The following is a 143,464-nucleotide window of genomic DNA, read 5'->3' as shown; positions in this document are numbered from 1 at the left end:
AATTATTCATATGCACAATGGCCAACAAGGGATATATAACTCAATAGATAAATCTTGGACGGCTGTTATTGAATGTGGATGACACGTGGCACGCATCAGGAACTGTTATATTATATATATTTTTTTCTTGCATTTGGGTGCAGGAATATTTACATAATTGCCAAAGAAAACTTTTCAAAATATCATAATTATTATTATATTCCTCAAAATATCATAATTATATTTATATTAAGAAAATACTAATTTAACCGTATATAAATTGTTTTAAATGTATCAAATCTTGTATTAGCCGATATTATAGCACAGGAATAAAAATATCTTTTATGCATGAAAAAAATATAATTTTTTATTTTAAACTTAAAAATGTGGGTATTTAGTCATTTACTTGTATTTCTTTAAATTTTATCAAGCCACATTTTAGGAATTTTCTATGGATATTCATTCAAAGATTTATCATAATACAATACAGTGGTAATTATAAATATTAGAAAGGGGACATAATATCTGAGCAAAAGTAATATGAAATGATTATTATACATATATTAGACTCTCTACGTTATATCATATGAGAGTATTTTTGTCAATTTAGAAATACTTCTTTATACATAGAAAGTATAGCGACAATTATAATATCGTATGATTTTTTTTATTATTCATATAAAATCTTTAAACTAAGAAAAAAAAAAAAAATATATATATATATATATATTCCTCAGAATGTGTCATATGATTAAAAAAAAGAGTTAAGAAGATATATATAAAAAATGGTGATAGTTTAGGAGGCTAAGTGTAATTAATCCTACTTTAAAAAGTTTCTCAGTGACAATTATGTAAAGAAAACCTTATGTTTTATTAGTAAGCTAGTCATCCTCCATTTCAAAAATTCGACCGTTAACTCTCTCTCTCTCTCTCTCTCTCTCTCTCTCTTCTCGCTTATCTCTCTCCTGTTCTCCTATAAGCGAAAAAGAAATGGAAGACAAGGAAATCAAGAGCCCGACCAATCCCCGGAATCCACCAAGAAGAGCCTCGCAGGCCCCAACTTCCATGGCCAAGGAGAGCATCCTAAGCCCCGGGTTCCGGTCGGCCGCCGAAATGGCCGGGTGGGACGAGGAAGCGCTCCTCCTCGCCAGCCTCGTCGTCGAAGACACCCCTGTGAGGGATTCGCGCCACAAGAAACGCTCCAACCTCCAGTTCAAATCACCTCCGACCACCAATTCCAATAGGTTCTCATCGAATCACGATGACCCAAATCGCCGTTTGGTGTTCGTTGCCGATTAATGGGGTTTTTCAAAATTGCTGTAGGAAGCGAAGGTCTCGAAGGCGATCAGATAATTTGATTCCCCCACTGGTTCTTGCTCTCGATGACGATGAACAGTTACAAGATGATGATGCAAAAGGTGTCTACTTTCTTAAACCTACGATTTATGTACTCGTAGTGGCTTCTCATTCTTTCTTTTTCTTGGGTTTTGATTTGTAGATTCTCGTGGTGGTGTTGTTGACGAAGAGAAGAAGCTATCAGATGAAGGGTCTTTGGAGGAGGAGAAATCATCGAGCAATGCATTGCCGTGTATGGATCGGCTGAGGGAAGAGCTCTCTTGCGCTGTAAGGAGATGGAGTTGATAGTCTTTTCTTTTCTTTGTTCTTTGATTTTGGACTCTGGATTGATCTTGACTGACTTAATTTCGAAATTTACTAGATTTGTTTGGAGATCTGTTTCGAGCCAAGCACTACTCCATGTGGGCACAGGTAAAAAAAGTTCGTTTTTGTTCAGAAAAAAAAAATGCATTTAAAAGGAGGAAAAGATAAATTTTACTTAGGATATACTGTCCTCTTCTTTTGAATCCAATGTGAATATCTCTGTTTCCAGCTAACAATTTGCCTATTGAAATATGAATTCTATTGTGATTTAGAAAATGGAAACTACTTTACCCAATTAATCTAGTTGTGATCAGTAAAAGATAAACATGGCTATTGATGTTATCATCACTAGTTAGTCCATCTTGTTCCACTGTTTCAGCCTCTTAGGGGATTAACAATCCATTTGTCTCTGGTCATGGACTTCTTATACTATTGTTCTTGTTACAGCTTCTGCATGAAATGCCTGAAACATTCTGCAGCAAAATGTGGAAAACGTTGTCCGAAATGTAGGCAGCTGATCAGGTAAATCTCGCCTGCACCGTTATGAGTTCAAGGATTAGTCGTCCCATAAAAGAGTTAAAGTTAATGGCTCTATAACTCTTGCAGCAATGGGAGATCTTGCACTGTGAATACAGTCCTTTGGAACACCATTCAACTCCTATTTCCTGAAGAAGTAGAGGCAAGAAAGAATTCAGTTGATGCAACTCCACGGCGTAGTGGAGCCCGGGATCAAGGCCTTGAGAGAAGCAGTAGTACGCATAGCGATAGTAGAAGCATCAATACAAGAAGTTTCACTCGGGTTTCTCGAATGGTTGATAGGGATCAAAACATCAGAAGAAGAGCAGCAGCAGCAGTACCAAGCCAATCTGAGGATGTTGCATTGGCTTATAGGTTGCAGAGAGAAGAATTTATGGTAGCATTTCAAACTACTCGTGAGCAACAGCGAAATGCGTTGCTCTCTACTCGAGCTAATCTAAGAGCAATGGCCTCCAGAGCTATTCATATTCGCACTCGAAGCCGACCGATTTAGCACTACCGATATTTGTTTTATATAAAATTTTAGTCTATTTTGTCTTCACTTTGGTAAAGATTAGAGAAGAATGTTCAGAACATTTCATTTGTTGTATCAAGTAGTCAGCTTGGTTGCTCTCTAAACAGATGATGAGCCAAAACCAAAACATATGCTTGGTTGTATCATTTGACTTTGCAGTGGCCTAAATCATATGCTTTCAGAATGGATGAGCTGCAAACCTTGAACAAAAGATTGTTCACAACACTCTATTGTCTCAATGGAATTATAATTGTTCCCAATACCATGATATTGTTTGACTAATATATCTTTCTCACCTTATTGCAGATTTGCAGTGGCCTAAATCATATGCTTTTAGAATGGATGAGCTGCAAACCTTGAACAAAAGATTGTTCAAACCTATTTCACTAATCGTTCTGTAGTCTTGGCAAAGGATTAGAAGTATCAAATGAATGTCAGAATTTGAGCATTATTATTTTGATAGCTCAGAGTACCAGTATGGTTGAGGAATAAGGAAAAATTAAAATTAGAAGACAATGTTGAGTTATTCCGAAATAAAGGAATTCTTTATTTTAATTTTTTGTTGGGTGTTTGGTTGAAAAAAAAAAGGGGCAAGTGTTGGAATAAAAATATGGGATAAAATGATATTTGGTTGTGATAGTTAGAAATAAGGGATATAAATGATTGAATTGACCTTATTACCTCTTTATTTAGTTTAATGTAAATAGATATTCATTATTTCTTCTTTCAAAAGATAGGAAATATATTTAAAATTAAATATAAATTATAATTTATTTTACAAATATTATATTATCTTCTCATGGTTAGCTTTACAATTGTTGGCTAAAAAATAATTTGACTTAATTAATCATAATTTAGACAATATAAATACTATCACAAGTGTTTAGTACTTTAAGAGGATAAATTAGTCATTTGTGTTTTATCCCAACCTCTAAAATTACTACCAAAGAGGGTCATCGATTTCACTGTTACATAAAACATAAACAGTTTAACAATTCATTAAAAAAAAAACAAGCATACTGTTTTCAATATAAAAAACTGAAATATTCAATATTTTTAAATTAAAAACAACTGAAACATTGGAATATCATGGCTAAAGACAGTAAAAATAAAGCATAGATTAAAAGTAGTATTTCACATTATATTTTTTATCATATTTTTATTCATTCAAGTTAAGATAGAAACTGTTGGGATGCTCTGAATGAGATCTTTCCAATTACATTTAAATTTAGAGAGAACCTATCATCCTTTTTTATGATTCTAATAACATTTTGGTGCCGGCTAATGAGAAAGCCTAGTGAGATAAGTAGAATGGAGGAAAACACCGAGTTCAAAACAATTTTGAAACTTTCAGTTCAAAAAAAAACTTAAATTGTAAGCATACTGGTGGATTTAGAAGATATTTTGTTGAAAAGCTTGAGAGAAGAGAGAGTAAGTGAAAGACTAAAATGACAGTTAATTAAAGTGGTGTTTTCTGAAAGGTAGATATGAGTGATATCATTATTATTTTAATTTGACATAAAAAAAATTTACCAATAATTTCAAAAAAATATTCTATTAAAAATTTTGTGAGGAGAGAGAAAAAGATTGAAATGATAGTTAATTAAGATTTTATTTTTCCAAAGGCAAAATGATTCTTTATTAATTTGGTTTAATTTGGTCTAAAATAATGAGAGGATAGAATTAGGTATTACTAAACTTTATGTTTTATGAGCTGATGGAGAAAAAAAAAGATCCAATCCAAGATAATAGATTGCCTATCCACCTTGAACATAATAAGAGGAAAATATAAAGGAAAATTACTTCTATAACTCTTCAAAGGAGCTTGATGCATAACACTAAGTACATAAAAGAAAACTGATAGCGTGCATTTACTCAACGTAAACAAAAGTACTTGGAAATTGAAATAGTAATAAATCTCTGCAATTGATACCATAGAAAATAAGGAAGGTTTTGAGAACAATCACAGAGTAGATAAAAAGTTAGTTCTATAAGTTCACCGACCCAGAATCACAACGCGGTCTTTCTGAACTGCTTGAGCAAGGTTGAGGTCAAAAAGTTCACACCGGATCGGCATCTCCAATTCATAAAAGGGGTTCTTCAACACATAATCCGTGTATAACTCATAGATGACTTTAAGTAGAAGTTCCATATTTTGTGTGCCAGGCTCGCAAACAACAAAGAATTTTGTTCCTGTTGGAAATAAATCACCACAGTTGTATTAGTAACAAAGCATTGAAAAATCCTCGTTTTGGCATCTTATTCCCAATTTTAAGTACATAAAGAAGTACCTTTATATTAGAGTAGAGTATAAATCCAATCTATTCTATAGCCACATTATTTGTAAGAAATTTGAACTGGATGATATAGATACTTTAAATACATTACATATTTATCAACAAAGAGGTGGAAGGCAGAACTGCAACACATTATGAACATAGGGTTTCTAAATATCTCTTTACTAGTTAGCTCCATAATCTCAAAACCGAAAAGGAGGTTCGAATTGCAAATACTTTTCATCATTTCTACCTTAGCATTTTATTACCATCCAGGCCACCTGTGCACTTCAAATTAAGGGACTCAGTTCCGAGTAAGAATACTTAAACTAACAATCCTATGGCTAGTAGACTTGTTCCTCAAACAGAAACCATGAGATTATTAAGACTTCAAGAGACAGCAATGCAAGCAGCAGAGGACAAAACAGGCCAAGAGAATATGAATTTATTTTTATTCTATGATCGACTAGTAAAGTAATATAAACATCAACAACTTCGAATATGATTAATTTCTCCTCAACAAATAAAGGCTAGGGCCAACAAATCCTCCATAACAGGAAGATCTCAACAATTCTCCAGCCCACTTAACCCTAGTAATCCTTTTCAGATTAAGAATTATGCCCAGTTGCAGTTCAACTTAATAATCTACCATTTCTCCATCAAAGATGCCTATCCACCTATACATCTCATGCCTATTTGCTTAAGGCCATGGTATGACCTACGCAACAGAGGCCCTATTTGGATATTTTCAGTAGAAGTTTTCTCTGGGGCATTATAGTTTGATGTCATCACATTACCATGGTGAAATGTTATCATGAATGTTCCAAACTTGTGTTGTTTTGATGAAGTTTGAAATCTAAAAGCTTAAGAAATTGACCACATGGGGCCTAGAAACAAATTTAGACCAGATAGCCTTCAACTTAGGTGAGGAAGCGTACAACTCGTGAGAATTTAAGCCTGATTATTCTCAGTTAAAGCTGATAGCATGTTCAACGGTTTTCAATAAAAAAAGGCCAATTTTGCAATTGCCTGAGGATTTTTTTCCACTTAAAATGCTGATATACTATGACATTAAAAGAATAAAATCATTGGGTTATTTCCAGAACCAATCAAGTTCTACTATTCCAGAAGTAATCAACACTAACAAAGCAAAGCCTAACAAATGAACTAAATTAAGCTTAAAAATGCTGGTTTTTTTACTGTAAAGAGGAATACCAGTGAGGGATTGGAAGCAGTGGAGATCAAAGGTATCGGCTTGGAGGAGCTCGATCCCAGTGCATCCAATGGTGGGCGATAGCTGCTGTGAGATTGCGTGCATCGAATGCCACAAACTCGCCAATCGCAAGCTATCATTGGTGTCCATCCGACCCGCAGATCCATAATCCTTTATCCAAAAGTTGTCACCGATTTAGTTATGAGCGAGAGAAGAAGATATCGTAAAACTTTGGGGACAGATGATAGGGTTGCCAAGGGAGCTCACCTTGTAGAATATTAGGCCGCCGGATTTATTGATGATGAAGAGGCTATAGATTGCAGCCATGGCGGACTAGGAGATCTAACGAGGTTCCAATCGAAGAAGAATATCGTGGTCTCCTACGAAGCACAGATACAGAAAAATCCTAAAAAAGAAGGATATAATACATCTAGTATACAAGAATAGATAAATATTTATAATTCTAATGACAATATATGCATGTATATGTGCAAAAAGTAAAAGACAACATAGATATGTAAAATAGAAAACACATGAGATTGCATTCAGTATATCTATTATCTACATAAGCAATTGATAGCATAAAACAGATACCGATGCAAATCTACTGAGCATTCTATTTGATCAATAGAATGGTTCTATTTAAGATAAGCATTCTAACAACATTCCACTAACCATTCAAACGGCAATTTAACATAAGCAAGGACAAATGCAATAGAAGAAAATAAAACAGAGAAGGGACTGATGCAATTCAGAAGAGAAAATCCATGGAAGAGATGAGGGTCCGATGCAATTCAACAGAACAGAGAAGAAAACAGAAAAAAAATCAGAGAAAAGGAAAGGAAAATTCCACGTAAGGAGGGAGAAACGGACAGGAGAAGCCAAGGGAGGAGAAGAAGAGGGATACCTTCTATGAGAAGCCCAGCGTCGGGAAAGGAAGAACGGGGAAGAACGTCGTCGAGAGAGGAAAGGGTTCGCGCCGCCGTCGAGAGTAGAAGAAAGAACCCTGTCAAGAGATCTAGGACATCGTCGCCGTCGTCGCTGTCGACAGAGAACAAAGGGAGATTGGGAGATCGATACCCCATTTATTTTTTTCCTCTCTTTCTCTCAGTTTAATTAACGGGTAAAGGACGATGGCTTAACGGGTTTAAAATATTATATCTACGCAATACCCGGCCGATATATACCCAATAAGACTAAATTTTATCCAAAGCTTATTCAAAACATATCCCAAACATATCCAAAGCATATCCAGCCGTATCCTAGCCACATCCAGAAATTAAATTAGGTTATTTAAATCTGAATAAAATACTACTAAATTGTTCAGCAATTTATATAAAAGATAAACTGCATAACAATTTGGTAGGTATATTATTTTCATTATAAAACTCTAAAGGGTTCAAATTAAAGACTGAAATGTTGGAATATTATAACTAAAACAAGAGAACTAAATCATATATTAAAATATTAGTAATTCACAGAATATTTGATCATATCTTTATTCATTCAAGTTATGATAATAACAATTAGAATGCTCTCAGTGAGATTTTTCTAATGACATATTATTGGATCAAAATAGATGAATTAATACAAAGTTACGAAGTATTAAATAAAAAACTAGTAAAAAACTTTCAAATTTAAATTTGGAGTACTTATCATTCTTTTTTCGTGATTCTAACTAATACATTGGTGTTGGAGAATGGCAAGCTTGCTTACCTTGGGTGAGGTAGTAGAGGAGGGGAAGACAATGAGCTCAAATCAATAAATAGAAAATTTCGTTCACAAAATTTTAAATTGCAAGCATTGTGTAGTGATTTTTATTTAGATTGATGGATTAGGATTGATGGAGGTTTTGGGTTGTAGGTGATGCACTAAACTCAATGGATCATCTGATCGGTGGAATTTTGGATTATCAGTGGCATACAAAACTCGATGGATTGTTTGTATCGATGGATGTTTTGGGTTATCGATGGAGCACAGAACTCGACAGATCGCTCAATAGGTTTTCATATATTAGTAGTGCGCAAGACTCGATGGATCGGTAAAACTTTTGCATTCTTAGTGATGCATATAACTCAATGGATTGTCGGATCAGTGGAGGTTTTAGGTTGTCAATGATGCACATAACTCAATTGACTGTTAGATTTGTGGAGGTTTTAGTTATCTATGGTGATGGATCGCAAATTGTTGGAGGTTTTGGATTATCGATGATGCACAGAACTGGATGATTTGCTGGATTGTGATACACTTAGTTATGATCTTTACTTATTGCATTAGGTGTTTATTTTTATTAAAATAAAATTTCTGTAGGTCGCGTTCGAACGCAGGTGGAGTCGCGTTCGAACGCTTGTGAACCCTTGTGAACACCTTATGAACGTTTGTGAACGACTTGTGAATGCCCGCGTTTGTGAACGCCTTGTGAACGCGTTTGTGAATGCTCACGTTCGAACGACTTGTGAACGCCTATGTCGCGTTCGTAAATCCAGAGAATGGGCTTTTTAAGTGCATTCAAATGCAATCGGACGCGATCGACGAGAATCCTCTAGAATTAGGATTTCATATTGTTTTAGGACTTGTTGGCTAGCCTCTATAAATATGTGGATGGCAACCAACTTCATATTGCAATTGGATTCTTGATTTTTTGCCTCCTATCTTCTCTCTAGACTCCTCCCTCCTCCCTCTTCACCTCCTCCCTCCTCCCTTTTCACGATCCTTCCACCTTTACCGTTGGCAAAGTTTCTCCTAACTTCTAATCTCCCTCGTCTGTCCCCTCTTCTTTGGGATCTTGACCCCTTCGTTCCCTTCCTGTACTTTCCTTAATCACTTCCAAATCTACCCTCATCTCCATACCCATCCATAACCCTAACATCCACTCCACCCATCACCACCACAATCGCTCACGTTATTCTGTATTTTCGTCCCTGCTATAATTTGAATCTGTGAAGGGCGTAAATACAAAAGTTGTAGATTAGGAAGTTAAGGATTCAACCCAATTAGTTTCGTAATTTTCTGACTACCGGATAATATCTGACGAATATTTTTCCTCGATTACGCGGACTGATTTCTATAATAAATTCATATCTTAAAGGAATCTTAGCGTAGCCTATCTTTGGTTTCAGATCTTATTAAATTGGTATCAGAGCCTAACAATTGGTATCAGAGCCTAATAATTCGTATCAGAGCCTAACATATTGATGGAGGTTTTAGGTTATGAGTGTGCACAGAATTTGATAGATCGTTGAATTGGTGGAGGTTTTAGGTTATTGGTAGTGCATAGAACCCGATGGATCGTCGAATTTGTAGAGGTTTTATGTTGTTTGTAGTGTGCAAAACTTGTTGGATTGCTGGATTAGTGGAGGTTTTGGGTTGTCGGTGGTGCACAAGACTCTATGGATCACTAGATCGGTGAAGGTTCTAGGTTGTCGGTAGTGCAAAAAACTCGATAAATCACTGAATCGGTGGAGATTTTGGGTTATCAGTGGTTAGTAGAACTCGATAGATCATCGGATTAGTGAAGATTTTGGGTTGTCACTAGTGCACATAACTCAATGGATTATGGGATTAGTGGAGTTCCGATTATCAGAGATGCTAGAATTCGAAGGATCACTAGACGAGTGGAGATTTGGGTTGTTTATGGTGCGCAAAGCTTGATGGATTGTTAGGTTGGTGGAGGTTTTGGGTTACCAGTGGTGTGCAGAACTCGATCGGATTATCAAATCGATAAAGGTTTTGGATTGTTGGCGGGCACATAACTCAATGGACCATCTGATCAGTGGAAGTTGTAGATGGTTGGTAGTGCGCAGAACTCGATGGACGTCGGTGGTCTGCAAAACTCAAAGGATCGCCAAATCAGAGGAGGTTTTGGGTTGTTAATTTGGAAGATGGTAGAGGAACAAAATGGGAAAAAATGGGGGGAAAGTGATAGATTTTAGTACTAAAGAGGGCAAAATCGTCATTTATGTTTTAGAATAAGCGATGAGTTATTTTAAAATTTTTATACTAAACAAAACTTATTTTTCTATTCTAAAATAATATATTGCTTTTGGCATGAAATTTTTAGAATAAATATGATTTGTTCATGAATAAAACACTTATTCCATCTAACCAAACAGTCTTTTAGTTAAGACATGGTAGCAATACAATTAATCTTCTTTTTCTCCGTGCCACATAAAGGAATAACATTTGATACTGATCACAATAGAAATGGACTTGCTTAAAAGAGCTATCATTCTTTTCTTTTTTAAAAGAGTTGTCGGTGCTTACATCAAGCCCAATCACTCTTTTAGCTATCAAATACAATAATATCAAAAAGCTCCTTAGGCTAGGTGTCCGATGAGCCCCACCTTCGGCCTCTCGCTAGCCTCCGACCAGCCTTTGCCAACTAGTCCATAGCTCTATTGCCGCTCATATACATGTGAGTAAACATGACATCCGTGAACGACGCCAGAAGTGGGAGGCAACCATTCGTCGAGCCTCTAAGGCGCCACTGCACACTTTTGCAGTCTTAGAACATTTGGACCATGGCTTGATCATCTGTCTCCATTATAATCTTATCCAATTTCCCCTGTGCCTCCAAAAGTAATATCTGTACAATTTTGGCCTCATAGAATTCAGTAAAGATTTTAGAAATAGGCTCCAATCCTGCCAATTTAACCTTACCCAATGCATCCTTCACTACAAAACTTGCACCACCTTGATAGTCACTCCCCACAAAATACCCAGCAGTGCTAATTTTGACCCAGCCTTTTGGGGAAGATTGTCACTTCACTTCTTCCTTCGAACCACTCTGGCAGTGATCTTCCTTTAGCTGGCAACTATACTCCTATTGCTAGTTGAAGCATTTTAATCACCACCACTCTTAGAGTTGCCTTCACGGAACAAAAGATTATTTATTGCGCTCCTTCTAAATGCCCCACATTGTGGCTGCCACTACCACCTTGGCTCAAGCACCCCCATTCAGATCCTATCCCCAAGTTCTAATAATCTAATCCTTGTCCATCTAGTCCCCCATAACCCTATCCAAACTTGCTAGCTGCGTAGCCCAAGTCCAGACCTCCCGAGCAAATCGATAGTGAAAGAATATATGAGTTGTTGTCTCCTAGTGCAGCCCACATAACTCGTAGCTGCTATCCGACCTAGCCTATTCCATATAGGTACACCCTTGTAGGCACCCTATTCTAGAACACTAGCCATAGGAAGGTTTTGATGCGAGGCGCAGTTTGGATCCGCCACAACTACTTTTACCCGTCCCACCCGCAACCCGTGGGCTTCCTTAGATAGCTATAAAACTGACTTGGTCTTAGCTTCCCCCCTCGCGTCCAAGGCCCACACCCAGTTGTCTGCATTCTCACCTCCATGGCTATTGAGAAGGCAATGTCATCATTGAAGCCTCTCATAAGCTTGTTGTTATCCCACTCTCCATGCCACATGAGGTCTGCCACACGTGAGGATTCATTAAAACAGTGCACGTTGATAAGGCATGGCCACCTTCGAGGCAGCATCGCACCAAGCCAAACGTCCTCTAAGAGAGGTCCTTTCCTCGTTGCCAACACTCACCCTTAGCTCCTCTTTCACTCACCCTTAGCTTCTCTTTCATTGCATTCGCTGCTTGACACACTACCCTCTAGAGCCATGAATAACTTGGTCTCAACCTAATCACCCACGATTGAAGATGTCTGTATTTGTGCATCGCAATAGCAACCCACAATGTGTCTCTCCCGGAGAACGCTGAGGACGTGTTTGTTGAAAAGGGCTCACTTACCGATTTCCCCTTAAGAGCTATCAGTAAACAGTTGAAGACAAAATTGGTCATCTTCAATTGCATGATCACACATGCATGGGCTGAGTACAAAATAAGATAGTCAGAGTAGGCTATTAGCATTTCGCCAAATCCAAAGTTACACATAATAAGAGAACTTTTGAGTGATTTGTGAGCATCGACATTAGTGAGCTGGAAATTATATTAATCAAACTCGATCCAAATTAACATCAGTCAGTTTACAAAACATGAGACAAATGAAATCCAAAACTACAGAATTGCTAGCCTTCCATGGGCAATCACATTTCTCCTAAGTGCAATTTAGGTCCAGCACCTTGATAATCTAGTAGAGTCATACCTTTTGTAATATCATCAAAATTTTCCTCTTTACATTGAGTATTAGTATCAAGGAATGAATTTTCAAAATTATCGACAATATTTAACATAAAATTCTAATATTATTTATATTTAATTATGTTGACACCCCCTGAAGTATACCTAGTTTTCACGATGACTCCCTAAAATTTTTATGTTATAATATCACTCATAAGCTTTAGAAAATTTTTAATGTCATCCTTCTATTAGTGTACTGTCAATTGGGAGAGTTAGCTTATGTGGCAGTCATTTCAGATGTAAAATAACCTAAATGCACTTGTTGGAGGGAAGCTAATTTTATTTTGGTCTAACAATAATGAAGAATATACCCTTATTGTAACATCTTATACAATTTTTATAATAATAATAATAATAGTAAAATTATTAAAAAAAATTGCATGTGCGGGGCATGTGCCCCGCTCTTCCCCCACGCTGTCCTCCTTTCCCCTCTCTCTTCTTTTCTTTCCTTTCTCCCTCACCCCGTAGCCGCCGCTCTCCTCTTCCCCTTCCTGCGCGTCGAGAAATGTCTTCCCCCCCCCTTTTCCTTTCCGTCCTCGCTCTCATCGGGTGATCGGTCAGCCAGTGTCCTTGTGCCTCCTCGTGCCGGCCTTGGTAGTTCTCTTTCCTTCCATAGGAGCTTGGGCAGTCAGCTTTCGAGGCCCTTGTGGCCATGGAGAGGGTCCCTCGTCATCGTTGGTCATCTTAGCCAACTAGCGATTTGCCATCGACCACTATGTTCTTTGGACTCATTTTCTTCCTTTGGTTTCCCTCGGCATTTTGCCGGTGTGCTCCCCTCCTCACCGTCGACTGCCTTTCCTGTGTTTGGATTGGCTTGGAAAAGGAAGGGAAAGGAGTGTTGGGGAGTTGGGTTGGGTACAAACCCAACCCAGCTGTGGTGAGTTGGGCTAGGTGCAGCCCAGCGCAGGTCTAGTGATTTGGTGGGTTAGGCTGCGGCCAAGCCCAAAAGACTTTCAGGCCTAGTTGCCTTAGGGTTTCAAGCCCAATCTTAGGGGCTTTGTTCTTGGCCTTGAGCTGGTCCAAGCAGGTTAGTAATACTTTAATTATTTAATTTATGTTAGTCATCGTATTTAATTATCATTGTCAGCTAAAACCTTAATTATTAATCATCTTTTGAGGGTAAATTAGTTAGTCATAATAATTGCTATAAATCAATATTGATAAATGAGGCATTACCATAAGATTACCACTATGAATCTGCTTTTAATTTGAATTTATTTCTAATTGGATTTTGGTAACTATATTAGAGGTACCTTTATATTCAATATAGTTAATTGAATGTGGTCTATTATTTTACTTTAAATTGACAATAAAGGGTGAAACGGTAAATGTGATGATAATTGTATTTAATAACCCTTAATAGTGTGTCATACTGTCAAAATTAATATACCAACTCTACCTGATTAATAAATATAAGAATTCTAAGATGAACATATCTCAAACCCGTAATAGTTATCAGGATTAATTAATTAATTAATTTAGGTAGCCTTGTGCTTATGTATATTATTTTCATTATCGAGGTAGATTCATTATCACGCGAGGATGATCCGTGAGACAGTTGGAGTTGATTAACTTGGAAGCAGTGATAGGCAAGTGATATTTTATTTTATTTTATGAGTTCATCGCATTCATATCATACATAGGTAAATATTTATTCACTGTTCAGAATAATTATTCATGGATTATTAGAGCATTTCTGTTTATGATATCTTCGATGTGCATGTCCTATGATTGATGATATTAAACACTACACCACCTGCATGTATCACTCTATAGTTGAGTTTCGTTTCAGTAGTGCTCATTTACCCACTCAACCCAAGGTTAGAGGGCAGAGTGTATATTTATTATCTATATTTATATCGGCCAATGCTTGAGGTCGTGAAGTTAGGAGGGGACTATCAGACACCGCATGCACCGGCTTGAGCAGGCGTAACACTGCCAAGTACTAAGACCAGACACTAGGTGATCTAAAATTATGATTGAGTGGTAGAGTCATAGACATAACGGTACCCGATAACGCAGAGTTAGGGCATCTATTGAGCTGTGAGCTCTTTTATGTTGTATGTGATGATTCTGCTTTGTGCGATGATTCAGCTATAAGTAATGATTCTGCTCTGTGCGATGATTTACTAGAACGGTGATGATACTGATAATGATGGGCCTACGATTGGAGTCCTTAGTATGGTGGCCACAGACAACTAGTCATATGCAGCGTCGTCATGCATGTACGAGCGGCACTACTGCTAGTTGTGTACCCCTCCTTGATGTTTAAGGTGATGTGTGAGCCTATATTTATTATGTGGTGAATAGCTTTTTGAGCATGTTATAATAATTATGACTATGACTTAGTGTGAGCTTGATATAAATAATTTTGTGAGCTTGATATAAATGATTTGATAGTTTAAATAATACATGTCATGTGTTCTTTATTTAATACACGTGAGCTATTGGTATGAATATGTTGCATGGATGTATTACTATAATCATGTTGGCATACATATGTATCATGTGGCATCCTTCGTTATCCTATTTTTAGACTGTAGAGATGTATATTTGTTAGGCTTTATGCTCACCACTTTTTGGTGGAAATATTTTTCAGATTAATAGATAACCTCTAGTCTATGAAGGAACCGGTGAAGATTTGATTAAATTTTTCTTTATTTGTTTTAGTATTGTAAAAGAAGTTATATGAATTGTAACCCTTACGTGGACATTGTATTGATGAGGTATATGGATACATATTTTGGGGCTTGTTGCAGCCTATGATAATTTAAACTCTATTTAACTTATTTTTATTTGTGAAAATATTAGGTTTATCTTGTATATTATGTACAAACATTGACCATCAGATCACGTGGAGACCACGTGGTTCTACCCACGTGAGGAGCACGTGTATTTGGAGGTGGGTGTTACACTTATCTTCCCTCCCCGTTCCCTTATTCCTTCTATTCTCTCCCTCCCCAATGATTCTACCGCCCACAACTTGCGCACCAACGAGGTACACGGCGAGGGTCTCCGCCGCAATAAGATCTCCTTCTCTCTATCCTGTCCTACCCTCTCTACGCAACTCGATTTCACCATTGGCCTCCTCGACACACCTGCAAATTGGGCAGCGGTTGAATCAAGGCACAAGATTCGGGGCGGCACCTCAGTTGTGGTCGTGGTCCTTGCCCTCCTCGGCAGCACCAATCCGAGGGTCCACACTTAGTATGTCTCCAGCAAAACTCTATCTAATGGATCTCAGTGACCTCTTCCTAGCCTTCGCCGCTATATTAATCAAACTCTAGTGGCGCCACTACTCAAAAGCGAGCAATGACAAACTTCCCGCGGGGTGGCCAATGGTTGGCAACCTCTTCCAAGTGATCCTCTAGCGATGCCCGTTCATGTACGTGGCACGTGACCTATGCATCTAATATGGCCCCATCTTCACCCTCCGCATAGGCTAGCGCACGCTTATCATCGTCACCGACGTGATCGATGACTTCAACTCTTCGTCGGTGGCATCAACAATTGGAGAAGATCTCATCGGTGGTGCAATCATCGTCATGCTGCCGGTGAGGCAAGGGCAAGAGGAGGGGAAGGTGGGGAGATGAGCAATGGCAGTGGGTTTGAAATGAGGAATGACAATAATTTTATAAATTAATTTATTTTTGTTGGCTAAATTGATGACCTCATTATCTTATTAGAGGTATAATTAGTCATTACACATTTTTCATCACCGTTGTTACTCATTTTAGAGAATTTCTCCAAATATCGAGTATAGTTCACGAGAGTCAGCATAATTAACCCTAATATATCAGATGTGTGTTAAAGATGTGTCAGTGTATTCCACTAGCACAGGACATACTGAGCTAGGCATGACATACTGAGCTAGCACGCCTGTGCCGACCTAGGACCAGTATGTGCCTTCAACACAATAATCCTTGTTTTTCTATACTCTCATAACACCGTGTAGAACTGCATCATACTATCCTTTAACAGCCATTAATTATATGACCTCCCTCAGATCTCCCAGAAACCCCAAATAAAACATAACGTGCTACCACAAATAAGATATCAAAGCGTTAAGGACTAATGGCAATTTTAGATAGGTCAAGACAAAAGTCGAGTCTACATGGAGTAACAATCTTAGTATTGATTTTAGGAGCTCTGTCAGAAAATGGATGAAATAATCCATCGTGTAGGCATTCAAACAAAAATTACAAATCTATCACCCTCGAAAGCTTCTGGATTCGATTCAGCAAGAAATCTCCTTGTTTGATAGTTGCTTGATAGAGTGCATTTTTTGCATCAGGTCTGTTAGTCTCCAGAACACCAGCAACTTTGTCGATCTTACAGTGAAGTTTCCCAGCTGCTATGAAGCGAGATAGTTCCCTGAAAAGTGGGAAAGCTTGGATATCAATATTCTATGCGGCAAGAAGTATTAGAAATATTTTAAGTCTTCATCATATTATTAGGATATAAAATATGGAGAAACATCAAAGAACATAAAAATGTTTGACCATAAGGACTTGATATGATTATAAGTAAAGCCAATCCAGAAGTACTTACTGATCTATGAAATCTACAGTGACACCAAATGCTGTTGCCATTGCCTCCATCTTTACGCTCTTGTAGGATTCAAGGAACTGAGAATAGACAACTGCACGAATTTCCCTCATGTAATAACGAAAATGAGGATGTAAATAGCGGTCTAATTTGATCTGTTCGGTCAAGCCAGCTGAAAAGGATTCATGCAAAAATGCTCAGCTAAATTTCCATTGCATAAAATAGAAATTCCAACAAAACTATACTATATACAGCATACATCAGCATATTAATAGCAAATGAAGCATTCAAGCAACATAGAGCAAGAAGATAAAAAAAGGAGGACTAAGTTAAATGGAACATGTTAGGTGGAAACATAAAGGAGCTGCTTAATAGATAGATGGCACGATGGCAGTAAAAGATGATGCAAAAATATCGACTGTTTAAAGACAAACGGAAGTTGCTCTCCGAGTGTTAGTTTTTAGAACCTAATATATGCAAGATAAACACTTAACAGATAATATTGAAATGAACTAGCAGCAGATTTAATACAGATTAAAGCTGAAATGGAGGCATACATTCATACTCTATTATGATGTCTAATCGGTCAGGTAACCATGGTAACATTATATGTAGCTACTGACTAAACCAAAAAAATCAAGTGAAACTTAGAGCTCAATTCAGTAAGTATTATGTGAACTACAAATTATTGCAAGAAAGGAAAAACAGACGTTTAGTACTTACAGAATGCAGAGAAAAATGAATTGTACTGGCAATTATAAAGAGAATTCAGAAACTCAGAGAGATAGGGTACTTTCCCAATCACAGCAAGAATTTCTGGTGCATCCACAACCTGCCAAATTTACCATTAGAATATAGATCATTCTACAAAACAGAATCACACTGGTTTTCTTTTAGTACCTTTTTCTTGACTGAGACTCTGTCCAAGGAGATAATGCTTGCGAGGACAGTGTAAAAGATGAAGGTATCATAAGGAAATAACTCATAAGTTGTGAAAGTTGAAATGGAATCCAAAAACAAATTAGCTGCTCTCTTAAAGTTCCTTGTGGACATGCAATATAAGCCTTCATACACTTTCAAGCGATTCTTCCTCTCCCAATCACCTCCCTCTTCAAATAAGCTTTAATCACATCCAGCAAAAGGTTTCAGCATCATGCATAACTAATTATGGAGTAATGGGGTAGGACCAGTAAGTATTTAGTACTTATAAATTATAACTTACTTCTTAGCCTTATCAATAGATTTGGAAATGAGATCGAAGTCCAAGTAGAAAAAGCCAAGTTGTAGTGTGTAGAAAACAAGGTCCATCTTTTGACCAACAGCAACTGTTTTTCCCTCAGTTATTTTAAGCTGGTCCAGTGCCTTTTCCTGTGTTTCGTTGGTGACAAACAATGTGTAATTATTATCACGACAAGAATTTTGCACGACAGTCCTAGGGTGGAAAACTGAATACACAAGTACCTTATCGCCGATCTGAATGTAATGCAAGGACTTTGCCAGATGACCTTCGCGTACTTCACTTTCCCCTAGGTTCTCCTCAGCATCAGCAATCCTTTACATATGAAATATGTATTGTTTATGATACTACAATACTAGATGGATAACATAAGGGCATGTTTTTAAGATAGTCTGTCTAGTAACTGATTAGATAATATTTTCTTATAGATCAGAATAATATGGGCCTCTACTAGAGTCAAAGAAGGAATCCATGTTTTCAAATTTCACTACAAGTTTTAAGAATAAAAGAAAGCAAGAACCACAGTACAGATGAAGAAAATAAGAGACAAAAGGAGAAATTCCAGAAATTTCCTGTATACAAATGGGTACTTTTCAGACTCGTATCTCAATGATGCTTTGGAATTACTTTTAGATTTTCATGATCAACCAAGTGATAGTTTTCTGGAAAAGATAAGGATGGAGGGGCAATTTCTATTTTAAATTAACAAATGTGAGTGACTACAGTACTTCTACCAACAACATTGTGACAGAATAATTCGGGATTCTCAAATTACTCCTAGGAAATCTATTTGCATCTCAAGTTATCCCGAATTGGAAGTCAAAGAACAGATCCTAACCTAAACTAACCCGTAGACACCACACATCTTAGACTAGACCAAACTAACAAGTGGCTAATCCAATTAAATAATCAACTAAAAATCGATCCAAATTAACTGAGGTTGGAACCAAAACCAACTAAAGCATCTCAATTTGATTCAATTGAGCATAATATACACCTAAACTGACACAAAGTAAAGTAAAAAGGCCTGACTGTTACTCAAGTAGAAAAGGTAGTATCTCCTGCCTCACACCTACAGCGTCAGGGTACCCTTAGTACTTAAAACCATCTGTGCAGCTTCAGAATGGTGCATGCATTACACACATATAGCTATTAGAAGTGCCCAGCATTCACAAATTGACAAAGTTAGCAAAATGATTATAAGTATGCTGATTCTGTTGAAGGAAATATATTACAATTCATATATTACATTCTTGATTTGGAGTGTAAAATTTAGGACTTAATCCCCCTCAAAGAGGTGTTATTAAAAAAGGTGGGCACAGATATCAAGAAGAAGCAAGACCTAGATACAATTAACTAATAAACAAGTATGCGGACCTCAAATAGCAATCAGACAGTTCAAAGCCATATAAATCCTCCTCTACAATAAGGACTGGGCATATTACTAAGTGCTTGTTACCTATACATCAACTAGCTAACCAGATAGCTCAAAAAAAAACTCCATGATTCATATTTCATTGTAAGATACTAGAAGCCCATACCAATCTTGCATATGGTCTGAAGTTACTCGTAAAACTTTAATTGGAATGCTTTGCTTTCCTATATAGCCACCTGAAGCTAGGCTACAAAGTCAAACCATTTTGGTTCATGATAAAAAAAAATCAGAAACAATGTATTTTCAAAGTTTTTGCTCAAACTAACCCGTGGAAATGAACACATTACTATCAGCGAACATATTAAACGTTTAGGGGTTCTAATACTTTTCAAGTTCTTAATTAGTAACTTCCCCAAGAACAGGAACCTAAGAGTATCATCCAGAATCGTGACAACCAAGAACTTACGACACCAACAAGACTCCGATCTTAAAGATTGCTGCGCGGTTCTTCCTTCTCAAATTCTTGGGGTTTGAGAACTCCAGATCCAAAACAAGTAAATCCCAACCCAAAGAAGGAGAAGAAACAAGATAATTCGAATCAAGAACATATCTCACTTTTCATCGAGCTTCTTCATCTCGTCCGCGATCCGCCCTCGCATGGAGTCCAGCAGCGCCGTGTCCATCTCCAGCACTGATCCGGCAACGAGTAACTCGTAGAGGGAGGCCATGTCTAGGGAACGATGAGGAGAATACGATGAGTCTTGATAGCCATTCCCGTAATAGAACAAGGGAGGAGGAGGGTTACCATCGGACTTGACGGCGTCGAGGACTTCATCGCGGAGGCGGACCTTCTCGATATCGTCGACGTCGGGGTGGGAGAGGAGGAAGAGCTTGTTGGCGAGGGTGAGGTGAGCTTGCTGCTTGCCTTCTTCCTGCGATTCCATGGTGCCGCTTCGTTGTTGCTTTCCTTTCTTCTTCTCCAAGCTCTCGCTCTCGCTCACGTCTCCTCTCCCCTCCCCCTCCCTCCCTCCCTCTCTCCTTTTTGAAGGAAATCGGATGCGGATCTTTATTGCTTGCAGATACGGGTCCGGAGCTTGTTGGCAGAAAGAAGTTATGTATATTTTCTTCCTGCATGCACATTTAATAATAAATCTTTTTAGGATTAAATATATTTTATCTCCCTCGTGTGTATACCGATATACTTATAACTAAAATAAGACCGTTAGCTTTTCTATCAAATTAATAAAGCATGCACAAAAAATTTTAAAATTTGGATAGAGAGTTAAATTCCCTCTATTTTTTATTTTTTTCAAAGACAAAAATGTCCTCCTTACATACCTATTTTCTTCTCTTACTTTCTAAATTGTGTCAAATATATAATAAATTTTATTAATCCTAAATTATTATAAAGTTTAATAGTTATATCACATCGAGAAACAAGACAAATATGGATTAAAAAAATCATATCAAAAACCCATTTATTTTGCTGAATAAATGCAATGGGGTATTTTATTTAGGCATGATCTATTAACCTTAACAAAAAAATTTACGGCTTTACTTTAGTCGTAAGTACAAGAACTGGTTTAAAACTTTTTAAAGTAGCCCCCCTCGCCCCACCAAATGGTGGGAATTCTTATACCTACGACTACAAGCCTCGTCTATTGTTTAATATTTTTCATAATTAGACATATAATGGTTTTTTTCTAAAGAATGAATTGGGAAAAGAAGTTTTCTTTGTGCATGGACAATAATTAGATCATTACTTATTCAAATTACTACGAGGACTTCAAATATTGAATATTGTAAGTGTAAGATAAGAGAAATATCGAACGAAGAACATAAATAATCCAACATATCTATAATTCTAATAATAACAAAGAAAACAACTAGGATGATATGTTGTGCACCTTGAAATAGCTAAATTAGTTAATCTAGATTTAGAACTATACGTTTGTCTAATTTGAAAAGAGTACCAAGAGCTCTACCCGAAATTACTCGAAAATAATACTATACTATTTTAATATTATATAATATAGCATCTAAAAAATATGAACCTTTAGATCAACATTAAAGAGTCGTAATATTACTATATTAGATTTTATATCTCACTATTAAGCTTGACACAATTTAAGCGTAAATTGATCCTCGTTAGAGATCTCGCTCAAAATGTTCAAATTAAAATTACTTTAATTCAAGTTTGATTTTATAATACGCTCAAACTTTAAGTTTAGAGAAATTTACATATAACACTCTGTTTTTAATGAAATTATAATTTATACCCTATATTTATTATTTGTAAATCGAGTTCTATAATTTAGAACATTTTAAGCATTTTAAAAATCTAACCCAAGGTATTTTCTGCACATAGTTGCTAAATTATAGAGTTTTATTTATAAATAGTAAAAAATCGTATGTAAACTACAATTTTATTAAAAAAATTATATTTAAATTTTCCTTAAATTTAATTCAAGTAGACTCCTCATATAAAAGCCCCATCTATTATTTTAATTATTTTTTAATAATTAGACCCATGAAACATTCGTTAAAGAATAATTTGACAGAAGAAGCTACATATATTTTCTTCGTGTGGACATTGATTATTAGATGATGTGGACTTAGTTGAGAGATCTAAATCTATATAACAGTATATGAGTATGAATTATTTACATTAAGAATCAAAGGATATTTAATTAAATTTTTTTTTAATTTGCTAACTTTTTTTCCTTTACGAAATTTATAGGAATTTGTACATAAAGTCATAGTAATCCCTAGATTTTGTTAATTATTTTTTTTTAAATAATAGATTTTACAATCAAGACATTTACAATTTATATAACTATTTCATATCTTTATATATTCATACTAAAGCTATTTAATTATTAATGATCATTTATAAACTTTTATAATGCAAGGTCACCAGATTAATTGTTAGAAAAATATGTATTATTTTATTATTTATGAACAAGAGTAAATGAAAAACTTGATTAATATTAATGCAATTATAAATTTAGCATTTAAATACTTTATTATAATAATATTTTTAATATAGATGACTTATTAACTTTGCAATTTCTGGCTTTGCCACCTGTCTAAGCTACGATAAGAGAATTAATTAAGGGATCACATGCGCTATCTTATTCATATTTTCTTCTATTATCTGAATCTCGTTTAATTTAGAAATAGGTCAATTAAAGAATATATATTTCTCTTTGTTATTTTTAAAATAAGATTTTTATTTTAGGAATAACTATTCTTATGCTTAATATTATTCTAAAATAAAATTATACAAATTATTTTTAATGTGATACAAAGTAAAGGAAAAGATGAAAAAAAAATATTTTTTATTTTTTTTATGAAATTATCATGAATACTCTTTTATTTGATATAAGTAGATTGATGAGATATATATTAATGATAAATTAGTAATTGAGTTAGTGTGCGGTATAAGATGTAATTTTGATAAATAATTTTTGTTTTCTATAATGGAGTTATATGATGTTTAGATATTTATCTTAAAATAAGTAGTTGCATTCCATCGTAAGAAGAAAATTCAAACTTTCACAAAGAATAACATAGAAAAAGAAGCCTTTTGGAATTGTTAATTAGGTTTTTATCATATTTATAGAGACCGAATAGGGCTCAGCAAAGATAATTATGAATAAGAAAGAGCTAATTCATGGATAATCATGTTTATCTGAAGACATTGTATACTCAGTTAAGAGAATCTTTATCACCGATCGTTTAGAGTGATATCAAATAAGTCATTCTATTAGTTTGTTGTTATGTTTCTAATTATTTATTTATAGACAAAAAAATACCCCCTCATCTTTAACCTCCTTCCCTTGCCGTTTTTTTTTCAAATCTTAATCCTAAATATTATTCTCGAAACCGCTACTGCTACCACACCATTTATTAACATTACTTACTTCTAAGGCCCTCTTCATTACGGGTGTCAAAATAATCGAGCGGCTAGGGCTCTATCTGGCTTGGCTCAAGCTGAGCCAAACTTAAATTTATTTTAAGGCTTAATTTGAATTTTGAGCCGAGTTTAAGTTGGAGCAGGCTCACTTAGGCTCGACTTAAGAGGCTCATTTACCCTTGCTATGTCCAATCGAGATCATAAAGTCATAGACATATCAGATCCCACCAACTTGACAATGTATTTAATTGAGATAAATAACACACAAAATCGATTAATACACGTGGCAGAGAACGATTAATTTGCTAAGAGTGGTAAATAAAATAATCACATGCCAAGGAGATGAGCCAGTGGATATCAATATATCATAGTAAAAATAAAATAAAAATAAAAGCAAGGGACAACTATTACTTCTACTTCTCGCTCTCTTCTTTCTATCTCTTCAAAAGCCCCTCAAAGATCCATACATCACTCTCTTCCTCCTCCTTCATTGACCGACTCTTTCAGCTACAATGTCCTCCTCCATTGGTAGCATTAGCTGCCTCCTTCACCACCTCATTTAGCCTCCTCGTCCTCCATCGGCTAGTTGTCACCGCCCCCTCTTCCTTCGGCCTCCTCCTTCTCCATCGTTCTCCTCCTCTTTCGGTAAGCTGCTATCCTCACTGCCATCGCCTCCTCCCCTAATCAAGCTCGGCTCACTTTGGGCTCAGCTCGAGTTGAGCTGAGCCAAGCCTGAGCTAGAGCTAGCTAGCTCGCTTAGACTCGGCTCGTGTACACCACTGTAACCACATGATCCTCTTGACTGCATCGGTTTCAATTGTAGTGATTGATTTGCTATGAGAGTGAATATTTACTATGGATAAAAAATGTTCCATTTCAATGGATTACCTAAGAAATGTAAAATTTTAGGAGTATAATAATCATTTTGTCACCTGCAACTTTTGATCATTTTGATTAATTAAGAAGGTTAGAGGAAAAAAAGACCAGGGAATGAAGGTGAAAATGAGGGTCAAAAATGTAATTAATCCTTGAAATAACTTCTCCTTTTTCTCTACTCTCTTCTCTCAATAAATACTATACTATATGTATGAACATCTCAATTGTCTTTAGCTTCCAATAAAACTCACCACGGCGTACTCTTTCCAACATCCAATCCATACTCAAATATATAAATCAAAATGCTGAGATCCACCTTCCCTCTATTCTCCTACACTATCCCCCTTAGAAGGCCTCGAGTTGCTAAACTCTGCCACTCATTTTCCCCCGCTACAGAACGCCCACCAACTGTTTGTAAATATTCCTCCTCCACAGACCGCATTCCAAAACCAACTCCACCCACCTCCGCTTACATCCACCTTCCATTCTGCCGAAAACGTTGCCACTACTGCGACTTCCCTATCGTCGCTCTTGGCTCCTCCTCCTCCTCCTCCTTGGCCAAGCACAATGATGAGGACCCCAGGATCTCCAATTACATCCAACTCTTGCTTCGCGAGATCGAGGCCACCAAACCAAAATTCGACACTTACCCACCTCTCGAAACAATCTTCTTTGGTGGCGGCACACCGTCCCTCGTGCCACCGAGGCTCATTGCATCTGTTCTTGATGCGCTGCGATCCAAGTTTGGCATGTCGGCACACCCGGAGATGTCGATTGAAATGGACCCAGGGACGTTCGACAAGGGGAAGCTGAATGAATTGCTGGCACTGGGAGTGAACCGGGTGTCGCTCGGGGTACAGGCGTTTCAAGAAATGCTGCTACAGGCCTGTGGGAGAGCTCACGGTTTAAAAGAGGTCCATGAAGCTATAGAGATTGTGTCCGATTGTGATGGGCTATCGAACTGGAGCATGGACCTCATATCATCTCTGCCGCATCAGACGACAGAGATGTGGGAGCAGAGCTTGAAGTGTGCCGTGGATGCTCAGCCTACCCATGTCTCTGTTTATGATCTGCAGGTGGAGCAAGGGACCAAGTTTGGCCAACTGTAAGTAATGCTACATTCCTGCTTTCTAACATGCCAACTCAAAAGACAAACTTATTTTTCTATTCAAGAACTTATGTATCAATGGAAACATATTCGCAGAGTCATTCTAGTGCCAAGCATTAGAATCATTAGACTTATTTAAATTATATATCCCTTATCCAACTGAAGTTGTTAATTCTATTCTTAAAGTTTCTGATAATATTCTTCTGGTTCAGAGTGCTGGACTCTAGACACTTTAAGAATTTTTAACATGGTCAAAAATGTTATCAGATCAATGGAAGGCTATTCTTGGGGTCCTTTTAGGGCCAACTTTAAAATTATTATACTGCAAACCTTTACATCTTTTATCCTAAAAAAGTTAGCAGTTGTGTTCAAGATTTCTTATCTAGTTTTGCTTGTCTAAGAAAATACTTGCTACCTCTGAGATTTCGTAAAGCGCTCACTGAACTTGGCTTTTACAGGTATAGTCCAGGAGAATTTCCTCTTCCCACCGAGGACCAATCTGCGAGCTTCTACAAGATGGCTTCTGAAATGCTCTCGGGAACTGGTTACAACCACTATGAGATTAGTAGCTACTGCAAGGATGGCTTTGAGTGCAAGCACAACCTCACATACTGGCAGAACAGAGCATTTTATGGCTTCGGTCTTGGGTCAGCAAGCTACATCAGTGGTGTCAGGTTCTCGAGGCCGAGAAGATTGAAGGAGTACGCTGACTGGGTCCAGGGGCTGGAAGATGGAACAGTGAGTCTTGACACAACTAATGTCGAAACAAAGGATAAGGCAATGGATGTTGTGATGCTATCTCTTAGAACAGCAAGAGGACTAGATGTACAAAGTTTCAGTAGATTCTTTGGACAATTTCTGACCCTCTCTTTGTGCAAAGCCTTCAGGCCATTTGTGGAGACTGGACTTGTGGTTGCCATGGATGGCGAGGGAGGAGTATTGCCTCCCCAAGATTTCGAGTTGCATTTAAGTGGCGATTATGATATAGGTGAAAGAGTTGCATTCATTAGATTGAGTGATCCAGATGGCTTCTTGCTCTCAAATGAGTTGATTTCTATTGCATTTGGTGTTATATCCCCATAATGTCAATTTTTTTTTTTCATTTTGTAAACTCACCTATCAATTCAGTAATATTCACCTTCATAGCAGTTTCCGAGTTCAGTAATATTTTGAGTTTTTAGAGTGAATTCACATTGTATCAGGGTGAATTGAATTGATTGAATGTACTTAGACTAAATATCAACATTCCCATCTTTCTTTGAGAAGAAACTCTTTCCATTCAATTCAGAACCATGTCTTGATCCTATTCATGGAGGATAGTAACAGAAAAAGGGTTTATTTGCAAATTATTTGACAAGGTGTGGTCGATTTGCAAAATATGAAAAGAAAGGTATTTTTCGCAAAATATCAAATAAGTAGGTGGTAATACGCAAAAATCCGAAAAAAATAGCACGCGCAGAAAACCAACGCCGTTTTCTCCTGTTGGCCGAAGACGGCGCCTTGAGTTGCGAAGGGCACTTGGAAGGAGGGAAGCGAAGAGGAGATGGGGAAGAAGACGAAGAAACCCGGCAAGGGGAAGGAGAAGACGGAGAGGAAGACGGCCAAGGCCGAGGAGAAGAGAGCTCGAAGAGAGAGCAAGAAGGTCTCCGAAGAGGACGACATCGACGCCATCCTCGTAATCTCTCATCTATCAACTCCCCTAAATTTTGGATTCCTTGATGAATCACTCGTTTCTGATGCTAAAGTTGCTTCCTTTTTTGGGTTGTTGGTGCAGAAAAGTATCCAGAAAGAAGAGGCTAAGAAGAAGGAAATCCACATCGAGGAAAACGTCCCAGCACCTTCTCCGCGGTCTAACTGTTCGGTAAATTGTCCCATAGAGAATTAAATACGCTAAATGAAGCAACTTGTAATAGTTCGTATATATATTGATTTAGTGGGAAATGCTATCTGGAGACTGATTGGCAGTGAAAGCAAAGTATTGATTATAATACATTAACTTTTCTTCTTTATCTTTGTGGTCTTTCTCGGTGGGCTGTGGGTATGGTGAATTACAATTCTGGTAATTACGTGGTAGTTCTGAAGTTTGTATTGTTACGGTCAGCTGTGTGTGATAGTTTAACTTGAGTCTGCTTATTCACTTCAAGTTGATTTGAGTGGATGGCATTGTGCAATTGTTTCTTTTCGCACAAAGTCTTATGCTCCTATTAACTAATGTAGTGTGTTGTATTAAGGTTGAGATATGTTTTTCAGTCAGACCTAATACCTTTTCTGCATTGTAGCTTACCATTAATCCTTTGAGAGACTCTGAGTTGATTCTATATGGTGGAGAATTCTACAATGGGAATAAGGTGAGAATGATGATCCTTGATTATTTTGTTGAATAATTTGTTTGCTTTTGTTGGTGTATCTTTTTAATTGCCGTTTTCTTCCCTAGTATAGGCAGATCTTTTTTCTACCAATTTACATTCCTTTATTTTGACAAAGAATAAATCTTCACTTTTCTTTAATATGCTTCAACTATAATATGCTCTATATTTTTCTTCTGATTGGTTGGACTGCTTTGGCCTTTTGAGTAATCTCAAAGACTCAAAGTCCTTGGTGATTAATTGATTATGACTAAATAGCTAATTCGTTCCTGATGATACTAGTCATTTTATCTTTGCAAATTTCTCTATTTATAACTAATTACGCTTATCCTGAATCTTATATAGCTCAAATTCTTGACAAATGGAAGTTGACAAGCTTGTTTATGCAGACTTTTGTTTACGGTGATCTTTATCGCTATGATGTCGAAAAAAATGAGTGGAAGTTAATATCAAGCCCTAATAGTCCACCACCTCGTAGTGCTCACCAAGCAGTTGCATGGAAAAATCATTTGTACATATTTGGTAGGCAACTTCAGCTTAGTTTATATGCATTTTATGTAACTATTACACATTGATGAAGGATTAAACTTAATTGTTTTCTTAAACTTTTTAGGAGGTGAATTTACTTCCCCAAATCAGGAACGCTTCCATCATTATAAGGTACTAACGCTGACTCATTATTTTTATTTTTGTCATCCTCATTTTTTTGCTATTGGTTGGTTTGTCATCATTGTTTTCTGGAAAACATGAAATGGCAACTACATCCAAATTTGTGCTTGAATAAAGAGAAAAGTACTGCATATGCAGTCTTGTAATAGAACACAAGTCTTGTATTTGAAGTATAACTTATTACTAGATGAAACATTCTTTGTGCCAACACTTGTACTTGATTACTAACGTAGGTTGTAGTTCAATCCTTTCTGGAATAGTTTATGGTTTATATTTTGACCCTTTTGAGAATTGTCGTGTTCTAGCCTTTAAAAGTAAACCATAAACCATTTCCAATTGGAACAGGTGTATTTTAATGTAAGCTTGAGGATACCTAGACTCCATTTATCACTTATATGTAATAATATGTTAGATCAATCTAAACATGCTTGTAGAATTACTTAATTGCCCATCACGTATGTATCTATGCAACCAAACTTGAGCCATTGTAATTGTTACTGTTATAAAGCCCCCCCATCCCAAGTCAGCTGACCATGTAAGGCGCTTAGTTGTGGTGGTCTGGTGGGCAGCTAGGTGATTTTATAGCATTAACATAATTAGAGTTTGCATGTAGCTGTAGCTGCTTGTAATGAAATTTTGTACAAGGTATTATATGAGCCCTATTTTATTACATTTCATATTTGTTATTTAAATCTTTTGATTGAAAGAATTGAACGGTAATAACTAATAAGTTAAATGGCATAAGTTTGTTATTGTGGGAAATCACTTATGCTGATTTTTAGATATTCTAAGATAGCTTGGATTTCACTTCTGATAACAGAACTACATAACTACATCTCATTTTCTGACTGACCTTTTGAATGAGGACCTGTCTATCTTGTTTGAAAGGTGTTCCATTTATGAATTGTGATGATGAGTTGTTTATGAAATCTAAATTGTTTGTTAAATGTTAATGGTTATGACACGACTTCTTCTCCCCACCATAATGTTGTTGATTAAATTTCAGGATTTTTGGATGTTAGATCTCAAAACAAATCAGTGGGAACAACTACTTATAAAAGGATGTCCTAGTGCACGTTCGGGACACCGGATGGTATGTTGTATATTTTTGTCTCAAAATTATATAGTAATGAATTATGAATACATAAAGATGATAGATTTCGTACTCTAGAAATTTTTTGATCTCCATGCAATTTTGTATGTCGAAGATCCTAGATTTCGTCAGTGTTGAATCTACAGCTAATTTTCGAGCTACAAATAGAGCATGCTGGATATGACTATCTGAAGTCTAGGAAACCAAGCTATTTAACATTAGGGACACAACTACAGAAGTTGGGGCAGAGCCACAATTTCCTTTTACTGGGGAGCAAATGGTGTACAGCTTACATAGTGAACTCTAGAGGAGGCTAATTATTGTTCCTCTCAAATAATATAGTAAAAAACAGTGGAACCTTAATTAATATTTGTTTAATTTCTAATGTCTAGGGAAGACATATTCCCTGTTAGGTGTAATGTGGCTCTACCCATGCACACACATCTACTCAGCAAATGCATCATTTAGAGGAAAGGAAAAAAATGTAGAACTGATTAAGTGATACAAGACACTAAATACTCTAATATTTGATAGTGCTTTTAGAAACCAAAATATTTCAACTTTCAAGTTTGATGCATGAGAAATTGAATGCCTGTAATCTGATTGTTTTTCTTGTTGGTCTGTCAATGTAAAATTCGGTTATCAAATGTCAATCGCTACCTGAGACATATTTCTCTAACCAATAAATGTACTATATGCCGAATATGTACCATTTGTCCATTTCATCTTCAATTTTCTCTGTTATATGTTAAATTTAACATGAATAAGTTGATATATTTAGCCTTTGTTTAGTATGCATGATTTCTTACATTAAATTAATGAAAGTTTACTCCTTAAAGAAAGTTGCTAAAAGAGTAGAAAGAATTTCTTTCCTTTCTGTTACATGTAGGGTTTAAATAGATCTTAAGAAAGTAAGGGTCTGTTCTGCATTGACTTCTCTTCATTTGCTTCCGTGTTTGATTGAAGCTGTCATCTTATTTCATTAAATGCTGTATTGCTTCCTTCAGAGTTTAGAATTCAAAACATAAAAAATGTGTTTGGGTGCAGCTTTTCATGGGGGCGAAGACGCAGAGGGGACATTAAAACCTTAGCTACAAGAGAAAATCTATTCCATGAAAGAAAAAAAAAGAGTTTCTTTTTCACCTTTGTCAAATTCCCAATATTTGAAATTGGCACAGAGTAATGGAATAAGATAAGGAAACAAAATTTGAAAGAGGCAGTGGTGAACTTTTGTTGGAACCCTCTTTGGCCTCAAAATATGTTGTTTAGGTAATAATAATAAAAAAAATATTGTGATGCGAAATGCTTCCTGAACATATTGGTTTTTGTATAATACATATACAGTTATATACTAAAGCTTAGATTACACTCCACAATCGTTTTGCATTATGATCTGTGCATATCTGGCCATTAGTATGTATATTTTTAGCTTGATTTATATCTTCAAACACCAACCCCCTTTGGCAAATATATGTCTTGTATTCGTACTCGGTTTATTTTACCATGGTTTGAATTACCGGGTGTAAATGAGCGGAGCTTGAGAGAGTTGGGCCCAGCTCGGCTCGGCTTGAGAGGAAGAAAATCTCAGCTCAACTCGAGTTGGAAAAGTTCGGCTCGGCTTGGCTTGTCTTCAGCTCAATGAGGCTTGAGCTTGGCTCGACGGCTCGTAGGCTTAATGGCCTTACATGGGCTGGTTCTAAGAGCTCTCCAACTGGGTTCCAAAACTCCAAATTTGGAGCTCGGTAGAGCTCCAACCGAGCTCTAAATGGGGCTCCAAATTTGGAGCCATGAATAGTGGGGCTCCAAATTTGGAGCTCCATTTTGGAGCCCCACCATGAAAATGGAGCCGGCTCCATTTGTCATATCAACCTTTTAAAAATGCCAAAATTGCCCAATAAGTGTTATATTCAATAATTTTAATTCCATTTGTATCTTTTATTAAATAATTTAGTTAGTTAAACTGAGTATATAATTAGTTTTACTAATCGGTTTTTAACAAAAATAATATCATTGAAAAGTTCTCATCGAGACCTTTAAAATGAGTCTAATATTAAATTATTTTTGAGTTAATTTTAATTTTAATTTTTTTTTATTTATAAAAATGAGTCTAATAAATTATGTATCCTAAAATATAATTACTCAAAATTATCCCCAATGTAATTTTGATATTTTTAGTTAATAACATGTAATGCTTATTTCGATGTTTATTTCGTGTAATGTAATTTCGATGCGTTTAATTAAAAAATTAGTAATTTAAAATTACTTCTAAAACTATTGAATATTAATCTTATTTTAAAGATCTCAATAAGAGTTTTCTAACCATATATTTTTTAATACAAAATAATAACGCTAAGATGGTCTATTAAGCAATTTAAAATAGCTAATATAATAATATATATTATATTATTATTATAATATATATGGAGCCCGGTGCATTGGAGTGCACCGGGCTTTTGCTCCATTTTTGGCTCCATATTTGGGCTCCAAATATGGAGCAAGCATTGGAGATGCTCTAATATGTGACTAACATCTAAGAGTCTTTATGAAAAAAAACCAGCATTTAGTAGGTATGATTCAAACCCAAATCGGCTGGATTAATAAAAACTGTCTTACAACTATGTAGGGCTATCAAGCTTGACGAGCAGCTCGGACTTGGCTCGGGCTTGGCTCGGCTGAAGCTCGAGTTCGGCTCGGCTTGGTCAAAGCTGAGCCAAGCTTGAGTTGCTAAAATCGGCTTAAAATTAATATCTAGCTGAGCCTGAGATGGAGCTGACTCACTTAGGCTCAGCTCAATAGGGTCGATAGGGTCGATAGGCTCAATAGGCACTCATCACCCTCACCCACCTCACTCTCACCCTCATCCACTAGACCACCACCCATAGTCCTCACCCCACCCGACGGGCCCACCCTCACCTATCGCCCTACCCTCACCCCACCCTCACCCATCCGACCAACTCCTCTCTGTCGACCTCCATCGGCAAGCCCTCGTCACCTCCTCCCTCTTCGTCAGTCTCTATCGGCAAGCCACCGCCACCTCCTCCCTCTCCGTCGGCCTCCATCGGCAAGCCGTCGTCACCTCCTCCCTCTCCGTCGGCCTCCATCGGCAAGCCGCCGTCACCTCCTCCCTCTCCGTCGGCCTCCATCAGCAAGCCGCCGCCACCTCCTCCTCTCCGTTGGCCTCCTCTTCCTCTATCAACCATCTCCTTCAATCTCTTTTGGCAACCTTCTCCATCAGTGTTGGGCTCGACGTCGGCCTCCTCCTCCTCCATTGATGATCTCCGTCGGTCTCTAATACAATTGATAGGAACGAAATGTCCTCTTCAATATTTGGATCGGTTGCAGGAAAGCAGTCGGCGCAACTGAGGGAAAATATTCACCAGATATTCTCTCGTAGTCAGAAAATTATGAAACTAGGGGTGGTCGATTCGTAACTTTCTGATCTACGTTTTTGGTATTTATGCCCTTCGCAGATTCGGACCACAACTGTGACGAAAATACACAAGAGGTGGTGATGGTGGTGGTGAGGGGTGGAGGTGATGATAAGATTAGGAATGATAGTGGAGATGATGGTAGATGGTTTATGGAGCTTACGGGATAAGGATGAAGGGGGAGAAGTGACCGAGATCCCAAGGAGGAGGGAGAATTCGACAAACGGGGGAGGTTAGAAGAATACCGACGTTGAGATAACGCACGACTAGGGCTTGAAGGAAGGGGAAGGGAGATTAGGGTAGAAAAGATAGAAGGAGATAGAAATTAAAATTCATTCATTATAATATTTTTGATTGCCATCCACACCTTAAGAGGCTAACCAAACAAGCTAAAATTGACAATTATTAACCCTAGAAATAGTGGATTCTCGTCGATCGCGTTTGAATGGGATCGACCGCGTTTAAACGCACAAATTGTGTTCTTTGTCAATACGAACGTATGCAGGCCTTCAAACGCGTTCGAGCGCGTTTGAACGCACAATTTGCGTTCTCTGTCAATGTAAACGCTTGCAGGCATTCGCAAGGGCATTCAAACGCGTCCCCTCCTGCTTTCGAACGCGACATACAGAAATCTTATTTTTTCTAAAATAAATAACTAGTAAAATAAAAAAATACTCTAGCAATGTGTATCATATATATATAACCTATTCGAGCTAGCTCAAGTCGAACTCTAAACGAGCCGAGCTCACAAGCTTGGCGAGCTTTTTTGACAGCCCTAGTTTGAATATATGTTTGTAAATGCTTCCGATATTGCAAATTTTAGTTTATTGCATTTGTTGTTATTCTCACCCTTATAACTTCTTCTGTTGTCAGGTATTGTACAAGCATAAAATCATTGTTTTTGGTGGATTTTATGACACTCTAAGAGAAGTAAGGTTTGTGATCTCATTTAACTTAATTAAAGTTGGATGGTTTTAACTATGATCATTTTTACGAATTGTAGCCATTAGTTTGAATGCTATTCACATCTTCCTAGACACCATATTTTCTTGCAGGTATACATGCTGATGAATGAAATGGATACAAATGGAACAAGCCAAGTGTAGATATATTATGTTATTTAATTGATTTTCTAAACCAGAAAACAATAGAAATATAGTTGAGAAGACACCAGAATCTTATAGGGAGAATCCATCGTACTAGATATTCTCTAGGTCAACAAGGTAGAACATACTGAGAGGCACAAATACTTCCATTATCTTGCCTTATCCGAATGTAGATAGCATAATACTAAGGAATCAAGACATGATATGCATTATTGATCCATTGCTTAATAGCAATAAGCTTCTAGGTCAAATGGTTATCTAATATGGCAACAAAAGTAGTTTTCTAGAGGTCATGAGTTTAAACCTTATCGATATGTTTTTGTTCCCTATTTTCTAATATTTATTCTATTTTGGTTTGGGTGGCCGCATATTTAAACCTTATTATCTGTCCACTTACATTTAGATGCTACAGATGAAGAGTTGTGCTAAAGTTATGATATACATTATTGTTCCATTATTTAATAGTTTAAGCTTTTCGGTCCATGGTTTGTAGGATCGGCTGATCCCGATCTAGGCCTGATCTGAACTCTCTCTCTTCCATTCTCTTTTGCACTCTTTCTTACTCTTTCTTTCTCTCTTTCCCTCCTTACTATATAGCCATTGTTTTTCTTACGGAGAGATCTAGCCCCGGTGAACTCCGGTGATGCAAATCTAACTCCGATGAACTCTGGTATGTAATTTTTTAATTTTATTTCTTTATTTCTCTCTCAATTTTTTCATTTCTTCCATCTCTCTATCTCATTGTCTTCTCTTTTATTCTTCTTCTTTTTCATTGCATCGTAGTTTTTTTTTTCTTTTGTTTGGGTTTCTTTCACTCGTTTTTTTTCTAATCTCTTCTTTTTTTCAGTTTTTACTGTATCATAGTTTTTCTTTCTTTATTTTCTTATTTTTGTCATATTTTTTCTAAATTTTAAGAAAATTTTCTGCATTTTAAAATAATATTTAGAATTTACGTAATTAAAAAAGTTCGATCCGATTCAAGCGACCAATACGGCCGATACATATCGTTTTTTCGGAAGACCAATCTCAATCCTAATCCCAATTTTTCAGACCTTGTTTGGGTCAACGGGTTGTCTAACACAATCCAAGGCTACTAAGCAAATATTGGATTACAATTGGTCGTAGAAAGGACAAGATAATAAACTAATTGATGTGAATAAGTTGGTTAGCTTTGCTGTCACATTACTCATAGATCTAATTCTCTTGTTTGCTCGTGATATTAGTAACTAGCACTTTATTTCAAATTGATTAGTGTTATTGATGAATAAGTTGAAGATGTGCTTGCATAGATTCTATCACTTGTTATAAACAACAATTCCTGCACTAATGAAACACAAGCATAAACAAGTGTATATTTCATGTTTCTAGGCTCATACTTATAAAAAGTTAAAAACTACATATTTTTGGTGTATTATATCCTTGTTTTTCAAGATTTGTTGCATCGGAGTACCCGTATCATGCCCTGTATCTGTATCCTTGTCCATGATTTATAGAGAACATGATAACGTATTGTCTAGACTCTAGATTGTAGTTGAGACTTCAACTTCATTACACTAACTGCAGACATGCAGAGTTTGTTTAACAATTACAACAGTAGATGTCTTGGTACGCATGCAAATAAATTTGTCTCTTTTTCATGCAAAGAATACTTTGGTTGGCTGTAGAGTTTTCATCTCTTGCTTTTATGCATTGCCATCCATCCATAGTTTCTGTGTCTGTATATGTTTACATGTAGTCGAATACCCATATTTGTATTTGCTAAAGCTGTTGTGGTATGTTCTTGCTTCCCTTATGATTGAGCTTGTATAATCTGGCTAGAGCAATGCATGGTTGATTTCTCAGCACGTGTATTACGGCTAAGGGTTTGACATTTACTGGATGGTTTTATTATTTTATAGCTGTCTCAATTTTTTACGAATTTTATTTGACTATGAGAAATTATTTCACTTTGGTGCACAGAATTTTCCTTCACTTTTTCATTAAATATGAGATAATAGGCTTATTTACTATTTTCTTCAGGTACTATAATGATCTACTTATTTTTGACCTGGATCAGTTCAAGGTGAGCATATACTTGCCTCTAGTAATACTAAAGGAATTAAATAACTGTTATATATGTGTTACCAACTTACACTACTAGGTAATTCTGGTTTACCCTTAGTTTGCTTCTTTTATCTAAATATATGTGCATCTAATTGTAGTGGCAAGAGATAAAACCAACACCTGGATGCCTTTGGCCTAGTGCTAGAAGTGGTTTTCAGCTTTTTGTTTTCCAAGATGAAGTAAGTTGCCTTCTGCATTTTCATTTTTACAGTTATTGTTCTAATTTGCACTATCTGCTAGTAAACTATATTTGTTTTCATTGAACGTGGGCAGATATTTCTCTATGGTGGCTATTCCAAAGAAGTTGCATCTGATAAAAATGGGTCGGAGAAAGGAATAGTTCATTCAGACTTGTGGTCTCTTGATCCTCGTAATTGGGAATGGAACAAGGTCTTCCCTCCCTAAAGTTTCACTTATGTATGATAGAAGATTTCATTTCCAAGAATTTAACTTTGGAAGTGACCATTTCTTTTGATGGTTCGCACTAATTTGAATTAGTAGATTAGGCTTAATTTTCTGTTGATATTCCATCATATAAGTGACTCTGTGTTCTTTTCTTTATCAAAGGCTTCTCAATATTTCCTTGTCTTGTGATGCTTGCTTTGTGCTTTTTACATATCTTGCAATATATGAATATTGAAGTTTCCACTTTTTATATTGGAGGTGACTAATCTTGAGATAAATAGTCATACCTATTTTCCTCCGTGATGTCTTTCTTGGTTTTTGTTAATTGACTAGCTATTCTAAAAACTTAAGTGAGAGAATGGTGATTTTTATCTTTTATTTTATAATAGTCTCTCTCACTTTTGGGCTTACGACATTTTTGATAGGCCCAAATATTGGACTTGACGTAAATGGGTGGAGATTTTTTTTGTTTTTTAAATGACAGTAGACCTGACTAGATTTGAGCTCAAGACCTCTTACTTTGATATCATGTTGTTCTTCTTTAGATACTCAATGAATCATAGTGGTCTTCAACCATTTTAATATTGATTTTGTTATTTATTTTGGCTTACATCCTATCTGAGTGCTCTATTTGCTTTGCTCTTTAAGCTTTTCTACGTTACTTCCTTTTTATGAATAGATTAAGAAGAGTGGAATGCCTCCTGGACCCCGCGCTGGTTTTTCTATGTGTGTCCATAAGAAAAGGGCTGTCCTCTTTGGCGGTGTTGTTGATATGGAAGCTGAAGGTTAGTTGCACATTTTGCTGATCTATGTGCTACTTTTATTGTAAGTCGTCTTTGGTATATATTCTGGCCTTACACATTTCGTTTTCATATGATATATTGCATCCTAATGTGATTCCATTCCATTTCATTTTCTTGTACCTTGTATTTTTGTCATTGCTTTACAAATGTTGACATAAACATCATATTTAGGATAGTCTGTTTTGTTGATTTGGATTAGTAGACATGTATGTGAGTGGTCAGAGATTGAGGTAGTTAAATATAATAATTTAATGCCATCCATGTGAACAAGGTTCTAATTAATATATTTTATTAGGGATTTTAAGGATTGTATTAGGAATATTTCATGATTTTTCATGTAAAATTAACCATATTGGCATTTAAAAAAGGGTTCAATAATTTCATAGCAATTATAACATATTAAGGAGTGTAATGGAACATGATATTTGAAAGTTTTTAGGGATAGTTACATTTAAACCAAGGTTTCGGAATATAAGGATTAGGATTGGGATCGGCCACCAAAAGTATAAAAAAAAAAGAGTACAAAGAAAAAGAAAAAAAAAGAAAAATGATACGCATTGTTTGTTTTGGCCGCCAATATTGTATTTCGGTATTAGACTATATTTTACGTAAAAGTCTAATAAATTATTAAAATAACAGAAAAAAAATCTTGAAAACTAAAAATAACAAAAATAAAAATAAATTACTCAAATATTAAGTTTAAAAATTAAAAGAAAAAAACTCACATCCCTTCTTTAACAGGTGTAGAAAAATTTCACTCTCTTCCTCTCTTTCACTTTCTATCTCTCACGCTCTTCTCTTCCACTCTTCCTTGACAGGTGTAAAAAATATCACTCTCTTCCTCTCTTTCACTCTCTGTCTCTCACGCTCTTCTCTTCCACTCTTCCTTTCTCCATCTCTCACTCTTTGTCACGATCCAAAATTAGAATCACGACTAGTCATGTATCTCAATACACTTGAGATACAAAAATCCTTAATTAATATTTTTTGAAGTCCCAAAACGACAAGAATTTAATTATGAACAACTAACTCTAATAACTATAATTCAATAATAAAAAGACCAATGTCATCACTAATGTGTCTCCAATCAAACTAAAATAACAGATGATTTAGAATAAAATGTCTAATACAACCGATTGATAAAATAGTAAAATCTTAAGTGAAGGTGGGTCCCAGTGCATCTCGTTCAGTCGCCACGTTGACCAGAACTTAAAATTAGAAGAGGGATGCCATAAGCTTAGTGAGTAGAATCCACTCAAAAGCCAAATAAATTTGAAATTGATAACTTTAAATAAAATCTAAATCCAGCGCTATCAAATAATAATTTCATTAAGCATGTTCTTAACAACAATAATAATAACAGCATAGGTAATAATAGCGTAAATCATAACTGATAACATGCTTCGTGTCAATATGCTGAATTTATCTCAATATTAATATTAATGTCATATGTCTCAATTGGGATTGTGTTCGAGGATCCATATCAACTAAAAGTTACCATAAGATGTGCTCAAGTTATTTTTTTATAGTTAATCCGATTAAGGTCACTAGAAGATGTCACTATGTGATAAACGCATCCTATCTCTTTCTCTAAGAGTAACCAAGAGGCGTTGCTATGTGATAAACGAAACCTGTCTCTTTCATTAACTATAGAGAAAGATTAGAATTACCTTTGAGAGATTTCTGATATAGTTTGAGACTGTTCTCTAACTACACCAGAGTCGCCTAAATAGATTATATATTTATCATAAATAGATTTGTCCCCTAGATTGTTATCTAATCACGTTAAAGTCACCTGAATGGATCATGTACTAATAAGGTATAGGTTTGTTCCTTAGACTTCAAGGTTTTTTAATCGCGCTAAGATCACCTAAATGGATCATATGCTGATTAGGTATATGTCTGTTTTCTGGACTTTAAAGTAAACTTGAGTCACTATGGGGATATGCACGAAGAATATCTAGTATGTGTTTGTTCACAAAGTCATAACAAAAATTCGTTATGTTTTTCCATTGATATTCACAATTATTAAAGTTTGCTATTTTCACGAAGTATAGCAATGCACTGAATCAAACATTTTGCACATAGAAATATAATAATGTATTTGCACACTGAATTATGTGTGATCTGATAAAAAGTACGAAGTATAAGAGGAATAAATCAAATAAATAAATGAGTGAACCCACTTACCTGAGTCTAAATTAAATGACTGAAATCTCTACTCCACATGCTAAGCAAGGCAAAACCACCACCTGCGATGCTTTTGGTGTTGTTCTCTCACTCTCGCGGCTCCTCAATGTCTAGATCCGATGATGGTGACTCCGATAAGGTAAGGATGTAGAAAAGATTAAGAAGAGGAAGTAGGAGATGACCCTTCTATTTTATATTTTTATTCGTCGGTGCTACAATACCAACGCCCTTTTTCCTTTTTTTTTCCTCTCGGACCCCAACCCTTTATCTCAACTCCTCTCTCTCTCTTTCGGGTTTTCTTCTAGGCCTCTCCTTTTTATAGCTAAAAAAAATATAATAAGAGTCTTATTAGGATAAGGATTCTAATATCTTTTCTTAGTTAAAGATATACCTAAAAAAATTAATCCAAATCCTAAAATATAAAGGATAAAACTAAATACATCATTATCTAAATGATTATCTCTTCCCCCCCCCCCCCCCCCCCCCCACTCCTCTCTCTCTGTCTTGTTGAACAAAGAGGAAGAGAGAAGAGGAAGAGCGAAAAGGAGAGAGGGAGAGAGAGAAGTGGGGAGGTTGCCAGAGAGGAGATATAGAAAAATAAACAAAAATGAAAGAGCGAAAATGGACTTGCTCGAGGTTGAGTGCGGTGTCACTATTTCTGTCGGGGGAAAAGCTTGCCAGACTTCTATTTTGACGAATCGGCATTGGAGGACTTCGTCAGGGTGTGCTTCGAGAGATAGGCGAGTCTTCTATTGAGTTGCTTTGGCCGATTTGGATCAGGTATTGGCTAATTCGGTTGATACCCCACTGAAACTAGTTTAAGGGTGGATCGGGATCAGCCAAATTCGGAACCTTGCTTAAAACCTCTGAACTGTTGTCCATTCCACATAGACCCTAGGCCCCTTAATTTGTTTTTCATGACATATTAACTCTTTAACTATGAAAAACTTTGAAATGCCCCTTTCATTGGTTTTTGTTAAATTTTTTTGTCAAAAATTTACATGCGAGTCACATGATTGACCAATTTTAGACTTTATAGAGATCATTTTACCCTTATTTTAGAGCAAAGAAAGATAGGAAAGTTGAGGGCAAAATGATAATTTAGCATTTTCTTGTTAATACCATGGGTGAGATTTTTCATAGTTTAAGGATTCAAAGTATACAAAAAAAGGATAAGGGGGTGCATGTGGAAATGAATAGTTCATGAGGTCTTAGTATAATTATCCAAAGTTTTTAATGACAAATATGTAAAAAACCAAATATATAAATCAGTGACCATGTAAAATCAGCCAGAAAAGCTAAAAACAAAAAATGGAACGTTAAATATGGAAACTTGGATTTCACAAGTAATTATTATCCTCTTGGCAACATCTAACAATAGAAAAACATGAATATCATCTAACTTGAAATCATTTCATTAAACATCTGGATAGATTCTTATGTAGGCGAGGCAGATTGACCTAAGGATCATATGTGAAGTTGCCTTTGTTGTCTTACTGTACTGATTCATTGTTTTATAATCACAAAGTTAATTTAATGATGATGTGCTCTTTTCTGTTTAGTTGTTTCCTTCATGTGATAATTGTTAAAAACTTGTGATTCTGTTATCTTGGTATATATTGAGTTTTGAGTTCTGAATTTGGTGTAACCAAGTAGTTTTAGGAATATTTTATCAGTAGTTGTGCAGAGCAAAAAGTGAAGTTCAAATTTTAATTAGTTTACGAGTATTTTACCTCGGAATAATCTACATTGTGAGTTTCACAATACATTTAACCCAATTAACAGTTAATCTTTCTGCCTACTGCCATTAATGCTCAATACGATTTCAAGCGAGCTTCTTGTGTTTGATATTCAATATTCAGTGGGTTCTTGCTGGTGCTTCAGATCTGTTTCCTTGCTATAGTTTATGTTTTTCTTTACCTCCTGCTTTTATTTTGCAGGCGATCTCCTGATGAGTTTGTTTATGAATGAGTTATACGGCTTCCAGTTAGATAGTCATCGATGGTATGCTCTGTCTCATATATTTCTTTCCAGATTTCAATATTGACCAGATTATAATAACTATTTCTGCTTTTAGTGTACTGCACTTCAGTTTTCTTTTATCTGGAAATATTTAAAAGATATGCAAACCAAAAGGATGAAGGTGCCATCAACTGAAAGAAAGAATAGTGTGCATCTGCATTATAATTGAAAGGATCAATAAAAAAATAGCTACTTGTTAACTTTTACAGCAGTACATTTACTTCAGACATTCTAATGTATTTCTATGTGTAATAGGAAGAAATAACTGAGAAGCTGACGAGTACATGTAAAATTTGTCTAACAATTTTATGTGGTCCACATGTGGTTCAATTGACTCAATGCCTCAATGATGGGACTGAACTATAGATTAATTTGGTGGAAAGGACAATTGGTTTAACCTACATCAAGTCAAACTAGGTTCCATCAGCCTTTCAACTTATGTTGGGTAAAATTGAGTTAGGGATTTCTTGGGTTTATTTAGGTTATCTCAAGGATTATTATGTTACTGGCACATGCCAGTACCCTGTCAGCGCGTCCTGTATGCTAGTGCCACGCATTGACAAACTTCTAATATACTTTTTAGGGTCTTTATATATGTTTTTAATTTGAATACATGTATTAAAGCCTCTATTAATGTTTTTTATTAAAGATATAGTAATAGTCAAGTAGAAATATGATTTAACACGTAATATGATTGAGCTTATTTGTTAATTGACAATAGCTCAATAATTGAAAACCAAAAGCAAGTTGAATATAGAATGATAGGGAGAATCAAAACTTCATATGCTGATACAAGAATAACATAAGAATATTGCTTAAAATATATATTAAGGCCTCACATACTCTTTATACATATCTAGACTCTGCAACTCTCGTATCCAGTAATATGCATATAGATTATAGAACATGCATGAGAATAGCTGACATTGGAATAGGCACAGACAAACTATAGCCACATGTAGGCTGTGAAAACAGTTCAAGCAATTTAAGAAAAAGCAATAATTTCTAATTATGCTGAAATTTTAGCTAAAAATTATAAATTTAGGGTTTAAATCAATATTTTATACCAGTTTCAATTCAATTTGAATGAATTTGACATATTAATTTCAATTTTTTTTTTAAATTTGGGGTAAATTAAAATTTTCTTTTGATCATATATTTTCAAGAGTAATTTTCATAGATCTAGCACCAAAATGCTAGATCTATGTAGAGAAATATTACAAATTTGTTTTCCTTAAGAAAAATCTTACAAATAATAGATCTAACAAATTTAAGTAGATTTATTATTTCTACACCCCAAATTAGTTTTTTAAGTGTAAAACAGAGGAAATACTTAAGACAATGAAAGAAAAATTTATCTTTTATTGGGATTTGAAGGAAAAAAAAGCTTAAATTCCTACTTAATCTCCTATATTTCTCTTTCTTTTTCCTCTCTTCTCTTATTTCAACATTTTTTATTTGGTTAAGTGGCTGCCAAGATTAGCCTTTAATGGGTTTTAGGTGGCACGTATTGTGGTCCATTAAATCTCAACTAATGCTGGGCAGCACGAGTCGGAATAACCTAACATGGGCACACCCTATGCTGGGTGTCGTTTCGTCATCGGTGTGGCCATCATTGGGTTGTCTAGACTAGGTTGTGTTTTGGAAGGTGTCCCTGCCAACCGGCACGACTATCCTTGGGTTATCTAGACTATTCCTTAGCTGTGTTTGGAAGGGGTTATATAGTAGCTTTATCCCTTTTTATTTCCTAGAGTTCCAAAAAACTTACTTTTTGGGACAAATAGGCTAGGGGCAAACTTCTGTACTAAAAAAAACGAAAAAAGTTACTTTTATCATTTATCCTAGTTCACTAAAAAGGTGTAACTACTGTTATCCCTCAATTTCAACACCTGCATGGTTACAGTCTGTGAGAACTTTAAATTTTATAGTTTTACCTGGGAATAGTCTCACAAAACAGACAGATCTTTTACATAGTGGAGCTAAAGATATGATTATAGAAGTTAAATAGTGTATCTGATGTTTTGGCTGGTAGCTTGGCTAGATTAGTGAACCTGTGAAACATATTATAACATGATTACATAATATTTTGGATCCTTTATAATAGGCTGACAACTAGTATGAACTTGATGCTTGTGGCTATACCTATGCTGCACAAAGTTTGTACAGGTTTTGTGGTTGCGATAGACTAGATATATGGTCAAATTTACTTGAAACAAAGCCACCAAACTTCAAAATATCTTGTTGATAATTTGCGGAAATGTATTGATCAGTGATATTTTACTAGGAAACTAAACCGCAGTGGTGGTTGGATACATTGTAGTAGCCAAATCATCATAATAGGAGTAAACATGATACCAAAGGAATTACGTGGTTGAAGAAATCTTAAGATAGTGAGGTATTGTTTCTCAAAAGAGAGAAGGGGAAGAAAAGTATTAGCAAAGAACTGAACATGCCTTCCTATTTACAAAGTCAGTCATAGTGGAGAATAGCACATAAGAAATGAATTTTCTATGGCATGGGATAAAGATTATTATCTGCCATAACTGCATAAGTTTCCAAATCATTTGATAAAGTCACAAGCAAAATGCCAACGTCGCCCAAATACGGTAAATACATGATAGCAAAACACAACCACTCATTAACCTATTCTATGAAGTGATAATATAGTTGAATATGTGCACAAGAAAATTTGATGCATATTTTTTAAACATTAAGTATGGTAAATAAAATAATGATGTGAAGGAATGATAATTGCCATACTACAAATGAGAGACTAATGACTTGAAAAAGCTTCTACTATTGTGTTGTTTCATATCTATATGAGATTATGAGTTATATGACTTGAAACGTGTGTCATCTTCCTGCAAATATCAGCATTCTGTTTATTTACATGAACTTAATTTCTTGTATGCAATCTTAGGTATCCTTTGGAGCTGCGGAAGGATAAATCTACCAAAGAAAAGGTAATATAGTGAGCCTACTGTTATTTTAGCATGTGATAATTTATTTAGATTTTTTTTATGATGTACATAGCTTATCTAGTACTTCAATTTTGAATGCATGTGACCCAAAGCAATATTCCCTTTGTTCATAGGAACAGAATCTTTAAGTCAATGGTTTATTCTCTTTAAATTCACCTTTAAGTGGTATGAGGAATTAGTTCCTGAAATGTGATTATATGCATTAATTAAAGTTAGTGGCTGTCGCATATGTTTGCACTATTGCATAACTATACTACTATGGTGCATGTCGTTTATGAGTCCTACTTCATAGCTAATCCTTTTGCTAAACATACAAGACCTCTATATTTAAAGGTGATGAAATGAGAAGAAATTAGCAATATGGCCGTTGTATTATTTGTTCCCTCGAATCCAATGCATCCACATGTCAACGTTCTTTACTACATTTTTTATTATTAAATCACTGGGAAATTATGTAGGTTCATATGAAGATATGTGCTAAGCTATATTCTTAATATAGTCAGTGTTTTAAGACGATCACAACATGTGGAGGGCTAGGGTATATTATAGTGTGTATGCATCTTATGGGTGTGCAAGACCTTCCAGCTGTCATCCATTAAATTTAGTATATTTTAAAACCGAATGACCAACCTCTTCAATTATATTGATGATCAATTTAGATATAAAATTTATCTTTATATTTCTCTTCATAGTTAACATCTTTCAAAAGCATAGGACTATATTCAGTGACAGTCGAAAAATTAATAAGAGGTCTTTTCTGGGCATCTGTCCAACTATCACACATAATGGTAACACATTTTTTCATCCAAGTGCTTTTGATAGAGTCCAATAATCTTTTAATGTTTATCCTCTCTTGTAGGAGCAATGTAATTCTCAATACCAGGAGATAAAAGATCAGATATTTGATTGTTAGCTACAAACTGATATGACCCTTATGTAATATGGATTCTAGCAAAATGAAAAGGTAATCCGCATGAATAAAGCATTCTAGCAATTTCGTAATTTAATTGATTGCGAATAACTAAGTTGAAAGACTTCTCCATAGATGTGTCTTTAGTAGCCATACTTTTCTAGGTTCAAAAATCTCTCCTAAAGAGGATAAGGGTGGTCGAGTTGATAATGGTAAGGATATCAGTCTAGCCATAAAAAATTTTATTCTCAACTCAGCCTCTTTCACTACTCATTTCATCTTATTAAGATGTTTACTATTAATCTTAGGGCAAGATTTGATTCCACACCCTGATAATCTCAACAAATATGCTTCACCCTAAAATGAGAATTATTGTATGAATCACATACAATAATTACATTGAAATTTAGTATGCCCTCTTTTTTTCCCATATTCTCCAACTTGGTCACATGCTTCCAAATAGGACAATTATCATCTATAACTTTGTTGGTGGAACTCATACTGTTAGTAGAAGCACTAGCACTAGCCATTTTCTATGATAATTGAGCCGAATTTTTTTTAATACAATGATATAATATAACAATAAAACAAAACAACGATCACAATATCACAGTGAGTACAACATGCTTTCTCAAAGAAAACATCAATCAATTTCTAAAACATGGCAATGAGGCAGAGCACTGGAGCAGTGAGCACAAATGCTTAAATAGCATTCTAAATTAGTCATGTAGTAGCAATTAGGATCATAGTGAGCTAATTTGATATTATAAGTTCCTTTAGAACAGTATGAAAAAAAAATCCCAAATTCTCATATCAAAGACGGAGAGAAACAAAGTGGCCATAATCATCCTAAATTAGCTATTTAGCAGCAATTAGGATCACAATGATCTAATTTTACGTCCTAAGAACAATATGAGAAAAAATTAAAAACCCCGAATTCTAATATCACTTGATAGAGAGAAAGAAAAATTTCATCACTGGTGTGTGAGAGATGAGATAAAGTAGGGTATCTTAGTCACTAGGAGTTGCCATTGCATGTGGGAGTCACTGTCGAGGGAGTCACCGTCGCGTGAGGGAGCCATCGCGTGCGGTGGGGAGGAAACTTTCGTCGCTAGTGCACGAGGGAGGGAGGAAGGCCTTTGTTGTCGGTGCGTGAAGGAGGTAGGAAGGCTTTTTGTTGCTGGCACATGAGGGAGGGAGAAAGGCTTTTTGTCGCCGACGTGCGGAAGGAACGAAGGGAGGCCGTCGCCGCCTTGTGCGAGAGGGAGGAAGCCTTTCATTGCTGGCGCATGAGGAAGGGGGGAGGCCTTTGTTGCCGGTGTGCAGGAGGAAGGACAACCAAAAATTGCCGACTAGGTCACGAGAGGGAGAGGAACAAGAGAGCTTAATGAACACGGGTTAGGTTTAGATTAATGTTATTAGTTAAATGTTAATGGATTGGTTAGCAGATTTATGGGTTTTGAATCAATTTTAATTGCATACCCGACCCGTTTAACCTAAATAATTCAAAAACGCGTCCCTCTTGTATCCCACCATATTGGATAATTAAAATTATTTATTTTAAATAGGATACTTTTTAGTTGTATCTCAAGAGAGGGAAAAAGAAAGGAATAGAGAAGAAAAAAATTTTAAAAAAAATTTAGAGAGGGAGTATTATTTTAAGTTAGGCTTCATATGTAAGTAATCCTTATTATTTCTAAATTTTAGAAATTTTTAAATAATATTTAGAATTTACGTAATTAAAAAATAATCTGATTCGATATGAGCGGCTGACACGACCTATATGTATCGTCTTTTCAGATGACTGATTCGAATTGTGATATCGAGTTTTATAACCTTGCTCCTCACCTATCTAGATTTTTCATGTAGGACCTTCACACTACCTCTACTAAGCAAATGTGGTTATGACCATTGCTGGCAGATGGTGGGTTGAGCCGCCATCTAACTTTCTCCATAAGATCACTACTTTAAGTGAGTAATTTGAAGTCTCTTATTTTTCCTATTATTTTACTATATTTTAGAAAAAATTTCTATATCTTATATCATTTTTATTTAATTTCCTAGTTTCAGCCAATCTCGATCATGATCGAAAGCCTATCCGTTTTGGACGAGATCGGCCGATCCAGCCCAAAACTGGCGAGAATGGGTGGGATCCGACTTGGACCCCTCTTGCCTCTCTTTCTTTCTTTTCTCTCTCTTTTCTCTCTCTTTTTCTTTCTTTTTTCTCTTTTTTCGCACTTCCACTGGCGACTGAGTAGATCTATCGTGTTCTCGACCTCCCGCGACATTCTCTGACAAAGATCCGACAACCTCAGATGAGTTATTTTATTATTATTTTTTTAGTTTTTAATTCCTCTCATTGCCTCTCTTTTTCTCTTCCTGCACCGAGTAGATCCGATGATCTCTATTGTTGCTGTAGTGAAACACCAGCACCAATTGTTGGGAGCCTGAGAGAGAGGGGAAAGGGAGAGAGAGAGGGGGAATAAGTAAAGAAAAAATAGGAACCGTATCTATGTGAGTAATTTTTGAATAAGTTTTGAATTTTGAGAGGCAAGAGGGGAGAGAGAGTTCAATATTCATCAAAATTTTGAATTTTAAGTAAGTTAATACATTTTTTAAGTTTTTAGACTTCATATATGAGTAATTTTGATTTTCTTACTTTCTCTCATTTTTTCAAAATTTTTAGAAATTTTTCTGCATTTTAAAATAATATTTATAATTTTACGTAATTAAAAAATAGTCCGATCCGATATGAGCGGTTAATACATATCGTTTTTCCGAACGGCTGATACCGATCCCCATCCCAATCCCGATATTGAGAACTTTGATTTAAAAGAGTTCGATGTTAAAACAGTCAATAGCAATCGATAATGCTAGTATTTATGGCTAATACAGTCAATATGTATCATTGCTTTTAGTAGTTGATACTGATATTCAGAGCCTTGGGTGGGTTAATGTCTGATCCATAGCCAGTTGATTAAAATTCAACTTTTTTGTTGGAATCTTGTCCAATTTGAGTTGAACTCTAGACACTGCCATATAATTTATAAGAATTGTGTAGCTTATTATTCCTTATAGGATGTTAACTTTTTAATTACTTTAAAAACTTAGGATGATGGTTTTTATATTTTATATTCTAACACTCTTCACTTATAGTCTTGAGATATTTTGATGAGCTCAAGAAGTAGAATAGAGTTAAATGGGTGGAGGTTCTATATATATTAAATAATAGAGATTTTATGAGGCTTGTTTTGCTTTTATGTTAACTTACCTACTACTATAAAAGGTTAAGCTATTGGGCATTTTGATTTTTTATGCAAATGCCTATGCTTGGTGGAGTTCAATTTGCAAATATGCATATTTCCTAATGTGCTTACTGAAGACCCTAGGTTTAAACAAAGGCCATCAAAGTTAACACATCTGAAAACAATTTATAAAATATCTAGTGTATTATTTTGCTACCTTTATTATTGAAGTACTTTGAAGTTTTAATTTTAACATTCAATACAAGATTTGTAGTATTTTGCTTTAGTCTAATTTTGAATGTTTTGTTACTGACTCATAGTTAAAAGGATTGAAGAGAAGTGAACCATCAAAGGATAGTCAAGGTGATATAGAGATGTCTGTAGCAAATGAAGGGGATGATAATATAGATTGTGATGTTGTTGACATGCAATGTGGTGTTCAAGAAGTTTCTCATCACATGAGCAAGAATCTATCCTTTAACCATGTTGAATCAATCAAGGTCTCTGATCCGAAGGTTCAGGGGCTTATCGATGATTCGGCTAATAAGCAAGAAAGCAAGTCATCAGAGGTTTGCTGTATAAACTTTTTCAAGGTTTATCTATATCTTTTTCTTCTTTCTACTGACCGTTCAATAATTCTATAGACAGTGAAACCTTGCGGGCGCATCAATTCTTGCATGGTCGTTGGAAAAGATATGCTCTACTTATATGGAGGAACAATGGAAGTTAAAGACCGAGAGATTACACTTGATGATCTTTATTCATTGAACCTGAGTAAACTAGATGAATGGAAGTGCATAATACAGGTTCTTTGCATAGTCTGAGATGTTATATTGATCTATGTGTTGCATTATTTTAATTTGTCAGAACTCCTTTTTGATGATAGACTGCACAATTAACTTCACACTGTGTGCCATTACTTTGCCATTTATTAGCCTTTGAAACAGTTTTAGGAAAAAGCTTTGTTGGAAACTGCTAACAGGACCATAAGAAACAGGGAACATAGCTGCAGATGAAATCTTTTTATTTCTTTTAGATATGAGCTTTCCATGTTATAACACTTCTTTTTCTTTCTAGTGTTTTCATTGTTCCTACATCAGAGTATGCGTCCTCTGTTATAGTTACAGTATTATTATTTAGGTTCTTCCAGATCTGAACTCTAGCTACTAAATTTGCAGGCCTCGGAATCTGAATGGCAAGAAGTTTCTGAGGATGAGGATGATGATGATGATACTGAAGATGAAGAAAGTAACAGTGGAAGCAGTAGTAATGAAAGTGATGATGACGATAAGGGGGTAACCTATACATTCAATGCTTATAATGCCTTTTCAGTGGCAGTATCATTATTTTCTTCATGTTCACTTTTCTTGAGGTTGAATTTTACCTAATAAAGAAGGTATCACTTTCCTTATGCAAAGTAGGTAAACTATATTGCATGAGAAGCATAAATCAGTAGATCACCGGTCATGAACCATGTTTATGAGGATCACTGCCCAGTACTAAAAATAATTAAACAACCTTCTGGAACTGTCTTGAATTAATGAAGGAGAAATCAATTAAAGATATTGTATGAGATGCATAGATCAATAGATTGCCAATGGTTATGAACCATGTTTGTAAGGATCACTATCCAATGCTACAAAATAAATTAACGACCTTCTGAAGTTGTCCTGAATTTACTAGAGCCCTAAGTAAACCTAAATTGACACAAAAGAAAAAAAACAAGCTATGAATCCCAAATATTTGGGATCGGCTATATGGACCTTGTTTCTCTGTTAGCTTTATAAGAAGAATTAGTAGTCAAAATAAGAAAGAAAGACACCCCTACCTAGGTTGTGCAACATATGTAGGTACTATCGTATTGATGCTTTGTGTTCTTATACATGGTTATATCATTACATTGCTGCCATGTTCCTCCTTGTGCTGCTCCATTTGAAGCAGTGCCAACTGCATTGACTTGTTGATGCAGTGTCAACTTGAGCTAAACTGCCTCAAACTGATGCATATCTTTTGGCATGTGGGTGTCCTGCTTTGTGCATATTGTGTGGATGCCTAACTAAGATCCATCCCACTAGCATGCCAATCCTCGCCTTTGCCTAAATCAAGATCCATGGAAAGATTATATGGATACATGGGTACTTACATAAGTGGTGTTCAAGTGCAGAAGGCTCCCGCCTGTGTAGGGTTTAGGATGGGAAGATGCCTAATTGAGACGACTCATCCCACTAGCATGCCGATCCTTGCCCCTACTTGCATCAAGTTATATGGAAAGATTGTGATAGGTTCTGACCTGATGGATGGGTCATATCAAGCAATACCATAGTAGTTTAATGGACAAAAAGAGAAGCCCCCTAGCTAGTTTGACCTACTTGAGAGGAGAGAAAGAGAAGATACTTTATTGCTTGCCAAGGTCAAGTAAAACAACATATAAATAGTCTCCCAATTGAATTACTCACATAAGGAAAGAAAACAAACAGGAGGTGTTTAAACTCATTGGCAGACTTTGCTTTAGGGCCATTGAATTCATCAGGGTGTCTAAACGCTTGACTGAGAGTCCATTAATTCCACATTGTTACCTCCTCCACTAGCTACCTGGCGTCGCCTTCTTTATTAAGTGAATTGGAATAAAGCTCTAGACCTCCATTCCCTATAAGATTATATTGGTACATAGATAATTACATAGAGGGTTCAAGTGCATGAGGCTCCTGCCTAAGTGGGGTTTAAGAGGGAAGATGTCTAATTAGGAGGTATTTATGATTGAATCTTATTATGGAATTGTAGTTTTGGAATAACGACTTTACCATTAATAAAACTGTAGCTCAGACGAACAATTCAACTGTAGCTCAGACAAACAATGCTTTTGTCTTTTAACCTTTAAGAGTAAACAAGAAAAAATTATGATATTTTTAAACTAAAATGCTGGTGTAAATATCCATGCTACAACAACCTTTTATGAAGATTTATTGTTTTCTGCTCACTATCTTTTCTTCTCAAAATGAATCGGGACATTTATGTTGGGCCTACAGTTAAAGCACATAAGCAAAATCATAATTGTATGAGAAGAAAGACTAGAAGATGTAACATAAGGATAAGAGATTGATATTTATAGTGAAAAGATCATGTTAAAAGTGTAGTAAATATATGAGGACATGGCAATTTTGGAAACATTTAGAGAGAACAAGCTAAGAAAGCAATCGATGAAATTTAATGAGGATAAGGTTGTGTACATGTCTGCTCCCCTCCCAAGACCCTGTGTAGGTGGAAGTCTCATGCGCTGATTGCGTTTTCCAGTTTGGTACATAACATAATGAATTAGGAAGAAATATGTACTTGCTAACACAAGCAAACAGAACAGTGGATATGCTGATTGTAGGGTTATGACAAGAAAGGGTAGAATAAAAATGTAATATAAACTATAAGAAAGTTTATAAATGGATGATCTGATGTTATATGTGATAGAGAGAAACTAATGTTGTTGGAAATGCTTCTAATTGAAGGTAGTGAGTTGAATTTTCTTCACCTACTACATTACTTGAGTTGTTCTAGAATCACTTCATCTTCCTGTAGCTGTGTTGAAATGTGTACAAGTCAGCTAAAGTTTGATGATTCATGTTTTACTACACAGTCAAGACATTCTTGGGAAGAAACTTTTAGAGCTGCTTACCAATACTCGTTGAATCTTTTCTTATTTCTCATTTTCTTGAGCAAGAGCTTTTCCAGTCATATTTCCTGTATCTGATAACTAACCTCCGGTTGCAACTTGTAACTATGTTTTGTTTGTGCTCCTATTAAGCAAATTATTTATTTAGTTCTTTTTGCTCCCTTGCTATAACAGTCAGAGGATGATGGTGAAGGGGCTCTTGATATTGGCACTGCTGTTTCTTTATTAAAGGGTGAGAAAAAGAATTTGCGCAGAAAAGAGAAACGTGCAAGGATAGAACAGATCAGGGTCACTCTTGGCCTTTCAGATTCTCAAAGGACTCCTATGGTGATTCTATTTCCTGGATTACTGTAACATATCATATTAATTTTATGTTTTTGTATCTAAACTTTTCTTAACGGATTCTCTGGAAGTTCTCTTCATTCGTTGAGAATGAAAATGCGTTGGCCTTTTATATGTTAGAATAATTCCTTGGTCAATCGTAATCAGGATTGTAGGGTTATGTTAGAATAATATGGGTGTTATCACCCACTCATCCAGCTCATGAACTTGTCTAACTTCTGATTTTTCAATATCCGAAGCCTGGAGAATCATTGAGAGATTTCTATAGACGAACAAATATATACTGGCAGATGGCTGCTCATGAGCATACTCAACATACTGGAAAGGTCAGTTTAAACTTTAAACTTGTTTACACTTCATGCATATATCAATATATTCTGCTTAGGTTTCATTTAGCTTTCTAATACTATATTTCAAAGTGGTAGCATATTTACATTTCTATATATTTCTACTTTTAAGACTGTAATGGCAATTGCGACATAATCATGTGTTATTGGTAGGTCCCTATTCTTAGTTCGGTCCATCAAAATGACTACATTCCTAGTTGATCATCATTATACGTTCTGGATTTACTTAAATTCTTTTGATCCTTCAAATGGTATAAGGCTGCCACTTCATCAATAAACTTACCTCTTCCTCTGAAAATGATAAACTCACTGAGTTGCCGTCTCAACACTTCATCTCTATTGTTCCCTCTCCTGAATTACTGTCGAACTACTTGTTCCTATGCCAATTATTGTATTACCACCTACTTGCCACAAATGTCCTATTTTCTACTTCTTTCCGTTCATAAGCCCTTTTAAGGGAAAAAATAGCAAAGTTGATTTGTGTAATATATATGAGTGGTACACAAGTGATCTATTATTTTCTACCAATGTACCACAGTTAAGCATATGAGGAATGACCTTAGAATTTCTCTTCTGCTATATGTGGCGAGCCCAGTTTTTGGGCAAGGACGTGAATTTTGACTACAAATTTGCTTTATGTTAACTTTGGAATACCAGGAACTTCGGAAAGATGGTTTCGATCTTGCTGAAGCTCGGTACAAGGAGCTTAAGCCGATTCTAGATGAGGTGATTATTTGTGACAAATTTTTGGATCTCTAGGCATCGTTTGATTATGGATACGCTTGTTTACTGTTATTTGTTTCACTTTGTTTGTAGCTTGCCATACTGGAGGCAGAACAAAAGGCTGAAGAAGAAGAAACAGCAGAAACAAGTTCCAGAAAGAAGGGAAATAAGAAAACCAAACAGAAGATTCCACAGAAGTAGTGTTGTTCTTTTCCCTTTTTCATAATTATTATAGCTGAATAATTGTTCATGTTACTAGCAATTTTGGTTGGAGACTGTTTGCCATTTCTGGCATCAAATCCAGGTCTAGTGTTGTGGAATTTTATATTTTCTAAATGCTTCCTCTCTATTTGTAGTCGTAGGATTAATTTAATTTTATACTTTAAAATGGTTATTTTGCCAAGCCAATTACATTAGGATGGATGTGGAAGAGTGGACTTTTGTTTTTACATCTTATATTGTTATAATCAAAAAGTTATATTTGAGGGAATTTATAAATTACACCCTATATTTTATCTATTTTGTGATTATGAGGAATTTATAATGCGTTATCTTACTTTTTTTTATATTAATTAAATTACTAAAATATTCAGGAGAGAAGCCTAAATTACATAAATAGTTAAAATTTACTATTAAAATTTGAAACCCCTTCTTTGGTTCATGCTGTGTAAAATGATTATTTGATATTTTCTAACAACATTGTCGTACGATGAGATATTTATAGAATAATTGAAGAGTTAAAATGTCACAAAAAGTAAAAATTAAATGTAAAATTCTATTCGAAGAGTTTTACCCCAATTCACTTCACTGTGGGCCTAATAAAAATGTTAATTAATTAGTATTTTTTAAAAACACTGATCAGTTTAGTGTTTTTATTGTCTTTCTTTACTGGTGAAAGATTAAGTTAAAGGGATTTATGTACATAAAATGCTAATCTTCGATTGTCGAATTTGTCCAACTAGGTAATCAGGTAACCACACTCAATCACAACATGTTTGAGTATGCCCTTTGTTTATCCGCATGGAAGCTTATGATCATGCTTCATGCTGCATTCCAAGCTTATGATCATGCTGCATGCCAGCACTATCATTATGTAAACATAGTTACATCACTACCGATTCTGTAGCTATACATTAATTCCCCCATTTGGCTCAAACTTCTCACTCTCCCATAACTATTCGTAACTCCATTTGGCTCAAACTTCTCACTCTCCCATAACTATTGTAACTACATTTTAACTTTTCATTTCTCTCCAACTTCTTAGTCTCTCTCATAACTATTCATAGCTACCTTTTAACTTACTTACGTCTTAGTAGGATTGGTCCGGTTGGCAAATTTTGATACGCACAAGGAATAGCCCATTTGTCCATACGGTTTGAGTACGATTGGTACAAATATAGATATTAAACACATAGACTGACAACTTATGTACCTAACTAATTATTTCTATATATACCCCAACCTTATGGCATATATATATGTATCCGTGAACACGATCACTCTTAGTACCGACCTGGTGATCCGAGCTATTTTCTAGCTACATCTCTCATTCTCCATCAAGACATCATCACCACCAAAATGTCCATTTCTCTATGTGGATGGTTTGTTCTTCTCGTGCTGGTTTCTCCCATTCTCACTTTAGCTCGGCCCTCCGGGCTGCCTAATGAGATGGCGCACCCAGCGAGATTGCCTTATTCCAAACCTTGGTGGAGCTTTTGGTTCCGTCAGAGCTTGACTAAATCGATGGTGCCATCGTCTAGCCCCTCGAATTGCATGCATAGCCCTCCGAGGGATGGCAAGCCTCATCCTCAAGAAGCCGGAGAGCATCACAGATATCCCCCTCTGTTAGCCAACATGCCGGAATGCCCTTCAAAGAAAGAGTGATCTAAGTCGAGTGCGCTGTAGATGCATGCATTGATTTGTGCGTGCGTATCAAGTCTCTACAAGTTTTTTGTCTTACCGAGGGCATGCAAAAACATACATGGTGCTGACAAAAAATTTACTTCTATGTCCGATGCATTCATGTATTTGTTGTAGCAAAATCTTTGATTTAATGGAAGAGTATAGATTGATATTTTACTTCTAAATAACTTAGCTACCACTAGTTATGGCAGTCCAAAATCGAAGAGATAAAATAAAATTAATTATAACTTAATCGGGTCACAAATTTATTTTTGCATTTGGATGTAAGACCAGATAAAAATGTTGAACTGATTAGCGTGAATTTTTATTAAAACTATAGTAAATTAGGCCTAATTTAATAAGAAATTTGAGGAGTAGTTTATTTTGGTAAAAATAAATTAGAACAAGGCTAGTTACCCAAAAACTCTCTCTTCAAAATAAGTAGTAATTCAGGGGGACTATCCAAATCCAACAAAGCAAATCTGTAGATGTGAAATCTTGATCCATATCATTTTTTTCTAATTTTTTCAAAATTAATTCATTTTATTTGAGAAGTAAGCGTGATCCATACCATGTTTCCTCAATAAAAATTTGAGATCAAAAGAAAAAAGGGGGTCCCATCTATTATATTTATGGGAATATATAACACATTCCCCAAATGAAATTAAAAAAAAAATTCCCACCCAAAACATAGACGTTGGAATTCGAACGTTGCAAATCCACAACGAAGAGATACCAAAAAAAGGTTTCTTTCCATTCTGTTCATTGAGCTAAAAGAGACAACTTTTTGGAGACCTCTGGGATTAAACACCGTACAAGAGAACTCATAAAAAGGCGCCTCCTTTTTTGGGTTTTAGAGCTCATTATCTCTTCTCCTCATTCAAATTTCAAACCAATTTTTTCTATCAGACGCCATTTTTAAGAAGAGAAAGAAGGGGGAGGAGGTGGTGTTTTAGCTGAAGAGGTTTCTTTGCTGCGGGAGGAGATGGCAGAATCCGCTTGTGTCTTCCGTGACTCGTCTCATGCTCCTGAGACTTCCAATGGTGAGAGGAAGGTAATAAGAGGATGTGAACCCACTTTGTTTTTTGTTTTGGTTCTTTTATTGTTTTGGGTCTCTTCTCGCTTTCCATTTTGAGTGTAAGAATGGTGTAGAGGTTTTGGGTTCTTGGAAATCTACTGAGGAAACTTTGATGGATTTTCTCAGATGAATCCGCTGGCCGCACTGGCGGACTCGGTCTCTTTTGGGAGATTCTTGTCGGAGTCGTTGGATTGGGGAAAATGGTCGTCCTTCAATCACAATAAGTACTTGGAAGATGTGGAGAAGTACTCGAGGCCGGGCTCGGTTGCGCAGAAGAAAGCCTACTTTGAAGCCCATTATAAGAAAATCGCTGCTCGCAAGGCCGCCGCATTGGAAGAACAAGCGAATGCAATCACAAATGAGAGTTTCATGGAGTCTTCTGATATAAAAGTTGAATCTGAAGAATTAAACAGTGAGGTAGACGCCAATAAAGTGCAAGATGTCGAGGTTGCCGCTGCAGTTAGTACGAATTCTTGTGATTTGAATGAAGAAAGCCACGGATTAGAGGTAGAGAAGCTACAAGATGACCATCCTATTGATTTGCCTCTGCAAGTTGGATCATTAGACATGGTCGACAATGTTGAAAACCAGAATAGTAATTGTGAGGTTGAGACTGGAAGGATCCCCACATCAAAGAAACAACCATTTAAGGTAGTAGCAATCTTGAGCTTATTGAAGTTAATTTTTTTTTGTTTGAAGTTTGTGATCTAAAGTTTGTCTCTCTTATCAGGAAAGTTTTGTTACTAATCAAGAGCACAGTGATAAAGTTGAGAAGAAAAGAAGAGTCCCTATTTCGGAATCATCACTAGTTAACAGACACTCTCCTGCATCCAAGCATCCATCTTCCTTAAATTGGATGAAAGAAAACAGTTCCACTCCAAATAATAGAAGCAAGAGGGGAGTGAGTCTGAACGAAAAAATGAGATCAATTCCAAATTTGATGCACATGTCTATCGATTTGAAAAGTGCCCATGTTGGCACTTCCACTCCCTCAGGAACTAAGAGCTCATCAGTTGTTGCGAAGATTCAGGCCTTTGAAGCTGCCAGCAAGCCTTCTAAACCATTTAAGAACAACTATATTCAGTTCAAAACATCAACAAGGGTGCTTCCCTACTTACTATACGAGTCTTCATTATGGTGTGTGTTCAATGGTAAATTAGCTTTCCTTTGGATTGCAGGCATCTTCGAAAGGAATACCAAAGCTTGTACCAGGAACACCTGAATCAGGACATGGAAGGTAATAGTTCAAATTCTTAAATGTGCATCATGCAATGATGAAACTTGTAAATACCATCTAGAGATTTTGTTGCACCCCTGAAGTACTGGTAATGTACTTATTGCAATTACTTAGAGAATTCTTTGATTTCAGGAGTAGGCCACTATCAGAACTGACATTTTCTGGAAGAAAGTCGGCAGCTGCAGAACAACACACTTTCTCATTTGAGTAAATAGTGCTTTCTCAGATCCCTTAGAAATATCATACAAATAAGATGAAGAGGAAATTGACTTACTGATTGCATATTTGTTCATGTAATAGCTACTCAAAATCTATGAGCACTACAGAAAGAAGATCGAAGAGCAAAGTCAACTCACCTTTTATTCGCCCTAAAACTGATGCAATTGTAGAAAAATGCAAGGAGGTAAATAGTTATCCATCATTATAAATTTCCTCCTTGTTCACCTTTTTAAGAACATTATTCATAATATAAGTTAATTGAGTGCAACTATGCCCTCAATACTATGGTAAGTTTAAATGGACTGTCAGGTAATTAGGTATTAGAAATTTCTATCTTCCCTTACCAGTTTGCAGAAATTCTTGGATTTCCAATTTTGCCACAAGTATACAATTAGACTTTTAAAACTGGAGTGTACGCTTCCCAGATGTTAGAAGTTTTTAATTTTCCCTAACAGTTTGCAGAACTTCCTGGATTTTACCAAATGTCAGGAGGACAATTCATATATTTTCCATTACATGCATGGTTTTTTAAATTGGAAATCAGAACATGACACCAAAGAGGCAAATCGAAAATATAATTAAAAAAACACATTGTTGTTTTTTCATTGCTGCAGTTTTACCAAAAACTGCTGTGCTTTTAACATGAGTCTTTCATGACAATACTGAACTTAAAACAGCTATGCAGTTCATTTTATCTCTCTTCGGAACTGAATTCTTCTAAAAGGCACTTATTAAGTGCCTAAGCACATTAACTCTTATTTATCATTTTTTTATACAGGACAAGGCTGAAAGTGAATTAAGAGAATACCGTCAGAGCCTTTGCTTTAAAGCTAGGCCATTGCCTAATTTCTATTGCAAAAGTGAAGCAGAAAAGGATGCGAATAAGAAGGTAAAGCCCTTGTTCTTAGTTCTCATTTTATGTGGATTAATGGTGAGTGTCTATCTGTAGTTAATATCATGAATACAACTTGAAGAAGATAGAAGTTTCTATAGGATTGTGCCGAAGAATTTTACAGCTCGTCTAAATTAGGAGTTTTTCAGCTCTACTTTAAATATGAGAGACTTTGTATAAAGGAACCAAGCATCTCATTAAACTAGACAAATTAAATTATGAAGGAACTATTGGCAAGATGATAAGAATGTCTATCTTCAACTCTTAAGAGTCCTAGCATCTTAATTAGTCGAGAAACTGACTGTTAGTTCTTGAAGCCAAGATCAACTTTGTATAAAGGAACCAAGCATCTCATTAAACTAGACATTAAATTATGAAGGAACAAGTGGCAAGATGATAAGAATGTCTATCTTCAACTCTTAGAGTCCTAACATCTTAATTAGTCGAGAAACTGACTATTAGGTCTTGAAGCCAAGATCGTACTACATATTATGATGTCTCATAAGGAGGCAACCTGGAAGATTATATGGCCTCTCTTGAGATATCTTGACGTGCCAATAAGAGAGATAGTAGAAGATGACATTTAGAACTCATGGTTTTAGACAAGGACAAAATACTAAGGTAAGATATTATATATCATGTATACATTGAACCTTGTTCCCTGTCACATCTCAAGGATGTATTAGTAGTGCTAAAATGACACTTCACACTTAACATTCTAAAATACAGGTGCAGAAGTAGCATGCTAAATCAGTGTTGACTAAGAGAACAATTTATAATTGAAAGTTGGAAGCTTTTCAGATGATTTCTCAGATCCTATCTTATAGTTAGGAACATGGAAATGTGCCTATATATAAAGCTCATTGGTTGGGTCAATTTGCCGATTATTTTGACAGCCATATGCACAGCTGTTGTTTCTCATGGAACATTCTTAATTTCTCCCTTCCAGTACTTTTTTTCTTTTTCCTAACACATGGACTTTAACTATCAGTCATAACCTAAATATTTTCTTTCAAATGGTTTTTGAATGATGACCCTGAAGGCCCAAAAAAATGGGAGCAGGAAAAGTTGAACATGGGGCTGAAGATGTATTTTAAGATCATGATTCTTGAACAGGGACATCAGTTTATTTGGTGAATGAGGAGGGGGAATTCTTATTGTAGAATGAGGTATTCTACACCAAAGCAATGAAAATAATACCCTATCGACACATTAAAGGGAAGATATAATTCATGTTGCTTGATTTAGTATTACTGAGCTGAGCAAGAGGAGATAAATGAACAAGGAGAGAGAACTTGGATCTTCAATTGAGGAGTACAAAATATAGAGAAAAATCATTATGTCTAGGCAACTAAATTATATGTAAAGAATATTAGAAAACAAAAGTATAGGGGTTTAATCATCAACCAACATCAATTTACACTTTGTTAAAGATTTAGCATAGAAGGGCCACTTAGGTTCTGTTTTGAAAATCTGGCAGGTTATTTTGAAAAACCGTAAAATCAAATTAAGTTCATACATTTCTTTTCTTTAACTTATGTGCAAGCTAGGTCCTTGCGCACCTTTCAAAACTTCAAATTCAAATTCATCTTGACAACTGAATATATCTTTCCATTTTTAGCTGTTTACTGTTTATTTCCTTGCTATTTTAGTGATACAATCAGTAACAATCTAGTAATGATAAAGACATTGAAATCAACATATTATCTCAGAATTTTGATTTAAAATTTTCTCTCGCCTCATTTCTGTTCTTCATTTTAATTTGAGGTTTCTGTAAATGCATGCAGATTATATCGCCGCATCCCCAATCTCCCATACCTGGAAGGAAAAGCAATTCCAGAGCAAACTTAGATTGCAGTCCTCTACTACCTGGTTTGAAACCTTTCTGCAAGAACAGCAAATCCACATTTGTTATGAAGGGTCTTGGAAGAACAAACCAAACTTTAGATTCTTTTTCAAAAAATGACAGTTAATATAACATTTTCTTGTACTAAGATGAAGATCTTCAGGAAGACTAATTTAGGATTAATTGAGAGGGAAATGAAATTATTCTTTATAGCATGGTACAGTTTCATATCTTCAAAAATGATCTGTTCCTTGACCCATAATAAGAAGAGAAAAGTTTAGGTGTGAGACAACATACAAATCATACAGCTCTACTGTATTTAATTGCATAAGGAAGTCTCTTAGTGACTTGGATGACTGTGCATCCGATGATTTGGAAGATATCTTGTGCAAGTTACTTTTTTTCAATGTAATTTCTTTGAATCTAATTAATATTACATGTGGACATATGTACCAATTTCTCTTGCAAGGATGGTGTTTATCTTAGTATACAAGTACTGCTAAGAAAGAGTTTTGAATCCATTTTAAAGTTTAAGAAACAATTAAATGTAAATGTGTGATCATTAGCTGATATAGTTTTTATCTCTAATGTTCACAAGGAGAGTGGATTATAATTTGTTTTGCAAATGAAAGAAAATAATTATAATTCCCTCATCCTTTATTGTTTTTCATAACTATAAACTGCTATCAGAGTGTTCCAAGAAGCTTCCACATTAATCTTTTCTCAGAGAAATTGGAAAGATTATGAGACAATTTTTTTTTCATGCATATAGGATTAATTATTATACATGTATCAATTAAAATATGTTCATTTCACAGGGCAACAACAGAGCAGGAAGATCTATGTTTGAAATTGTTCATCTTTTATTATAAATGCATACCAAAGCTTGTGCTTACTGAATTTCTTAGATAAGAGAAGGTATAGTTGTATACGATTTTGTGCATATTTTGTTTATTGCTTGAACTTTAAGGGAAATTATTGTCACATAGTAACAGAGCTATTTGGTCATTATATCACTTAAGTGCAGAGGAATTTTGTCCACTGGATAGTGGATCTACCTCAAACCCCTAACCTTGAAGATCTACAATCAAAGTTCACCTTGAATTGTTGCTCATGCACTACTAATGAGTTAATCATGTGTAACTTGATAGGCCATTAAAGGATCTTAGTTTGCATGTAGTGTAAAATGATTTTAAGGTCAATTTCTAAATAACACCTATGCTATAATAATTGTATGCATAATTTCTAGGGAAATTTTTAGATACATGCTATACCCTCTCCTCTCCTCTCCTCTTGCAATCCAGTATACCTTCTTCTCCAGGCTTTCTCATTCTATAATAGTTCTAGCCGGCGAGCGTGTGATAGTGAATGATATTGAGACCTTATTTTGAGAATAACAAAAAGAAATAACTATTCTAGAATTAATCTTATTCCTAAAGTAAGATTGGCATTAAAACTACTTAAGCTATCCTTATTTGCCCTTCTAAATTCTCCTTGCTTAAAATGCCATCATAGATGTCAAACTTCTTTAAAGAACTCTTTCTTCATGGGTATTTTAGTAAATTCATCTATAAATTCAAATGAACGCTTGTCCAAGTTTAAGGATGGATATTCAAAGCAAAAAAAAAAAAGAGCAATTAAATTATAGAAAATATATGCACTCAGTTTTATATGCTTAACCGAAAAACTAAATGCAATTAAATTACAAAAGCCTGACGGCAATTGGCTTTCAGACAGCTTCCATTTGGACCCAAAAACCTTGATTGGCATCCAGAATCTCATGGAATTTGAACATTAAAGCCTACTACTTCCAGTACATGGTGCTCACATGCAATTGCAGGTCCAAGATATGAAGCTCATCTTATCTCCCCTCCTAAAACCAATGGGTGAAATGATTGTCTTAAACCTACATACTATACTTAAAAGAATCCCCCCTTAAAAGAAGAGAAAGCTTATAGTCTCTCTTTAGAGGACATGGGACTTTTAAGACAAACATATGAGCATATATAATTAATCTGCTATCAATATAGAATGATATCAAACTTGGTGTCTGATAGAATCACCTCATGCCATTGTTGTCTTAAATATATGATAAATGTTGGTTAATCTATATTAACATTAATGTTTTATAAAGCAATAAAAGCAAAACATATTGTACATGTTAATGATAATAAAAGCATATATATATATATATATATATATATATATTAGAGTTTAATTTTATAAATTTATGTAAATATAATCAATCATATCAACATTATTATTTCACAGTTAGCCATTGGAGAGCATCTCTAATCCTCTTCCTTTTGAGGCCCCACTCCCACTTCTTTTTCCTCAAAAGAGAAATACTTTTCAGTGGCTCAATAGCAAATATAAATGTTATTCTAAACATCCTCTCTTCCTTAGAGTGATTGACCAAACTAGCCCTCAAACTTAGTATTAAAAGCAGTCTATTTTACTCTAGTCTTAAGTAAAAATGCTCAATTCATAAGTATTTTTTATGTTTTCATTCAATCGCTAAACAGTTCAGCACTTTATTTATAAGTATTCGTTTTAATTAGTATTTCAGCTGCTTAAGTTAAAACTTTACGTTTATATAAAAACATTTATCTTGATACCATTTCTTTCCTACAGGTTAAAAACTCATATGAGTTTAGCGTTTTTTGTAGGGCTACAGTAAAATAGACCTCTTTTTAATAATCAGTTTAAAAGACGGTCTATATTGGTAAATAAAATTTGAAACAGGGCTATTTTGGTCCCAAAAAAAAAAGGAGGACTCCTCTCTTCCTTACGCATGCAAGAGGTTGAGCTCTTTAATAAAGTAGTTGCATGATTAGATTAGTACTCAAAGTACAGGGAGACATTGGAGTAGTAGAGAAAAACTTAATTGAGTAATATAATCAAAGATGGAATCTTGGAGCTTTGGAGGGTACTAAGAGAGGCATTAGCCCCAAGGAATTGGAGGCCATCTTTTTGGGGCTTTGATTCAGTGGGTTCTATTTTTTAAGGCCCCCATAAACCCTTTTGTTTTTAGTTGATGAAAATTTTAGGGGTGGATATTAAAAATTATGATAGTTTATAATAGACCCAACTAGTATTGCCTCAAAAAAAAAAAAAAATTTAAAGAAAAAAAATAGATCACCTTCAAACTTAATATCAAAATTGATATGTTTCATTATAGTTATCAATAATTTTAGATAACAATGCCTAATAAGTTCAATCGTTTATACCTATAAGTTAATGAAATAAAATATTAAACTTATCAGCAATTTATATACGTAAAAAAATTAAATTTATCAATGGTTTATTTAGAATTTTTTAGATGATATATTAATAGATTTAGCTAAGTCTACCTTATTTTTTATTTTATTTTTCTTGAAAAGTTTAAAGAGAAATTTTCATTTAACACCCTAATTTTTTTTACATATATGTAATTTATACCCTATAAGAGTTTTGATTATAAAATCTTCAAAGGTAAGGTGTTAATAAAAAAAATTAGTAAACATATAGGGTGTTATTTGAAACTTTCCCTTTAGTTTATCTTATCGCTTGGGGACTTATATAGTGACACCCATCCTTCCTTTAAACCTTTATCTGAGCTGGGCTACAAAAGCCTATAACTCCAAGTTTCCTTTTTTGCTTGTCAGATTTGATATCTTCCCATTTATATCATGCTTACTATCTCTGTTTACATAACGTAAACTCAGTCGCATTGTAACGGCACCTTTACGTGGAAAAAAGAAAGGGAAGTTTACAAACCAAACCCTATATTTTATCTATTTTATAATTCACACTCATTTTACCTCTTCTTTTAATTAACTTGAACTGTGTAATACCACAGTGGAAAAAGAAAGAAAAGTTTACAAATCAAATCCTATTTTTTTATCTATTTTATAATTCACACTCGTTTATTTATTTATTTTATAATTGTAATTAACTTGAATGGTAAAAGAGGAGAGAGAAGAAGAGGAGAAAGGCGGGAGATGAGCAAAGATTATATAGAAAAAAAGGGATTGAGTTATAAACTCCTGAAAGATAGGGGTGTGATTTGTAAAATATCTGAATTTAAAAGGAAAAAAAACACCATTAACTTGGCATATCCCATCATATCAAGACAAAATCTTTTACTTTCACGCACTGGATCTTCACTACTTGCAAAACGAACCTTTCCTTTTTCCAAAATTTTGTTTATTTTCTATTTCAACCCCTTTTTCCCCTTATTTTCACATTTTGAATCCTGCTTTTCAGGATAAGTTGGAGTTTCAATTGTTATCTCAAGGGTTTTTTTTGCATGTATACCCTTCACAAATATTTTATTTACTTATATACCCCTGTGAGGTTTATATTTACATATAAACCCCTCAGAACATATGTTACTTTTCAAATTAAGTCTCAATAATTTAATAAAAAAAATAAAAATATCCTTAACTAAAAAATATAAGGATAGTTTTATTTTTTTATGTCTAAATTGTTTAGATTTTAACTATTAGTTAACTTCAGGGGCAAAACATAAAAATCTTAAAGGGTATATATGTAAAAAATTGTGTTTTTTGAAGAGTATATATGTAAATATAAAAAGGGTATATAAATAAATATGGGACTTTTTGAATGGCAAGTATGCCAAAAAACAAAAAAAAAACTTGTTTAAAACACCCTTGCATTAGTTTTCTTTATCTCAGCACTACTGTAGCATTCTTGAGTTATCTTGACTAAATATTTTTATTTAATATTATTATAACATGCTAAATATGGCTTAAAGTGTTTTTTTAATAATTTGTAAAAAAATAGGGGTCGGATTGGATAAGCAGTAAAAGGGAGGTGCGAAATAATTTTTTTTCCCTAAAATAAAAGTCTTTTTTCCAACTCTATTTAAGAACTTCTTACAGTTTACACCCTCCATTTTCCATTTTTACATCGGCCCCAGGATTTTTCATGAAATATATATAATAAACATCTTTGTATTTATCATTGGACTTTTAAGAAAAAGATATGGTGAAAACTAAAATAAACTTATATTGTAAGGTGTGAAATGCAATTTTTCCCAACATCTCAAGCGCTCCCGTCCCTGCCTATATTAACACCCCAAAACCTTCCATGAGCGACAGAGATAGAGAGATAGAGAAGAAGAAGAAGAAGAAGAAGAAGAAGAAGAAGAAGAAGAAGAAGAAGAAGAAGAAGAGATGAAGGGAGAAGGACCATGCAAGAAGCTCGTGGAATCCATCAACCACGCCGAGGCCACTCTCAACCGTCTGGTCGCCTCCGGCCGTGCCGGCCGCTACTTCAAGCTCGACCTCCGCAAGAGCAGCTTCACCCGCGAGCTCCGCGCCGGCGCCTCCACCTTCCTCACAATGGCCTACATAATCTCCGTCAATGCCGCCATCCTCTCCGACTCCGGCGGCCCCTGCCAACTCCCCCTGACCCCCGCCTGCCTCTCTGACGTCAAGAACGACCTCACTGTGGCCACCTCCCTCGCCGCCGCCATCGGATCCCTCGCCATGGGCCTCCTCGCCAACCTTCCCCTCGCCCTGGCCCCCGGCATGGGCGCCAACGCCTTCTTCGCCTACAACATGGTCGGCTTCGGCGGCTCCGGCCCCATCCCCTACCAAACCGCCCTGGCCGCCATCATGGTCGAAGGCCTCCTCTTCTTCCTCCTCTCCGCGGTCGGGTTGCGCGCCAAGATCGCCCGCATCATCCCCCGCTCCATCCGGCTATCCTCCGCCGTGGGCATCGGGATCTTCCTCGCCTTCACCGGCCTCCAAGCCCACCAAGGCGTCGGCCTCGTGGGCCCGAGCCAATCCACTCTCGTCACCCTCTCCGCTTGCTCGTCAACTGACCCCACTACCGGCGAGTGCCAAGGTGGGACCATGCGCAGCCCCACCTTCTGGCTCGGCGCCGTCGGCTTCTTGATCACCACCACCTGCCTTCAGAAGAACATCAAAGGGAGCATGATCTACGGAATCGTCTTCGTCACCTTAGTCTCATGGATCCGCGGCACGCGCGTCACCGTCTTCCCGGACACCCCTCTCGGCGACTCCGATTACGACTACTTCAAAAAGGTGGTCGATCTCCACTTCATCAAGAAGACGGCGGGGCAAATAAGCTTCCGTGGATTCAACAAAAGCCAAGTGTGGTTCTCGTTGCTCACGTTGTTGTACGTCGACATCCTCGACACCACCGGGTCGATGTACTCCATGGCGGAGTACGCCGGTTTCGCGGACGAGAAAGGCGGGTTCGAGGGCGAGTACTTGGCCTTCATCGTCGACGCCGGCTCCACCGTCATCAGCTCCGCCCTCGGCACCACCACCGTCACCGCGTACATCGAGTCGACCGCCGGGATCCGAGAAGGCGGCCGGACCGGGATAACGTCCATCACCGTCGGTCTCTTGTTCCTCCTGTCCCTCTTCTTCACCCCGCTGCTAACAAACGTGCCGCCCTGGGCCGTCGGGCCGTCGCTGGTGCTCGTCGGGGTGATGATAGCGATGAAGATGATAAAGGAGATCGAGTGGTCAGAGACAAAGGAGGCCGTCCCGGCGTTCCTCACCATGGTGCTGATGCCGCTCACCTTCTCCATTGCTTATGGAATCATCGCCGGGATCGGCATTTATCTCGCATTGCATTCGTACGATTACATCCTCGAATTATGGAGGTGGACAGCGAGGGTCAGAAAGATGATGAATGACGCAAATAATCAAGTGTCTGCTACCACCACCACCACCACCACCACTAGTGCGGATATCACACCACCACCTGCCTCACTAGTTTGAGGTGGATAAATCCATGGATAGATAGCTTATTATCCCAGCAATAGTTAATCCGCTTTTACTTTAATTTACTAGTACTTATACCAATGCTATGAAAACAAACATTATTCACTGATGTTTGTCATTGTATCATTGCTAATGTTATAATGTTTGCATATAAAGGTAATCTATATATCTATATATCTATATATCATTTGACTTTGGAGGAGTTGGTAACGTATCCACCCTTTAATTTCGGAGAAAAAGAGGAATTGGAGTTACTTTCTTTTAAGTCAGGTGGTGTCATTTTCTCCATTACTTTTGACCCATCTTAAGCGTACTTCTCCTCACGAGATTCAAGTAGCAAACTGGCTCTTCTTGTTTAGCTTTCTGTCTCTTTCTCTTAAAAGGAATGTCCTACTACTACTACCCTACTTGGGCTTCAGTAGCAAGGAAAAATTAATTAGATTAGATTTTAGGTGTTATAATTTTTTCTAAGTAATAGCTGCCACATAGAGTTACTTTTAAGTAAACCATTCCTTAACAAAGTTGGTCTCTCCATCAACAGCTTATTATCGATTTATGACACTATCTTAGTTAGGATAATAAACCACTTTCGCTAAATATGATACTTTTTTTTAAAACTATATTAAAATAATTATATATATATATTTTTTTTGTAAATAAAAGTATATTTAAAAAATGTTTCATAATATGGGTCGAATTAAGTCTAACCTAGTCAGGTTTTGTATTTGAATTTTGCCTGATATAGGTTTAAAAATAATATTATAATTAATATTTTGCATCTCATTTAGTTTAAAATATAATATAAATTTTTTTTTTATATTTTTGTATGAAATTTTAATTTAATTTTCACATTTACTTACAGATTGCTTGTATATTTCAATAATTATACCTCTAGTTTTAGAAATGAATTTACTATCTATATATATAATTTATTTTATAAAATATCACATTAGGGAGGAATTTTTAACAAATATAACACTGGCTACTAAGCTAAGTGGATGATTCCATCATTGTGTGTATCTACAAATTACACCCACATTAAGCATTTATTTTTACAAATACCCCCCTCTCGTTACTAATCAGACAATTAGTTCAAAATAGCGAGGCATTTCTAATATAAATGAACAATCTAGAGGGTTAATATGCAAATATAAATAACATAGGAGGGTTTCCGCAAAATTATACTTACAATTTTACAAAAAATCCTCATGGAAAATATCCGTCCGCATTATTTACAATTTGTATTACCCCCCCATATTATGTATTTTTATTGCAAATAGCCGTTTTGACTTTAAAGACCACGGAATAATCACTAATGGCGGAGGACGTTCTTGGAAAATATATGCTTAATGCAGGGGGTAATATGCAAGTATGCATAATGCTTTCGGATCTTCTACAATATAACCATCTTTCAAGGTGGTAATAGCAAATAGACTATATATATATATATATATATATATATATATATATATATATGTATATATGAGTGACAGAGTTAGATTGTAAAATTTCTTTTCTTTTTTCAGCCATTTAGTACGTTTTGAGATTCTAAAAAAGAATCCAATAATCACCATAAATGTTTCTTTTCTTTTAATTTTTTTTTGATAATTTATGAGTATATCATATGATACAATAGAAATTTTTATTAACAACTATTAAATATATGTCAAATATCCATAAACATCGTAAAACTATCTACCACGGAGAGAAATCTCTTATTTTTATTTTTAATAAAGTCTCACCCATAAACACTTTACAAATATTTTATGAAAAATGACGACGTGTCATCATCCTGTGTATTGATTATGCGCCAACTCATCGTCACATGCATCTGATGACTCTAATTATATTAAGTTAAATTTTCGAGTCATCTATTTACTTTTCAGCATGATCATAGTCGTTATATATATACGAACAATGTGCAGACCAATCCTATAACTGTCTTTTAAAAAGTTTAGGTATACTATTTTATCCATCTCATTATCACACTTTTGATTTAGGGGATTATTGACAAATAAGACCATCAAAGCCTAGCAAGGAGGGTGGCTTTTTAAACACATTACACATATCATTCCCCCACTAAATCCAGCCTTTATTCCCTTCCCATTGTCATCACCCCATATTTAAAGATAACACTTTGAGGAACTTTCCATGGATAAAGTTGTATCATGTTCACTCTTGTTCATACTACAACCTAACCAAAGTTTTTGAGACAAGGACATGAAAACAAAAGGGGCCACATCTCGAAAAGGAAATCCTTGGATGGTAAAAATATTACCTCTTGAAATTTATATTTTTATTTAATTTAAATTTAGGAGTTGAACCAATCATTTTGAGCAATGATCCACTCAGTGGTCAGTTCAGGTCTATGACATGGACCTAAGCTCAGCTCAATTTGTGCAGGAGTCTAGGTCCACTTTAACTCTGACCACACTTGACCCAATTAGAATAAAGTAAATAAAAAATTGTTAAACAAAAATATATTCCACTTTTAATTCCTCAAAAGTATTTTAAGATAATTTTTAACCTAACAGTAGCTAACATAAGAGAGAATATTCTATTACTTTTGAATCTAATAAATATTTATATGATTGGATGTGAATGATAACAAATTGTTTTTGATTAAAAGAAGTTTTCTCCTAATCAAATGAAAGCTGAGGAATGTTGAAGTAATTGGATTTTACTGCTAGAAGTGCACCACCAGGCATAATGGGCATGCAAGCCATTCATAGGTATACTACTAAGATTCCAGAGAAAAATTTCCCTGGTTGGAAAAGTAGATTCCAGAATGGAATGTGACTGGTGAGTGCGAGATGGACCCCTCTACAATCCCATCCCCATTCTTTGTGTTGCATTTCTTTTTTCTTTTTCTTTTTTTGATTCAATTTGTGTTGCATTTCTTGACAGGGTTGTAGGCTTTGTAGCTAAGTGTTGTGGATCCTATATATAGGTAGCGTTGTAGTTGTGTAAGGTTTTAAACCTTCTACTATAAACCAATTCTCTCAGGGTGATATTTTTTTTAAACTCTAGATTATGCCATGGGTTGTTTCCTTCCTTTGCTGGGCTTGCTTCTGCAGTTCTTCTTCTCTGTTCTTAGCCAAGTTACAGGTGTGCTTATTATAAACTTTATTCCCTGTGATTGATTCTATATACAAGCATATTTTAACCTTAAAGTACAATATCTACAAATTTGATAAGAGGATTGTGCAATGTAAAGTAAATAGTTTGTTGCTCTAATCAGTTAATGATAAACACAAAAAGGACTGTGCCTAGTGATACACACCATCTGTAATGTCCTTTCATGCCCTCTATGGTGCTTATGGTTTGCTTGGTTTCCTAGTTGCTACCTTCTGGTAGAGTGGTAATGATCATCTTTGTGGAATGGTCCTTAATCGCCTTTGTTCCTTCGTGTAGACAAATAAATAAGTTTTTGTTTTTGTTTTTTTATTTTCGCCTAGAGATGGGGCTTCTGTCCATTTGATGTATGAATATTTTTAGGCTTGGGACATACTGTGACCTGCTTTGATTTTTCTTGCCTATTCTCTCCCTTTCGTCATCCACTGAGCACTAAGTTGTTTAGGCTAATGTTTACAGTGTGGTCTGCACCAAATAACTATTCGTCCTTTTTGTTTTGTTCCAAAGATCTTGATCCATATGGTTCTATTCCCATAATCTTAATTAGTTTAGATTTCTAATTTTCCTGCTAAGGATTGCTCACTAAATCTGCTACAATGGAAATAAAGATCCTAGAAAGACTTTCTGTTTAGAATAATGTCCAATGTCGTTCTTGAAATTTTTCTGCTTCCTTTTTAGTTTGAATTTGTTCTAACTTTTTAGATATTTTATGGAACACCTAAATTAGTAGCTAGATTGGCAATACCCAAAACTGTTGAATCTGAAACTCCACAGGACTGGTCAAGATTACATTCCAATCTTGATATCTGAAACCACAGGTATATGATTGCATTACTGCCACTAATGAATATCATATTTGCTCAAAAAAAAATTTAGGGATATCATTTATTCACGAGTTGGCATGAGTAGAAACTTAACCAATGGCAGATATAAGAAATTGATCTTCTCAACTAATTTAATTGACTATTGGCATCCTTGAACTTTTTTGGTCTAATTTTCTGAAGGAAGTTAATCATTCTTTTATAGCATCATCCTTTATATGCCACATCTAGTTTGTGTCTCTCTTTCTCTAAAGCACTGTAATGGGCTGACTAATCTTCTGTTTCTGAATTAGATGTCATCTACTTTAGGTAACTAAATATTTGTATCACACTAAGTTAATATAATCTGACTTCAATGTGCAGATTTTGTAAGTATAGATTGTGGTGGATCAAGTAACTACACTGACCCAAGTACTGGTTTGATTTGGGTGTCGGATGCTGGACTCATCAGACACGGTAAAGTGGCACAAGTAGGTGCCTCAAATGAAACTAGAATGCAGTATAGGTTTCACAGATACTTCCCTGCAGATAGCAAGAAATATTGTTATACTCTAAAAACAATAGAACGGAGGCGATACATTGTCCGAGCAACATTTCTATATGGAGAATCTGACTCTGGCAACCCTTACCCAATGTTCCAACTATTTCTTGATAGCACTCAGTGGGCCACCATAACAGTTACTGATTCTTCCAGAGTGATTGTTGAGGAGATGATAATCAGGGCACCATCTGATTCTGTTCAAGTCTGTCTATGTTGTGCATCAACGAGTTATCCCTTCATATCAACTATTGAGTTGAGGCCATTGAACTTGTCAATGTATGCTACAAACTATGAAGATGATTTCTTCCTCAAAGTTGCAGCAAGAGTAAATTTTGGTGCTCTCAGTAGTGACCCCATTCGGTATGTGTAATTAAGCTAAATGAGCTAGAAAGGTGCATTCTTTGCCTAACGTGCTGTAGGTCTTTTACTAATAATTATATGTCATGCATGTATGTTAGTTACTCCCTTAGAGCCTAAATTTTTTTATTAAATTATACATAAGTTGGAAAGTTTCTCTTGATCAAAAATAAATTATGGTCACTAATTCCTATATAAACTTCTTTAGGTATGAGTAAGCCTCAATTGATTTGTCATATGGCTTTGAGATGGAATGCTTAAATAAATACACAAAAATGTTTGAGTGTGATGAGCACATTTATATTCCACCAGAAATCAGTACATAAGGTCCTAAATTTTCTTTTTCAATTGATCTTCAGTAGGCTCTCACTGTAAGCACTACATATGCATATCTGCATAAATCTTGCTCTTCCTTCTACCATTTCCATACATATGTATCTGCCATACATAATGGTACTTCTAGTTTTGGAATTTATCTTAGATTTTTGTTCTATAGTTGCATACTTGCGCACAGTTATAGCCTAGGTCAGTTATATTATTAAAATTTCATTACATATTCTTCAGCAATGTAACATACAAAGAAAATGTCGTCTGCAGAAAATTCTAACTAGTATATGTTTGTAGGGTTAAATTATATTACGCTTGAAGGTGAAGTATAACAATCTGTTATGATTGATGATTGATGTGCATGTGTGTGTATATATATTTGTTAAGTATATATGTATATATATTTGTTAAGTATATATGTATATATTAAGTATATACTATATACATATAATGCATATCAGATAACTATAGGCTCCCCTTTGATCTGTTATAAATTCTTCCATAACATTTTTAAGAACTTCCATTTGTATGACGGGACATCTTTCAATTATGTATCAGGTACCCAGATGACGCTTATGATCGTATATGGCAATCTGATTTAGATAGAAGGCAGAATTATCTTGTGGGGATGGCTCCTGGCACAGTAAGAATTAGTACCAGTAAGAACATAAAGGCAAACATCCGAGAATTTCCACCTGTTAAAGTCATGCAGACAGCTGTAGTTGGAACGAGGGGAATCCTCTCTTACAGGTTGAATCTAGAGGGCTTCCCTGCCAATGCTCGAGCTTATGCATATTTGGCTGAGATTGAGGATTTAGGTAAGAATGAGACCCGGAAATTTACCATGAGACAACCTTATGTGCCTGGCTATAATGACATTATAGTGAATATCAATGAGAATGCTAATGGAAGCTATGCCCTCTATGAACCAAGCTATATGAATGTATCATTGGATTTTGTACTATCATTCGTATTCTCCAAGACTCAGGACTCCACTCGTGGCCCACTTCTGAATGCAATTGAAATCAGCAAATATGTACAAATTATTCCGAGTACTGATATCAAAGATGGTAAGTATAAATCTCTCTTATTATTAGCTTCATGTAAATGATTATGGCAGTTTGAAAGTACTATACACTTATTTACTTAAACTTTTAAACGTGAAGGAACTGGCTAAGATCCGGAATTCTATTCTTCTTTCCTCTATTTGGTTATTTAGGTGAAGCTATTTATTTAAAAGGGAATCAATCTCTGGTCAGAGTTAATTAATATATGCTCGTTGTTGTTGGAAGCTGCTGTTTTGCATGCTTTCCATGCAATGGCTTCTCAGGGAGAGTGGAGGAATGAAGATGGTGATCCTTGTACTCCGGCTCCTTGGGAATGGGTAAATTGCAGCCCTGACATGCCACCGAAGATTACAAAAATGTAAATTTTAGACCATTTATGTATGGAACTCAAAAAGGATCTTCTGAAAAGTTCTGCTGAATTATGAATTTGCCTACTTCACAGATTTCTTTCCAGAAAGAATTTGAGTGGCACAATACCAGAGGCAATAAAGGAATTGAAGCAGTTAACTGAGTTGTATGTTCATCTACAATGTTATTACTGCTTTTTCCATCTTTTAATTCTGAACGTGGATGCCATAGGTAATGAACTACTGATGACTCAGGTGGCTTGATGGTAATTCATTGACTGGCCCCATTCCTGATATGAGCAGTTTGACGAGTTTAACTATTGTGTAAGTTCTACAAATAGAAGTAAATTAGAGAAAGGTAATACATGCACATTTATATTCCTCCACTATGACCCTTACTCTGGAAATCTACAGGCATCTGGAGAAGAACAAGCTGTCTGGTCAGTTGCCATCTTACTTTGCTGAATTGCCAAGATTAAGAGAATTGTATGTAATATTATGATATATATGAACCTTTCTCATGATACAATCTTTGTCAGTAGTATTAATTCATGAAATGCTAGATTTTCTATTTCCATCAACTTTTATGATTATACTATTTATATCAAGCCCTTTGCATGCTTTACTATGTTATTTAGCTTAATATGTTCTAGATATAATACACTTTCTAATGAACTTACTGTTGCAGGTATGTTCAAAACAACTGTTTAAGTGGGCACATACCTCCAGCTCTCTTAGATGGAAAGCTCATATTTAAGTGAGTATACAAGGAGTTGTTTAATTCTTTTATCCTCAAGTTTACACACTTATAGATTACTTTCAATGTCAATTTCCACATTTATTGTCCGAAAATTTTGTGAACTTCTTCGAAAGAATAATAGAGAGATTCCTCATTCCCCTTAAAGTTTTATTTCACAAGGACAGAGAAAGAACTTAAATCTTGTTGTAGATCTTTGAGTGATTTAAATCATATCAAGCTTTGAGTGTATCAATGCATGTCCTACCAACTACTGCTTTCCTTCTTTTCCTCATTCAAAAACTTGACATTCAAACTATATGATTGATAGGCAAAGTATTACATTAAGGAAGGGAGAAAAAAATTGTAAATAGACTTTATCAGTAACACATTTTCTGTTAGCTACATATCTCTTCACAGCCATGATTAATCATATAATCATCTAGAAACATGTCTTTGAAGCAAACTGAACTGTGATATTTTATCTTGTTCTCCCATTTTTCTGGAGTCTGTTGTAAAATGAAAAAAAAGAAGATATTCAATTCAGGGACTCTAATGCGACTGTTTGAAATTGACATGCTAATCCTTGATACACACGCATTTCTAGCTCTCTCGTATCTCAACACATCATAAGATTAAATGTTTAACCATGTCCCATTCACTTTCAGCTACGATGGAAACAACAAATTAGAGACTAACAGCCAGCATCGGAGGAGTCTTACATTTGTACTTGTTATGGCCATTGGAGCATTTGCTGTTTTTGTACTACTGCTGCTTGGATTTTTATGGCTGCTACTGAGTCACCGAAGAAAGCCCTCAAATGGTAAGAATAATGATTATAAACTTTGAACCAATTACTGATCTCAGATGGACCACATATTTTGGCTAACTGTACCATTTAGGTAGTTCTTTGCGCATCATGTCTAAATATTCAATTCCCTTCTCCATCAAACGAGGTGCATCTTTGTTTATTGACGAAGGTAAAGAAGTAGGGTACTTGATCTCACTTGCTGAGATAGAAGAAGCAACACACAGCTTTTCTAAGAAAATTGGTCAAGGAAGTTTTGGACCAGTTTATTATGGAAAAATGAAGGATGGAGAAGAGGTGGCAGTTAAGGTATCAGCTGATCCATCTTGTCATGGAACACAGCAGTTCATCAATGAGGTATTTACTTTTCTGTTTGGTGTCATTTGCCTAAAGGTTTGAATTGAAGTGTATTTCTGAAAACTAACATGTTGCAGTGAGTTTTTGTTAGAATATAAAGTACGAAAGCAACCATTCTCTAATAGTTTAAACTTTTATAGTAATTGGCAAGCAAATATAGTATTAGATCAGAGATCCTAGGTCCAAATCATGGCAAGCATATTTAAGTTTACTTTTTAGGCTTATCAAAATATCTCAAGCCTAGAAGTAAGGGAGAGTGTTTGAATAGAAAAAGTAAAAACCACCATTTTCTACAACCTAATTTTTAGAGTAGTTAGTGAGTAAATATAGTATTAGAGAAAAAGATCCTAAGTTCGAATCATGAGGCACATCTATTGTTTAAAAGATAAAACCTCCACCAATTAAATTGAAGTCCACCTTTAAGGCTCTATCCAAATTTCCCAAGCCCAGAAATGAAGAGTGTTTGAATATAAAACATAAAAACCACTGTTCTCTAAATGTTTAAAGCTTTTAAGGTAGTTTGTGAGTTAACAAGAAAAACATTCAGCATTGAATCTTATAATTATTGATACCTGCATCTTTACTGAATGTACTATATACATTATTCTAGTTTCGGCCATGTTGGCCATATCCACCAAATTGGGAAGGTTGTATTGGCTGGAATGAGGTTTTTTAAATATTTGGGTTTGATCTAAAATGGATCCGAAGTATATCCAACTGTCTTCTTTTCAATTTTTAGCTTTTACTTTCTCTCTCTCTCACACACTCTCCTCTCATCACCTCACTTCATGGAGCTTTTCTTGCCAGCTCCTTCGACTACTTCGCACTCTAGTGAACTTGGGGAGTAATTCTTCTCTCTTTGCTTTTTTTCTTCTCTTCTCACTCTTTCGCTTATCGCTCTTTCTCCCCCACTCTTTATCTCCTCTTTTCTTATGCTGCAAAGCAATAGTGAAGAGAGAGAAGATTTCTCTTCATCTTATTTCTGTAGCAGTAATTTTTAAATCCAGCGCAGAATTAATCATGATTTTGAGTGAGTACTGTTTTTTAGTTTCATTTGTGAGTATTTTTTATTTTTGTCACATTTTCTAAACTTAAAAAATTTCTTGCATTTTAAAATATTTTTTGAATTTAATGTAATTGAAAAGTAGTCTGATACTGGATATGCCAATAAGTATCATTTTTTTGGGCAGCCGATCTCAATCCCTATTTCGATTCGGAACCTTTATTATATGAATGGCTTAACCGCTTAAGTAAATTGGCTATTGGGACTTCTCAAATATTCCAGGCTATGGGAAATTCAAATAACAGCTTGGGCATGGTTTCTTTGTTGCGAAGTTAACACTGTAAAGTTCTCCTTGCAATAGATCAAAACAAACTGTAACCTCTCTAGAGTCCAGATTTATCGTGATGAATTATTCTCTCCTCTAATGCTGCAATAATGTGGCATAGTTTGCTTTCTTTACTCGATGCGCTCCTCAGATGTAGCTAGGTCTCGATCATTTTGAAACACACACCTCCACCATAATTTGTCTAGTCCTTCTAGTCATGCCTCTTTTATAGAGGCTACAGATTTCCAAGAAGCTGTTTAACCTGCTATGTGCCGAAAGTGAAGAGTTAATACATGTTTCTTCGTTTCTTTATGCTACAATCTGCTAAATTACTGCATTTGATTTCAAAGTTCTGTCTCCCTTTTTATGTGCAATCATGTTTGTAAGTTTCTATGCTAAAGAGCCTTACCTATGCTAGGCACCTCTGCTTTCTTGGTTAACATGCTATAATATTTTTTTTCCCTGACAGTGCTTGCTACTTTCTTGGTAGGCACCTCTTGTTTCTTGGTTAACATGCCATGATTTCAGTGTTGTTCACGATTTCATTCATATGGTTGGATACATAAGCAATAGGAAAAGCAATTATGCACGTACAAGAATATGATTTCTTTATATGCCTGACCACAGAATACTGAATTATTACAGTTTAAATTTTGATGTTATGCAAGTATGCAACAAATAGAGGAAATAAATGTATCACTGTGATGAAACTTTATTAACTTTGTACTTGTTTGCAATATTAGGTTGCTCTTTTATCAAGGATTCATCACAAGAACTTGGTTCCATTAATTGGGTATTGTGAAGAAGGATCTCAACAAATCCTTGTTTATGAGTATATGCACAATGGCACCCTGCATAATCACTTACATGGTATGTTAATTATGTGACTTTTGAAGATCCTTAATTCAAGATAATTAACCTGTTCTGTTGGACTCAATTATTTTATCTGGAAATCAGATTGTATTAAGAAGAAAAATTTGGACTGGCTATCTCGTCTGATAATTGCTGAAGATGCTGCAAAAGGTTTGCTATCAACTTTTGAGGTTCATTATAATGTACAAATTCAGTCTATCTGATGGGTGTATGTCATATCCTCTAGGCATTTCCTACTTGCATAATGGGTGCAATCCACCTATTATTCATCGAGATATAAAGACTAGCAATATTCTTCTTGACATCAGTATGAGGGCAAAGGTTTCAGATTTTGGTCTTTCCAGACAAATTGGTGAGAGTGTAACCCATATATCAAGCTTTGCTCGTGGAACAGTGGGTTACCTTGATCCTGAGTAAGCTCTCTTTTCCTGATTGTTCTCGTACCTCCAACCTTCCCTTCAGATGTTGCATAGTTATAGAACATGTGAGATGGCCTTCTAAGATGAGTCAACATAATTTTCTCTACTATGCGAGAAACTTCATGCTGTAAATGCTCCTGTCTGATTCAATTTGAAAGAACACTAGCTTTCTTAGAGGTCTATATGGATTGCTACCCAATATATGCACATTATTAGTCGCAACTAAAGGACCAAGCATCCTGATTATCCTTCAACATGGAAAGAGTATAAATGGATGTGAATTATCATCTTTTTATGTACGAATTTGTTTAACTTTTTTGTGCAAAGAGAATGCAGCAGACAATATATTGCTATTTCTTCTTACATTCATCAAATGACAAATTCTTTAAGCAGGTACTGCGCTAATCATCAATTTACGGATAAGAGTGATGTGTATAGCTTTGGCGTAGTTCTCTTAGAGCTCATCTCAGGAAGAAAGCCTATCTCAGTGGAAGATTATGGTTCTGAGCAGAATATTGTTCACTGGGTATGCATCTTCTTTACTTTGTTAATATTGGATATAGAGGAAATGAAGCACAATATCTTTCCATTTTTTATATAATAGAATCATGTGAAAGAAAAAGACTTTAACTGGAACGAGACAGATAGTACTTGAATGATATTTTGATGGAGGAGCAGAATATTTGTGAATTTTTATATAATGGAATTATGTGAAATTTAATACTCCACCTTCTTGTACCATCGAATTAGTTAGTTCCTTTAGAATATATTATGTTCCAAATTCTAGGATCTCAGCAGTCAGGTTATACCCCTTTAGTGAGCTTTTCTTGTGCCAGTATGCTTCATCATGCAGCATGTTGGTGAGGTACATGCTAGTAAGATTAGGATGTGCCTATGCCACTGGCCAACAAATCGATCCATGATAGCCAAAGGGAATTTATCATGATCTGAATCTTTTTTAGCACCTAAGAAGAAAAATAAACCACCTCATTGGGGGAGTTGGGGGAGGAGCCATGATCTGGTAGAGTAGAAACATATAAATATATCCTTCTATCTATTGTTCTTTGTTTTCCAATTTACCAACAAATTTCCATACCTTCTAGTATATGAATCTGTTTATGCCAATGCAAGTCTCTACCCATACTTGTTTCTGAATTGGTTCCTGTTTTTCTCTCTTGATCATGCAGTTACTTAAACACATTAAACCAAGGTTATGTGATTTGCAAAGCTTTTGACTTGATGTATACTTAATATGGATGATGAAGTAAGTTCTATTGCAGGCCAGGTCATTGATTCACAAAGGTGACATAACAAGCATCATAGATCCTTCCCTATTAGGTGCATTCAAAGTAGAATCTGTCTGGAGAATAGCTGAAATTGCAGTGCTTAGTGTTGAGCTGCATGGAATTCTAAGACCAAGTATGCAAGATGTAGAGCTGGCCATTCAAGATGCAATAAAGATTGAAAGGGGGGACAGGAGCATGCCTGAATCATCATCAAGCTCGTCTACCTTTCCTCCTTTCCGTGAGCAATTTTCAACTGAGACTCTTAAATTAGTAAGTTCTTTGTCACCATAAAGCTTCCCATCTCTTATGTGATTTTTGCATTGTCATGCAGTCTGGATAGCTCATATCCATCAGGTTGAGGAGTCATAGCTTCTAGTAAGAGTAAAAATTCTCTAATATCAGTGCCCTTAGTTTTCCAATTTTGACTATACTTGGCAAACCTTACCGATCTTGATAGAGAAAACTTTTCTTTGTAAGTCACGGTGTCATCAATTAAAGTCTGATGATTATTTTAAGTGGATCACATCTCATGATTCTGATCTTTCACCAAATATTTAAACTAGACAGATTCAGAGAAACATTGACAAACTAGACAGCTTTCTCCTTCTTCTTATGTTTGATCACAATTGATACCTCAAAATTAGTACAAGGGCATTATATCTCATTTAAAATATTGAAGATTTGGGTTTTTTTTGTCGAAACTAATTTTGTAATTCTTCATCCTTCAGTTGAATCTCCCATCTTAATGCTACTCTCACTGGTCAATAAGCAATTCTTTTATCAAACTCCTTCCCTAGTTTACAGGACTGGCGTGATACTGCTCGTGTTTGGTATCATTACCAAATTGTGATACTCTTTGGGGAATTCTTCCTTGATTTGTAGGTGCCTGATGACATGATAGCGGCCGCAACAGAAGCACGTTAAAAATGTGCAACCAGATGTTATGAGCTAAAAGCTAGAGTTGGGTCTTCTATTTAGAAGATTGTTATGAATATCCAGTCGTATACTGCTGTTGGATCGAGGTCCAAATCAAGACTCTATTTACAGTTGCCAGCCTGAGCTGATCGCCCTTCGACCTTCTTCGTTATCTGAGATTAAGGTTCACCTCAATTTCGCAATCAGACATGCTATAGTGTTGAAACTCAATATGTGCATAGCAATAAGTGCTGCTCAAATTAAGCACCAAAAAAAAAAAAAAAAAACAACAAAAACAAAAAAACAACAGGTAGTAGTAGAATTGAAAAGATAAATTAGTCTTTTCTCTATTTATTTCAATGATACATAGAGCTATTTTGCCATCTTATTTTCTATCGATGATGACAGGATTATTGTGTGATAATTTACAATGTTTAATGTCCAAGCCAAAGAGAAGAAACAACAGACAGGACTTCAAATTAGCATCAAGAGATGAGAAATGGTGTGATCTTCTCCTTTTATTTGCTCAAGAGAATTCTCAAATTTCCTGCAGTACAAGCCAATCATCTTCATCTGTATACTCCCATGCAATGCCAACCTTGTAGAAGTCCATGTCATCATCTTCTTCACTGTCATCCATAGTCTGCTCATCTTCCTCTGCAGGTTTCATGAGTTCTTCAGATTCCAACTCTAATACATGAATGATTTCTTCATTGGAAAAACTATCTGGCTCCATGGACTGCCCTCCATATTCAATGTCGTGATCATTGTCGTCCTCCTCCTCCTCGTCGGCATCGTCATACCGACAATTGCCTGACAGCGTACTTCCCTCATCAACCACCCTCCATGAAACCAACCGATGATTCAAAGCGACATCGCAGGACTTGAGCTTGTATTCACCCTTGGCCTTGTCTCTAGACTTAGACACAGGGTGGTAGTGGCACGATCTACACCTCGCCTTCCGACATTTTCCGGTAAATTTTGAACTGTTCGTCGGTTTCAACAGAAGCTGCGGTTGGAGTACTCCGGTCGCCGGAGAAGATTCCAGGTCTTCAGCAGGCTTATAATTGGCTCTTGCATGAAACAAAGACCGTCGACGTCCGACGTCGACGCCTTTGTTCATGCCATGCTTCCACCCTTCTCTCTTCATCTCCTTTGCTAAGAATTTTCAGATCAAGAAGGTGGAACAAGTAGGCAAACAACTATTAAAAGTCAAAAGCTTCCATATACGCCAATGATACCTTGTGAGAAGGTAATACAAGCTATTGGAATACTTCCATGAAACATGCCAAGCTTTAATATAATATATATATATATATATATATACACACACCTTTATATGCATACAAAATTTTTAAACTTGCAAGAGTAGGAATTAAAACAAGTTAATTTGAGTCAATTTCATTAAATATGGCCATTAAATTATCACTCGATTTCTTGAATAAATTCTACTTTTGCTAACTTGCAGAATTGGACTTGTTTGGCGTACAATAATATATATAGAGTTTGTTATCATCTCTTATACGTAAGGGGCAGGGAAAAAAATGTGATACATGCGTGTGAGCAAGCTCTTCGTTCATAGAATTATTATCACCTTATTTGCAAAGTTGTGATAATTGGCGGAGGATTCGATTAAGAATTGAATTGCAAAGTTGTGATAATTGGCGGAGGATTCGATTAAGAATTGAATAGAAGGTTCCACACGCTGTGAGTAGGCGTGATCATAGTCATTAGATGCACACGGTTAGGAGTGAAAACGGATCAGATAGTGCTCAATTCACATCCGGATTTATATTTTTAGTTCAGATACAGATTCTGATACAGATATTTGACGGATAGCAAATTTTAAAAGCATATTCTAACTAAACGGATACAGATAGTTTTTGAATACGGATTAGATAATTTTCGGATACTGATCGGATCTTATATGGATACATATCGGATCGTAAATAGATTATCGCATTTTTTTAGACACAATTAATGCAAAAAACTAAGAGTTCCACGAAAAACATCATTAACAATAAAAAGAAAATAACACATTCAAATACAAAGTCTAGAATTATATATGAGCCTTATTAAAGTAAACCGAAGATCATTAAGAATTAATAAAATATATCTCCTTATTAAACAATAAGTCTCGACAAACAAATTATACATGAAACACCTTGAGAAGAAAATGATGCTCAGATTTAGATAATTGGTGTTATCTCATGACTTGAAAATACTTCAAGTTTAACACCTTCAAATATCAAGCTTGTGCAAATAATGTCACAAACTTATTATCCATGAAACACTTGTGCAAACTTATCCAATAATCTGTGAGACATAGACTATGTCAATTGCAAGTCTAAGATACTCTATGTGATTAGGAAAAAGATTTCAAACAATCTAATAGTTACAGGGCCCAAAGTTTTTTTTTTTTGACATTAAAAAAAGAGAATGACCATTAAGGAAGTAAAAAAAAAAAATTAAAATAAACCAATTGCTAATTAACCGGTATAAAAGCCCACATCTAATTAACCTTCAGGTTTGTGAAGTATCTACTCTAAGATAGCATCTCAGAAGAAACTAGATCAAAACAATGACCACAATTGCTGAAAAAAGAAAAATAGAAAGCATTACTCCACTGCACCAGTTGTAGAAGATCATAAGAAGAGCCTCTTCTAAAGAGGATATTGTAAGAGCCTAAGAGGATATGCACATCATATCTATCAAATTACCTATAAATAGATAATTTAACTCAAATTACCTATAAATTGGTGAAGCGATAGATTGGTGATGACGGTGAAGTTTGGTGACGACGACGGAGTGCTGATGGTGGCGGAGCTCGGTGATGGGGAGCTTGAGGAGGGAGGACCGAAGGAGACGAAGCTTAGTGATGCTAATATCAAGGAGGAAAGACCGAAGGAGGTGGAGCTTAGTGACGCCTAGCTCGAAGTGATAGGACCGGAGGAGGCGGAGGTTGGTGACGCCACGAGTCGGTTTGAACTTAATCTGACCCGTTTTCACTCCTATGAACACACAGTTGATGAGTTGACATGTGTTTAATAATGAGATTGAATTGACTCAGACTAGATATAATCTGACCCGTTTTCACCCCTATGAACACACAGTTGATGAGTTGACATGTGTTTAATAATGAGATTGAATTGACTCGACTAGATTAACCGAACTCAAGTCCATGTTAATAAGATTATCTAAAATATTCCTCATTTTGAGTCGAATAATTAAGCTCAGCTCTCTCAAGGTGTTCATCCTCTACAAGATTCAAAGTAGATAGCAACTAGTGATAAAAAAAATCTCATGGCATTTCTTAATCTTTATATTGCCAACTTAAAATAACTTAATTGTGTTAATTCTTTATTATTATTATTATTATTATTATTATTATTATTATTATTATTATTTTGCATTACAAAATGACTCATTGCAAAACTCGCATCAACATCCTCCTACCAGACACCAACCATCCTCGTCTCGTAATTCGTGCACAAATTTAACGTGGCAGAAATTTACGTCGTCGTCTTCTTCTTCCTCAACTATTAATTCTGATAATTCCGACAGCGGAGAATAACCAGCAAAATCATCGTCGCTATCATCATCATCATCATGGTAATCAAAGCCGAGCATATCACGACCAGCCGAGGCGCCGGCGAACCTCGCCCAATGGTTGAACGCCATGTCGTTGTATCGGATCTTGTGGGCCCCTTTGGCCTTGAGCCGGGCTTTTGAGACCGGGCTCGTGTGGCATCCCCGGCACCGGCACCGGGGCGGAGGCCGGCCGCCGCACCGGCCGGTGTAGCGCGAGCGGTTGGTGGACATTCTGGTCGCCGTCCCGGTGGTCGGGACGGTGTTGAACAACCTCCTAGAGTTATGCTTAGAAAATCCGGGAAGAATCTCATAGAAAACAACCACGCCGTGTCGCCTCTCCTCTCTTCCCATTTATTTTTGTAAGAATTCTTTGTGATTTTTGAATCAATTGGAAGGCAGTGAATTTGTAAGTGGTTTGCTACTTGGAGAACAAGTCTTCTTTGATAGAAGGCTTGGGAGGCAAGTAAAAGGTGGATTGGCATTAATTATACTTCCTTTTTTAAACTAAACCTTAGTTCATTTTAGAAATAACTTTTTATTTTTTTAATTTCAGAATACAACTCTTTGTTTGTTTCAGAATAACTAAACAATATAATAACTATATTCTAGAATATAAATACTATTTATCAAAATTATATTTTATACCATGCTATCTAATTACTATTTTATTCTCAAAATTTATCTCATCAATCTACTTTATATTAAATTAAAGAGCATCGATGGTAATTCTATTAAAAATAATATTTTTTTTTTTTACATTTTTATTCACTTTATAGGACATCAAAGTAATCATTATATATTTATTTTAAAATATAACATAACAATAACTATTCTTAAATTGGTCTTATTTGAAAGTAAAGGAGACCTAACTTTTTTTGCTTGTGATTGAGGTTGGTTTAATGCTTGTATTCTTTATCCTAAATTATATATATAATCTGACCATATTTAGTTATTTACTCTATTATCCTTAATAAAGTTTCAACAAGATTAGTAGCAAATAATTGATATAAATGGTTAATTACAATTAATCCCACAAACTATCATTGTTTTTCATACAAACCCTTGAATATTTTTTAGAGTTAAATATATTTTATAGGCTTCTCGTACTTATACCTAAAATTAATTTACCCTTTGTATTTTAAATTTTTTTAAATTAATCCCTATACTTAATAACTAAAATAAAACTATTAATTTTCTCGTCAAACTTAACTGAGCATAGCCAAATGACCAAACTACCCCCTCATATTTGTTAGACAAAATATATAGTTTTTTTAGATCAAGTTTTTGTTTAACCTATGACCTATCCCTGTCTTCTTCTTCATAGTTAGGGTTTTTGAGATTGGGCATCGAAATCTCACATCATCGACATTGAGCACTGAAATCGCACATCCCATTACTAGAGGTGAGATCTTTGGGTTTTGTTCGTAGAATGGCAAAGCGGAATCACCTCTTCCAAATTTCACATTTTCTTTGTAGAGCTAGGATTCCTTAATCCCTTTTGCATTTGTGTCAACAGGAGAGATTTTAGTTTTATAGTTAAAGAATATGTCTCTTAGGGATATATTTTAGTTTATGTTTGAGATCCATGAAAGCTATATATAATATTTCAATAGCTTGTGGTCCTTTTCACTGATTGCATATGTTATCACAAAACCACGGTCCTCATTATAGTTAATCTATATATTATTTTACTTAAGCATGTGGTCCCTCTAAGTCTACCTGGTTATATAATTTGATCATGCTGATATCCAATTTGTTAAATTTTTTCTAGCATCCTTAGTAGTACTTTTCTTCCGCGGTAGTATAACGATGGATTAAGTTATTTAAAATAGCCACAATTTGTATTGTTGTCCTATAAATTGCACCATTAGATGTGATATAACTACTAAACTTTATAAAATTTTAAGTGTGATCATACTTATCATATAATAGATGACACAACTTAGAAACTTTCTCTCCATGTTACCATATGTCTAAGCTATCTTCATTAGAGCTCTTTGTCCACAGTAGCATGATCTTGATTAACTACCCATAACATTAAAGAAAAATGGTTGAAAAGAAGCTCTGGAAGAGGCTATGTGAATGAAAAAGGAAGAGCTGTCTAAAAGAAAAGAAGAGAATGACCATCCTCGAGAGGGAAAATGACTTATATAAGGAGAGGATATTTTTATCTATAAAATATATAAAAAAATGAGAAATAGAGCTCGCCAAGTTATTTTGGACATTATTTGGGTGTGCTTAGTCAAATTGGACAGAAAATCTAGTAGTATTATTTTAATCATAAAGTACAGAGACTAGTTTAAAAATATATTAAAATATGTGAGGATAAAATGATTTTAGGCGTAAGTACATGGTGAAATATATTTAATCCCCTTTTTCTTTAACCACTGAGACACTCTTAACATAAGAAATTCTTAATTTAAAGAGTCAATGTAGATACATTTCTTTCTTAGCTGAGTGGTTTATTTAGATATATATATATATATATATATATATATATATATATATATATATATAATTTAGAGATTCTATGTGAATAATAAAGTTCACAGGTATATATAAAAACTGTGATAGTTTAGGAGACAAAGTCTAATTATCTATAATATAAATAACTCAATCAAATATTTGGGTCTCTTGATGCATCATGATTCATCTGTGATATGCACTGCTTGGTGCATCGTTGCTATATAAATCAACTGATTTAATCATCAATTCATTCATATGATGGACAAGGAGAAAGAATGGTGAAGCTAACAATATATATATATATTCTCTATTTGACTTTCTTTCATTATGTTTGAATATAAAGCAAAAAATGTGGATCAATGAAGCATATTGTGACATTCATGTCTTGAATTATATATTGAGTTCAAAGTATTATAATTTCTCGAAACTATTGCTCATTTTTATATAGATCATCTCATTTATTTTTTTATAACACTTTAACCCTCTCAACTATCTAATATCTCCTACCCATACTAGCAGTATAGATAGAAAATATCAAATAACTATTACCCCAAATTTCTCTTTCTTTCTTTCATCTATATTAGCATAAAACAATTCTAAGAGCTCCTAAAATAAGTCACACAATATTTTTAACAAAAAAGAAGTTAAATGAACAACTAAAAAGGGTCATTTAGGAGGTTTTACGTATTATGATAGTTTCTTGAGTTATTTATTGAGTTAATTACACTTTGATTCTTATAAACTATTGCTTATTTTCATATAGAATTTTTTATTTATTTTTTATAACACTTCGACTCTCTCAATTATCTAATATTTCTTACCTCAGAAAATATCAAATAACTATTTTACTCATAATTCTATCTCTTTCTTTATTTTTTTTTAATATTAAATGTAAACAGTTGTAAGAGTGCTGAAAATTAATCATGCAATAGATATTATAAATGAACAACTAACATAGGGGCATTTATAAGGTTCTATGATAGTTTATTGCAAATATTTTTCATGATGGTGTACATGAAAATGGATAATAATTATTATTATCCCTTATTTATTTCCTCTTCCTAATAAGTTCTCTTTTCTTTTTATTTTATTGCAGCAAACCATTATGAAAAGTATTTTTGCAACAACAAAAAATATCTATTTTCTTTGTTATATTTCTTTAATTTTCTTTTATGACTTTAATTTTTTAGCATATTTGTTCATAGATTAGCTATGAGAAATTAGAATAATTCTAAATTTATTTAACTGAAAATCCTAGTTTTTTGTAGCAAAAATACATTTGTATTCTTCCTGGCATCATCTCATCATGAACCACATATTCTTTGAAGATCCCACCAGTCCCTCTTAATTCTTCCATTAAATTTATTCCTAAAATTTTCATTCATAGAAAACAAAATATAAGAAAAATGTGCTAGCATATAAGAATTTTTTGTTTTCTTTTCTCAGTAGCATCTCAATTGATCAATCAAAAGTCAAAACATAAGGTAGGCTTTACTGATTTTTGTATAGCCTTTTATTCCACAATCAACAGTAAAATTCAAGTAAAGTTCACTCTTTGTTGCATCACCATAACACATTTGATTCAACAATCACATACCCCCACTAGGAACTAAAATTCTCAGCAACTCTCACCATCATTTTTCATGGCAATTCATATCCCAGTGATTCAAAGAAATCTCACAAATGTTCATCCTCACACTCATCAAAGTTACTGACTTCATCATCCACAGACTGATGGACAATTGACCAGTATGCCGGTACTCTGCCAACTAAACTTAGCTCATCCTCGCAATGCATGGCGAAATGAGCTGACTTGATCTTATGATTGCCCTTGGCCTTTGCCTTTGCCTTGCACGTCGGCCGGTCATGGCAACATGAACACATGACCTTCGAGCACCGCCCTGTGAATTTGGAATGGTTGGTGGGCTTCGATGGCACCCTAGTGAAAATACCGGCGGTTGGAGGATCAAAAATTCTAGTCCTGGGCTTCAAGTCAGATAGTTCAGGGAGGATGATATGGGTCCGAACCAGACCGTGTTGCCGCCCCTCACGCCGCATCTCTTGAATTGCCTGAAAGGCTTTGTGGTTTTGGATGATGAATGCCAATTGCATTCAGGTGGCATTTATATGCACTACTTGGCTGGTTTTCAAGTTGTTTGTTTTACTTTGAATTCTTGGAGAGGAAGTTAAGGTGGAAAAGTCTTCGTCCTTGGGGAGCAAGGAATCCCCCAAAATGGCTAAATTGATTGGTAGAGGATCATATTAAATTCTAAAGTGATTGACCAAGTCAGAAGCAGTATAATAATGGCCCACATAGTGGTTTGCATCATTTTCATATATCAATATTCATATGTTTCAAGTATGAAGGAAACAAGGAAACCTCAAAGCCTTTGACTCTCTTCTTTTTTTAAATGATACCATTTGTTTCATTGTTTGTCTTCCTCTAGTGGAAAGAGACTTCATGCCTTGTATGACTGCAACCATACAGGGAGAAAGATTGTGTCATAATAGAAGAGAATTTTAACCATAGGATTCCAAATGGAGATTAAAGTGGAATAGCAATTGATGCTTATCACATAGACGAAAGAAACATGTAAAATGTTTTAATGATTTGTTATACCAAATTTCCACTATCTCTCATAGCGAATATAACCAATACTTCTCCTGATCAACAACTATTTACAGATATAGCATTCATGCATTACAATCTTACAGAACCTTATGATTCTTGTATAGGGAGGGAGACATGAATTCCTCCCTGAAGCAATAGTAAAAAGAGTTAAATTTAGAGTAATCAGGGTGAAAAATGTTACCACATTACAAATGAAGTGTGAATAATCCCTCACACATTCTTCACAAGGTAGAGCGCATAGTGTTGGAATATGAAGAGAAGGTCGAAGAATACTACTTCCTGCAATAGAAGCATTCTGTTTTTCGGTCAAGCAAGTAGTTAGAGAAGCACTATGAGAAAAAAGAGACTACTACAAACTTGTTGCTTCTTTATAATTAGGACGTTGTGCAATGCTGAATGAATACAGAATATGGTAGCCACTGAAGAAAACGCAGAAACAAAAACTACCTCTGTAATTCTACGGCGATGTGCGAGTTTTACATAAAAGAAAGCAAGGGTACTCAGTATTTTCCTTGAATGTGACACAGAATAAATTAGCCTTCCTACTAAACCATAAAATTAGATTAGGACTGGGTATGAACTAACAATCCAAGAGGAAGACCGACAATAACAAGATGAGAAGGATTATTAACATTAGACATTGTTGTTTTTTGTTTTTTGTTTTCCTTTTCCTTTTTGAAGGGTGGACAGTGTTATTTTTATAGTTGGCACACAATGGAGGAAATTAGGTGGTTCTGACGTTAACTGTATTGCACTTCCATTTCTCACGTTAGGATGACCCAATGTCAGCAAGCAAACGGAAAAATTAATCTTTTCTAGGAGAATGATAAGATTTAAGATTCTGTATAGTCAAGTATAGTCTAGATGTGTTGGTAGTAACAATCTAATTTTAAAAGTCATAAAACAAGATTGCAGTGATGACAAATAGATTCAAGGGCATATTAAACAAACTCAAAACCCCATGAACACCACAGCATACTCCATAAGCTCTACAAGTTCAATGATATATCTTTATTTTTCCTCAAATTTGTGATGTCCATGACAGCTGGCTCTCTAAAAACACTACAATCAAGATCTCTATCTACTATTATCATGTTCTTACTCATGGAGTTGTAGTGCGACCCGATCTTTCGTGACAGCAATGTGCGTTCAATATAGGAGTGTTCAATATAAGAGTGCTGGCTAAGTATCAAGATTGTTGTCAATTGTTCAACGTGTGGCATCGTAAACAAATGAATTGATGTTTTTCCCTGGAGAATTCCTCTCCATTCTTTCCTCTCTCCTCCTAGGAGAGCTCTCCCAGTGCCACTATTCATCTTTCTCTTGTCCCTAATCCTCTAAGTTTATACTCCTCTCCCCCTCCCCAATCCCCTTCCCCCTCAAACCCTGCCTCAATCTACTATTCTTTTCCACCTTCTCTTTTCTCTCTCTATCGTCCTCAGTGCTTATTCCCTTCCCTTCTTTACTATTTCTTCCATGGCTACCACAGATGATGAGCTTCTCAAAAAGTTCTCCAAGCTCCTTATGGTAGATGGCATGGAGGAAGCTATTCCTTTTTCCAAAGAAAACACTGAGAAAAATAATGAGGTATGGGATGATACATATTGAAAAAAACTTAATAAACGTTTATCGTACACTATTAATAATAATATAAAGAAAATAAAATGTAAAATAATAATCTCAAACATAGATTTTTACGTAAAAAAACTCTAAAACCGAATAAAAAATTTACGAATTTAAACTCGAATTAAAACCAACCACTAAAACAACATGAAGCTTGTAGATCACCCGTTGATCTTCATAGCTCAACTGTAACACCCTTAATGCCTCCCCCCCCCCCCCCAAAAAAAAAATAAATGCATGCGCCATGCATGTGCACTCTAACCGCAGCGCGCTGTTTGGACCATTTTGTTCGCAATGTCGGTCCTATTGTATTTACTGTTTTTGAGTCTATAAATGAGATGTCAACTCCATGTCTTTTGCATATTTTTGAGTGTCTTTTGGTTTCCTTCAAGAGCTCCTTGCAAAGCAACCTTGGAATCACAATATTAGTGTTGTCACAACACTAGTTTGAGATTTTCTCCGCACATGCCTACAAAACTTATGGGCCAAAATCTAAATGGGGCTTACTTTCAAAATGTAACGCCCCATAAGACCTTTGATCCCCTAGGTTGCGGAATTGGGGATGCTCATACTTAGTAGTATAGAAGAACTATCGAGAAATATTAAGTGAGCTAGCTTCGCAACCGAAGTGCCACTGGTTCAATAATGTTCATTTTGCCCTCGATGCTATCCTGTCCCTTTAAATTTCTTATCGTTGGCATGTTTTGTAACTTCTTTTCCAATCAATAGAGAATCGCAATCTTCTTGCCAAATTGTATATTTTGCTTGTCTTTGCTTTATCGCAATCCAAAAACAAGTGCATCGCTTGTGAAGCGAACGACTGACTTAACTTTGCAATTTGGAAGTTGAGTGCCGTGCAGTCTTTGTCCATCTCAAAGACTTAGTCCATGATAGCGCGCCATTAACCCATTCCTCTCTTCCCTTACCTCTCGCAGATAGTTGTGAGAGGTGGGAGAGAAAGGTGTCGGAGTGGAGTCGGACTCCACTCTGCCCCCTCTCCCTCCCCTCTCATTCCTATAAAATCCTAACCTCCCCTCGTCTCTTCTCTTTCTCCAGTCTCTCGCTTCTCCCTCTTTCCTTCCTCTTTCTTCTCTTTCTCCAGTCTCTCACTTTTCCCTCTTTCCTTCCTCTTTCTCTATTTTCCCTATTCGTGCCGCCGAAGGACTTGACGAGGGTCGCGGATCACTGGAGTGCCGGCGGACCAAATCAAAACCCCCACTTCAATCCTCAAGTCAGCCTTTATCTTCCCTTATAATTAATTTGATTTTTTGCTTAGTAAATCATAGATAAAATCCTAGTTTTAATGTTTTTACCTTTGCTAGAGAAATTTGCAGGTCGGCGACTTCGGGTCGACCAACCACCGGTCTGGAAAGTTTTCCTACATTAATCCCTTTCCGTGGGTACCAAATTTGGGTACCCACGAGGTGCGTATCGCCTCCCACCGCCAGTTTCTTGGACCGCTGTCAGCCATTATTTAGTCTTTCAATTTTTATCTTTTATTATTTATGTTAGCTACTTTCTAGAATTTTTCAATCATGCTTATTAATATAAATTTAGGATAATACAGAACTACGTTAGCTAGTTAAATTTATTAACCATTCCAATTTTATTATTAATGGCTATGACATTTATAACTAAGGATAATTTTAATTTTATAATTAATGACCTGTTTAATTAATAAAAATAATATTATAAATAGTGATGAATAAATGCAAGACTAAGTCACCTTTCTGGACTTAGAAAATCAAACTTAATTTATACAACAAGGTAGTTAGTTCTACAACCTCCTCGAGTAATCCCTCACCCTATGAAAAGCGTTGTCGCCATCCCTTGGATCAAAACATTTATGTAGCATTGCCTCTCGAATGCTCTCACAGTCCTGGGGTGGATCACTAGATTCTGTCAAAATATGGAAGATCTCTGTCCCCTTTGCAAAGCTCAAGGAGAATCTCTTGATCACCTCTTTCTCCGCTGTCCATTTTCTAGAGCAGTATGGTTTGGTTGCCAGTTGAGCTTAAATTCAGAACTTTTCCGAGGTTCACCTGATACCTGGATCGCCTCCTTTTTGTCTGAACACCCCTCAAGGAGACGTGGCTGACCGGTTCTTAGTCCTATGGGAAATGTGGAAAGCCAGGAACGAAGCCATATTCAGCTCAAACACTCCCAATCCTATGCTGGCTATCTCCAAAGCTCATGGCTCTGTCCAGTCCCGCCACCTCGAGCCAAACGACGTAGACAGCCCAAAGTATGAAGATTTACTCAAAAGGATACAATTTATTGGGTAGATGCAAGTTGGGAGTTTGGGTCAAGAAGGGTATTTTCCACCTACCTTGTTTACTGTACTAATTCCCTCTTTGGAGAAGCTTTGGCACTTCTTGCTCGCATCAAACAACAATGGCTCAGCGTCACGATCCAAGGACCAAGGCCATGTTGGATCTTTAGCGATTCGTTGACTACAGTGAAGATTCTTAATGATTTAGTAGAAAAGACCCGACTGGTTAATCCGAGGCAAAGTCTGTCTTAAAGTTGAATCCTAACATCAATATTTGCATCCTCAATCAGATCCGTACATCCTGGTCTAGTTAAGAACTAGAAATCATTTGTAATCCTTGACTTCAATGTAACTCGGTCTACGGACTATTTTTCTCAAAAACAAAGTTGTAAATAGCCCATAGAAAATCTGATGCGGAAGAAAATATATTTAATTTAATGAATACATCGTTCTTTAATCTTTAAATAGTAGAAAAATGAGTTTGCGAAACCGACGGGAAATTTAACCCTACAGATGTTCATTTCCATATCTCTGCCTGCCTGACCAACCAAATCGCACAAGCCATGAGTCGCCGAGGTCTGCGACGTGCACTATTTCTCTCCTCCCTCCTCTTCCTCTCCTTCCGCACTGCCCTCGCGGGCTCTCCGCCCTCGTCTCCAACCGCAGGAACTTGTTCCGAAATGGTACGAAATCTTAACTGCGTAATTTAATCCGTGTCATATAGTTGCTTTTCTAAGCCCAAGATTAACCTTGATCTGTGTATTAACAAAGCTAGATTTTTAACTCTCAAGGTCAAGCCTTTTTGAGTTTAGAGAGGAGTCTGGTTGACTTCTTCTTAGCATTTTCTTGATTTATTACCTGAATTATCTTACTGAGCTGTGAGGAAACAAACATGTGAACTTCTATTGTAGAAGCACATGGAAATCACAAACTTTCTTGTATTCTCTAAATGGAAAATATGCTCTCATTCCTGACGTCTGCAACACAGGCTAGTTCATCTAAAGTTGCACGGCTATCCTTGTTGCATAAATCCCATGGCTGAAATAAATAAACGCCCTAGAATATCAATCCACCGGATGCTCGAATTTTATAATCTATATGAAAAAAATAAAGCGTAAACAGGCAATTGCTAACATATATATTTTTATGTTGAAAACCCCTATCAACCAGGGTAAAAACCACATATCCTCTCCATAGATCAAAAACTGATGCACTATGATTGTAGGTACAAGATTACATACAAACCATCCCACTGCTTGACGCCCATAGCTAATTGTTAAAATTCTTCTTTCTCACTGGACCTCGCGATTACCTATTCTCAGTGCAACAATCTGTCAAATTTGATAGAATCCATGGAGTTGAAACGCCCATGTCTCAGCACTCCATCAAGATGCTCATGCAAGTGAAATGATGTAGAACCTCCAAGATCTTCACAATGTAGCACTGACAATGAAGTAGATCTTGGTCAAAAGTAATCTCTTATATTTTACAATGAAGCTTTTAGGGTTTATGTGGAAGAGATCTTCAAAAACCTTCTACGACCGTCATTTTGAATTTTTGATCTCTAGATCTCTTAATCAATTTTCTCCAAGAGATGATCGAGATTTAGGTCAAAAGCTCATTAAAACTCTTCATAAGATATGTCAAAACCATCCTTCATAACAATACATATTGACCTCAAAATTTCACCATCCATACATGCATTAGAATGCCTTTAAGTGTGTTTGAAGTTTGAACACCCCTTCAGTAAAATTCTATCTATCATTTTCAATCTTAATCTAGTGGAGCTCTTTGCAAATGTCTGACTCACACAAAAATCTCTGTCATATGTGTTCTAACCACTTCTGTAGGGTTAGAACCATAACTTGAATTCAGTTTTTCACTTTGAAACTTCATCAAACTTATGTTAATGAGCATACATAAAACCTAGACACTATTACATTTAAAATTCTAGTTTAGAACACATTACAATTACATAATCAAATACAAGAAATATTATGATCTCTCCTTTAGCAATTTGTGACAACAGATTTCCTAGAATACAAAATGTCTACCCATAACCATGACACATTCTAATTGAGGATAACACAAGTTCTGTTTGCTATCAAAATAATTTACACAACTACAAAACTCATATCAGGTGATATGCATGTGAGATGTAGAAATAACTATATATCATGCCACTCATAGAATAGTCAAAACATTAACCACACATATGCATATCAAAATAATAACTCATAAGCTACCAACTAGAAATAGGACCAACTAAGAAGGAGAAAGGTGCTGTCAGCAAACTCATCTGTTAGACTGCATTAAATTAATGCGGTGAAAGACTCATACTCCCCCTCAAAATCATAATCCTCATAAACATCATTTTTCAACTAAAAATTCCAAAAAATGCACAAAAACATTCAAAACCTCATCAACCCCATTTTACAAAGCATGTTTAGTGCAGAAGTTTGAATCTCCAATCTCCAAAAATCAAACTTCCATATTCCACAATTTTGCCGTCACTTCGTTTCCAAAAAGAACACATTGCCACAGTATTTTTGGTGATGTATCAGTATATTTTATAATAACTATAGAAGGAAGTCAACACATTAATATTTTCATGGAGAAAAGATGCAAGATAATAAGCATATGTATATTGAGGACCATGGGCATGAACACACTCTACGATCTAGTGAACACAATCAATTGTAGGCTCTCAAATAATAACTCTACCAAGGCACTAGATACATGAGATTAACTTTAAAACAGAATTAAACACAAAGAAAGACTAAAGGCAAACCAAGCTTAGTTCACTATTGATTCGTTTTTATTATCCTCCTTTTTTTGTTTTTTTATTTATTTATTTCAAGATAACCTTTGGTGCAATAATGACCTTAACACACGTGTAGGTAGCCCTTTTCTTGAAATGCACAATATATGTATATATATATATATTTTATTTTTTATTTATTTTTATGAATATTAACATACAAAACCGAGTAAGGTATCAAATTGGACACAAACAAGATGACCTTCGCGCTAAATATGTGGTAGCCCTAATCATTGATCTTTTCAATTTCAAGGACAGAAACATGTACTATACTATGTTAAAAGGTCAATCAGAGTGAGTCTAGCTAATATTCTAGTTGTCAAAGAAAAATAATTTATGAGTTAGTGCCCACACCAAGAGAAAGTTATGTTAGCTAGATGATTAAAACAAGAAGGGACAAACTATTAAAGTGTGCTCATAACTCTTAGGGACAATATACAAATTACTTATATAAATGACTAAGTTATCCAAATGAATACCATAATATGACAATTTACTTTCAAACTAGGTACTCTTATCCAAAAGATCATCAAATTTCTAATTTTCTCAAATTTTCATATTTTCAAGATATTAAAGTAAAAACAAAACGAGAAATATGAAATAACCAAAAGCTAACTAAATTCTGAAAAGTAAAAACAATTATATATATATATATATATATATCTACACAAAGACATACGATTAAGGCATACAAATAATCAAACAACAAAATCCCCTTATCCAAAATAATCCAAGAGTGGATCACTTAAGAACATTTCGAAAGGATATTGTGAGGTCACTTTTTCTCACCGAAATTTCTCTTAATTTTCACTTTCACATCATCATTTACTAGGATATTAAAAAAATGCTAGAACTAAGACTAGTCGATGTGCTCCAATAAAAAATCTTTTTAATTTTAGCCTTTTTTCTCTTTTCACTATCCTGATTTTGAGACAAATAGGGAGAAGAAAACCAATGATGGCCGTGCCTTGCCACCTTGACATGCCCTTGGCACTCTCTTGTGTGTCATTGGTACGCCTTTAACATGTTTTTACTAAAAAAACTTAGGATATTGAGAGGTGTTTTTGGATTTTTAGTACGCCAATATTTGGTTTTTGGTTTGAATATATATATTAAAACCTATATTAGAGTCTTCTATCTTTAGACTATTTTTGTAAATGACTTATTTTATTAAAGATATAGCAATAGTTAAAGAAAAATATTATTCAACACATAATATGATGAAATATATTCATTAAAACTAATATTAATAATGGAACACTCTGTAATATGATTGAATACTCTATAATATAATTGAACTCATAATATCATTAAAAACATAATATTAATTGATAATAGTTTAATAATTAAAACTAATATCTAGTTAAATATAAAACGACGGGGAGGATCAAATACTTCATTTGCTGACACAAAAATAACACGAGAATGTTGCTAATAGTATTGCTCGTTATAACATTTCATATAGTTTTTATGTAAATATATTTTGCAATTCTTCTATAATATGATATGGATATTGAATATGCACGGAAATGATCGGCACCGACAAAGGTACACCATAATCATATACAGATTGTAGATATAAAGTATAATAAAGATGTTGTTGCTTTGGTGGGTGTGATTGATATGATGGTAATGATGATGATAAACTCATATCATGTTGTGAGCGCATCTCATGACACCTAAAATTGATTGATGATGATTGGTAGAGATAGACAAAAGTTAAAAAACACCCTAGGAGATCGATCTGCACACTTGAATAATATATCAATGCAGAAAACTAAAGCGTAAAACAAGCAATTGCAAATGCAGAAATTTTTACGTGAAAAACCCATATCTACCAATGGTAAAATCCATAGATTCTCTCCACAAATCAAAATTGATAGACTATAATTGTAGGTATAAGATTGCTTACAATCTATCCCACCATTTGACACTTATGGCTAATGGTTGATGTCTTTCTTGCTCGTTAAACTCTACGATAAGTTACTCCCTATGCAATAGTCCGCCAACCCCACTAGAAATCATAGAGTTGAAACGCTCATGTCTCAGTACTTACTCGAGATGCTAATGTAGATGAAAGGATGTAGAACCTTCAAAATCTGCACGATGTACCTCCAACAATGAAGTAGATCTTGGTCAAAAGTAATATCTCATCTTTCCTAATGAATTTTCTAAGGTTTTTGTGGAGGAGATTTAAAAAAAAACTTCTACGGTCATCGTTTTGATATCTTGATCTCTCAATCAATTTTCTCCATGAGATACCCTAGATTTAGGTCGAAAGCCCCTTAAATAACTCTTCGTAAAATATGTCAAAATAACCCCTTGCAGTAATGTAGATCAGCATCAGAATTTTGCAATCTGTACATATGTTTGAATGCCTTTAAGTGCGTTTGAACGCCTCTTGCAAAAAAAATTTCTCTGCCATTTCAAATCTTAATCTGTCGGAACTCTTTGCAAATGCCTAGCCCATACAAAAATCTCTGTTACAGGCATTTTAACTACTTCTGTAGGGTTAGAACCATAACTTGAAACTCAGTCTTCTACTTTGAAACTATATCAAATTTGTGTTAATGCTCATACATAAAATCTAGACATGATTACGTATAAAATTTTATTTTAGAACACATTGACAGTTGCATAATCAAATACAGAAAACCTTATAATGGCCATTCTTATGTCCATGTTTCTGGATACCATAAGATATGGAAGGTTGGGAAATAGTATACTCCATATATTTCTTCCCTAATTTGCTTCAGCGTTGACTTTTGTATACTTGTTTCTCTTTTCAGGAGGCCCTTTCAGCTAAAGATACCATCAGTAAAGAGGTCAGCGCAGAGCCAGCCTTGAAGGATGCAATGAAGTATTTTGATGCCAATTTTTTCAATACTTCCAAGGTAGTAATAAATTTCTTGATTGCAGAATAATTTACTCATCCTTCCTTCACTTCTTGGTAAGTTTAACTTGCCTCCTGCTTCTTTTAGTTACAAGAAATGGAAAAGGGTGCAGAAGAATTTAACATACCTGCCTATGGTGTGAATCGTAAGTTGGTTGCTTCAGTAGATGGTGGATTGCATCATCCTTCAGTTCTAGTATTCAATTCATCATGGAACAATGAAGCAGCACACCTTGATAAGAAATTTGATTACCCTCATATCTCTGAAGTCTGGCGATCAAGTAAGGATGATGATATCGCCTTTATGACCGTAAGGAACTCTAACACCATATTCAATTATTGCATGTAGAGGTGTAGCTTCTAGTTCTTGTAGTTATATCAATAATCTTCCAGATTCTCGAACTTGGAGAACTCATCAGGACCAAGCAGATCACTTCTCGTGAACTTACTGACATATTCATCCGGAGATTAAAGAGGTAGGGGGATGATTTCTCCTATTTTGCATCTTGCAGATCTTTAATTCATTGCAAGATTAATGTTTGAATTCTTATGCTTATGAGGTAAATCTGGAATTCACTAGGTACAATCATGTCCTTGAAGTTGTTATCTCTTTTACTGAAGATTTAGCATACAGGCAAGCAAAAGAGGCAGATGATTTGCTGGCGCAAGGAAAATATTTGGGTAATATCAGCTCCCTAAAAGTGATTATGTTGTCAATGACATATTTTCCAGTCTTGAGTGATTCGTGTTCTTTTTTGGCTTCTTTAGACAGACATTTGTTATCAGAATTCTAGTAAAGCTGAAAATGTCTCAAAATATAATTGATTAGAAAGATTTTGTATTAGGAATTAGTTGGATAAAATCATACACCTGTTTACCTGGTTAAGGCTAGGATCTAGATCCAGATAATGTTCTCTGAAGTTTAAATATTCTGTCCAATTTGTATTGCTATGTCAATGTAAGTTGTGGGATTACAAGTAATAAATAATTACGGAGGAAATTTAGGCTCTACCTTATATTCATGACTTCTATGTATGAATAGTCATATGTCCAACTATATATAGTTAGAAATTAATGCACTTCAGTTCTCATGTCAAGAGAAACTTCTCTAACCTATCTATTAAGTGCATGAGAAACATAAGGATAAAAGAGCAACATAATGGTTTGTAAAAGAGAAACTCATGAGTAATTGTCAAGTTAATTTGGGTAGTGGAGTTAGACAGTGGTATCAGACTTGGAAATATCAACAGAGTGGTATCAGACAAATTCGAAAGCGGGCGTTCTTCAATTTTGAAGAAAAAGAAAAGGAAGTATATTTGTTGTAGGAACTCTTCCAATATTTGGTGGATAAAATATGATTTTTGGAAGATGAAGATGAGAACCTTACTACTATCGCAAGGTCTATGAAGTACAGTGGAAGTAGGCTACACTGAGCCTGAATATAACAACTAACTGACAAATGCGGAGAAGGATAGACTTAATGCAAGTAGGATGAAGTATGCAAAGGTATTGTACCTTATCGAACAAAGAGTGGCAGAGACAATATTTTCGAGGATTATTGGAGTCTTGAAAGCAAAGGAGGCATGGGATATCCTAAAGAGGAATTCCAAAGCAATAGCAAGATAATAAGTATCAAACTCCAAATTTGAGAAGAGAATTGGAAAATTTGAAAATGAAAAGATTCAGATTTCATGAAAGATTACTTTTATAAAGTCATAAAAATCGTCAATCAGATGAACTCTTATGGATGGAGAAAAAATTATTGATCAAAGTACAGTAGAGAACATTCTTATTAGCCTACCAGAAAAATATGATTATATAGTTGCTGCTATAGAGGAGACTAAAGATATTTCTACTTTATCAGTTCAAGAATTAACAGGTTCTCTGCTTTCTCATGAACAAAGAAAACTGTCATACTAACCAGTCTATTGAAAGTGCATTCTAGTCAAAAATGTCTTTCAGATCTCAAAAATTTCTCCAAGAAAGATGGAAAAAATTATCAAAAGAAATAAGGCACAAAGAGGGAGGGAGAGAGGGAGGGAGGGAGGGAGGGAGGCACAAAAGAAGATAGAAGTAGAGGTATGACTTCTAAAAATTCTTATTACAAAATTTGCAAGAAATCAAATCTTACTACTTCTTATTGCTGGCGTCGTAAGAAGCAGTGTTATAATTGCAAAAGTCGAATCATATAGAGAAGAATTGCAGGCTCAAAACAAGCGAGCAAGTTAAATTTTTGTAAGAGAAGGATAATGAAGGAAATTTATTTTATGCATACCAGTCTGCCTCACTAGAAAGAGAATAAATTTGGTATCTTGATAGTAACAATACTAATCACATGTCTGGAGATGAAAAGATTTTCCTTGAAATTGATACTTTAGTAATTTCAAAGATACCCATGGGAAATGGCTCAATGGTGCAAGCAAAAGGGAAGGACACTATAGCTGTGGAAATAAAGAAAGGAGTAGGATATATGAGAGATGTCTTACTCGTGCGGTACCTAGCACAAAACTTGTTAAATGTTTGGGCAATTGACTCAAAATGGCTATGATGCCCATTTTGAAGATAATGTTTGCAAATTATTTGACAAGCCAAATAGGAGGCAAATCATTGTCGAAATCAAAATGGAGAAGAATAGGGGCTTCCTTATTGAGTTTAACTATGTATCACATATTGCATTGAAAAGTGATGTCACAGATAAAACATGGTTGTGGCATAAAAGATATTGCCATCTTAACTTTCAAGAGCTAAAGATATTGAGCTAGAAAGGAATTATAGTGTATGGATTGCTCGAAATAGAGAGCAAATCAGAGATGTGTGAAGCATGTATTTTAGGAAAGCACCAACACTCATCATTTCCTCTGATGGAGTGTGGAGAGCAAAAAACACCTTTAGAGCTTGTTCACACAGATATATATGAAAAAAATAGAAACTCCGTCATTCAGCTAGAACAAGTACTTTATCAGTTTTGCAGATAATTATACAAGAATGACATATATTTATTTGCTTAAAGAGAAAAATGAAGCTTTCAAAAATATTTAAGAAGTTTAAAGCTTATGTCAAGAAGCATAGTGGATATGCTATGAAAGTTCTGAGAAGTGACAGAAGTGGTGAATATATCTCAAAGTACTTTGACAAATTTTGTAAAGATGAAGGTGTCCACTGATAGTTAATTGCAGCATATAGCCCATAACAAAATAGTGTTGTAGAAACAAAAAACAAGACAATCTTGGAAATGGCAAGAACAATGGTCAAGGAGAAATGAATGCCTAATAACTTTTGGGCAGAGGCAATATCTATAGATGTGTATGTTATAAATAGATGCCCAAAAGTAGCAGTGACGAATATAACTCCCATAGAAGCCTAGTTTGTAATAAAACCCTCGGTATGTCACTTCAAATTTTTTGGATGTTATGCTATGCTCATATTTCTATAGAGAAGAGAAGAAAATTTGATAATAAAAGTGAAAAGTGCACATTTGTTGGATATAGGGCTGGTACCCAAGGATACATGCTCTACAATATTGAAAGCAAGAAGCTAATCATTTGTAGAGACATTATTTTTGACAAAAAATCTTCTTGGAGTTGGAGTCAAGGAAAAGTACAGAAAGTGCCAATTAGGGACAAATCCTTCCAATGGTCAAGAAGAAGCAGTAGAGCCAAGGACGACTCCACAATTATCTCCTAGCTCAAGCTCAAGTTCAAGCTCCAACGAGAGTTCAACTTTCTAAGATTGGGAGTACGGAAAGTAGGAGGCTTGAGAGATATTTATGAATCATGTAAATTTTGTATTGCAGATAATTAAAGCTTTGAAGAAGCAGAAAAACAGAACACCTAGATAAAAGAAATGAAGTATGAAATTCATATGATAGAGAAGAATATTGCATGGGTGTTAGTTGATTGCCCAGAAGATAGAGAAATAGTTAAGAGTTAAATGGATTTATAAAACAAAACTTAATCTAGACGGAAGTGTCCAAAAGCACAAGGTAAGGTTGTTGCTAAAGGGTTCATGCAAAAGTCAGGTATCGACTGTTATGAAACTTTTGCTCCAGCTGCAAAATTGGAAAATGTTAGAACCTTGATTTCTCTTGTTGCACAAAAGAAATAGGATATTTATCAACTTGATGTGAAGTCAGCCTTCTTGAACGGAAGTCTAGAAGAAGATTTTTATGTAGAGCAACCTCAAGACTTCTTAATTGAAGGAGCAGAGGATAAAGTCTACAAATTGAAGAAGGCATTGTACTGGTTGAAAGTTGAAACAAGCATCAAGAGCTTAGTCTAGCTATAGATAGATAAATATTTTTCTAGTAAAGGCTATGAGAAAGCAAAAGTGAACCTACTTTATACGCTAAGATTGAAGGTAGTGATGTCCTTATTGTCTCTTTATATGTTGACGATCTAATATTCACTAAAAGAATTCAAGAAGGATATGATGCAGATGAATGAGATGACTGATCTCGGCCTATTACACTATTTTTTGAGAATTAAAGTTTCCCAAAGTGAAGAAGGAACATTCATTTTCCATAAGAAGTACACGGATGATATTTTGAAGAAATTCAAAATGCAAGGTTGCAAAACTGTGGCTACACCACTTATGCTGAATGAGAAACTGAAGAGAGATGATGGAGCTAAAAATGCTAATGCTCCACCTATCAATGTTTAATTGGTAGAAATTAATGTACTTCAGTTCTCATATCAAGAGAAACTTATTTAACTTCTTTATTAAGTGCACGAGAAACACAAAGCTGAGAGAGCAACGTAATGGTTTCTTTGTAAAACAGAAATTCATGAGTATTGCCAAGTTAATTTCGGTACTGGAGTTACTAGTTAAAGGACCTATAAAAGCAAGGCTTCTTGCATTTGTAAATCAAGCCAAATCATCTAAAGCAAAGTTTTCAAAAAGGCTTCTGTTGAGTCTCTTGTCCATTCCTATCTACCCCTAGTCTTCCAATCCAAATATCAACATATATGTCATACAGAGGAAAAAGTTTACCACCAGCATTATGAATAATCATACTTATACAGAGGAAACTATACAGGAATGTAAAGATTTCAAGTCTTTGGTCATTGTTAATTTTACTTCTGTTTATGCCATTTGAGTAGTCATATGTCCAACTATCTATGTCAATAAGAATTTGAGATTTAATTTATTTGGTTGGTTTTGGATCCATTTGCTCGAACAACTATAATTAGGAAACATATATGACCTTAATATCTTTATCTGAACTATAGGTCCCCTTCATGGTATACCTTATGGTTTGAAAGATATAATAGCAGTGCCCCGCTATAAGACCACATGGGGTTCAAAGACATTCAAGGATCAAGTTCTTAACATAGAAGCATGGGTTTATAAAAGGTACTTCATGCACTCAGCATATATCTCCCAAAGTTTCCAATCTATGTTTCTAATCGCTGTATTAGCTAGGCTGAAATCTTCAGGAGCTGTCCTTGTAGCGAAGCTTGTTTCAGGATCACTGGCTTATGATGATATTTGGTTTGGTGGAAGAACTCGGAACCCGTGGAATATTGCTGAATTCTCCACTGGTTCATCGGCTGGACCAGCAGCCAGCACTTCTGCAGGTCCTTCCTATAACTTATTGCTAGATATTTTGGAACAAGTTATGTGTTGTTATTCACTGGAGGATTGACAAGATCTATACAGAAGAAAACAATTTTATTTTGAAAACATTCTTTTACTTGCTATAGGTTTGGTTCCATTCGCAATTGGCTCAGAAACAGCAGGATCTTTGACATACCCTGCTTCTCGTTGTGGAGTAACTTGTTTGCGCCCTACCTTTGGGACTGTCGGGCGGAGTGGTGTCATGAGCATATCTGAGAGTTTGGTAGTAGCTTAACTGTCAATACTTGGATGTCTCAATATATCTATTATTAGTTTACTGAATTAAGATACAGGAACTAAATAAAATTTGTATAACAGGATAAGCTTGGTCCTTTCTGCAGAAGTGCCGTGGACTGTGCTATTATTATCGATGCCATCCGTGGGAAGGATCCAGATGACTTCTCATCTCGTCATGTTGCTCTAGAGGACCCATTTCATGTTGACATCAGAAAACTCACTGTGGGCTATCTTGAAAATGCTGAGATGGAGGTGAAATCGTTGCTTAGTCTGGTCAAGTTAATAGAACCATGGATTGCCGGATCGGCCGATCTCGATCTAGGCCCGACCCGAACTCTCTCTCCTTCTCTCTTTCACTCTTTCTTTTCATTCTCTCTCTTACTCTTTTTCTTTCTTTCTTTTTTTCTCTCCTTACATATTATCGTTGTTTCTCTTATGGAGAGATCTAGCTCCGGCAACGAACTCCAGTATATAATTTTTTAATTTATTTTTTTATTTCTCTCTCAGTTTTTTTAATTTCTTCCACTCTCTTCCTTTTTCTTTTTTTTTCTTCTTGTTCTTGTTCTTCTTCATTGTATTATGGTTTTTCTTTCTTTTGTTTGATTTTCTTTTGCTCACTCTCTTTCTAATCTTTTCTTCTTTTCAATTTTTATTACACCATAGTTTTTCTTTATTTATTTTCTTATTTTTTGTAAACTTTTTTCTAAATTTTTAGAGTTTTCCTACATTTTTAAATAATATTTAAAATTTTATGTAATTAAAAAGTCTGATCTGTTCCAGGCGACTGATCCGGCCGATCCGGCTGATACGTATCGTTTTTCGGAAGGCCAATTCCGATTTCGATTTTTCGAACCTTGATAGAACATCTTGCCCTGCTTTAATTGGCATCAATTATTACTGTTTAATTTTTGTCAGGTGGTTGATGTTCTTTCTTCGATGGGTGTTAAGCTTGTTCCTTTCAAGCTGGAGTACTCAGTTGAATCAGTTCAATCCATACTTAATATAACAATGGATGTCGATATGCTGGCACACTTTGATAAATGGCAGCGAGCAGGACATGATGATGATTATGAAGCCCAAGACCAGTGGCCTGTGGAGCTTCGCCGTGCTCGCTTGGTGCCTGCAGTAGACTATATACAGGTATATCTGCCAACATGCTTTCTCTACAGCTGTGTGTGTCAGTAACAGATTAAGTTATGATTCAATTTCTGCAAACTTGAACAGAAGGATCTTGTTGTTATAGTTGGCATTTTTCATACTTGCATTATTATATTATTGTCTTCCTGCCTAATTGGTTGCATATGAGAGTAAGAATTGTGTTTCTCTTTTCTTTTTTGGTTGACATGAATAATTATCATCTGCAGGCACAAAGAGTACGAGGGAAATTGATCAGTGAAGTTCGGGCAAGCTTCACAGTAGATGCATTCATCGGCAATGCCACTGATTGGGAGTTGGTTTGCTTGGGAAATCTTGTGGGTTTTCCAGTGGTTGTCGTTCCAACAGGTTTTAAGAGCATTGAAGATCCACCCAAAGGGGGTACCCGCCGGAGATCCACCATGCAGACAGGCATATATGCGCCGCCTGATCATGATCACATTGTAAGTTCTATTTTTATTCAGAATTCTCATATTACTACTGATTTTGCTGCTCTAGAGAAGGGTGGAATGATTTTAGACTGTCTAATAACTCAAGAGTTCTCAACTTGCATGGTGGAATTTTAAATAATGGTTAGAGGTCTTTTTCTTTCATTTACTAGGCCATGGAATTTTAGTTGAGTTTCTTTCTCCCATCACTAGCTTATAGCTTTGTTATAAACAATGCAAGCGATTTGTTCATCTTATGCAGGCCCTAGCACTAGCCATGGCTTACCAATCTGTCACTGATCACCACAAGCAGCGGCCACCGATCGACGATATTGCCCAAAATGATAAGATCTCAATTCCAGATACTGCTAATGTCTAAACCTCTCATTCCTGCGGAGCAGACCTCTCATTTCGGTCCTAGTGTAGATTTGGCCAATATTACTTTGATTCACCATCACTTTATCTCCTCCCACCAAGTGTGTTAATTATCATGACCAAGGGCTTCTTAAGAAGTCTGAGAACAGGATTAATTTTTCTCTACTGAGTTGTAATTTTTCTGCATTCTTGTTGAAGGTCCTGTATTGCTACTATACACGAAACAAAAATAGTTGTTTTAAGCTTAAACCTGGAGGAGTTATCTATGTCATATTGTCATGCAGTGCAGATTTTTGCTGTGGATTTCTCTCTTGAACCATATAATGAGATCAAGGTATACGACCTACATCACTGACATTGTTAATTGGCTTGAGATGAGGTAGACTATACCATCAAGATTCATGGAGTCAGATGATGTAATGACTGATTTGCCTCCGTTCACTTGTGGAATAAGAATTCTAGAATAAGCCTCTTTATTCTGGTGTAATAATTAAATAATATCTTATCTTATTTTAGTATATTATTTTAACATTCTCTCTCATTTCCCTCTGTCTCTCTCCTCTTTCTCTTCTCTCCGAAGGCTGTCATGGCCTAAAAATAACTAAATTATTGAAAGCAAAAAGAAAAGGGTTCCATTCCCTTCTCTCTCCACCCTCTCTTGCCCTAAACTGCAACTTCCAAAAGCTTCGAAATGTGGCCATCCCTGGAGGACGAGGAATTTCACGAGGAAGACTACTTCAAGATTAGGGATTTACGTATAAGATTCAATCGAGAAAGCAAAGGAGGAGGTCATTCTTTCTTTGGTTTCTACTTTGGGCTCCTTTCACTTGTTGCTGTCTTAGTTGACCTCTGCACACCTTCATTATTTTCTATTTTTTTTTTTAAATATACTTCTCTTTTTCATATATTAGAGTAACTTTTTTTAGATTTATTCTATCCTTAAGATGTGTCTTGGTGCGAATTTATTTTTTATGAATGCGTATTTATACTATAGTGTGCAAATTTGTAACTATGCTCACATTTCCTTTGTCGGTAGTTAGTGTGGGTTTACAGTATGCAGTGCAGCCTTATTTTATGTAGTGTTTAGTATTTATCAGTAACAACATACAATGCAAACTTATTTTATGCAGTGCTCAGTGCTGAGTAATTTCAACCTTTGGATGCAGTGCAGACTTATCTATTCGCAGTGCAAAGGAATATGTGGTTATTCACCAATAGTGCGACAGAATGTGTAGATATTTACCCACAGTGCCAAGAAATATATGGGTACCACTAGTGCGGCAGAATACATGAATATTTATTCGTAGTGCAAAGGAATGTGTGGGTATTCACTAGCAATGTGGGCAGAATGCGTAGATATTTACTACTCAAAAGAATGCGTGATTATTCACTAACAGTGAGCAGAATGTGGGGAAATGATTAGTGTGGAAGTAAGGCTTATTCAATACATGGTTGCAAATTTTATTTTTTACGGAGAGGGTAAGTGTAAAAATATTTTGATTCCAAAAATGCAGGGAAATGCTTATTAAATACAATAATTGCAGGTATATAGAGTTTAGTAAGATTACAGTTGTAATAAAAAAATTATAACCCCAGTGTGTGGGCTTATATTTCTCTACAGTGTGGGTTTATAACCCTGCATTATTCCGTAGTACATGGTTATTTCATTGTAGTGCATGGTTATTTTACATAGTGCGGGGTTATTTTCCCCGTGCAATATTTTTTCTTTTCTGTGCGGGTATATGAAGTATTTTAAGTCTACAGTTATAATAAAAAATATTATAATTTTAGATAAATATATATTACTACTACTACAATAAGTCAATCAAGGGTATTTTTGTCAGTTGGTATAAAATATCACCAATTCCAAATACAAATTTATTATTCTTCAATACTTTAATATCAATTTTATGTCATATTAAACGTAATTATTACTTCTTATACTAGTATTGAATTAAATATTATAATAGTTTATACTAGTATTAGCCCCCTTCTTCTGGTATTAAAATTTAGAATACTTATGCCTATTCCACCCTTATTCTACAAGTGAACGGGGGTTAGTGAACAGATATCAAATAATTCCCAAGCAGAGTATCTGCTTAAATAATTCCCAAAGAGCTGCTTTTCAAGATTCCCTATGCAGTACCAACACATATCATAGAATGCACATACTCTTGTACGATTATGAAGCACTGGGAATGTATTTGATACTAGAAGTTTAAACTTTGTTCATCATCTCTATGTTCTTCCGCATGTCCTTAGGTTTTTTTGTTATGAACTAGATCTAGACTGATCTAAATATAAAAAAATTATAAAAATTTATATAATGGTAGCATCAAAGGTTAAGGTTCTAATAGTTTTAGTTTCACGTAAATGGGTTGTCAAGATAAAATTATATAAATAAAATAGTGGAGGAAGGTCAGAATTTGACATATCGGTAATTATCCGACATTGCGGCAGTCGTCGGAGGGTGGTAGACAGCCAATGTTGGTGCTGGATGGCCGTAAGATAGAGTAGCTCGTGAAGGTGATGATGGCTAGGGTTCTATTCCTAGATTATCTTACTCTTACTCCTAAAATAGTCTAAAGCTAAAACATAATTCATAATTCTTCATTTAATGCTTGGATGAATAGATAAAAAGCCTAGCCCCTATATATAGAGAGGTTGAATATAATGAGTTCTATTCGCACTTAGCCATAAAGGCTTATGCGATTCAAACTAGGACTTGCCTTGAACTTATCTTAATGGCTTACGTAACTTAATTAAACTTATCTTAGTGACTTACATAACTTAACTAGACTTGACTTAAGGACTTACATGACATAACTAGACTTGTCTTAAGAGCTTACATAAGAGATAAGCATGAATCAATTAAAAGATAAATAGACTCAATCCATCGAGCCCAATGTCCTTATGATACGATCCGATCTAACCCGGTTCGCATTAATCCACCACACTTTCAACTACTTTGTCCTCAAGATGTCTGTGGTAGTTTCCATACCTTCGGTTGCTCTTAAATTGCATGTCCTCGCTCTCCATGTGGGTCTCATCTATTTTATGGAGGAGGGCCCATGGTGGGTTTTGCTCTAGGGCCACTTGTTCAAGCCAAAGTCTACCCTAGCCGCGGGTGATTAGACTGAGGTCTTAGCACATACAGGTTAGGCCATGGCTTGGGTGCAGAAGGTTCAAGGGAGGGAGTGGAAGTGACAGCTTGGATCGAGAGCACTTGGATCGCCGTCGGTGGAAAGCTAGTATTTTCAACCCTAGCTTCCACCACGACTGGGAAAGATGATGTTGGGGCCGTCGTTGGAGGCTTCTCCGATGCTATAGTGCCTGCAGTAGTATTTTCTTTTCTTATTTTGATAATGCTGCTTGTGGTCTTAGCGAAGTTCTTCTATGTTTCTCTCAGCAAGAAGCGCTTTTGAAACCATCTCAGAAAGTGTCTTGCACTAAAAAAGTGTGATCCTGTCCTAGATAGATGGTCACAGTTTTCCCTCGAAGAAGATGAGCTTCTCTTCTTCACTAGCTGCTATATACCGAATGAAGCGTATTAACCCGGTGAATTTGGCTTCGAAATCCACCGTCGACATGCCATGTTGTTTCAACTCAAAAAATTTGCCATGCTTCTTCTTCAAGGCACGTGGGTAAAACTTCTCGAAGATCTTTTGGAAATTGTTCCATGTTCGCTCCTTCTCCCTACCTAAGTACTGGCGCTCGATCATCTACCACCAATGCTCTGCTCGGTTTTCGAACATGTATGTCGTCAATGCAACCTTCTCTTCATCCGAGCAGTGCAAAACTTTCAAGATCTTTTTGATATGAAGTAACCATGCTTTCGCCTCGATTGAATCAGTTGTCTTGAAGGAAGGTGGAGAACACTTCAAGAATTTCTTGAACATTGTGCCTCTATCTAGGCTAAGAGGCCTAGCATTTGCTATAGAGGAGGGCTGTGATGTTCGTCCAATGGCCTGGATCAAAGTCTGAATTGCAATGAGAACTGCATCTGCAATAGGGGCAGGAGTAGTCGTTGGCTCAAACGCAGAAGCTGAAGTTGGTGCAGGAGTTGATTCTTGATCTCTATTCCCGTTAGGATACATACTTTGGGCACTAAATCCATGGTGGCGGCACGTATACATAGTGTCATTACAAAATTGGAATAATGTTAAGAATAAAATTCTATTTAATAAATTAACTCGCAATGAATTTGAACTCGTGCAGCCGAACCTCCACTTTTCTCTAAAAGGGGATTTAAACTTAAGCTCTGATACCAACTTTATCATGACCCAAAATCGGAATTATGGCTGGCCATGTACCCCAATACACTTGAGATACATGAAGCCTTAATAAATAATTTTCTAAGTCTATCATGACAAGAATTTAATATAAGTATCTGACTCTAATAAATATAATTCACCCTGACATAGTTATGTTTATCCACTAATATTTATGATCATGAAAATTACTATTTGCATGAAGTATAGCAATATACTGAGTCATATATTTAGCGTACAGAGATATAGTAATTAAATTACACACAGAAATATAATATTTAATTTGCGCACAGAGAAATATGTGATCTGATAAAAGCATGAAGTACAAGACGAATAATATTTGAGTGAACCCACTCACTTGAGTCTAGGTGAAACAATTGAAATATCTAATCCGCATGCTAAAAATCACCACCTTTGGCTCGCTTGGAGAAGGAATTTTACTCCAACAATGCTGTGACGGCCCAACCCCAGCAACGATGACTTCGGCGGTGAAGGGAAAAGAAATCTCAAGGGAAAAAGGAAGAGAAGGAGAAGAAAATCCAAGTACCTCCAGAGAAGGGGTTTGCTATGTTTTATAGGTAGGGCATCACGAAAAATTCAGAAATCGTCTTAACCCGAGTCGGAGAAGGAAAGGAGAGAAGAGAAGAAAATGAGGAGAAGACGAGTCAGACACGTGACTCGCATGCAACAAACTTTTTTTTTTTGTTGTGAATATTACAATTAGGCCATGGTTGAGTACTTGAATACTTGGATGATGGACAAATATAATTTTACATTATGCTAATCTTATACAACTCGTGGCGTCCTTACCTTCGTCCTCGTACGATTTTGTACAAGAACTATTTCAACAAGCCCACAGAGAGAGAATGCAAAAGTAGATAGAGATCAAATTATAAAATGCATTGAGTGTAATAACAGATTGATGGACCATGCAAGATCTCCTCGGACATGGATTTTCCTCCACGATGAACGCAGACTACAATCTATTGGCAATAAATAAACAACAGGTAGGTTATCCACAGTTGCATCATTGTCTATTTAAAAAAAGCTAGCAAAATTTGTTGGAAAAAATCATTTATTTTGGACATGAAATTATATAAACTTGAAGCTCAAATTTTAGTGGGTCCATATATTATTAATGGTAGAATTAAAATATTTATTTATTTAAATTTATGAAAAATAAATAAAAATTAGCTTTAAAGTGTCGCTGAGAAGATATGCAATCTTTCATTAAAGAGATACATCCTTTCGAATGAAAAAATCTATCTTTTTATTTTAACCAAATAATCACACCTCTTCGTTGAAAAGGTATGTCATTTCATATGAAAAAATATATCACTTAGTTCCGACTGAATGGACACACCTCTTGGTGAATGAACAGTAAAGATGTCTACATTTAGGTATATAAAAAATTCAATCTATTCGTACATTTTAAAATCTTCTGTATTTGAGTGAGGATATTATATTATTCTGGTTCAATAAGACACTCAAACTATAACTTTCTTTCGTGTGTAAGATAATTATTATATTTTTGGAGACCGACGTTCGCTATTTTAGAAACAAGTGGTAGTGGGCAAATTTATCTTAAAAAGATAGTGTTCAACACTAAACTCAATTTATACAAAATTTTATATTCTATAATCTTTATTACTTATATTAGATTGGATATATATATATTGTGATTGTTTGAATCAGATTATTGTGGCCAATAAAATTATAGGCAAGGATCATGAGGATCTCTTGATAGCAACATGAAAGCTATTCTCATGCAGACTACCTGTAATGAATCTTCAGATCACATAGTGGACAGCAATGTTCTACTGATATGTATCATAAGTTTATTTTTCTCCACTATAGAGATATCCCATTACCAGTGGTATCTTTTTCATCAAACTATAGAATGTTCAAAATGTTATGTAGACATGGGAATAACCAAAAGAAGGGAGAAAGATGAGAACATCTCAACTAGGGATTTACCTTCATTTTTAGATTACAATTAAGTCAAACATACAAATTAAGATTGTACCGGTTAGAATTGATATAGTCTCTTTCCTGCTGACTAAAGAACTCTTCTTTCTTTCTTTCTTTCTTTCTTTCTTTGTTTTGTTTTGTCCCAACAATCAATTTGATACCTTACAAGCTTCCGATGGTATAGGCCTTTTAAATAAAATAACCCATTTATCCTAATATTCTTAGTCTTGATAAGGAAAATGAGATTTAAAAAAACTACGTTGGAGCATGTTGGTTGTAATTGTAATTCGCATTTCAGCTTACGAATGTTTAACACTTTCATGCATTCGCAGAGGTGTGTTAAAATCTCTTCTGCTCATGTAAGAAGAATTAAATTCATAGCAAGCTACTGGGTTAAGCCATAATTAAAAGAGATTCTTAAAGTGAAGAAGTCATGATAAGAAATGGATACTATCCTTACAAATTGCATGAAAACTCCGAGGGAAGCAACGGTTCTGAGGAAAGCAAGAAAATTATAAGATTTCAGGACATAGTTTAGCAGTATTTTGTAAATCCAAATCATCATTGTCAGATAAGACTAACAAATATTGTGCCAGGATTAAGGCTAAAGTAAGTTTGTCGAGATATATGATTACAGAGAATTTGCCATTTGATGGATAATGTTTAGTACAACTCTGAGATGGCAAAAATTGGAAAGAAGCAAGCAAGAGGTTGGGTCCTCCTACACCTTCGGATCCCTTCCCTCCTCTTAGATTAGCTAGGTACTGCTCAATCTTCAAACTTTTGATGGTAATTGAGTTATATCACTCAAGGACTTCATAAAATCAGCAATACAAATTAGCGCCACAACATATCTCGCATTCCGTGGAGTGTCGGGCCACGAAAAAACTCTTAACTCAACAACACTTACCTTTGTCACTTACTTAAACATAACTTCCATGGCTTCCTCTTTACTACCAACGCTACATCCTCAGGAATCAATAACAAATGCTTATTGATTCCAAACGACTTAATTTCTCCCGTTCTTGTTCGGTCCATTCGTTAATATTTTTCAGATTTGGACAGTTCCTGATGACCAATCGAGATAGGAATGACGATGAAGAAGATGAGGATGAGGGGGGTGCCAATGGTGGACATATCGGTCTTCGAAATGTTGGGAGACTGGTTAATCCCACTCTCTCTATGCTTAACACTTTCAGTGTAGGTGGGAAGGAAGGAAGTGCCGTCAGTTTGGAGCACCATGTTATTCGGAGTGACAGAAGACATGGAAACAGTTGAGCCTCCTCCACTGCACACCACTCTTTTAGTTCTGGAAAGTCATGTAGCTCTAATTCCTCCAGCAATGGAAATCCTTTGACGACATCAGAACCAAAGAACCCACAACCAACTTCTTCAATCGAATGCATCTCATATAGTTTGAGGCTCTTGAGCGTCGGAAATTGTCCGAGAGGTGGGAGTGCTTTCCACCTCCTGCAGCCCCGGAGCTCAAGGCTTACTATGTTCTTTAAATAATGTTCTCCCATCAGCCAACTTGGGGAATGGACTCCACTATAGCCAGCCACCTTCAGATTTTTAAGATGTGGATGTGGTCGGAGGCCTTCTAATACTTCCTCCTCTACCTCTTGTCTCACATTCCGTCGAGTGTCACACCACGACAGCTCCAACGTGACAACACTCGCTTTGTCACTTAACTTAGCTTCCCTGGCTTCTCCTTTACTACCAACATTCTCAAGATTTCTTATCTGAAAGGATCCTCTGAGCTTGCTCAGGGTTTTTAACTGTCCGATCTCAAAACCCCTCCGCTTCTCTACACAAAAAACTTCTAATTTCTGGAGGCAAGTCAATTTACCAATGTCGAATATCGTAGTGACTATTGGTTTATCTTTTCTAGACAGACGAAAACCCCACCGAGTCCTTCTTTGAACTTCAATAAGATGGCGCAAGTTGATTAGTTTGTTTGTGCTCGTGGGTAATCTATCAAGCTCCAAATCCTCAAGAATCAACATTTGTAAATGGTGAAGTCTACCCAATTCATCCGGCAATACTTTGATTCCGTTATTACAGAGATTCAGGTATCTTAGATGTATTAAGCCACATGTGGATATGGGCAGTACTTCCAGATGACAATTAACGAAATTAAGCACGCGAATGCTTTTTAGCATCTCCAGTACTTGATGAAGATCAGCAACATTAGGATCCGAGTTGCGCTCAAATAAGAAATTTAAGGTCCGCAAGTGCTGAAATATAGAGGAGGAGTACTTGATAAGTCCAGCTAGATCAGTAGTCATCACAGATAAATGACGAACACCTTCTGGGATTTTCCTTGGCTCACCATCATCAAGTCTACAATAGACATATTTTGAAACAGATTCTGCCAAGTCATGCAATAAATCATGTACATTCCAGGCTTTTATTTTTATTCCACCCTCTTTGATGACCTGATAAGTCTCTTGAAAGAATGCCTTGGATATCAAATTGTCAAAATATTCTTCTCCAATATCCTCCAGTCTCTTCTTCCCATTGTTATTAGGAATAAGGCCCTCTGCTATCCACATATATATTAGATAATCACGATTAAATCTGAAATCTTTTGGGAATACGCTACAATATGCAAAGCATCTCTGCAGGTCCACCGGAAGGTGCTGGTAACTCAACCTTAGAACTGGCATAATATCATTCTGGCCCTGATCTAATTCCCAGGTGTCGCTCTTCAAGATGCTCTCCCAGTGTTCATCATTCAGATTATCATTCAACAGTGCACCCAGGGTCTTTGCAGCCAAAGGTGATCCCTTCAACCTCTTTGCTATCTTCTTCCCAATAACAAGTAATCCTGGATGCTCCTCAGGGTCCACAATATCGAATGCACACTTTTTAAAGAATAACCAGTATTCATCCTCTGGTAACCCCTTCAATCTAATTGGATCTATAGTATTCATCAGTTTTGCAACCTTCTCCAGTCTACTCGTCACAATTATCTTGCTTCCCTCCTTCCCACATAACAGAGGAGTGCGAAGCTTCTCCCATGAGATCCTCTCATTCTCATTCCAGACGTCATCAAGGATTAGTAGAAACCTCTCTGATCTTAGCTTCTCTTTAAGGGTCATCTGTAGATGGTTGAAATTCTCGATATCTCCAGGATTGCACTTACAGTGGGATTGCTCGAGGATCTCCCTTGTGATCCTGACTTCATCAAAACTATCTGAAACACATACCCACATAATTAGAGAGAAGTGCTGCTTCACCCTCCCATCTTTGCATACCAGCTGGGCAAGAGTAGTCTTTCCGACACCTCCGATTCCGAGAATCAGAATGACACAAACATTTTCGACAGTGCCAGATTCTGATTGTAGCAGAAGGTTGATGATATGCTGCTTCTCTTTCTCTCGGCCAATTGGTTCTTCCGGCAGCAACGAGCTAGTGATGCGCCTGTTGCTGAACAATTCCGGTTTCTTGGATCTGCAATCCAATTCTAACAGTTTAAGGAAATCCCCCACTTCGGCAGCAATTCTTTCTAACTTCTCCACCACACTGTTCAGCTCATTGACGTCTTCATCACAAGAAAACAAGGTCCTAGCAGCAGTACGCATGCGTTTGGCCGCATTAGAAGAGGTGGAGACAAAGGAGCTACTCACCTTGTCGTCATCCTCATTAGCTCTCTGCTCAAGGATTCGGTAATCGAAGGTGTCGAGCACGTCGTCAGCCTCGTAGGCCGCGTCTTTGAGCCTCCGCAGCAATAGCAGCAGCCACGAGTTCATGATCTGCCGACCCTCCGCCGCCTCCACTGCGCTCTGGATCTTGATGAGCAGCTCCTCCAGTCTCTCCAGCTTGCCTTTGACGCTAGCTTGCATCTCGTAGTTGCCGGCCAAGAAGGAGGTGGCTTTCTTCACCAACACACCCACGAGCGCAGACCCGAACAACTCCGCCATCTTGATGAGCAGCACAGCTCCTATTCTTCAAGAGAGCAGACGGAGGAGGTTGCAGATATAGAAAAGACCATATAGTAGGAGCTGTGCGAAATTACTGCAGACTGGCCTGCAAACAATCTTCCTCCTGATCTTGTAGGGGAATCAAGAACGAGTCAAAATAACCCACCCTACTTTATCTTAGCCTTACCATAGAGTTGGTAGGTATCTTGCTCATTACCAAGGAGGTCATAAGTTTAATTCCAACCCCAAACAATATTATGGAGAAATTGTTTGGTGGTTGTTAGTTTGGTGGCTTAGTTCGATTCGGTTGATGGCTCGGCAGTGCGGTTAGCTTGGAAGAACAGCTTGGCAACGCAACGGCTTGGAGCAGGTCTCGGCGGCATTTGATTCGAAGCAATTGTTCGGCGACGGCTTGAAGCCTAGACTAGACAGCTAAAAGCTCGGTGGGGCCTAAAATGCCTCTGTATCTAGGAAGGGTTGGCCCTTTGTTCAGCCCATATCTAGCCTTCGGGCTCATGAATGATAAAAAAAAAATACTTTATCTTAGCCTTCGGGTTCATGAATGATAAAAAATAAAATAAAAAATAAAAAAACCACCCTACAATTAATTAAATTATCCAACATGTCGGTGGGAGACAGGGAGTTTACCAAAAAAAAAAGTTAGCCTAATGTCAATGCAAAAGATTACGATACTGAGACAGAGACGTCATTTGCATAGAATCAGGATAAGAACTAGATGATTGAGACAGAGACGTCATTTGCATAGAATCAGGATAAGAAGTAGATGATTACAAAGAAGGCCAGATAGAAATACATATGTTATAAAGTATTCCTGGATTGCCAGATAAGTAAAACCACATGGTCCACATCGCATCTTTTTCCCCTGTAAACTGGAGAGAGAACATATTGAACTTTTGACCAAGCTAGCCCTGTTCCAAAATTAATTTACCAAAATATATCACCCCCAAACTTATTACCAAAAGGCCCTAAATCAAACCCTTATCAATTTAGCTTTTTATTCTATTGCATAAAACGCTGAAATGTTTTGCATTTTTCCTATAGATTGAAACGCTAAAAAGTTTTGGAAACGACTATATGTGGGCAGGCATGACAGACAGCCAGCTCTCGTTTAGATTGTCAATATTAAGTCTCAGCTAGGGGAGCCTTAGCCAGCTCAATCTCTGTCGGCGAGGTCACAATGCAACCGAAGTTATGCCCGAAATATGGCACCATATATATTGTGTTTTTATCGAGATCAACTAGACCGACAACGCGATGATCAAATAATATTTGCAAATATATAAAATTACTTCTAGTGTGATATATTTAATTTATTTTACTAATATGCAAATTATATGGAAGCCATATATAGAAGAAGTATTGGCTAGACTACTAATAATATATACAGCAAATAGCAATATATAAATGTCAAGGGCATCATTTATTTGTTTTGATATTGGTGAGCGACATTTTTTGGACAGTTTGGTCGGACTCAACAAATCCTTACTCCATGTAATATTGAAGACAAACTTCATGTTGTCGATAAGCTTGGTAAGAGCACTTATATAATTGGCAAGCTCACCATACAGAATATATTGTCATATGGGAGCAACGTGGAGCCATCATAGTGGATTCACTACCAGTGATTACAGCGATGAGTTATGGTGATCCATACATGTAATGGTATTGGAGGATTACACGACAGTTTATTTTCTCCATTATTAGATAGACCACACATGTAATTTTCGCCCTTTGGTATAACTATTGAGGCTGTAGTATATTTAGTACAAATTATAATATTTTATGTTAGTATATTTTATATTCTCAAAGGTTTAAGGTTTGCAAAAAAATTAACTAATATGAATTTGGTGTATATTCATACTTTATCAGATATTCACCATTGAGTGTTACGAACCAGATTTGGACTTGTTAGGTTTTTAATTGTTGGCAATTGTGTACAAAATATTCTTAGTGTATTTTTACATGTATATGAGCTTTACTCAAGTCTAGAATATCTCTGGTGTGAAGAATTGCAAGATCATTGGAGAAAAGCCGTCGCGTTCACACCGCGTTTACAAACGCGTTCGAACGCGGGCACTGCGTTCACACAGACCGAGAGCCGCGTTCACAAACGCGTTCGAACGCGGGCACTGCGTTCACAAACGCGTTCGAACGCGGGCACTGCGTTCACACAGACCGAGAGCAGCGTTCACAAATACGTTCGAACGCAACCTGAAGAATTCAAGCTGTTGCGTTCGAACGCACTTGGGCCCGTTCGAACGCACCTGAGATCAAGTCAGGCCGTTCGAACACACACGGGCCGCGTTCGAACGCACCTATGAAGTTTGCAATTTATTGGATTTTCGTGAGTACGAATATAACTTGGATTTGGCTCTATCTTGGAGATGATATATAAGGATAGTGTTTCCCTAACTTGATGGGGTTGAAGAAGATTATTCAAGGAGACTTTTTGGAGGCTACATCGGTTCTTCAACTAACAAGGCTCTTCTCATCTACAAATCTTAATCTTTCGTCTTAAGGGCTATCAAGACGAAAGATCAATCTCGAGGGTTACCGGGATTAGACTTCAATCACGAGAAGCAGTGAATCGTGGGTTCTAGCGAGCAAGACTGAGCGGAACAAAGTCGTTTGGATCGACGGGTTGTTTTGTGAGTCAGTCTTGTAACTGCTACTATTCTAGTGATTGGTTTTGATCCGAGTTTGGATTCGTGGTTTTTTTTCCGTTTGGGTTTTTCCACGTTAAAATCTTGGCGTACATCTCTGCTTTCGTTTTTAATATTTCATCCAATGTTTACTTAAGCAAACGAAAAATATCATTGCCTAGTGTTTAGATACATACGTGTGTCTAGGGGTTTTTTCAGGACTGACTCAGAAGTAAGAAAATTATGAAAATTTAGGTAGTGGTAGCCTTGGAAGTTAGGGTTCTAATGGTTTTAGTTTCACATAAATTGAATATCGAGATGAAATAATATAAATAAAATAGTAGAGGAAGGTCAGAATGGGACAGCTTGATAAATATCATATGTTGCGGCAGTCATCGGAGGGTGGCAAACGGCCAAGAGTGGTGGTGGATGGTCGTATAGTAGGGTGGTTGTTGGAGGAAAGTGGTGGCTAGGGTTTGAAAGCTTTGGAGATTCTAAGGCTATAATTTACTCTTAGAAAGGTAAAGACAATCTAACAGTTACAGTAAAATAGTAAATTCGATAATAAAAAAATAACTAAACTCAATTAATTCTCAATGCTTGGGTGCTTGGATACTTGGATGATAAATAAATAAGCCCAACCTCTCAATATATAGTGGTCGAGTACAATAAGTCCTACTCGAATTTAGCTTTAAAGGCTTATACAACCCGAATTAGAACTTATCTTAGAGGCTTATATGATTTAATTAAACTTGCCTTAGTAGTTTATGTAATTTAATTGAATTTGCCTTAGTGGCTTACACGACTTACTAGACTTGTCGTAAGGGCTTACATGACATAAATATATTTGCCTTAAGGGCTTACATAAGGGATAAAATATTAACAAATTAAAAGATAAATAGATTCGATCCATTGAGCTCAATGTCTTCATGATTTGATTCGATTAGACCCAGATCGCATCATCGAGGCTCGGATGCACTTGCACCATGGAGACTAACAAATGTAGACATGCATACTTCACAGCTTACACAAGAGCCATCCATCTACATCTCATGCTCGAGGGTTGCTTAGGTAAAAAAGAAAGAAACCACAACATTTACGATTTTATGTACTAGGAGGGTAGACACTTGTTTCAGAACTTGAAATATTTTGATATGAATATATCTCATTTAATGATTTTACTTTTGATATGGTTTGGTGTGAATTTACTAGTTTTGGTGGATCCTCAAATATATGTAGATATTACTCTATCACCAAATATCTTTATTATTATTATTATTATTATTATTATTATTATTATTTGTGTTTGAATATATTTTTCTTACAATTTCTGTGATACTACGTGGTGTTTGATAAACAGCGGAGATAGAGATGTGAAATATTCAGTATTTGGGTTGAAGTTTCAATAGAAACACTTACAAGATAAATGTTTTATCTTTTTAGCCTTTTCTTTTCTATCGTGCTAAAATGCTTAAGTGGAAAGCGTTTTATAGAAACGCTTAACATTTCGGCATTTTACGCTTAAGTATAATTAGCCGATTAAGTAATGGTTAAGTAAACAGCTCAAGCGAACTGCTAAAAGAGTTAGGCGTTTCATCTCTACATGAAAATATTTAACTCATCAGTGATTTTACTTAGAGGTGAAATGTGAAATTTTTAGCGTTTTAAGTAGAGTTACAATGCCATAAACCCCTTTTAGTAATAAGTTTAAGCAGTGGTCTATTTTGATAAATTAATTTTGAAACGGTTGTATATGATCAAAAACTCGAATATGTTATTTTTTTTTAGTAAATGAGCTATAGTTAGCTATTGATGATTGGCTCACATGGGTAATGCCCCACTTCGCCCAAACCATACAATTCCTGAGGAATTAGTTCCCCCGCTCGGATCATTCCGGCCCGGGTTGCAGCCAATCCCCTCAGCACGGCCCAATCTGCAAGCCTATTACAGTTCCTACCTACGTGAGCTACAGTACACTCTGCTAGCCCATTCATCTGGGTTTTGCAATCACGTATGATGCTTTTAATCTGCCAAGGGCAGGGGTTGTCCTCCTTCAGTATCTTCACCAAGACCTTTGAGTCTGACTCCACCTCCACTGGCTACTCTGCCCCGAGTAGGCTCAGTCCCATTCGGAGAGCCCAAGCCTCTGCGTATAAGGGCGACACCGCCGGCGCTGGTTCCCACCTAGCTGCCACAAGCCTTCCCCTGTCATCTCGGATAACTGCCCCCGCTCCAACTTGGCAGGCCCCGGTGCGGAAGGTCCCATTAGTGTTTAGTTTCACTCATCCTTCCCTTGGTCTGTGCCACTCGACTTGCTCTTGTCTTCCTTCCGTTGTTCTGATTGTCGTGGCCGGAGTATATTCGTCAGTCATGAAGAGGCTACGCCTCGCCACGGCATCTGCCACCTCCAAGCTCTCACCAAAGGCCACTCGATTGCGCTGCTTCCAAATGCCCCAGCACGTAGTCGCTATTAGCGCCCTGATATATTCGTCACCCACTGTTCTCCTACCCCATGCCATAGTTATCCATTCCGAGCTCACTGAGTCGCTCAGCTCCGCAACCTCCAGAAGTGCCTTGCCTAGCTTGGACCACACTTCTTTGCTGTATCGGCAAGCATAGAACAGATGATCAATGGTCTCAGTGAACAGACCGCAAAGGCAGCACCTATCCTCTCTTATTCGGATAGCATGCATCATTTCTCTAGTGGGTAGTCTTCCCCATAGGAGCTTCCAGCAAAATAGTCGTACCGGAGGCACCACCTTTAGCTTCCACAACCCATGCCAGCCAAGCCACACATCGCCCTCGGCAGGTTTGAGGAATCGATAAATGGATGCGGCCTTCAGGACCCCCAGTGGGTGTGGCCACCAGATCCAAGTATCCTTGACCTCAGAAGTAGCCAGGTTGGTGCTAGCTATCTCAAACGCCAGCTCCACCCCAGCCACTCCCACAAGATTATGCCTGCTATTCGTTCTGCTCTGCAGAATCTCCGCCACTGACAGGTCCGTTCTTAGTAGGTCCAAGTGCATAATGTGTGGTTGCCACCTCCATGGCACGGCCGATGTCCACGGGTCATCCGCAGCAATCGTGTCAGTTCCATCGCCAATCAGTTTCCGACAGCCCATTCTAATGTCGCAAGCAGTTTTGTATAAGGCTTTCTAGACTCCAGACGCCATCTTCCAATTGTCTTGTCTCCAAGGATGCAAGCCACCATACTTTTCCTTCATGATTCTAATCCAGATCGCCTTCTCTCCGTTGAGGACACGAAACACCTGCTTGCCAAGCAAACTGATTCTGGTAAGCCGCAGACTGCGCACGCCAAGGCCTCCCTCCCGCTTTGGCTGTGTCACCTTCCCCTAGCTTACCAGGTGCATTCCTTTGTTTCTGCCATTGGACCATAGGAAGGTCCTCGCCACTTTGTTGATCGCCTCCAACACCGTTTCTAGCACCCATGAACAGCTCATCCAATAGTTTGGAATTGCCAACATGGTAGACCGAAGGAGAGTTAGTCTACCAGCAAAGGATAGGCTATTACATTTCTAGCCGGCAAGCTTCTTAGTTACTCTCTCCACCAACCAGCTATGATCCCGAACAGTGATTCGCCTGCCTGAGATAGGAACGTCGAGGTATCTGAAAGGCATCCTCGATCCCAGCATCCCTACTAGGTTGCGAATGTTATCTGCTGCCTCCTTCTCCATCCAGTCAGGTAGGAACAGTTCTGACTTTGCTGAGTTCACTTTTTGGTTTGTGGCTGTTGAGTATATATCCAAGCACTCCTTGACGGCTTCCACATTCTTCATCGACGCCTCCACTGTGACTAGCAGGTCGTCTGTGTAAAGAAGGTGTGCCAGGTGAACCTCCCCCACCCGATATCCTTGCATCAACCCTCGAGCCATCCAATCTCTGAACAAGCTAGACAGCAGTTGCGGTACAAGAATGAATAGATACGGGGATAGTGGGTCTCCTTGTCTCAGCCCGCGGTGGGGCGTAATCCATCTTGTCGGCCGTTCACCAAGATGGCATATCTTGGTGACTTGATGCAGGCGCTGATCCATCGACACCATTTGGTTGGAAAACCCATGGCTTCCAACACACGTAGAACAGCCCTCCGCTTAACCCTGTCGTAAGCTTTCTCCATATCAAGTTTTAGCATCATCAGTGGATGTAGGTGCTTGCCATTGTTCATCGAATGAGCGATTTCCTGGGCCGCCAGAATGTTGTCGAAGATGTTTCGGCCCCTGACGAAGGCCACCTGCTCATGGTCCACTAGCGTGGTAGAAGCCCCCTCAGTCTGCCTACCAGCACCTTGGCGATTATCTTATATGCCACATTGCAGAGTGAGATCGGCCGGTAGTCTCTCACCGTGGCTGGTTTATCCACCTTTGGTATTAGGGTTATAAAGGTTCGGCCCCCACTGTTGTGGTAGCCTTTCATGTTCGAAGAAGTATTTGATAGCTTCACACAGGTTAGCTCCCATCTCCTGCCAGTGCATCAGGTAGACCTCCGCCTGTAGGTCGTCCGGCCCCGGTGCTTTCCCCACCGGCATGCTTCGTAGCGCTTCTAATATTTCATCGCTGTCCACCGGCGTCAGCAAACCCACTCGATCTTCATTAGATATTGCTGGCAACTCCAGCTCCTCCGGCAACGCCCACTTCTCCTCCTTGTTTGGTCCCCACAACTCCTCGTAATGATCAATAAGTTCCTTAACAATCTGTTCTTGATCCAGGATCCATTCCCCCTCCTTTGACATGAGAAGTTGAATTTTGTTCCGTCGTCCCCGCAATGTTGCCGTGAGGTGGAAAAAGTGGGTGTTCCTGTCCCCCTCCTGCACCCATTTCAGTCGCGACCATTGCAACAATTTCAGGTTGATCTGTCGGCTTAGCGCAGCCTTCTTGTTGTAACAGCATCGTAGGGTGGTGAGGCCAGCATCATCCAAATGTTCTCCGGCATCCTTTTCCTCCAGCCTTTTGATTTCCGTCCTCACCAAGTCCAACTCTAATTCCAGACGACCCAGACCTGTTTTGCTCCAACTTCTGAGTTGCCGCTGCATGTTCATTACCTTGTGAGTGAAGCCATGCATGGGGTTCCCATGCGTGTTACCTCTCCAGACCCTTGCTATAATGTTGCGGCATTCCTGGTACTCCGTCCAATATAGCTCAAATCGAAAAGGCCTCTGTCTACTGTCTGGCTCGCTCTGCACAAGGACTAATAATGGTGCATGGTCTGAGGCAGAACGATCCAAGTGCACCACTCGGCTCCTAGGATACTTCCGGACCCAGTCAGTATTCGTCAGCGCTCTGTCCAATCTGACCCAGACCCACTTGTCCCCAAGCTGGTTGTTGCACCACGTAAACGGCACCCCTTCGTACCCCAGGTCACATACTCCGGCCTCCTCTACAAGCTTGGCGAAAGTGGAGGATTTCGGTCCAAGAGTAAACCGGGCACAGCTCCTCTTCTCCTCCGTAGATAGGATTGCGTTGAAGTCTCCGGCAACTATCCACGGCAAGCCTAGGCTCCCTAGCCCCACTAGTTCATCCCATAGCAGTTTCTGTTGGTCCAGCTGGTTACTGGCATACACTGCCGTCATCAGCCATGTCTCGCCCTCCCTGGAGGAGACTACCATGTGCGTCGCGTACCGCGAGACCGCCAGCACATCGACGTATCCAAACGCCGTCTTCCATAGCATTATCAAGCCTCCAAATATTCCTTCAGTTGGTACTGTAAATGAGGACCAGTTTCGCCCCATCGCACGACCGACCACTTTCGCCTTCGCCCAGTCTGCATGAGTTTCTAACAGGAATACAAAATCTAAAACGTGCTCTCTAATCATGTCGCGGCACCTGTCGAGTACTTCTTTCTTCAGGGCGCCACGGCAATTCCAGTAAATGGCTTTAAACATAATGCAGGTTTAGGGTTAAACCATTCTGTCGTGCTTCGCGGCCGCTCTTCCCTAATCCGGTTTTTCCGTCTCCGCCACCTTCTTTCGGTCCGTACCCGAAGCATTGAGACCATTATTGTTCTCAATGCATACCAGTGACCAGTGATCCTCCCTCGGGTCTTCCACCTCCATTGGGTCATGGTCATGGTTATGTGGGCTCGAATATGTTTGCTTCAATTACCTTTTTCTTTCCTAAGGGATGGTGGGATTGGGGTGTATAATAACCTATTTTTTTAGTATGCCCGGGAACAACTCCTAGACTAGCTGTCCCTCTCACTCTGGCGCTTGGTCTATTATTTTAAGGCATGGGAACCGGAAATAATAAGTTAGTCAAATGGCTGCCAAAGTAAGTACATTTCAATGATTACTAAAAGGTAATTAAACAAACTTGCTTTTCCTTGCATAGTTAGCTTCTTGTCTTTAATTCCGGAAGAGACCATCTTTTTAGATTCTTGAAGTGTTCCAGTAGCAGTTTTAGAAGGGTATAATCTACAGTATACTTCAGAAAGTAGAAATCTCGGTTCATAATATGCTAAAACAAAGACATAAATTCAAGGGCTAATTACTAGGAGCGTAAATTAATTTCAAGCATACTTTTATATTCAGGCTTAGCTTAGCTCAAGTCGAGTCGAGCTCGAGTCAAGCCAGTTATCTATAAATTGAAATTAGAAGCAACTTTGATGGACATAAATTTCAGCGAAGGCAAAACTGCAGGCAATCGGCTCTTAAGGCATTACCTTTTATAATTTGATAAGAATTAAAAAAGTACCAACCAACTCTTGTAAAGTTGGTAAATACCTCTCCTAAGAAGACTCAAACTTATTTGGTATTTAGTTTATAACAATAGCTTCATACACGGCGTGAAGTCTATACTATGCGGCTTAGTGGGGTTGAAGTGTCTTTGTACTAAAGGAGAATTGACTCTTTATTTAACCCATATCTAGTCTTCGGGCTCTTGAATAATCATACAAAAAAGTTTTTAACAAATCACATCCTACATTTTACTTATTTAGTAATTCATACCCTATCTTTGAGAATTTTGTAACCTGACCCCTCCTTTTTTTCTATAATTCGTATTTAACACTTTGGATTAACTTAGACAGTACTAGAAAAGAATATTTTTATTATAATATATAAAATAAATTTATAAATATATAAATTACTCCTATCTTTTCATCCCGTTTTTTCCCAAAAAAGAAGAACAACAAAAAGAACAAGAAGAAGAAGAAGGAGAAGAAGAAGAGGATAAGGAGGAGGGGAAGGGGGGAGATGAGGAAAGGTGACGATAGCAATACTAACAATAGAGGAAGTAGGTGAGAAAGATGGTGGAGGAAGAATGGTGAGGGTATTTTAGTAACTTGGTCGATATTAGTTAGTCAAAATAATATCAGGGTGTTAAATGAGAATTATAAGAGAAAAAGAGAGGATCAGGCTATAAAATCTTCAAAGATAGAGTGTGAATCATAAAATATATAAATATAGAGTGTAATTTATAAAACTCCATAAAAAAAGTCTTAGGCGGAAGAAGCGTATTAGTTTAAGAAGACGCTAGTTTTAAGCATGTATGATGGCAATGCTGACAGGATGATAGATGCTTTAGATTTCTCTATCACATACTATGTTGATTGCTGCAACCTGTTTTCAGACTTGGTTTAAGTGTGAGTCTGGAAATAAATAATTAATGAGAGACAGGCAAAAGTAAGTGAGCTAACCATCTTTCTTAATTGAAAAGAAAATAGAAAAGAGCTGCTAGTTCTTTGTATTGTCGCACATATACTCATATATATATATGTATACATAAGTTTGGTATTCTTTCTCATTTCACATGTGGTCCTGTTAGCAATCTATCTTCTTGGTTGCAGCTTTAGGCTCATCACGTAACCTAATTAGGACAATGTTATTCCTAAAGTGAACAAATCATGATATGAAATAGATACTCTCAACCCTATAAACAGTCTTAGTTAACATACTGTGATTTATTTTGTTCCATTCAAACAAAACTCTCTGAAGGGAATTTGCAACGGTTCTGTGGAAAGCAAGAACAACAATAAGATTTGTAAGACATACTTTAGCAATTTGTGAATCCAAATCATCATTTTCAGTCGAGAGTACCAAAGATCGTGTCAGAAGGTTAATGTTTGTTCCAGTATATGATTGATGAGAGTTTCAATGGGACAACTGATTCCTGGAGCTCAAGGAGAGTTTGTCATTTGATGAATAATTTATAGTGCAACGCAGAGATGAGGGAAAAAGAAACATTGAAGCAGCTTCTTAATACATTAGAAATGCTCCTCTAAAAGTATAGGCTTTGTTGCTGATGCAAATTAAGTTAACACATCGGTTAACCTTATGATCACATTCGCTCTAACCTTATTTTTTAAGTACCAGCACACTGTTGGATGTGACCAAACTGTAAGGGTTAGCCAGCACTGAGTCACTGCCCCTAAACACAACCCATCCTCGAAATAATTTTATTCGAGAGAGAGAGAGAGAAGAACAAAACTAAGCTGCACAAAGTTCGCCATAGTTAAGATCTTCTCTGACTATATACGCGAATATTAATTAACTTAACAAGTCACAAAAGCTATTATTTCAAGCCAAGGTTGAAACTTGAAAGAGCTCCTTAAAAGTGAACTAGCCGTAGACATGATCAAATGGCTCAGCCCGCCCATGCTCGGCCCGGTTTGGACCGGGCTAAGCCCGGCCCGGACCCGATTTAGGCCCGGCCCGGCCCGAGTCCGAACTACCCATGGGCGGCACGGGCCAGCCCTTTGCCCGCCCGACCCGGCCCGAAAGCCCGCCCGTTTAGCCTGCAACTAAGCCCGCCCGTCTGCTACAGTGCTTTGACCGTTTTGCTACAGTACTTTACCATTGCTACAGTAAAAAATATTTTAGTATTATACAATTTTGCATTATTTTAAGCAGACTTTTAAAAAATTTTAATTTTTTTTAATTTTTTTTAAATAGAGGAATATAAATATTTTAAAAAAAATTTAATAGTTAAAAAAATTCTAAAAATAGCTGAAATATGGGTTGGGCCGAGTGATTGGTGGGTTGGGTTGGCCCGATCTCTCACGGGCCAACGGGCGATAACGGGCTAGACTATTCTAGCCCAGCCCAAACCCGGCCCGGCCCGAGTGATTAATGGGTCGGACCGTGAACAAAGACTTAAGCCCGCTTGGCCCGAAAAGCCCGGCCCGAACCCGGCCCGGCCCGCCCGGTTATCATGTCTAACTAGCCGTAATATGGAGTGGTATTACATAACTCTTATGTGAGTAGGTTTAAGATTGATTTTATAATAACCCATATTTAAAAAATAAAATAATAAAACTAAATCCAAGATAAGATGGGACTTTCCTATAAGATTTTTATATAATTGGCAATGTATTTCAAAATATTTTAAATATGTGACTTTGTTTATAATTTTTGTATGAGTATATGCACAAATGTTATGAAGGTTAACAAAGAAATTGAAGTAAAAAAAAAATATTGAAGTGAAAAGTAAGTTTTTAGTAAATGGTTCTAACCAAAAAATGAAAAGTCAGTTTGAATACAATTTCTTGCGTTCTTAAAAATAGAGAATTTTCATAGACATTCTTTTAAAGTCCGATTTTAATGCTAGCACGAATGAACAATACCTAATAAAACAGTATCTGTTCGAAAAGTGAACGGTGCATTCTAACGCACTTATGGATTTTCACTTTTTTGGTACTTTGTAGACTAATTTTGAGAGTCATTAGGACTCTATTTGAAGAGCAATTAAGAGAGGTTTAACCTAACCCTATGAGCTATTTTTTTTCTTTTTGGAACATCTTTTGAAGGCCATTGGAGATTACCTCACGGCTTTGAGCAGAATGTGCTGATTCGCTTACTATTGAACTCATCTATATCAGATTTAGAATAGCTATGTCTTGAGGATCACTGAGACAAAATGAAACATCGAGGATGTCATTTTTAGTTGTGTTATTCCCGACGAATTTCGTTGAATTTCTACTTGTGAAATTGTCAAGGATGCATAAGATATTCTTCAAACTACTTATGAGGGTACTACTGTTGTCAAGCTATCTAAGTCAAGTTTTGAAACCTTTCGCATGGAGGAGAGTGAGCTCTTTGATGAGTATTATGCAAAACTTGGTGTGATCGTGAACTCAAGTTTCAATTCAGGAGAAAAAAAATTCTTGAACACAGAATTGTAAGGAAAATTAAGGTCTGTTCAAAAATTGTTAGAAAAATTAAGGTCTTTGCCTAAAATGTTTTAGGCTAAGGTCACTACTATTAAAAAAATTAAAGACACAGATTCAATGAAAGTAGAACAATTTAGGGGCAACTTACAAACCTTCTGTGTCTTATCTTCGTTAATCTCAAAAGTTTAAAAGGCATGACCTTAACCAATAGTAGAGTGAACAAGATGAGTCAGACGAGGAGTGTGAGTTGGACCTAGGGATGAAATTTAACAAAATTTTCAAACGACCTAAGAAATTTTCTAAAATTCAAGAGAAAGACTAAGAAATTTGAAAGGAAGATAAATACTATGGGTCAAAGCAATTGGGTAGGGTAGGCACAAATACGTCAAAATTAAAAACTAAGAATCAAGAAAACAAGGTGTAATGGTATGAGTGTCTAGGTTTTTGGCAGATAACACGAGTGTCGAAATCGTCTCAAGAGGAATGGTAAAGTTATGAAGGCTACTTGAGCAATTAGGATGTATCTAAAGATGATAATTTTAAAGATGAACAATTAAAAAATTATGGCCTTTACTGCCTCTTTGTTGTCTATTGATCGCTCTCATGATTCTTATAGTGCAAAAGAACTAAGACATGGTTCAATCAAATAGTGAAGATGACTCTTAACTACAAAGAACAAGACATGGTTCAATCATGATTCTTATAGTGCAAAAGAACAAGACATGGTTCAACCAAATAGTGAAGATAACTCTTAACTATAAAGAGCATACAATGAGTTGTATGAGTCATATAAGCTAGAAAGGACAAATGTTAAGCTCAGAAACACAAAGATAAAAACAACACAATTTTTTTTTTATCAAGGCTATTCATCAACTATATAAATTTAAGGTAAGACTCTGGGACACTGAATAAGAATAATAGCATTTGGTGAAAGAAGTAATGGTTCTTAAAGGAAAAACTAAATGAGATCTTAAATGCTCAAATCACAGGCTTATATGGTATTATGTATTTTACAATATATAATACTTTTAATAGCTGATTTGATTTGCAAAAAATGAAAGACGCAATAAAATCATTAAACTTTGGAGCTCAAAGTGTGCATGGACTTAAAAATATATTCAATGGATCATCCTCGTCCAACTCATGTCAGAAAATCATATAAGCCCCCTAACATAATGAATGAGTCAATGGGGCATAAAGGTCGCTTACGAGGTTGTACCATATTACCGCACATCTAGAGAATCACATTGCTATAAATAATGATTGAGGTCCATAGAAATAGGCCAAAAACATGCATATCACCTCTAAGATAACAGGTATTGGTGCACACCGCTATATGAAAGAAGTCTCTCATAGAAACAATATAACCATGTCCAGACAAACAACACCCGTTATCACCTCATGAATGTATAAGGGGTCATAAATACATCATGCTCCCTTTCCAACACACAGGCAATATGTCATGTTGTAAGCATACTGAGCTCGTCGATGTCTAGCATGCTTCAATGCATCTTTCAGCATAGCATGCTTAGGACATAACATAATTCAATTCTCCAAAATACAAATGCTCAGCATGACTTATTAGCATAGCATTCTCAAACACCAAAAGTGGCAACATGCTTAAGTACCTCGTGAACAACACTATTGTGGCTAAAGCCAACGCGTCTTACAAACCCAACATGATAGTATATATAGCACGTAGAATGCATATTCACAAAGATAATGATATGATTCTGATATGCATTAACATTGATCACTTTATTTGTACCATATCTCTCACTATTTATGTCGTAAGCACGTATGATGCAAAACGATGTGATGGAGAGAATGAGGTGAAAGAGTAAACAATATAAGAGAATAAGAATGAGGTTTCACACCTCCATCTTTAACAATGGTTCCACACCAATTTCACTAAGGAGAGTAAATATCAAAAATCTTCATTAATTTCAAAAGAAAGCATAAGTCTATATATAGACCTTACAATGAGAATAAGCAAAAGACACCCTAGACAAATAAAAAAATATAAAAACAATCATAAATGTTATGACATAAACTCTCAATCAGAACCAAATCCCTACAGTGGGGATCATCAAATGTCAGCAACTCCTCCGCTGATACACACGCCATCATGTCTTATCAATGATATTCGCATCATTCACCCTGAGAAGGAGATCCTGTCGAATGTGTCTCCTTGTTGCTTTTATACTGCTCTAGGATATCAGGGTGATGTCTCTCTAAATTATGACGATCAAGCCACATGTCATCAGATGTAGGTCGCCCTTTCCAACGTATCAGATATTGTTAGGTTCCATCTTTTTTAGTTGGGATAATCTCATCATCTAAAATTTTATCAATTTCGTCTGCCATATTAGATGAAATGTTGGGAAGTGAAGATAGGGAGGGTCTCTCATAAATAGGGTCATCGATAGGCTCATTCGCTAGTAGATTATCTAAAGTAAGATCTGGACTTTTATAAGCTACTAGAGCCCTAGTATTAAAAGTAGAGCTGATGCCGAAATCATTTGGTAGATCTAGAACATAAGTATTATTATTAATTTTTTTGAGAATCTTAAAAGGTCCGAGACTTTGTAGATGCAACTTTTTGACAGTTCCAAGAGGGAACCATTCCGGATGTATCTAGACCATCACATAGTCTCCAACATTAAATTTCTTAAATCTCCTTAAGTTAGCTCAAATTTTATAGTTGACATTATTTTGAGAAATTATGTTATTGATTTCTTTATGCTAAGTTATGAATATCTGATACAAATGCAGATGCAGACTTAGACAACTTATGATAATGGATCATAGGAATAAAATTTATAGGTTGTTTAGGTTTATAACCATACGTTACCTCAGTTGGACTTAGACCTATCGACATATTAACAGAATTATTATAGGCAAAATTCAGCATTTGGTAGTTTTTTATCTCAATTCCTTAGATTCTCGTGATAAGAGTTCATAATAGGTTTCCTAGACTCCTATTGACTACTTCAGTTTGTCTGTCAATTTGAGAGTGGAAAGCAGTTGAGTATTAAAGCTTAATTCCCATCTTATGTCATAGGATTTTCCAAAAATAGTTGGTAAACTTCACATCCCTATCAAACACAATGAACCCTAAGAAAATGACTTTGTTTGACAAAAAGGTATTTCTTAGGGTTTTCATTTGATAGTTATTTCCTCAAGACAACACAGACTTAACGAAGATGGTCTATGTGTTGGTCCCTAGATTGACTATAGATAAGAATATCATCAAAGTATACGACCAAAAATTATTTCATAAAGGATTGTAATGCTTAAATAATTACTCTTATGAAAGTACTCGAAGCATAAGTCAACCCAAAAGGCATGACTATCCATTCATACAAACCATAATTTATTTTAAAGGCGATCTTCCACTCGTCACTAAGGCGTATACGAATTTGGTGAAAGCCACTTTTTAAATCTATCTTTAAAAATATTGTGGTATCTGCCATCATATCCAGCATGTCATCCAAACGAGAAATGAGAAAACAGTATTTTATTATTATCCTATTGATAGCGTTACTATCAATACACATATGCCAAGTTCCATCTTTCTTTGGCATTAACAATGCGGGAACCATACAAGGACTTAGACTTTCCCTCAAAATATCTTTTCTCAACAGCTCATCAACTTGTCATTTAAGTTCTGTGTTTCGGTTAGATTGAGTCAATAATGAGGCAAGTTAAGAAAAGATGCACTCGGAACGAGATCGATAGCATAATGAATGTCTCGTATAAGCAATAATTTATTCGGGAGATCCTCAGAGGAAACATCAGAGAATTTCTCAATCATGGGAGTGATCTCAAAAGAGATTAATTCATTAGGTTCATTCAGAATTTCTTAAGCAGCAAGAATCAAAATAAGAGTTTCTCTACTCATCTTACGCTCAACACTTTTGGCCCTAATCAAGTTGATTCTACTTTCAAGCTTAGTGGTATTAAGCTTCTTCTCACCATTGTCAATTCTAGGATGCTAGGAAAGAATCCTCTTTATTTTACTCTCGTGTTCAAACATACATATATCTGAATAGCCAAAGATATCAACATCATTATAGCCAAGGCCTTTTAAAGATAATTTGACCCATATCCATGGTCAAAACATCACATCGAATCTTATCATTATAAATAGTGAACTCTATTGGGACCAAACACCGGTCTTTATTAAAGACAGTGGTTAAGTTGATCCGTAAAACCTTGTACAGATTAGGGTGAGGAATAACCTTCAAGTTTAATTTTGAAATAACAATAGATGACACAGCGTTTATACAGCTCTCATTATCCACTATCACTTTGCAACATGAATTGTCTGTGTGCACGTGCATTCAACAAAAGATTGCTATAATGTGAGTTCTATTCATATTATGCAGAAACAGATAATATATAAAAACGTTTGTCGGACAGATGTGACACGATGAATTATAAATATTTGAGAACTTGGCTAACTGAAAAAAATATGCAAGGAAAAAGATTGTATCGTAATAGTAGAGAAGTTTTCCATAGGATTCCAAATGGAGATTAAAGTGGAATAGGAATTGGGGCCTATCATAGATGAAAGAAACTTTTTCAATGATGTAGAACCTGGCTAATGATTCGTTATAGCAAAGGTACAAAAGGACATATTGTACATATACAAGAGTTGATTAAGGAGCAAATTTAGATTTTAGCCATATTCTTACATCAAATTCTCATATAGTAGAAACCATCTTATTTTGCAAAATTTATCATTTATATTAGTGTTCATTTCATGAAGTTCTGGCAGTATGTGATTTAATTGGTGAAACCATAAATTTCCACCATTTCTGGTGACAAATTTAACCAATACTTCTCCTGATCAACAATTATTTACAGAACCTTATCACTCTTGTATAGGGATACATGAATTTCTCCCTGAAGCAACTGTAAAACGAGTTAAATTTAGAGTAATAAGGGTGAAAAATGTTACCATATTACAAATGAAGTGTGAATAATCCCTCATACATCTGCAGATTGAGACTTATCTGAAGAAGTGATAAGAGGGGCAATTTGTTCGGACAATATAGTCTGGCCACCTTCTTCGTTCTTCACAGGGTAGAGTGCATAGTGTTGGAATATGAAGAGAAGGTCGAAGAATACCACTTCCTGCAATAGAGCATTCCATTTTACAGTCAAGCAAGTAGTTATACGAGAGAGCACTATGAGGAAACAGAATACTACAAACTTGCTGTTTCATTTTAATTAAGACTTCGTGCAATGCTGAATGAATACAGAACATGGTGACCATTGAAGAAAACGCCGAGAAAAAAACTACCTCTGTAACCCCATGGCAGTGAGCGAGTTTTACATAACAAAAAGAAAGTATTTTCCATAAATGTGACACAATTAATTAGCTTTCATCCTAAACCATAAAATTGGATAAGAGTGGGCATGAACTAACAATCAAAGAGGAAGACCGGCAATAACAAGATGAGAAGGATTATTAACATTACACATTGTTGTTTTTATAGTTGGCACAAAATGGAGGAAACTAGGTGGTTCTGACACTAGCTGTATTGCACTTCCATTTCTCACATTAGTAATCTGTTTATCTATATTTACAAATATATATTAGCACTAAGGCACGCAAAGAAATTCATTCAGATGACCCTAAAACATGGTTGGCAAGCAAAAGGAAAAATTAATCTTTTCAGGAGGATGATAAGATTTAAGATGTCAACAGTATCACTTACCAATGAAAGCAGTGTTTTCCCAATATTCCCGTAGAAGTTTACCAATGTATCTGCATGAGAGTTGGTTTGGTCAGGAAAATACAAAAATAATTATTAAGTCAGAAGGAAAAGGATTTGTAAAAAGAATGCAGCTCACTCTGATCTATAGATTGCACACCCATCTGACCGAAATTCAGCAAGCCTCCCAACAAGTCCAGTAAGATGTTGCCAATGCTCCACCCTAAGGTGCTCTTGCGCTTAAAATTCATGAAGGCCTGGATTAATGGAGCAAGGCAATCCATAAACAGGGTTAACTCTATGGACGAAGTAACACACCCTACATCTCACATCAGATAGATGAAACTAACAGAACTGGTCTGACAGAAAGTAGGTACTAGGTAGCAATTTTAACTACTTAGATTACTATGCTTTACTAAGACAGATCATAATACTTAAAAATTTGTATACTAGAATTATATTTTTGATGCATGACTATTCTTGTAATAAACTTTTAAATCTTCAAACCTCAAATTTTAATCGTCCCTGATTATATTTTCAAAACTACTTGTTTTTCTTTATTTTTGTTCTTCTTGGCAGATGTCAAAGATTCTACAATAGATAAAGTCATAGAATATCTCCAATAAGAAGTAGCTTTATGTGCTCAACTTGGAGAACTTAATTCAACACTTCCTTGATAAGATTGAGCTTTTCCAGCCTTTCAATTGTCTTTAATCAGTCTTTAGATAAATATCATAAACTATTTGTCTTTAATCAACTTGTTCGACTAGTTTTCACATGACTTCTCATTGAGGACATGAGTCATAAAGCAAAATTCCAGTGATGACAAATAGATTCAAATGCATATTAAACAAACTCAAAAACCAATGAACACCACAGCATACTCCATAAGCTCTATAAGTTCAATGAAATATCTTTTTTTTCCTCAAATTTGTGATATCCATGACAGATGGCTCTCTAAAAACACTACAATCAGAAAACCAGGGATCTCTGCCTACTATTATTGTTCTTACTCATGGAGTTGTAGTGCAACCCGATCTTTTGTGCTAGGCATCAAGATTGTTGTCAGTACATGTACTTTCGGGGCTATGGATCAATGGATCAAGGTTTTATGACACCAAGAAATCACCATTATTATACAGATCATTCCCTTAGTATATTTCAACTGCAATAATTGTTTACATTTGGTCTACAATTTGAAATATAACTTCTCAGATCTCAATCAGATCATTATAACATGAATGCTTAAACCGTGTTCAATCCTTCTCCAAACAACATTTGGTTAACTAGAGACTACATATCAAAGAAATCCAACGAATAGAGAATTTTACAGTTTGGGACACACACACTCTACAAATTGGTCCCAAACCCTAAGCTGCATATACTTTCATTTTATCTAGTATCTTTCCAGTTAATCATTTTCAAGAAATAAACGTACAGTTCCTAAAGTATAGGACGAAACCTCACATTTACCTTTTCTTCCATTATGCCCAGCAAGGAATGAATCTTTACATGATCTATGATTTGCAGAAAACTATTCAATTTTGAATTCTGTTCTAGCGAACCACCATTCAGTCTCATTCTAATTACAAGTGACATCCTCCTATTTTCCATATTCCATCTTAAGTAAAGTTACGGTTCACTATGCTATCAATGCAGGGATTAGAGTTAAAAAGAAGAAAAACTACAAAATTAATCATCTTTTGAGTATTGGAGAGAGTTTTATACAAGTGGTATGAAAATTGAGAATATCAAAATTATTTATTAGTGTTTAGATACTGAAATATGCAAATGGGGAAGATATTTCAGGGGCTTCAGTATATGTGACAGTATCATTGTCAATATGAAAAGAGAACCTTAACTTCTTGTGTCTCACCACAATTTTGGTACAAAGTTCAACTAGATAAACCGACACTATGTATTTTATCAATGACTTCAAGGTAAAAGATATATCCTCATCACATGCACAAAATTGTATACAGAATGTGCATTTCTTTGACATTTTAAATCAACCAAGGATCAAAAATAAACATTATAAAGACAAGAAGTATCCCTACCTGTGGGATGTACTTGATTGCTGTCATAATAACTTGAATTGTGCTGAAATGCACAGCAACAAGGAAAAGTTAACCACATTACAAGAAGTTGCAAGAGGTGAACCATTTAATAAAAGAAAAGTATCTTTGGGATTCATCTTTCTTCCCCTTGATACGCTTATCATAATTAGATTAAGACAAAAAGATTACTTCCCCTAAATATCATTAGGCTGGAGCTTTCGCTATACTCAAAACGTGGAAGGCTTACTTGAATGCAGAGATGAGCCAAAGCCAGGAATGACTTGGCCAGGCTATAATCACACAAACAACAGCAGAGGCCCAAGCTATTGTGGTGATTCCAATGCAAGTCTTAGAGACCTTCTGACTGCCACGCTGTATATTAGAATTAAGAGGAAACCATAAAATGTAAGTTCTCCTAAGGGGATGGAGAAGGGTTGCATAAGATAGTACAAACCGGAAAATAAAGAGGTTTCGAACTATACAAGATGGACTACTCACTTCGTATATCAAGACTTGGTATAGTGTAAATGCTGTTAATGCAACAGCATGAATTGAAAAGGCAACATCATTTGCAGCTACAGGAATCATCTGCCAAAACAAGCACTCAATAAGTATATTGACAAAATATCTACATCAACAGCCCCACTTTATGACATGAGAAACACCTATCAGGATGTCAGCACAGGATTTTAGTCTTGAATATTGTATTAAAGTCACAAAAATGAGCAAGAAATTCAGAAACACCTAACGAACTGCAATAGTACCTATATTGTCATGTTACTAAACATGGTCACATTGTTTTAACAAAGAAACATAACATGAACAGGTCTGCCTGAAAATGGCGAGGTTCTCGTAGACTTCATATAATTATTACACTATCAAGGCATGTGTACCTTCACAACCATGTCTTAGACAAGTTACATGGTAACCAAGAAAAGGAAAAACGAAATAAGGGAGAAAAAATGAGGGTTATCTTATGAAGATTCGAAAGAGAATTAAAGTATCTTCTTTTAGGCCCTCTCTATTGATTTATATCAGATGAGCTTTAACCTCCGCAATTGCATATCCATATATCGCCAAGCTTGATGTTTTCTCTTTGATCTTACAACTTACCTGCAATATGATTTTTCAAAGATACTACTCTACGAAATGGATCTAGTAAATGGTGGTGAGAGATCAAAAAAAGAGGAAAACGAAAACATGATTTTAAATGACCCCTCTTGACATTTTCTGCGAAGGGCCCCAATTTGGGCCCTGTTTGTACTTAGTACCATAACATCAAACTGAACATGGCAATACCTTACCTCAATAAATTAAATATAAAACATCCCAAACTACCTTTATAAAAGGGAAAGAATTAAAACTGTAAAAGAAATTAAACCCCAAAAAAGGTAACTAACCTCTCCAAATCCATATTTCTCATGATACTGCCTCTGAATCGTGGGGCTAAAGAATAGCGCCGCGTTGTATATGAGATACGATGAGTGCTTCGTCATGTTGAGAACCAAGAAATCAAAATTCAAGCCCACCACGCTTCAAACCACAAAATGAATCGAGTCAAACCAAAAGATACCCAGATACCAAAATCCCATAAAACCCCAGAAAATCCAATCAAAATAGAATCTTTCCTCACATCGGAACCGCTCCATGACCAAGGAAACTTAGGAAAGCCCGTACCTTTTCCTCCTGTAATTGAGGAGGACCTGAGGGTAGAAGCTAAAGGACCAGGAGAAGAAGGCGATCCATCCCAGGACTTGGTACGTGACCTCCAAGTAGAGAGAATTCCACGACGCCATCCTCCTCTTCTCTCTCGCTCGCACGTAATTCTGAGAGTTCCGGGGAGAATTGGGGAGGATCAGGGGAGTAGTGGAAACTAAAGCGAAGCGCCAATTGGTGGGGTCGAAGGCGTTATTTATTCCTGCTTACGGAATGGAAAGCCACTATGCAAAAAGGCCTCCAAGTTGGTACAATTTACGAGATGACCTTAAGTTATTTATATTTTGAGTAAGGTTGGTAAAGGAGAAAGCCAGAAAAAGAATTATGCAGGGAATCTGGATGGAATCTGAGGAAGGTGCATCATTGGGAAGTGGGGCACATTAGTATCTGCTCCATTTTGAACCCCACTTTGTTGCTATTATTATTATTATTATTATTTGAAATATGCTTGTCTACAAAACATGAGTTTTTGACCAACCTAGAATTTTTTTATTTTTTATTTTTTATCAAAATAAACTCTCTGCTGTAATCCTAATAAAAATTCTATACTAATCAAACGTTTTTCAAAATGTTAATCAGTTCAGCATTTTTATGATTAGCTAATTTTGTTTTTCTTAACTGCTGAAAGATTAACTTAAAAGATTTTATATATAAAATGCTAAACTAATCAGCGTTTTAGGACCCAATAAAATCGCTGAACTAATTAGCATTTTTACTTAGAGATAAAATATTAATTAGCTTAGCATTTTTATTAAGGCTGCAGTCAATTAAAAGCTATTTGGTAATAAATTTGAGGGCAGACTATTTCGGTAAAAATAAATTGAAATAAGCTAGTTTGGTCAAAAACTCTGAAAACTTCCTTTTCTTTTTTCATTTGTTTGTTTCTACTATTTATACTAAGAGAGATAATAAATATTATATAGTTGTGGGGTCAAAGTGTAATAAAAGAAATTAAAAAAGAGGTTTATAAAATGGGCTAGTGAGTTTAATTAACTTTAGAAGAAATAATTAAATCTCTTACTTGGAGAGGTATGATGTAAACCACTTTATATTCTCTGAGAATCAGACACAGACTAAATACCAGCACAAGATAATACAAAATATTCATTGAGAATATATAAACTTCTGAAGGGTACTGATACAATTTACAAAGGAAAAATGTGAACCTGTTGTGTACCATTGCTGAAAAATACATAAGAGTAGTTTATTTTCAGAAGCTTAAACACTGTATTACTGTATTTTTACCCTCATTAAGAGCACAGCTGGTATAATAAAATGAAAAAGAACTCAAAAATTTCTGACATGGAAGTATGTACAGCCTGCTGCTTTAGAAGATCCAAGGCCACGTTCCTTTGTCCACTCTTGATTGACAAAGAAAATAGCTTAAAGATAAATACAAGACACTATTTAAAGCCAAAGAAAATTGAGTTCTTGCTGAATGTAGTTCTCCAATTAGACCTCCCCCTTCAAGAGTTTGCTTGTATGGAAGACCTCTTCTCTTTCTTCTTTCTTCTGTATATTTGGGAGAGGAATTTCTGGAATATAATGTTGATGTCCCTGATCTGTGCCTCGTATCAATGATTTCAGATAATTGAGGAAAAACACTTGAAGAAAAGATGCCACAAGATGAAGGTTGAAGGATCTCTGTGTTCATACAAGATAAAGACTAAAGCAGCTAGTTCCTTGTGTACTCTTGATTGAAAGGGCAAAAGGAACATAATTTACAACCGAAAGAAATGGATTGGAGAAGTGTGAATCTCCAATTAGCTAACTTACAATAAAAAAGAAGTGGAAATATACTTCATTCCTCTTTAACAGGATGCATAACCCGAGAAGGATTATGCTTTCACAAGATAACCCAATAGGATTCCAAGCAGCACAACCACAATGACAAACATAAGGGAGAAGCCACCATGTTGTTTGCTGACCTCTCGCCTAACAAGCTCCTGCAGACATGAACACAGTGCCACAACACATTTTTCAAATTAATCAAACAGGAGAAAATGGAATTTGAGAAGATAAAGAAAATTAAAATTGCAAAATTAGATCTATAATAATTATATACAAAATTGCAAAACATTCTCTCTCCTAATATAGTAATATGTATAAACACACAATTACAGAATATCAGTCCTTATGCTCAAAATTGTTTGCTAATACTCCTAGCATAGATTTAATTACAAATCCCCGTTAGGGATATAAATTACTCAAGTAGGCAAATGTTTTGGTTCATCGAAGGTGTGGACTACCAATCTTGAATTTAATTTGAGAAACACCAGGATCAAATTGGACAAATATCGAGGATGCAGGCTGATCACTCCCATCTCATTTTCCATGGACAATGTATTTGAAATGAAACCAAGCCCACTAATGTCAATCTCAATTTGCAGCTATATCAGCTGGTTTTTATAAGACTATGTCTCACATATTGTGGCATATGTACCTTTGGTTTGCTATCTGTCATGATGTCTCTCCCTCCTTTCTTATTGACTCAACCCACTTCAAAACTTATTTTAAAAAATCTAAAAATTCTTTGCAGAAGATGGGTCCATTAAGTCACTAAACAACATATGAAAAAGATAAACATGCTATCATGAAATAAAAAGGAAAATAGATTTGGGACAAGAATTAGCAAAAGAAAAAACATGCTGACCAGTTCTTGTCTAATCTTATTGTTCTGTTGAATAGCAAAATTCTTCTCCTCTCTCAACTTTGAGATCAAAACTGTAGCCTGCAATAAAGCATACACTGCTATTATAATCCTACTAGATGCTACAGTCAATGAATGAGATACACCAAAACCAAGGGCAACAAGTCATCCATAAATAATTCTTGATATTGGAAAATGTTTCTTATAGTAAGGAAATGCGAATAAGGTTATCAGGAAAACTCTGAAATACTGAAATAAGCATTGATGCATACATATAGGAACAACTCGTGCCACATGCTAGCGCTATGCCAGCATGGCAAGTGCCAATCGACACAACCTATGTCAATCAGCACAGCAATCCTTGATCATAGTAATACTTGCCAGCTTTCTTTCTAGTACAATGTACATAAGATGAGTGCTTTTGATTTTTTTATTTTATAACTCGAGCAGATTTTTCTTGTAATGCATAGTCAAGAAAACAATAGAAAAACAAAAGGCAACTAGCTAATTTCATCATGGAACTAGTGTGGATTATTATGCAAACAACAGCCAATCATTAAAAATCAGCTCAAACAATTTTGATCATATTCAAACTTCAAACCATAGTTTTCAGTTTCGGCCAATCCCGAGTGGGATCGATTGAAACGGATCAGGATCAGCCCTAGCCGATCCCGACCCCAACCTATTGGTCATTTTGGTTGATACCCGATCCCACCTAAAACTGGTGGTATCCAACTCAGATGAGAACCTTGTCTATGTGAGTAATTTTTTAGTAAGTTTTAAATTTTGAGAAAAAGGAGGAGAGAGAGAAAGTTCAATATTCATCAAAATTTTAAATTTTAAGTAAGTTTATATATTTTTTAAGTTTTTAGGTTTCATATGTGAGTAATTTTTATTTTTTTATTTTTCTCTCATTTTTTCTAAATTTTTAAAATTTTTCTAAATTTTTAAATAATATTTATAATTTTACGTAATTAAAAATAGTCCGATCCGATATGACTAATGCTGCTGATACAGCCGATATGTATCGTTTTTCTTGACGGCCGATATCGATCCCAATCCTGATATTTATGGAAACCTTGCTTCAAATATGAATGTGAATTATAATTCTAATTCTGAAATCCATCATGAAAATTTTCTACACTATATTATGTATCTGAGCTCAAATTTCAAGCTAATATAAGCATGTCAACAAAAGGCATACTGAACCAA

The 143,464-nt window shown here is 36.1% G+C and overlaps 13 protein-coding genes and 1 long non-coding RNA gene across 21 annotated transcripts in view; 8 read left to right on the top strand and 6 right to left on the bottom strand.

Annotated features, from left to right (window-relative positions):
- Nucleotides 1-934: 934 nt before the first annotated feature.
- LOC140802039 (uncharacterized) lies at nt 935-2,949 on the top strand. Its single transcript, XM_073157448.1, has 6 exons — nt 935-1,223; nt 1,303-1,397; nt 1,478-1,602; nt 1,697-1,746; nt 2,086-2,160; nt 2,245-2,949. Exons 1-6 carry the CDS (start codon nt 970-972, stop codon nt 2,666-2,668), a joined length of 1,023 nt encoding a protein of 340 aa, XP_073013549.1. The 5' UTR covers nt 935-969; the 3' UTR covers nt 2,669-2,949.
- Nucleotides 2,950-4,472: 1,523 nt separating this feature from the next.
- On the bottom strand, nt 4,473-7,272 carry LOC140801959 (uncharacterized). Of its 2 annotated transcripts, none has more exons than XM_073157358.1 (4): nt 7,086-7,272; nt 6,446-6,558; nt 6,181-6,349; nt 4,473-4,882 (listed from the first exon to the last, which is right to left on the bottom strand). In XM_073157358.1, exons 2-4 carry the CDS (start codon nt 6,503-6,505, stop codon nt 4,686-4,688), a joined length of 426 nt encoding a protein of 141 aa, XP_073013459.1. In that variant the 5' UTR covers nt 6,506-6,558; nt 7,086-7,272; the 3' UTR covers nt 4,473-4,685. The 2 variants fall into 2 exon arrangements, with proteins under 2 accessions (XP_073013459.1, XP_073013460.1); XM_073157359.1 differs by having other exon boundaries at nt 6,446-6,584; nt 7,086-7,261.
- Nucleotides 7,273-16,393: 9,121 nt separating this feature from the next.
- On the bottom strand, nt 16,394-20,502 carry LOC140802023 (26S proteasome non-ATPase regulatory subunit 6-like). Its single transcript, XM_073157429.1, has 8 exons — nt 20,295-20,502; nt 20,105-20,219; nt 18,339-18,429; nt 18,100-18,245; nt 17,778-17,997; nt 17,601-17,709; nt 16,881-17,049; nt 16,394-16,703 (listed from the first exon to the last, which is right to left on the bottom strand). The coding sequence occupies exons 1-8, from the start codon at nt 20,431-20,433 to the stop codon at nt 16,529-16,531; spliced, it is 1,164 nt and encodes a 387-aa protein (XP_073013530.1). The 5' UTR covers nt 20,434-20,502; the 3' UTR covers nt 16,394-16,528.
- Nucleotides 20,503-24,501: 3,999 nt separating this feature from the next.
- Nucleotides 24,502-26,557, top strand: LOC140802002 (uncharacterized). The gene is made up of 2 exons (XM_073157405.1): nt 24,502-25,389; nt 25,851-26,557. The coding sequence occupies exons 1-2, from the start codon at nt 24,587-24,589 to the stop codon at nt 26,473-26,475; spliced, it is 1,428 nt and encodes a 475-aa protein (XP_073013506.1). The 5' UTR covers nt 24,502-24,586; the 3' UTR covers nt 26,476-26,557.
- A 283-nt stretch (nt 26,558-26,840) lies between these two features.
- On the top strand, nt 26,841-54,287 carry LOC140801917 (uncharacterized). The gene is made up of 20 exons (XM_073157289.1): nt 26,841-27,067; nt 27,167-27,253; nt 27,672-27,740; nt 28,148-28,280; nt 28,372-28,418; nt 29,434-29,520; nt 33,822-33,883; nt 36,074-36,116; nt 36,256-36,336; nt 36,431-36,547; nt 37,242-37,347; nt 41,496-41,559; nt 44,498-44,540; nt 49,034-49,282; nt 49,358-49,519; nt 49,892-50,008; nt 52,549-52,701; nt 52,956-53,042; nt 53,721-53,789; nt 53,880-54,287. Exons 1-20 carry the CDS (start codon nt 26,936-26,938, stop codon nt 53,985-53,987), a joined length of 2,016 nt encoding a protein of 671 aa, XP_073013390.1. The 5' UTR covers nt 26,841-26,935; the 3' UTR covers nt 53,988-54,287.
- Nucleotides 54,288-56,544: 2,257 nt separating this feature from the next.
- LOC140801647 (uncharacterized) lies at nt 56,545-61,428 on the top strand. Its single transcript, XM_073156862.1, has 8 exons — nt 56,545-56,742; nt 56,893-57,417; nt 57,497-57,868; nt 57,945-58,003; nt 58,136-58,210; nt 58,304-58,406; nt 59,001-59,111; nt 60,902-61,428. The coding sequence occupies exons 1-8, from the start codon at nt 56,674-56,676 to the stop codon at nt 61,085-61,087; spliced, it is 1,500 nt and encodes a 499-aa protein (XP_073012963.1). The 5' UTR covers nt 56,545-56,673; the 3' UTR covers nt 61,088-61,428.
- A 4,614-nt stretch (nt 61,429-66,042) lies between these two features.
- LOC140802222 (adenine/guanine permease AZG2) lies at nt 66,043-67,909 on the top strand. The gene has a single exon (XM_073157665.1). The coding sequence runs from the start codon at nt 66,141-66,143 to the stop codon at nt 67,722-67,724; it is 1,584 nt and encodes a 527-aa protein (XP_073013766.1). The 5' UTR covers nt 66,043-66,140; the 3' UTR covers nt 67,725-67,909.
- Nucleotides 67,910-70,675: 2,766 nt separating this feature from the next.
- LOC140802266 (probable LRR receptor-like serine/threonine-protein kinase At1g67720) lies at nt 70,676-82,328 on the top strand. Of its 7 annotated transcripts, none has more exons than XR_012111613.1 (17): nt 70,676-70,835; nt 72,047-72,584; nt 73,467-73,978; nt 74,201-74,333; nt 74,418-74,489; nt 74,578-74,646; nt 74,737-74,808; nt 75,011-75,079; nt 75,727-75,881; nt 75,961-76,223; nt 78,295-78,421; nt 78,509-78,574; nt 78,651-78,837; nt 79,237-79,369; nt 80,124-80,399; nt 81,012-81,228; nt 81,453-82,328. XR_012111613.1 is itself a non-coding variant. In XM_073157730.1 (16 exons), exons 1-16 carry the CDS (start codon nt 70,766-70,768, stop codon nt 81,051-81,053), a joined length of 2,706 nt encoding a protein of 901 aa, XP_073013831.1. In that variant the 5' UTR covers nt 70,676-70,765; the 3' UTR covers nt 81,054-82,328. The 7 variants fall into 7 exon arrangements, 4 of the variants coding, with proteins under 4 accessions (XP_073013831.1, XP_073013830.1, XP_073013829.1 ...); XR_012111611.1 differs by having other exon boundaries at nt 81,012-81,354; XR_012111612.1 differs by having other exon boundaries at nt 81,012-81,357.
- On the bottom strand, nt 81,367-82,194 carry LOC140802267 (uncharacterized). Its single transcript, XM_073157733.1, has one exon. It carries the CDS (start codon nt 82,192-82,194, stop codon nt 81,583-81,585), a length of 612 nt encoding a protein of 203 aa, XP_073013834.1. The 3' UTR covers nt 81,367-81,582.
- A 3,597-nt stretch (nt 82,329-85,925) lies between the features above and the next one.
- LOC140801603 (uncharacterized) lies at nt 85,926-89,530 on the top strand. Its single transcript, XR_012111487.1, has 2 exons — nt 85,926-86,037; nt 88,832-89,530. It is a non-coding gene; the product is annotated as an uncharacterized lncRNA (long non-coding RNA).
- Nucleotides 89,531-94,090: 4,560 nt separating this feature from the next.
- LOC140802121 (uncharacterized) lies at nt 94,091-107,436 on the top strand. Its single transcript, XM_073157557.1, has 12 exons — nt 94,091-94,311; nt 99,239-99,343; nt 99,431-99,652; nt 99,736-99,818; nt 99,923-100,023; nt 104,571-104,694; nt 104,764-104,918; nt 105,045-105,181; nt 105,277-105,447; nt 106,111-106,335; nt 106,560-106,793; nt 107,041-107,436. The coding sequence occupies exons 1-12, from the start codon at nt 94,192-94,194 to the stop codon at nt 107,155-107,157; spliced, it is 1,794 nt and encodes a 597-aa protein (XP_073013658.1). The 5' UTR covers nt 94,091-94,191; the 3' UTR covers nt 107,158-107,436.
- A 6,590-nt stretch (nt 107,437-114,026) lies between these two features.
- On the bottom strand, nt 114,027-117,509 carry LOC140802011 (putative disease resistance protein RGA3). The gene has a single exon (XM_073157417.1). It carries the CDS (start codon nt 117,319-117,321, stop codon nt 114,373-114,375), a length of 2,949 nt encoding a protein of 982 aa, XP_073013518.1. The 5' UTR covers nt 117,322-117,509; the 3' UTR covers nt 114,027-114,372.
- A 17,381-nt stretch (nt 117,510-134,890) lies between these two features.
- On the bottom strand, nt 134,891-139,770 carry LOC140802377 (cystinosin homolog). Its single transcript, XM_073157888.1, has 8 exons — nt 139,564-139,770; nt 139,287-139,419; nt 138,385-138,474; nt 138,134-138,258; nt 137,887-137,929; nt 135,969-136,086; nt 135,833-135,882; nt 134,891-135,245 (listed from the first exon to the last, which is right to left on the bottom strand). Exons 1-8 carry the CDS (start codon nt 139,680-139,682, stop codon nt 135,099-135,101), a joined length of 825 nt encoding a protein of 274 aa, XP_073013989.1. The 5' UTR covers nt 139,683-139,770; the 3' UTR covers nt 134,891-135,098.
- A 976-nt stretch (nt 139,771-140,746) lies between these two features.
- Nucleotides 140,747-143,464, bottom strand: part of LOC140801572 (vesicle-associated protein 1-2-like) — a 4,024-nt gene continuing 1,306 nt past the window's right edge. Inside the window, exons 7-8 of the mRNA XM_073156739.1 lie at nt 142,256-142,333; nt 140,747-141,548 (exon numbers count right to left, since the gene is read on the bottom strand). Coding sequence (XP_073012840.1) covers nt 141,441-141,548; nt 142,256-142,333 — 186 coding nt within the window. The 3' untranslated portion in view covers nt 140,747-141,440. The remainder of the gene's footprint in view (nt 141,549-142,255; nt 142,334-143,464) is intronic.

This window comes from Typha latifolia, chromosome 15 (assembly GCF_019914945.1).
Source record: "Typha latifolia isolate L0001 chromosome 15, TyphaL0001v2, whole genome shotgun sequence".
Classification (NCBI taxonomy): Eukaryota; Viridiplantae; Streptophyta; class Magnoliopsida; order Poales; family Typhaceae; genus Typha; species Typha latifolia.
The sequence above is the reverse complement of the archived record's forward strand: the minus strand, read 5'-3'. Positions and strand labels throughout refer to the sequence as shown.

Excerpts from the sequence above, each read along its gene's own strand:
- LOC140802121 (XM_073157557.1), top strand. The coding sequence starts at position 94,192 with ATGAGTCGCCGAGGTCTGCGACGTGCACTATTTCTCTCCTCCCTCCTC. Across the intron at positions 99,653-99,735 it reads ATGATATCGCCTTTATGACC|ATTCTCGAACTTGGAGAACT; the intron begins GTAAGGAACTCT and ends ATAATCTTCCAG. Across the intron at positions 106,336-106,559 it reads CTGCAGTAGACTATATACAG|GCACAAAGAGTACGAGGGAA; the intron begins GTATATCTGCCA and ends TATCATCTGCAG.
- LOC140802377 (XM_073157888.1), bottom strand. The coding sequence starts at position 139,682 with ATGGCGTCGTGGAATTCTCTCTACTTGGAGGTCACGTACCAAGTCCTG. Across the intron at positions 138,259-138,384 it reads ACCAAGTCTTGATATACGAA|CGTGGCAGTCAGAAGGTCTC; the intron begins GTGAGTAGTCCA and ends TCTAATATACAG. Across the intron at positions 135,246-135,832 it reads GGAAAACACTGCTTTCATTG|GAAGTGGTATTCTTCGACCT; the intron begins GTAAGTGATACT and ends GCTCTATTGCAG.
- LOC140802222 (XM_073157665.1), top strand. The coding sequence starts at position 66,141 with ATGAAGGGAGAAGGACCATGCAAGAAGCTCGTGGAATCCATCAACCAC.
- LOC140802039 (XM_073157448.1), top strand. The coding sequence starts at position 970 with ATGGAAGACAAGGAAATCAAGAGCCCGACCAATCCCCGGAATCCACCA. Across the intron at positions 1,747-2,085 it reads ACTACTCCATGTGGGCACAG|CTTCTGCATGAAATGCCTGA; the intron begins GTAAAAAAAGTT and ends TTCTTGTTACAG. Across the intron at positions 2,161-2,244 it reads AAATGTAGGCAGCTGATCAG|CAATGGGAGATCTTGCACTG; the intron begins GTAAATCTCGCC and ends TAACTCTTGCAG.
- LOC140802023 (XM_073157429.1), bottom strand. The coding sequence starts at position 20,433 with ATGGAATCGCAGGAAGAAGGCAAGCAGCAAGCTCACCTCACCCTCGCC. Across the intron at positions 18,246-18,338 it reads ACATTCAGATCGGCGATAAG|GAAAAGGCACTGGACCAGCT; the intron begins GTACTTGTGTAT and ends AACGAAACACAG. Across the intron at positions 16,704-16,880 it reads ACTGTAGATTTCATAGATCA|GGAACTATCTCGCTTCATAG; the intron begins GTAAGTACTTCT and ends CCCACTTTTCAG.
- LOC140802267 (XM_073157733.1), bottom strand. The coding sequence starts at position 82,194 with ATGAAGAGAGAAGGGTGGAAGCATGGCATGAACAAAGGCGTCGACGTC.
- LOC140802002 (XM_073157405.1), top strand. The coding sequence starts at position 24,587 with ATGCTGAGATCCACCTTCCCTCTATTCTCCTACACTATCCCCCTTAGA. Across the intron at positions 25,390-25,850 it reads GGGACCAAGTTTGGCCAACT|GTATAGTCCAGGAGAATTTC; the intron begins GTAAGTAATGCT and ends TGGCTTTTACAG.
- LOC140802266 (XM_073157728.1), top strand. The coding sequence starts at position 70,766 with ATGGGTTGTTTCCTTCCTTTGCTGGGCTTGCTTCTGCAGTTCTTCTTC. Across the intron at positions 74,334-74,417 it reads CCACCGAAGATTACAAAAAT|ATTTCTTTCCAGAAAGAATT; the intron begins GTAAATTTTAGA and ends CCTACTTCACAG. Across the intron at positions 74,809-75,010 it reads TTGCCAAGATTAAGAGAATT|GTATGTTCAAAACAACTGTT; the intron begins GTATGTAATATT and ends TTACTGTTGCAG.
- LOC140801959 (XM_073157358.1), bottom strand. The coding sequence starts at position 6,505 with ATGGCTGCAATCTATAGCCTCTTCATCATCAATAAATCCGGCGGCCTA. Across the intron at positions 6,350-6,445 it reads GCGGCCTAATATTCTACAAG|GATTATGGATCTGCGGGTCG; the intron begins GTGAGCTCCCTT and ends TTTTGGATAAAG. Across the intron at positions 4,883-6,180 it reads CTGCTTCCAATCCCTCACTG|GAACAAAATTCTTTGTTGTT; the intron begins GTATTCCTCTTT and ends TATTTCCAACAG.
- LOC140801647 (XM_073156862.1), top strand. The coding sequence starts at position 56,674 with ATGGCAGAATCCGCTTGTGTCTTCCGTGACTCGTCTCATGCTCCTGAG. Across the intron at positions 57,418-57,496 it reads CAAAGAAACAACCATTTAAG|GAAAGTTTTGTTACTAATCA; the intron begins GTAGTAGCAATC and ends CTCTCTTATCAG. Across the intron at positions 59,112-60,901 it reads AAAAGGATGCGAATAAGAAG|ATTATATCGCCGCATCCCCA; the intron begins GTAAAGCCCTTG and ends AAATGCATGCAG.
- LOC140801917 (XM_073157289.1), top strand. The coding sequence starts at position 26,936 with ATGGGGAAGAAGACGAAGAAACCCGGCAAGGGGAAGGAGAAGACGGAG. Across the intron at positions 27,068-27,166 it reads ACGACATCGACGCCATCCTC|AAAAGTATCCAGAAAGAAGA; the intron begins GTAATCTCTCAT and ends TTGTTGGTGCAG. Across the intron at positions 37,348-41,495 it reads TGTTGATATGGAAGCTGAAG|GCGATCTCCTGATGAGTTTG; the intron begins GTTAGTTGCACA and ends TTTATTTTGCAG.
- LOC140802011 (XM_073157417.1), bottom strand. The coding sequence starts at position 117,321 with ATGGCGGAGTTGTTCGGGTCTGCGCTCGTGGGTGTGTTGGTGAAGAAA.